The sequence below is a fragment of the Mobula hypostoma genome, chromosome 11 (assembly GCF_963921235.1).
Source record: "Mobula hypostoma chromosome 11, sMobHyp1.1, whole genome shotgun sequence".
Lineage (NCBI taxonomy): Eukaryota > Metazoa > Chordata > Chondrichthyes > Myliobatiformes > Myliobatidae > Mobula > Mobula hypostoma.
This window is the reverse complement of record NC_086107.1, coordinates 68,085,355-68,229,533: the sequence shown is the minus strand read 5'-3', so window position 1 is coordinate 68,229,533 and position 144,179 is coordinate 68,085,355. Positions and strand designations below refer to the sequence as shown.

The window sequence follows — 144,179 nt, the reverse complement described above, 5'->3', positions numbered from 1 at the left end:
AGACGAGAGCCTGTCATCCGCAGTTCCTGGGTCAGGTCGAGTCGAGAGCCTGTCGTCCGCAGTTCCTGGGTCAGGTCGAGTCGAGAGCCTGTCGTCCGCAGTTCCTGGGTCGAGTCGAGAGCCTGTCATCCACAGTTTCTGGGTCAGGTCGAGTCGAGAGCCTGTCGTCCGCAGTTCCTGGGTCAGGTCAACTCGAGAGCCTATCGTCCGCAGTTCCTGGGTCAGGTCGAGTCGAGAGCCTGTCGTCCGCAGTTCCTGGGTCGAGTCGAGTCGAGTCGAGCCCAGAGCCTGTCGTCCACAGTTCCTGGGTTGAGTCGAGCAGAGAGCCTGTAGTCCGCAGTTCCTGGGTCGAGTCGAGCCGAGAGCCTGTAGTCCGCAGTTCCTGGGTTGAGTCGAGTAGAGAGCCTGTAGTCCGCAGTTCCTGGGTCGAGTCGAGTCGACAGCCTGTCATCCACAGTTCCTGGGTCGAGTCGAGAGCCTGTCATCCGCAGTTCCTGGGTCAGGTCGAGTCGAGAGCCTGTCGTCCGCAGTTCCTGGGTCAGGTCGAGTCGAGAGCCTGTCGTCCGCAGTTCCTGGGTCAGGTCGAGTCGAGAGCCTGTCGTCCGCAGTTCCTGGGTCAGGTCGAGTCGAGAGCCTGTCGTCCGTAGTTCCTGGGTCGAGTCGAGTCGAGAGTCTGTCGTCCGTAGTTCCTGGGTCGAGTCGAGTCGAGTCGAGTCGAGGGCCTGTCGTCCGCAGTTCCTGGGTCGAGTCGAGTCAACAGCCTGTCGTCCGCAGTTCCTGGTCGAGTCGAGTCGACAGCCTGTCGTCCGCAGTTCCTGGGTCGAGTCGAGTCGAGAGCCTGTCGTCCGCAGTTCCTGGATCGAGTCGAGTCAACAGCCTGTCGTCCGTAGTTCCTGGTCGAGTCGAGACAAGAGCCTGTCGTCCGCAGTTCCTGGGTTGAGTCGAGTCGAGAGCCTGTCGTCCGCAGTTCCTGGGTCGAGTCGAGTCGAGAGCCTGTCGTCCGCAGTTCCTGGGTCGAGTCGAGTCGAGAGCCTGTCGTCCGCAGTTCCTGGGTCGAGTCGAGACGAGAGCCTGTCGTCCGTAGTTCCTGGGTCGAGTCGAGACGAGAGCCTGTCGTCCGCAGTTCCTGGGTCGAGCCGAGAGTCTGTCGTCCGCAGTTCCTGGGTCGAGTCGAGCCGAGAGTCTGTCGTCCGCAGTTCCTGGGTCGAGTCGAGCCGAGAGTCTGTCGTCCGCAGTTCCTGGGTCGAGTCGAGACGAGAGCCTGTCGTCCGTAGTTCCTGGGTTGAGTCGAGAGTCTGTCATCCGCAGTTCCTGGGTCGAGTCGAGCCGAGAGTCTGTCGTCCACTGTTCCTGGGTCGAGTCGAGTCGAGAGCCTGTCATCCACAGTTCCTGGGTCGAGTCGAGAGCCTTTCGTCCGCAGTTCCTGGGTCAGGTCGAGTCGAGAGCCTGTCGTCCGCAGTTCCTGCGTCAGGTCGAGTCGAGAGCCTGTCGTCCGCAGTTCCTGGGTCGAGTCGAGAGCCTGTCGTCCGCAGTTCCTGGGTCGAGTCGATTCGAGAGCCTGTCGTCCGCAGTTCCTGGGTCGAGTCGATTCGAGAGCCTGTCGTCCGCAGTTCCTGGGTCGAGTCGAGCCGAGAGCCTGTCATCCACAGTTCCTGGGTCGAGTCGAGAGCCTGTCATCCGCAGTTCCTGGGTCAGGTCGAGTCGAGAGCCTATCGTCCGCAGTTCCTGGGTCAGGTCGAGTCGAGAGCCTGTCGTCCGCAGTTCCTGGGTTGAGTCGAGCAGAGAGCCTGTCATCCACAGTTCCTGGGTCGAGTCGAGAGCCTGTCATCCGCAGTTCCTGGGTCAGGTCGAGTCGAGAGCCTATCGTCCGCAGTTCCTGGGTCAGGTCGAGTCGAGAGCCTGTCGTCCGCAGTTCCTGGGTCAGGTCGAGTCGAGAGTCTGTCGTCCGCAGTTCCTGGGTCGAGACGAGAGCCTGTCGTCCGCAGTTCCTGGGTCGAGTCGAGTCGAGCGCCTTTTGTCCGCAGTTCCTGGGTGAACCTCTGAGAGAAAGCCTGCTGCCTCCATACCTGAGTCCTGTCCTTCGAGAGCACACCATGACATAGTTCAATCATCAGGATGACAAACTCAATTTTATCAATAGGAACATTACAGCTCTCTGTGGTGAATAATAAATTTAGCAGTTTCAGATCACCTGCCATTCTGGGCTTGTATGCCACCTTTTACTATTCAGCTTTGCTTCCTTCACCTAATTGTGATTCCAAAAAGAACCTGACATTCAACCACAACTAAGGCCGTAGAGACTCTTATTCACTTTCCCTTGTTGGATGTCTTCCTTTGCCTTTGCCTGTTCTCATGCTGCCCTGTTATTGTAGTTGCAAGATGGCTGAGCGAACACTGCTGTGCTAAAGTGATAGCCCCAGAGACTGACCTCGTGGAGTTCCCAGCCAAAAAGGCTCAGTTTTTGAATACATATTTATGATGAGCAGCAGTGGTTTATTTTGTCTGACAGGCATGGATTTGAAGTAGAGTGGTCAGGTATCAAACAACATCAATACTTGTGCTCTCTGAGTTCCTGTCACTTACAGCGTAGAAGAGAACAGCACAGGGAAAGGCCCTTTGGCCTACAATATCTGTGCTGAACATGACGCCAAATTAAACTAAATCTCTCCTGATCCATACCCATATCTCTCCATTCCCTGTATATTCATCTGTCCATAAAGGTGTCTTAAGTGCCAGTCTGCCAGCATCTCTGGAAACCTGCTCTAGGCACCCTCCACTCTCTGCGTTTTAAAAAAAAATGTCCCACACATCTTATAAGATCATAAGACTTTAAAACATAGGAGCAGAATTACACCATTTGGTCCAATGGGTCTGCTCTGCCATTCCATCATGGCTGACTTTCAATCCCACCGCCTCCCCCCCCCCCCCATAATCTTGCTTTCTCCCCATAACCTTTGATGCCCTTATTAATAAAGTACACCTCAACCTCTGCTTTAACTGTACCCAATGACTTGGCCTCCACAGCCATCTGTGGCAACGAATTCCACCAATCCATCATCTTCTGGCTAAAGAAATTCCTCTTCATCTCTGTTCTATAGGGACATCCTTTTATTGTGAGGTTTTGTCCTCTGATCCTAGACTCCCCCACTGTAGGAAACAATCTCTCCGCATCCACTCTATCAAGGCCTTTCAACATTTCAAGGGTTTCTATGAGAATGCCCCCTCACAATGCTAAACTCCAGCAAATACAGCCCCAGAGTCATTGAACACTCCTCATACATTAACCCCAGGACCATTCTTGTGAACCTCCTCTGGACCCTCTCCAATACAAGCACATCCTTTCTTAGATAAGGGGCTCCAAACTGCTCACAATATCCCAAGTACAGTCTGACCAGTGCCTTATAAAGCCCAGGTGCCTTACTTATGCTATACCAATACTTTATTTATCTGCTTTAAACTTTCCCCCTCTTACCTTAAATGCACGTCCTCTCCTATTTGATATTTCTACCCTGGGACAAAGATTTCTGAATACAGACCCTATCAATGCTTCTCACTTCTATCAAATTTCCCCTCAGCCTCCCAAACTCCAGAGAAAACAACTCAAGTTTGTCCAACTTCTTATAGCTCACACCCTCTAATCCAGGCAATGTCCTGGTAAACCTTTCTTGTACCCATTCCAAAGCCTCTACATCCTTCCTGCAACCAGGTGACCAAAAATGAACACCATACTCCAAGTGCGACCTAACCAAAGTTGCATTCAGCATATTGACTTCTTCACTTCCCTTCATGTTCCCTTTAAACTTTTCACCTTTCACCCTTAACCCATGACCTCTGGTTGTCGTCCTGCCCAATCTCAGTGGGAAAAAAACCTGCTTGTATTTACCCTATCTATACCCCTCATAATTTTGTATACCTCTGTCAAATCTCCTCTCAATCTTCTACATTCAAAGGAATAAAGTCCTAACCTAGTCAATCTTTCCTCATAACTCAGGTCCTCCAGACCCAGCAACATTCTTGTAAATTTTCTCTGTACTCTGTCAACCTTATTTACATCTTGCCTGTAGGTAGGTGACCAAAACTGCACACGATACTCCAAATTAGGCTTCACCAATCTCTTTTCCAACTTCAACATAACATCCCATTTCCCGAACTCAATACTTCGATTTATGAAGGCCAATGAGCCAAAAGGTTTCTTTACAACCATATCTACCTGTGACACCACATTCAATGAATTATGGAATATATTCCCAGATCGCTTTGTTCTACCATGCTCCTCAGTACCCTATCACTCAGTATGTAAGACCCACCCTGAGTGATCCTACCGAGGTGCAACACCTTGCACTTGTCTGCATTAAATTCCATCTCCTATAGTTCAGCCTATTTTCCAGCTGATCCACATCCCATGATAGCCTTCCTCTCTGTCTACTACAACCCCGATCTTGGTGTCATCGGCAAATTTGCTGATCTGGTTAACCGAATTATCTGCCAGATTGCTGATATACATGATAAGCAACAATGGGACTCCACTAGTCACAGGCCTCCAGCCAGAGAGGCAACCCTCTACTACCACTCTCTGGCTCCTCCCACAAACCCAATGTCTAATCCAACTTGCTACATCACCTTGAATGACGAGTGACCGAACCTTCTTGACCAACCTCCCAGGTGGGACCTTGTCAAATGCTTTGCTAAAGTCCATCATCCACTGCCTCCTCTTCATCAACTTTCGGGGTAATTTCCTCAAAAAACTCTATAAGATTGGTTACACATGATCTACCACACATGAAGCCATGCTGTCTATCCTTATTCAGTCCACGTCTATCCAAATACTTACATATCTGGTCCCTTAGAATACCTTCTAATAACTTTCCCACAATTGATGTCAGACTCACTGGCCTATAATTTCCTGGTTTATGTTTAGAGCCTTTCTTAAACAGTGGAACAACATTGGCTATCCGCCAATTCTCTGATACTCTCCTGTCGCTAAGGATGATTTAAATATCTCTGCTAGGACACCGGCAATTTCTGCACTTGTCAATTGTAGGATCCGAGGGAACACCTTGCCAGGTCCTGGGGATTTACCTCCCTGATTTGCCTCAGGAGAGTGAACTCCTCCTCCTCTGAAACCTCTATAGGTCCATGAAGTGGATGTTGCTTTGCCTCACTTCAATGGACTCTGTCCGTCTCCTGAGTAAATACAGATGCAAAAAATCCATTTATGATTTCCGCCATCTCTTTTGGCTCCATGCATGGATTACAGGATTAACAAAGCTTATTTGTTTTTACCTGCTTACACCTGCTATGCACCTTTTTGTTCTTAACCAGGCTCTCAATATCTCTTGAAAACCAAGGCTCCCTACACTTGTTATCTTTACCTTTTATTCTGACAGGCAGATGCAAGCTTTGTACTCTCAAATTTTTACTTTTGAAGGCTTCCCACTTTCCAAGTACACCTTTGCCAGAAAACAAGCTGTCTCAATCCACATTTGCCCGATCATTTCTGATGCCATCAAAATTGGCCTTTCTCCAATTTAGAATCTGAACCTGCAAACCAGACCTATCTTTTTCCACATTTATTTCAAAACAAATGCCGTTATAATCACTAGATGCAAAGTGTTCCCCACACAAACTTACATCACCTGCCCTGTCTCATTCCCCAATCGGAGATCAAGTATTGCACACTCTTTTGCTGGGACTTCAATGTACTGATTAAGGAAACTTTCCTGAATAGATTTGACAAACTCTATCCTATCTAGTCCTTTTGCAGTATGGGAGTCCCAGTTAATATGTGGAAAGTTAATATAACCTATTATCACAATCTGTGTTTCTTGCAACAACCTGCGGTCTCTCTACAAATGTGTTCCTCTGTCCCTCGGACTGTTGAGTAGTCTATAATATAATCCCGTTAACATGGTCACACCTTTCTTATTCCCCACTTCTCATAAAGCCTCACTAGAAGAGTTCTCCAGTCAGTCCTGACTGAACAGTGCCATGACTAGTAATGCCACCTTGCCCCTTTAATCCCTCCTGCTCTGTCACATCTAAAACAATAGAACCCTGGAATACTGAGCTGCCAGTCCTGCCCCTCCTGCAACCAAGTCTCACTAATGGCTACAACCTCATAATTCCAGGTGTTGATCCATGTCCTGAGCTCATCCATTTTTCCTACGACACTTCTTGCATTGAAATATACACAGTGCAGGACATTAGTCACATTTTGTCTGAGGCCTTACGGATATCTGTCTCCACAATCTCTCCACTAACTGTTCCAGCACTCTGGACCCTATTTCCCTGCATCTAAACCCCAGCTTGCAGCACAGGAGGACTGGAGACAGGCTGACTCCCACTGACATCAATGGATCTGGGGTTGAGAGGGTAAACAGCTTTAAGTTCCTCGGCATCCACATCACCGAGGACCTCACGTGGTCTGTACACACCAGCTGTGTAATGTAAGAGGCAGAACACAGTTTGGAAGTTTGGTATGAGTCACCAGATCCTAAGATATTTTTACAGGGGCACAATTGAGAGCATCCTGACTGGCTGCACACCGCCTGGTATGGGAACTGTCCTTCCCTCAATCGCAGGATTCTGCAGAGAGTGGTGCGGACAGCCCTGAGCATCTATAGTTGGGAATTGACCATGATTCAGGATATTTACAAAGACAGGTGTGTAAAAAGGACCCATAGGATCATTGGGGACCCAAGTCACCCCAACCACAATCTATTCCAACTGCTACCATCTGGGAAACGGTACCGCAGCATAAAAGTCAGGACCAACAGACTCCAGGACATCAGACTGATTAACTCATGCTGATTTGAGTGTATTTCTATGTTACATTGACTGTTCTATTTATTATAAATGATTATAAATTACTATGATTACACATTGCACATTTAGACAGAGACATAACGTAAAGATTTTTACTCCTCATGTATGTGAAGAATGTAAGAAATAAAGCCAATTCAATTAAAAAAACTCAATCTGTGAACCTGAGTGAATTATGTCCTCATATCAAAATTATGTTTTCTTCCTTGCTTTCAGTAACTAACCAGCAAGAACTAACGTCATCATCACAGGCCAAAATTTCATGGCCCCATTTTGACAATGAGTATTGAGTAAAGTCAGTCTGTTTAAAGAGGAATTGCTTTGTGGTTGGAACTGATGCTGGATGTCACTGAACAAGCCTTCGGAGATTATTAAAACGCATCTGAGAGCTGATACCCAGATTTCCAAATCCAGCAATGGAGCCTCCATTCAGAAAGTGGGAAAGAGATAGAGGTCCTGTAAACAAAAAAGACCAATGAAGTTCTCCAGGTCTAGAAACAGATGTCAAGGCCAAAGGCTAGCAAGTCGGTCTGTTTTTATGGAGGAAGAATAACTGGATAAATATTATGGATAGAACTATCCACGTATGTTGCATACAGGAATGGAAATTACCTGAAATTTCTTAATTTGACAGTGAAATGTGCCCATACAGAAGTAGTATCTCTCAAGCATATTTTAAAAACAGTGGCAAAAGTCACAGAGAGATCAGAGTGGTGAATAAAAGCAGAATGCAACTGGAAGCCCAGACACTCCTGCTTACACAAAATGGTCACCCAATCTGTGTTTAGTTTTGCCAATAAAGAGGACACCGCATTGTGAATACTAAATGCAGCACAACAGATTGGAAGGAGCTTTTTTCCATTTTGTTTATTTAGAGATACAGTGCAGAACAGGACCTTCTGGCTCAACGAGATGCACCACCCAGCCACCCACATTTAACCCTAGCCTTAACACAGGACAATTTACAATGAACAATTAACCTACTCACTGCTGTGTCGTTGGACTGAGAGAGGAAACTGGAGGAAGGAAAAAAAATTCACCTATTTGGTTTTATCAGACCAAACAGTTGATCTCCTTGCCCAGCCTGGGTGATGCTAGGCCTTCTGAACTAATGGACATATGCTATCTCTCCTGGGCAATCACCATGCTTGTTTTATTTTTAAAGGACTCTTTCTGCAATAAACACCAGATCAAGTTCACACTGCCTTCACTAATAGCCCCATGAAGGACCATAGGGAGCTTGCTGAAATGGCCGATAGTCTACACTTAGCCAAGCAGAGTTGCGTTGTTCCTCCTCCTTCCCCTGTCTCAATGAGCCCTGTCAGCAGAGCCTCCAGCAGACTCACACCCACAGCTCCGAACCAGACACATGCTTTTACCATGCACACTTCAGCAGGAAAACCTAGAACTGCTGACCGCCATGCAACTTCAACAGTGCCTGCATCAGCACATCGTAGGTTGTGAACACCATTGATTCCAGCTTCCAGGGACTACTTTTGTGCATTACAGTAACCCCTTAAGACGATGTTTGCTGTGTGACGTTGTGCTCAAGCGAGTGTGCTGCCAGCATTGCCCACTGGTTATATGGACCCTGGCTGGAGGCTGCCAACAGCAGCAGGATCTTTCACTTATTGGACACGACGTGTGATGCTCTGCTTCAGTAGATGACACGACACACGCAATTTTGTCTTGGTTAAAGTTGCTAGACCTCTGCAAGGCACAGATTTCCTGTGTGCCAGAGGACTGATAGTAGATCTTAAGAACTGCCGGCTTGTGGACACAAAGGACTTTGGTCGTTACCCTGTACCCCCAGTAAATTCCCCACGATGACTCTGTCTAGCGCATGCAGCACCACATGTGAATTCACTCGCCTGCTGGGTGAATCCCCAAACCTCACCAAGCCCACATGTTCCACTACAGTCACAAAGCAGGGGGTTGAGCACCACACTTCCACAAGTGGCTCGCCAGTCCTCGCCTGTGCATATAGACTGGACCCAGGAAAGCTGAGTTTGCTAACATGGAAATGCTTGGCATTGTACGCAGGTTGAATAGTCCTTGGGCTTCATCTCTCCATGTGGTCCCAGAGCTCGATGGTGATCACTGTCTATCTGGTGATTTCCACTGCCTTAACAAGGCCACCACCTCCAATCACATATTCAAGACTTTTTGGCACATTTAGCCGGAAAGATAATTCTTTCTAAAGTAGACTTAGTCAGGTACTACTATTGGGTGGGTGCCTGTGTGTGCTGAGGATGTTCCCAAAACTGCTGTTATAACCTCCGTTTGGCCTGTTTGAGTTTCTGCACGTTGTTTAGGTTGAAAAATGCAGCACAGACTTTCCAGCGACTAATGGACTGAGAGAAAAGACTTCAATTTTCTTTTTGTTTTCTTGGATGACATACTTCTCATCGGCACATCCAAACCTGGAGACTTAGCACAAATGCCTAAATGCTGATTTGGTCTTGCTGCATGCAGATATAAATTGTTTCACTTGTGGAAGATTTACAACTGGAAATAAACATTGCACGAACATTGTTGCCATGAGAGTCTGTGGAGGCCAAGTCATGGGTGTATTTAAGGCAGAGATAAATAGATTCTTGATTAGCCAGGGCATCAAAGGGTATGGGGAGAAGGCAGGGGAGTGGGGATGACTGGAAGAATTGGATCAGTCCATGATTGAAAGGTGGAGCAGGCTCAATGGGCCGAATGGTCTACTTCTGCTCCTATATTTTATGGCCTTATTATCATTCAGCAAACATCCAGACTTGTGACCTCACAGAACATAGAATAATACTGTACACCACAGAAGTAGGAGCCTTCAGCCCAAAGTGCCTTTGCTGGCCAGGATGCCAATTCAATCTAATCACGTCTGCCTGTACATGGTCTGTATCCCTCCACTGCCTGCCTCTTCATGCAGCTGTCTAGACGCTCCTTAAACATTGCTATTGCATCTGCTTCCACCCTTCCCCTGGCAGCACCTTCCAAGTACTTGCTACTATCTGTGTAAAAAAAATACTTGTAAATCTCTTTTAAGCTTTCCCCCTCTCACCTTAAAGCTGTGCACTCTGGCAATTGATATTTCCACTTCTGAAAAAAGACTCTATCTGCCCTGTCTCTGCCACTCATAAATTTATAAACCTCTATCAGATCACCCTTCACTTCTGATGCTCCAGAAAAAACATTTCAAGACTGTTCAACTTCTCCTTTGAGGTAATACTCTCTAATCTTGATGAACCTCTTCTGCACCCTCTTGAAGGCTTTCAGATCTTTCCTGTACCGAGGCACCATGACACTGCAGCGCAGGGTGTTCTGGAGTTAGGAGTTCAATTCTGGCGACATCTGTAAGGAGATTGTACATTGTCTCCATGAACTGTGTGCTTTCCTGCTGGTGTTCCGGGTTCCTCCCACAGTCCAAAGACATACTGGCTAGTAGGTTAATTGGTCATTATAAATTGTCCTGTGATTAGGCTAGGGTTAAATAGAATGGTTGCTGGGCAGTGCTGATCATTAGGCCGGAAGGGCCTGTCCATAAATAAATTAATTTAATTTATTTTAAAATATGGCAATCATAACTGCACACTGTACTTCAAATGTGGCCTGAATAAAGTCTTATACAACGACAACATAACTTTTTGACTTTTATACTCAACACCCCGAATCTTAAAGCAAAGTAGGATGGAGGGAAGGTCATTGACGAAGCAGCTGAAGATGGTTAGGCCTAAGGTATTGCCTGAGAAACCCCCGCAGTTCTGGATCTGGAATGATCTGGATTCATTGCTGCCTGACAACAACTGGCTGCCTTTGCATGAGATACGAATGTCCTTCTGAGTGAAACTCCTCTGGTTCCCTTGGCTGTGTAAGTCTAGGGAAGACACACTCCTGTCCCGCCAAACTCGTGAGACTGAAAAAGCTCTCCCACGTCAAATCCCGGATGTGTGGATGCTGTGTAACTTGCTACCCTGTGACAACTCAGTGCCAAGAAACAACAGACAACACACTGCATACGGTTGAAGGGCGTATATTTATGAATTTTAACTAAAGGGTTAGTAAAAAAAAACAAAAAGGGTCCATTATAATTAAACAGTCAAATGTGCACCAGTTGGAACTCAATTCACTGATTCTCAGTCGATCTCGCCACCCAACTCCAACGAATCATGATCTCCCCACTGGGTCGTATCCTATGACCGGTTCTCTCCAGCGTCTTGTCTCTTCCTCTCACACCAAACAAAAAGACCCAGCTCACATTCCAAGCATCCATTATCTCCGACCATAACCCAAACACTGCTTCTACAGAAAGACCATTACATTAGCAGTGAAACCTTTACCAGGGGTGTTACATGAGATTTACACACACTGACTTCCGTTTAACCACTACATATTGATGCCAAACTTGGTGAAATATTGCATTGATATCAAGAACCGACATTGATAGCGGTGTACAAGATGATAAGAGGCAGATAGAATGGACAGCCAGAGATTTTCCCCCCAGGGTGGAAATGACTAATACAAGGGGGCATAACGTTAAGGGTTTGGAGGAAAGTATGGGGGGTGGGGATGTCAAATGCAGGTTTGTTTGGTTTTTTTTGCACAAAGAGTAGTCGATGCATGGAACTCTCTGCCAGTGGTGGTGGTGGTGGAGGCAGATGAATTAGGGACATTTAAGAGGGTCTTGGATAGGCAAATGGATTAAAGAAAAAAAGGAGAGCTGTGTGGGAGGGAAGGTTTAGATTGATCGTGAAGTAGGTTAAAGGGTCAGCACATCATCATGGGCTGAAGGGCCTGTACTGATCTATTACATTCTGTGTCCGTGCTAACCATTAAGCACTGTTTCAGGAGATATTGTACACTGGAATGTTTGCTACCATTAGCATCACTCATCCAAACAGACATACAGGAGTTATGTATGTAAAAGGTTAGTCCATCCCATTACAGTTGTTGGCACGTAAGCTTATTTCAATTATTCCTTCCGAACATTGACTTAACATTAACAAAGGTGTATCATTACTTTCAAGGAACAACATCAGGAAAGGGCAAGTTCTTCCAAAATCCACACTATTGACTTGATTGCTGATTTGGTGAATCAGACAAACAAATTCTATCATAAGCTTGTTTGAAGTGCTTAGTTGTTATGCAGACCTTCTGCAGAGTCACAGGACCTCGAAGCTGGGAACCTGGGCACTTACAACTTGAAAAGCTCAGAACGGAGACTAGAGAAACTTAGAACTTGCAGACTCTCAGACCAAGGGAGTTGGCCAACAGGTCTCAATTTCAGAACTCGCCAACTCCAGTCTTCGACCTTTAAGCTTTGATCTTTGGTATCAACACTGGTATATTTGACACTGATCTTCATTGAGTCGGGCTCTGTTGCACACCTGTTAGTCAGACATGGCTTCATTATCATATGGAGCAAACTAAAACGAAGCTGAATTTGAGGAAGGTATTCCACTATCCTTCCTGTTGATGAAGTCTAAAGCTATAGTTGTAACGCGCTGCAAGGATTCACTGCTAATGTAATGGCTTCTCTGTAATGTTCACCGCTGAGGTAACGGTTTCTCTGTAGCAGTAATGTTTGGGTTATGGCTGGAGATAACAGGATTGTGGTATGCATATTAGCCAATCAGGATTTTGTTGCTCTGTCTTGTGAATCTGGAAGGAGATTTTTTGCGGGCTTTTTCTGGAGAGAGATAAGGAGAGAAGAGGCGAATGAAAAGATTTGGTAGACCGTCAGATGGGGTGGACTTGGAGCGAGGGTCCGAAGAGCAGTGACGATCAGAGGAGGTCGATAGTGAACGATCAACTTATCAGTGACCTCTAACTTTGTGCAACAGACTGTTTAATGATTGGGTCCTCTTTTTTTCTTCTTTTTCATTTCTTTACTAACAATATAGTCAAAGTAAGAATTATAAAGCTTAATCATGTAATCGCATATTGTGTACTGTTTGTTATTTCGGGGTACTGATTTGTAACAGGGGACATATCGCACAGCATCCACCCAAACAAGATTTCTTAGGTTTGGCCGGGCTGGGGGTTATCACCCCCTATACTAAGCCACTAGCCAGAGTGAGAGTTACATAGCAAAGTTGAAAAAGGCCATGTATAGTGGCTTGTGCTGCTCCCGTATTTTTTTCTTATACTTGTTCCTGTTGTGTTTCTTTGTTTTGTGGCTGACTGCAAGAAGGTGAACCTCAAGGTTCTATGTGGTCAAAAGTTCAAAGTATGTATACAGAATACAATTCTGAAACTCATCCTCACACAGCCAGCCACAAAACGCCATGGAATCTGTATAATAAAACATCAAACATCCAATGCGTGAAAAAAGAACAACCTTCACAAACGGCAAAAAGCAAGTGGACAACACATTGAATATCAAACATCAAGCCACTGCAGGCTGCAGGGCAAGCATTCTTCACTGAAGCGCTCTAGACTGCATCGATCGTCCTGATCAAACCACTCCAAACCAGCAAAAAAAAGTAGCTAGAATCCAGGAATACATGCAACATGAACCCCAAAGTTCCCCCAAATGAGTCCACAGGCTTTCTGATCAATCCATACAATGTGGATCCCAAGACTCCTGCTCTTTCCTCCGACAGCAGCTAGCTAGAGGGAAGGGAGGCCAGTCAAACGCTGGCAGATGCTGCATACCTTGATAATAAATGTATTTTGAACTTTGATTTTGAAGTGCAGTGAGGATTATGCCCACTGTGTCTCTATATGGATAAATTCACACTGCTATTTGGAAACAGTTCTTCAGCAAATAGGAGTTCAAATGATCCATAACAATAACTTCCCTATTATAAATTGCTGTAAACTTGCCCGTAGTTACCACAATCAGACATGATGCCTTCCTTGGAGATGATCATAATTACAATACTCTTGAGGTTATCTGGTAAATCCTCCTCCTAGACTCTGGATTTGTAACTACACGGCTGTGATTTAGATTTGGATAGGCATACTGTCTGCTCTCAAGACTTTTGGTTTTTCTGTTGGCCAGACTTGTCAGTTATATCAAGAACACATATCCAGAGTGTTATTTCCAATGAGCATTGACTGCCTCTCTGTCGATGAGTTCGTTCTGGTTTCTCCCCCTCTACCATCAGTTCTTTAGGTCACAAATGTTCAGCTGTCTTCAGAACTTCTTTGCTTGGCTGCTGCATTGGGTAACATCTTGTGCTCTGCCCCTCTGTTTTCACAGCACGTGCTGTTGTTTCTGCTCTGTGCAGCTCCTTAGATCGTGCTTGTGTGGTCTCCGCTGCCCTACACATATTCACAGCCTTTTCTAGCATTAAATCTTTTCAGAGCAAGCGTTCTCTGGGCCCATTATCTGGAATTCCATGAACGATTTTGTCTCTGAACAGCGAGTCTCTCAAATCTCCAAACTCACAGGACTTACTCAGTCAAAGCCAACATCTCATTTCCATTCACAGAAGAACTTGTCCCTCTCAGATGTGATGTTTTTACTTGGGACAAAATACTCCTCAAATTCTGCCATCAAAGTGTCCAATTTAAAGATTGGCTCATCAATTTGAAAGCAGTTATAGATGTCCAAAGCATCTTCGCCAATTACATTTAGAAAGATAGACATTTTCAATTTTTCATCCTTGCCCCTGGCTCTACTCGCCATTAAATATATATGGAATTGCTATTTGAAGCATTTCTAGTTACCAGTAAAGTTCCTGGAAAACTGCATAGCTGCAGGAGAACTTAGGGGATTTTTGGGCTGTACAGTGCGCCTTTCAAAAAATGCATTTATAAATGAGCAGGACTAATGGAGAATGCTTTCAAAAAGCTGGCAGAAACACAACAGATAAAGCTGGCTTTATCACTCTATCATTTAAGTCATGGTTTCAATTCAGCCACAGAAAGATGGACATTATTCTGGCTGAGATGTAAACGTGAGACCTTTGAAAGAGCTTAATATCAGATATCTTCATGGCTTTTAAACCATACATAAATATTGCCTAGTAGACAAGGATTGAGAAGCAGAAGTTTTTTTTTCATGTTAACTAATCATTAACTGCATGTGTAATAAACCAGTTCACCTCAGTTGAATTAAATTGGTATTACAGCTTATCATGGTGAGAATATGTAAGGCCATCTGACATTGTTGTACAGGACACTGGATAGACCTTGCTTGAAATCCATGATTAAGAGAAAATAATCTTAATTAATTTATTAAAACTAATCCTAATTCATTTAAAAGAATAGAAACTCGATCACAGAAAGGGTTGTAAAATGGGTGAAGCATTGTCCAATTGCCTCTGAAATGAAAGTATGCTCATGTTCTTCTGTTGTTAAAGCCTGTCCACTTCAAGATTTGACATGTTGAGCATTCAGAGATTCTCTTCTACACACCATTATTGTAATGCATGGTTATTTGAGTTACTGTTGCCTTCCTGTCAACTTGAACTAGTCTGGTCATTGTGGGTAAGCAAGGCATTTTCAGCCATGGAACTGCCACTCACTGGATTGTTCCTGTTTCTCTTTTTTGCATTATTCTCTTTAGAGGACAGTTATGCATGAAAATCCCAGGAGATTAGCGGTTTCTGAGATACTCAAACCACCTCATCTGGCACCAACAACCATTGCATGGCCAAAGTCACTTAGATTATATTTCTTCCCCATTCTGACGTTTGGTCTGAACAACAGCTGAACTGCTTGATCACGTCTGCATGATTTTATGCATTGAGTTGCTGCCACATGATTGACTGGTTAGATATTTGCATTAACGGGCAGGTGGCCAATGAATAATAATATAATAAAGTGGCCAATGAATGAACTTTTAGTAAACAGCCAATATATAATAAAATAAGACCATAAGACATAGTAGCAGAATTAGGCCATTTGGCTCATCGAGTCTGCATCCGCCATTTCATCTTGTTGATGTAATTTCCCCCCGTATCCCTTCATGCCTGCCCAATCAAGATGACATGAAAAACCTCACATGCAGATTTCCATTCTGTCAACACAGTCAACCATTTCCTAAGTGTGCTAACTAGAGAAGTACAGTAATGCTAAGTAGAGAATTGAGATGCAATAGATTGAATAGGCAATACTTTTCATGGACATGCTTGCATGATGTTTCACGTAGTTACTTTCAGGGCAGATCTAATGGGCTAAGTAACCTCTTCCTGTTTCAATACTCCACACCTGGAGTATTGTGTGCAGTTTTGGTCTCCAGGGTTAAGGAAGGACATCCTGGCTGTGGAGGAGGTGCAGCGTAGGTTCACTAGGTTAATTCCTGGGATGTCCAGACTGTCTTACGCAGAGAAGTTAGAGAGACTAGGCTTGTACACGCTGGAATTAAGGAGATTGAGGGGGGATCTGATTGAGACATATAAGATTATTAAGGGATTGGACAAGATAGAGGCAGGAAATATGTTCCAGATGCTGGGAGAGTCCAGTACCAGAGGGCATAGTTTAAGAATAAGGGGTAGGTCATTTAGGACAGAGTTGAGGAGGAACTTCTTCTCCCAGAGAGTTGTGGAGGTGTGGAATGCACTGCCTCAGAAGGCAGTGGAGGCCAATTCTCTGGATGCTTTCAAGAAGGAGCTAGATAGGTATCTTATGGACAGGGGAATCAAGGGATATGGGGACAAGGCAGGAACCGGGTATTGATAGTAGATGATCAGCCATGATCTCAGAATGGCGGTGCAGGCTCAAAGGGCTGAATGGTCTACTTCTGCACCTATTGTCTATTGTCTATTGTCAATTTCTTTTTGTTTCCTAAATGTGATAGTTTAGTTGTCAGTTCTGGATTCATTCTGCTTCATACCTGGAAAATCAGAATTACAACTGTTAAAGAAAATAAAGTCCAGTTGCTGTAACTTCCAATTTAAGACCATAGGGCATGGGAGAAGAATTAGGCCATCTGGCCCATCGAGTCTTCTCCACCAATCAATCATGGCTGATCCTTTTTTCTATCTCCTTCCCAACCACAGTTCCCAGCCTTCTCCCTGTAACCTTTGATGCCATGTCCAATCAAGAACCTATCAATCTCTGCCTTAAATACACCCGATGACCTGGCATCCACAGCAGCATGTGGCAATAAATTTCACAAATTTCTTTGGCTGAAGAAATTTCTCCGCATCTCTGTTTTGAAAGGGTGCCCCTCTATTCTGAGGCTGTGCCCTCTCGTCCTAGACTCTCCCATCATGGGAAACATCCTTTCCAGATCTACTCTCTCTAAGCCTTTCAACATTCAAAAGGTTTCAATGAGATCCCCCCTCATCCTTCTGAATTCCACCCAGTACAGACCCAGAGACATCAAATGTTCCTTGTATGATAATACTTTCATTCCTGGAATCATCCTTGTGAACCTCCTCTGGACCCTCTCCAATGCCAGCACATCTTTTCTAAGATGAGGGGCCCAAAACTGTTCACAATACTTGAGGTGAGGCCTCACCAGTGCCTTATAAAGCCTCAGCATCATATCCTTGCTCTTGTATCCTAGAACTAATGAAATGAATGCTAACATGGCATTTGCCTTCCTCACCACTGACTCAACCAGCAAGTTAAGCTTCAGGGTGTTCTGCACAAGGACCCAAGTCCTTCCGCATCTCAGATTCCTGGATTTTCTCCTCTTTTAGAAAATAATCCGCACATTTATTTCTACTACCAAAGTGCATAACCATGCATTTTCCAACATTGTATTTCATTTGCCACTCTCTTGCCCATTCTCCTAATCTATCTAAGTACTTTTGTATCCTACCTGTTTCCTCAACTCTACCTGCCCCTCCACCAATCTTTGTATCATCTGCAAACTTGGCAACAAAGCCATCTATTCTATCATTTAAATCATTTATATACAGTATAAAAAGAAGTGGTCCCAACACTGACCCCTGCGGAACACCACTAGTCACTGGCAGCCAACCAGAAAAGGATCCTTTTATTCTCACTCACTGCCTTCTTTCAATCAGCCAATGGTCTAACTATGTTCGTAACTTCCCTCTAATACCACAGGCTCTTAACTTGGTAGCAGCCTCATGTGTGATACCTTGTCCAAGGCCTTCTGTAAGTCCAAATATACAACATACACCATCATCCTACTTGTAATCTCCTCGAAGAATTCCAACAGGTTCGTTAGCAGGATTTTCCCTGAAGGAAACCATGCTGACTTTGTCCTATCTTGTCCTGTGTCACCAAGTACTCCATCACCTTATCCTTAACAATTGACTCTAACATCTTCCCAACCACTGAGGTCACGCTAACTGGTCTATAATTTCCTTTCTGCTGCTTTCCTCCTTTCTTAAAGAGTGGAGTGACATTTGTAATATTCCAGTCCTCTGGCACCATGCCAGAGTCCAATGATTTTTGAAAGATCATCTCTAATAGAACATAGAACAGTACAGCACAGTACAGGCCCTTTGGCCCACAATGTTGTGCCAACCCTTAAACCCTGCCTCCCATATAAACCCCCACCTTAAATTCCTCCATATACCTGTCTAGTAGTCTCTTAAATTTTACTAGTGTATCTGCCTCCACCACTGACTCAGGCAGTGCATTCCACGCACCAACCACTCTCTGAGTAAAAAAACTTCCTCTAATGCCCCCCTTGAACTTCCCACCCCTTACCTTAAAGCCATGTCCTCTTGTACTGAGCAGTGGTGCCCTGGGGAAGAGGTGCTGGTTGTCCACTCGATCTATTCCTCTTAATATCTTGTATACCTCTATCATGTCTCCTCTCATCCTCCTTCTCGCCAAAGGGTAAAGCCCTAGCTCCCTTAATCTCTGATCATAATGCATACTCTCTAAACCAGGCAGCATCCTGGTAACAACACACAACGTCAACTGTACTTCTTCCTAGAGATGCTGCCTGGCCTGCTGCGTTCACCAGCAACTTTGATGTGTGTTGCTTGAATTTCCAGCATCTGCAGAATTCCTCATGTTAGCATCCTGGTAAATCTCCTCTGTACCCTTTCCAATGCTTCCACATCCTTCCTACAGTGAGGTGACCAGAACTGGACACAGTACTCCAAGTGTGGCCTAACCAGAGTTTTATAGAGTTGCAGCATTACCCTGTGACTCTTAAACTCTATCCCTCGACTTATGAAAGCTAACACCCCATAAGCTTTCTTAACTATCTTTCCTATCTACCTGTGAGGCAACTTTCAGGGATCTATGGACATGTACCTCCAGATCCCTCTGCTCCACCACACTACCAAGTATCCGGCCATTTACTTTGTACTCTGCCTTGGAGTTTGTCCTTCCAAAGTGTACCACCTCACACTTCTCCGGGTTGAATGTCACCACAATCTCTAACACTACCTCTTTCAGAACCCTAAGGTGCAGTTCATCTGGTCCGGGTGACTTATGTACCTTTAAGTCTTTCAACTTTTTGAGCATCTTCTCTTTTGTAACAGTAACTGCACCCACTTCTCTTCCTTCACACCCTTCAACATCAGGTATACTGCTAGTGTCTTCCACAGTGCAGACTGATGCAAAATACTCATTTAGTTCAGCAGCCATCTCCTTGTCCCCATTATTTCTCCTCCCTCATTTTCCAGCGGTCCTATATCCACTCTCATTTCTCATTAACATACTTGAAAAAACTTTCACTGTCCACTTTGATATTATTTGCTAGCTTGCTTTCACATTTCATCTTTTCCCTTCTAATGATCTTTTTAGTTGCTCTTTGTAGATTTTTAAAATCTTCCCAATCCTCTACCTTCCCACTAACTTTTGCTTTATTGTATGCCCTTTCTTTTACTTTTACAATAGCTTTGACTTCCCTTGTCAGCCACAGTTGTACTACAAGGGGTGATTGATAAGTTCGTGGCCTAAGGTAGGAGTCAATTTTAGAAAACATAGCTCATTTATTTTTCAACGTAGTCCCCTCCTACATTTACACATAAATGTTATACAGCTCTCGTTACATGCACGTGCAGTGATCTTTGAGTGATTATGCAGAAAGTCTGAAGTTAATAACTCATCTCCTTCTACCATAGGCCACGAACTTATCAATCACCCCTGCTGTGGACCACTTTCTGGACGTCCAAGACACCCACTTCTACAAAGAAGGGATCTGTATGCTCCACAACCACTGAACTAAGTGTATAAATGTAGGAAGGGACTATGTTGAAAAATAAATATGCTAGGTTTTCTAAAATTGACTCCTTCTACCTTAGGCCACGAACTTATCAATCACCCCTCATATTTTACCATTTGAGTATTTCTTCATTTCTAGAATGCGTATGTCCTGCACCTTGCTCATTTCACACCATTGCTGCTCTGCTGACATCCCTGCCAGCAGCTCCTTCCAATTTATTCTCTCATACCACAGTAATTTCTCATGCCAACTGCTCTCTCACACCACTCTAATTCCCTTACTCCACTGAAATACTGCTACATCAGACTTTACTTTCTCCCTATCAAATTTCTATCTGCATATCACTTTGATCTGACCCCTCTGATTCTTCCCTTTTCTTGATTTCAAAGTGGATTTAATTATTCAAGTTCCATTAAAAGCCAACAGGCTTCCATCCTGCTTCCCACAAAGAATCCAGGCAAAAGAGGCTGCAAAAGTTGTAGACTCAGCTAGCTCCATCGTGGGCACAACCTTCCCCACCATCCAGGACACCTTCAGCAGGTGGTACCTCAAGTACTCGGCATCCATCATTAAGGACCCTCACTTTCTGGGCCATGGCCTCTTCTCGCAGACTGAAGAACTATACTCAAATTTTTTTCGGGATAATTTCTTCCCCTCCATCATCAGATTTCTGAACAGTCCATAAACCAATGATCATTACCTCATTATTCTTCTTTTGCATGACTTTTTTTTTGTATTTTATTGCAATTTTATGTTTCGCACTGTACTGCTGTCACAAAACACCAATTTTTACGATATATGTCAGTGATAATAAAAATAATTTTGACTTCATTCTCCTGATTTCACCATTTCTGTCATATCTCTCCTGCTGGCCTCTTCCACACCTGTACTTCAAAACATATTCCTTTATCCTAAATATGATTTTCCTCTCTACCATAGTTGATAGAGCTCTCAAGAACATTTGGCTCATTTTCCAGACATCTGCTTGCCATTCCCTTCATATTTAAAGGACAGCTTACGAACCACCATGTTCAATGAATCATTCTAAGCAATTTCCGCTACCTTCAGCAGAATTCTATCATTATACAGATCATCCCCAATTTTGAATAGAACAGACTATGAATTTGCTGGTTCATCCATGGCTTCTGATGGTGGTGTAACAGTGGTCAAGTATCTTGTCTCTTCTGGTTCCACAGGCAATACATTGGTGGCAGTTGATCAAACACTTCTTCAAGCTGGCCTGGTTGAAATCCCCCTCAGTGAATGGGAAGGCACAAAGGTAGGCTGTTTCATGATGGTGGATCATGGTGCGCAGCTCCCCGCAGTGCTTTCCTGACATTGGTCAGCAGTAGAATGTACACCACTACCAGGACAGCAGCAGAAAACCCCCTTGGTGGACAAAATGGACGACACTTGATTGCTAGATATTCCAGGTCGGATGAGTAGGACTGAGCCAGAGCTGCCATATGTGAGCAGTACGGTGAGCTATTCATAAAGCAAACTTCACCGCTCTACCTTCAAGAAATTCCACGTCCCGTCCATAGGGTGGACGGTGAAGCCCTCGGGTTGCAACATTGTAACCAGTGGTGAGACCATGAGAGTATGGCCAAGTGTCAAGGAGGAGCACTTATAGGACTGTTTTGAATCAGTGGACTGGACAATATTCAGGGATTCATCTTCATCAAGACCGGTGTGGATGAATGTGTGCCTTTGAGAGCATGCTGGACAAACCCAGAACAGAAGCCATGGATGGATAGATTTGCAGTCTGCTGAGGGCTGGGATCTGTGGCATTCAAGACTGGTGATCCAGAAGTATATAAAAAATCCAGGCACAATCTACAGAAGGCAATTTTAAAGGCAAAAGAATAATTCTAATTGAAGTTAGAGACAGAATCAGATCCACATCAGCTCAGGCAGGGCTATGATGCTTCACTCTCAGATGAGCTCAATGATTTTTATGCATGCTTTGAAAAGGAGAATGAAATCCCTGCAGCATTTGGTGACATCTTTCAAAAGGGTGAACCCTCACAAGGCAGTTGGTCCTGATGGTGTAGCTGGTAGGACTCTGAAAACCTGTGCCAACCAAACACAAAAGTGTTGAAGTGCTTTGAGAGGTTGCTCGTGGCCAGAATTGACTCTTGCCTAAGCAAGGACTTGGAGCTGCTGTATTTTGCCTATCGCCACAACAGCAGATGCAATCTCACTGGCTCTCCAGTTGACCTTAGACTACTTTCACAACAGCAATAACGACATCAGGCTGCTCTTTATTAATTATAGTTCAGCATTCACCACTATCACATCCTCTGTACCTCCCTCTACAGCTGGATCCTTGACTTCCTCATCCGGAGAACACAGTCAGTGCAGACCAGAAATAACATCTCCTTCTCGCTGACAATCGACACCGGGCTACTACTCAAGATGTGTGCTAAGCCCACTGCTCTACTCTTTTTACATTAATGACTGCATGACTGGGGACAACTCAAATGCAATCTGTAAATTTGACAATAACACAACTGGTAGCATAGTGCTTAGTACAACACCATTAGAGTTTGGGGAGTCGAGAGTTCAACTCCAGCGCCCTCTGTAAGAAAACTTGTACATTCTGTGTGTGTGTGTGTGTGTGTTTCCTCCAGATGCTCCAGCTTTCTTCCACAGTGCAAAGATATATCATTTAATAGGTTAATTAGTCATTATCAATTGTCTTGTTATCAGTGTTAAATAGGTAGGTTATTGGCCAGTGCACCTCATTGGGCCAGAAGGGCCTGTTCTACACAGTATCTCTAAATAAAATAAACTGTTGCTGTCAGAATTTCAGATGGCGATTAGGAGATGTAGAGAAGTGAGATAGACAACCACCTTGCACTCAATGTCAGTACAACCAAGGAATTGTGGACTTCAGGAAAGGGAAGTCAAGTGTACACACACCAGTCCTTACTGAGGAGTCAGCAGTAGAATGGGTGAGCAGCTCAAGATGCTGGCTGTGAACATCTTTGAAAGTCTATTCTAGGCGCAACATATTGATGTAATTATGAAGAAGACACATCAATGATTATTTCATTAGGAGTTTGAGGAGATTTGGTATGTCACCAAAGACACTTGCAAATTTCAACATATGTACAATGGAGATCATTCTAACTGGTTGCATCACTGTCTGGTATGGAGAGACCACTGCACAGGATCAGAAAAAGCTGCAGAAGGTTGAAAACTCAGCCAGCTCCATCATGGGTACTAGCTTCTCCAGCATTGAGGACATCTTCAAAAGCCGATGCTTCAAAAAGGCAGCATCCATCATTAAAGTCCCCGATCACCCAGGGCACACCCTCTTCCTAATGCTACCATCGAGGAAGTACAGAAGCCTGAAGACATTCACTTAACATTTTAAGAACAGCTTCTTCCCCTCTACCATCAGATCCTGAGCAGACAATCAACCAACCCATGAGCACTACCTCATTATTTTTGCTCTTGTTTTGCAACACTTAAATTTGTTACATACATTTCTTATTGTAATTTTAAAATATTTTACGTACGAAACAAATTTCATATAGTATGTCAGTGATACTAAACGTAATTCTGAATCCATGTGCATGAGCCTGAACTGCCAGTATGCTGCTATTTTAATTGTCTGTCCCATTCTCACTCTGTGCTCCTACGCTGTTTGGATAAAACCCAGTGCAAGCTTAAGAAATTGCATTTCATCTTCAGAAAACGCACATTAAGGCCTCAACATTGAATTCAAGCATGATAGTCCTTCCAGTTTTGTATCAGAGCAGGCTAGTTATGAAAAGTGATAAATGTGTAGTATTACCTATTTTTCTTTGCACAGATGCTAATTCTGAGAATTTCTCATACATCTTTTTATTTCAAGTTGCCAACAATTGCAGTGCTTTTAAAGTTTCATTTTCACTCCACATATTCCCATTCATCTTCTCTTTGCTTACCGTCCAAGCTGATCAACTGCAATTACAAGTCTTAATCATCCTTTCTCAGCCAGCAGCATTTTCACTTGTGTCATTCAGTCCTTCTTGATCTTCACCCAATTAGTGAGATTCCCTTTTTTTCCCTCTACCCTTCCTCCTTCTCTATAGCTCAAAGCATATACGAGTACTAATTTTACCTAGATCTGATTAAAGATTAGCAAACTGAAATATTGATTTGGTTTGTTTCTCCATGGGCACTGAGCATTTCCAACTTTTTCTGTTTTACTTTACGTTACAGAAGAGTTGCAGATACTTTACAAGAAGTTCAACTTATTTGAAATCATCAGCATTAAACATTATTGTTTTTATTAAACATATAGATTACAGAGGAAATTTTAATTAGACAGGAAATATAGTCTGAATATTCAGAAAAAAACTACATACTGTACTTCCTTAAACAGAACCTACAAATAACATGAAAAATAAAATTACCCTCTAAGAGTATTATGGCTTAGTGCAGTGGAGAGAGAAGGAAGAAATGGACCTGTTAAATATAAACAGTCTGCTACATCTGGAGAAAAGTTCAACAAATTTAATAAATTGAAAACTGAAAAAAGCTCGTAAAAAGTTTTAGCCTTTCCTCTAATTATTTTTATTTGTCGAACATTAGCATTGCTTATTTCAAAAATATATATACACAGTGGATTCCAGTTAATTGGGACACACTGGGACTCGTACATTTTGTCCCAGTTAAGTGGCTACCCCATTTAGCTGAACTTTAAAATAATTTTAAAGTCTCAATATATTGCATGACAATTTGATCTACACAAGAGATTCTGCAGATGCTGGAAATCCAAAGCAACACACACAAAATGCTCAAGGAACTCAGCAAATCAGGCAGCATCTATGGAAATGAATAAACAGTCACTGTTTCGGGCTGAGACCTTTCTTCAGGACTGGAAAGGAAGGGGGAAGACGTCAGAATAAAAAGGGGGAAGGGGAGGGGAATGGAAGGAAGACAGCTATAAGAAGTCAGGTGAGTGGGGAGGAGGGATGAAGAAAGAAGCTGGGAGATGATAGGTGGAAAAGGCAAAGTGCTGGAGCAGAAATCTGATAGCAGAGGAGCATGGACCGTGTGAGAAAGGGGAGAAGGAGGGGCACAGGGGGAAGTGATGGGTAGGTGAAGAGAAGAGGTAAGAGGACAGAGTGGGGAATAGAAGGAGGAGGGGGAAAAAAAGGAGAAATTGATGTTTATGCCATCAGGTTGGATGCTGCCTATTTTGAACATGAAGTGTTGCTTCTCACCCGGAGGGTGGCCTCATCGCAGCAGAAGCGGAGGCCATGGACCAACATGTCAGAATGGGAATGGGGATAAGAAATTAAATGGTTGGCCACCAGGAAATTTTTGGGAATGGTGCGGAGATGCTTGACAAAGCAATCCCTCAATTTACATCGAGTCTCACCAATGTGGAACAGGCTGCATTGAGAGCACCCAAGTACTGGAGACACCCCCAACAGATTTGCAGGTGAAGTGTTGCCTCATCCGGAAGGCCTATTTATCTAAACTTGATTATAACCTCTAGGCTCTGACTTTTAAATGTTGAAGACTTTCATGTCTTATTTTTGATGACACCTCTTGGTTTTACCTTTCTTCCCTCACTCTTCATTAAAAGTGAACCTTGGCTGTTTCCTCCTTCTAGATTCCCCAGACTAACGGAACTGTAGGATGTCTGCTCCTGTGCTCTCAGAGATCAGGTAAGACAAAACAGTGCAAACTGAACCTGGGTATTTCACCAGGAACTGCAAGCTTTTGATGCCAAGGAGTAACTGTTCTTTAGTAGACCGTCTATTTTTGAACATTATAAAACCTTGCAAATTTTGAAAATGATTCATTTTTTTTTTAAATTGTGCACTTCCAATAAATTTTGCTGTATTATTAATGTCACCTGTTACTGACAGTGGTATGAATTATAAATTATGTGTTGTGCTTTTGGCAGGTGATAAAGTGTTCAATTTCAATCAGCAAATATAAGAAAATATATCAAGTCCTTGGTAAGAGTGCAGAGGAGATGCAGAGATAAGAGACCAGCTACATTTGTTCCTTAGTGCAGAGAGTTAGGGGAAAAGTAATAAAGGTGTTAATAATTATGAAGAATTTGTATAGAGTAATGGCAAAGCTACAATTGGTCAATGACCACAAATTTAAGATAACTGGTAAAAGAATCACTGGGAAAGGCATGTGATTTAATCACATAAAGAAACCATACACCCATTTGTTTATACACAATCTGTTATCATCTTTCAGAATAAAGGAAGCAATAGTAATTTTCAAAGCAGATTGCATGCATATTTTAAGTGAAAATATATTGCAGGTTTTGGGAGCAACCGGGATAGTTTGATAACTTGTTTTCAAGGAGCTTGCACAACTATCTCGAATGAAGTGACCTTCTTCCTTCCTATAGAATTCTATTATTTGCACACAGCATCACAATCAAAGTAAATTTGCTGAATTCATTTTCAGTATTTATCACTAATTACTTTGCAGTAACCCCCACCCCAAAAAAAATTGATAAGAAACTGTATTATGTATGATAACCTATCCAAATTTCCCTGGTAAATATCATCAAAAGTACCTTACAGGTAATTCACAGCAAAAACTGCTGAACCAGTGTACTGCAACAAAGTAGGAATGGGGTACTCTGGATAAGCACATCTTTTGGATAAATATATCCAGCATTCACAATGAAGTCATAAAATCTTTAAATTCTGTCTTTAATATGGTGGAGTCAATGAATGACATCTTAAAGTGAACCAGAATGAACAAGTAAGAATTCAAGGTGAAGCAAAGTGAAATGAAACTGTCTGGGACGAACACTAACTGAGCTTAACAGTCAGAGGAACGTGTTTACAAACACCTAGGAGCAATCTAAGTCTTACAGTGAATTTACCAGTCTGAAAACAGTAATTGCCATTCAGTAGCAGGATGTAAGTCTATAATGCCCCTGCCAGCAAAGGACTCTGCCTGTATTACTGGATGGACATTGCTTTCTATATGTCACAAATGCATATGTTCAAAATGGAGAAGGGAGAAGGGATATGGGAGTATCCAACCTCCTTAAACATTTACCTTACGCCAGCTGGGTTTAAAATACTAACATATGCATACAATTCACTCAATGTCATATGTAAACAGTGGAAAACTCCTTTCGCTTCCTTGCTCTGGCATCTGGTTGAATGTCGATTCCAGATCAATACTGAACTGCTTTTCCATATGAAATGGAAATTGCTGTCAAAATTATATGTGATAAAAAAGTTTTCATTTCATATATGTGATTACAAATGCAACCTTAAGAAAATGAATTCCTTTGGAGTTGCAGGAGCCACAATGTTGAAGCCCTAACAGCACTTCCTTTCTATGGAAAGCTGAATGTATGTTCTGCTGCGAAGGAGACAGAGGACAAAGGTGAATGAGGAAGAGTAAGAAACAAAAATTTAAACAGAATCCTTCTTATTCTATCATTTTAAAAAATCCAACAGAACATCTTTCAAATGAAGGCTCATAATATATGAACTATTCATAACTTTGTTGTTTTTCAGACTATTTTAAATCAAGTTAAAATATAGGGGCTGACTGGCAAGTACCTTAAAAGAAAATCTGAAATTGACTCTACTACTAGGGAACCTTCAGACAATGACTCAGGTTTACTTTGATTACTTTCTTCTTTTGACTGTTATGAAGTCTTGGCAAAAGTAAATTCATAGGACACAAATTTGCAATGCATATGTGTATAAAACCAAATATCAACTGAGAGGAAGGATTTGAATCTACAAATCCCCTATATACACACTCATCGAGTAGGAAATCAGGATGAACCAAAGTGCTTCATCAAATGGAGGACATCTTAAAAAAAAGTAATCAAACATAGTTTTTGACAAATGCCAATAGTAATCCTGGAGGTCTGGTAGTAAATAAGGTTAATGGTATCAGGCAGGTAATGTAAAATTAAAATTGATTAACAAAGAGACAAAAAGAAATAAATTTTCAATAAAAGTGCATAATCCGTGATTTTAAATTCACTTACAAATACAAGATGGGTTCTGTTGAAGGAAACACAATATGAATAGATGCTACATTGTGCTTAAAAATCTATATTGTTAACTAAACAATAAAAAGAAATCATATATGTAGCCAGTAGTAAATATACAGTAATTTGTCTTCAGCACCTTGACTGACACCATCACCAATCAAATTGCATAATACAATGTATGTCATTCATGTGGTTTTTGTCTCCAGGTAAATGCCAACATCCAAGTGAAGTTCCAACATAAAGTCCTGTTTGGTAAGGCCATTCTCTCCCTTATGTTCCCTTGGCCATCAGAGATTAATGATAGAAATTATACGAATGGCAACTGAAAAGTGATTTGAACTTGCCAAGAGGCCCTTCAATAATATATACTTTTTCTATTATATCCAGATGGTTCAATTTTTATATGCATAATGGTTAGTCCACACACATCATGTAAACCATAAAAAGGCAAATTTAGAAAGATAGCTCACTCCATGCACCCACATATCCATCTGCTCAAATTATTGCTTTTATGGTGGACTTCATTTAGCTTTATCAATGCACTTACATCATCTTCCTCCTTTCCAATTGACCTCTGATCCCGAGAGTACCACTTGAATCCCAACATGGCCATGGTGACCATTTTGAATCTTTAATACCTTCACTCCCAGTTCCATCAATTCTGCATAAAAATTACTTAACTAAATTATTACTTAGTTCACTGTAATTGTTAATCTATTGATTACTTGTTATATCACAGTAAACAATTTTGAACAAGTAAATTTAGTAACTTAAAATATAACAATTTACACTTAGTTATAAAAATATATATGTATTAAAAATATACAAACCATATTAAAACTGGAGATTAATTATGTTGACTAAACACACCTTTTTCCATTTGCAAATCTTCATTTGCAGATATTACAAATGATGTCCACCAATAATGAAAAATGTATTCTGATTCTGATCAAACCACAGATTGCACAAATATTTTAACTTTAGAATCCAAAAGCATTTTAATTGCTGTAAGATTTTTGCCTTTGTACATTTTAATTCCTTTAACTGATTACATTTAATACAATTTAAGGACTTGTCAGCAGCTTAGCTCCTAAGTAAGCTTATTGCCTAATGCTAAGTAAGCTTATTGCCTAATATTAGTTACTAAACAAGGCATTTTGAAAATATATTTTATGAGGCTGTACTACAGAAATGAACCTGCTAGCAAAATCAGCTTCAATCTTAATATTTAGAACTATTATTAATATGCTCAACCCTATAAGAATTTACTAAAACTTTCACAGTATTCTGAATTTTATTTATTTAGTTAAGAGTTATGAATTCACTATAATGCAATCAGTTTTAAATTATGCCGTTTTAAAATTCTTACCTAGGATATATGCACTATCGGCAGCCAAAATTAGTGTTTAGCAAGGCTATACAATACAAATTTAATCACATATCCACACTTTGTCAGTAAAGGTATATTCAAATTGCCTGTCAATTTCTAACACATTAAAGCCCCTATCATTTTGTATCCATTCTTAGGGTGAGTCTTGCTGCATTTATAAAGCTGCACTTGGTAACTAATATGCAGAGGATTAAATTCATAGATATTTCTAAGATTACTCAGTTAAATGACTATATAGAACCGGCAATCGCATGTTTTCCCCAAATCTTTGTCATTTGAGCCGTAAAGACAGAGAAAATTAAGTTGCCCTCTTAAAATGATATATAATAATTTTAATCTATGGTTGTACAATAGCATTGCTTTACCTTAATATCAAGGTTCACATGAAAGTCCAATCAAGTATTGAACATCCTGCCTAAACTGGAGTTAATGGCACCAGCAAGGGCTGTTCAGTATTTAAAATGGCAAAAGCTTGTTGTGGTCATAGAAAAACTTGAGCTACATTTGGTAAATTTTATACTAAGGGCACCTGGAAATAGCAGCCTTTCATATTTACTTGGTAAACTTTACTGACCATTGCCAATGACACCTGGAGACAGGAATTGTACTTCTACTGGTAAAGTTAATTTAATGCAGAATTATTACATTAATAAAGTATTTCTTTTTTTGTTCCTCCAAGGTTTCTACTTCAAACGCTCAAAAGTCATACCTGACGTACAACTAAAGTCTCAATCTCACAGTAGATTTCTGAAGAAAAAATAGCTTAAACATGTGGATTTGTTGATTTAACAACAGTAATATATTTTTGTGCAGAACTGTATTCTGAGTAAAAACCACAGACATATAGCATGACTAAGATGCAGTGTGATTTTGTGTCATTTATACATGTCAAAGTACGTAATAAAAGTGCTTTATAGCCAGTGACAACATCTGGCATTATAAGTAAGCTATGCTTTTCAACAAATGCTACGAAAGATAATGTTTAAATATTATTCTTGCAATACATAATATTGCTATATGACTTTACCATTCTCCAATTGAAATTATCAAAATAGTCTCACTATAGGAGATTTCAGGACAATTTCAGACACAGACTATCATCCAGTTACAACTGGATGAAAAATTGAGTCTGTCAATTATCTCAGACATGACAATAATTTCTATCACTACAGCTATATAAGCACACATATCAATAGATTTTTAGTCTAGCTTAGATCAGAGCTGGACAAGGTGAGCTAATGCTGTGCCTGTTAATATGTGCTTCCTCCCACAATAATAAAGAAATAAGAAAGGAAAATATATTTCCTTGATACATTTGTTCATTTCCTGCCATTTTTAAGACATGCTCACTTGACAGAAAAGCGTGACAATGTATAATCAGTAATCATCTATAAAAATAATGTAAATACATATATTTTTTAATCCCTTCGGCTATACATTTTATATCTCTTATAACTCTTCCCCTCCCTTCCCTCTCCCGAGACACTAATTGTTAATTATTTATTGTTTATGTAAATGAGAGGTTAGTTAAAGACTGATCAAGGTGGCCCTGTGTCAGTCTTAGGCAGCATAAATAACCACAGTTTTCAAAAAAAATTATAATGACTTTGCTTATTATCTAATGTTTGCATTACTAAAAGCAAACTGCAGTCAATATTTTTGGTGACAAGACAGCACCAAAATTTTAGCAGACCATATCACGCTGATTATTTTAATTTTCAATATCTGATTTTCTAAAAGTGACAATAAATCTAGGAATTGGATCCTAAAAGTTGGCTGACTGGTGAAATTTTACCAAATTCCTAATAAATTCACTGGTCTGGTATCTGTACTTGCATGTCACAAAATATCATTTTGAAAAAGTACCAACGTATTTTGGGTTCGTCCCATTAAATGGGGAAAATAATATTATAAGTATTTAAAAGCACCAACCATTTACATTATGGTTTCATAAATATCTGTTACACCATCATTTCCCAACTCTAGGCCATGTAACATTGGCTTCTGGTCCAGTGAAGTAACTCTGCTTAACATCTCTGGTGACAAAGAATACCTGTTTCCTGACTTCTCTTCAAACCAACAGTCCAGTGCTCTCTTTGCCTCAAAGCTTCCAATGGGTGGTCCATTAACAGCAATAGTCAGAAGGTCATTAAGTTGGTCAAGGTTAAGTCGAGACCTGTTATTGTTACGTATCCGGTAAAAGGCACCACGACTTTTCTCACAAACTGCTGTTGAAGTTGGCAAAACAAGCAACAATTGAATAATCCTATTTAGTATTGGGAACCTTTGTTTATACTTAAAAATATGACGGCTCAACTCCTTGAAACCATTCTTGTTGTAACACTCAGATTTGAGCTCTCTCCATTCCTGCAATAAATGACCCCGAATATCTCTGCCATCTTGTCCAATTTCCTTTGTAAAAGATGGAATTACTTCAAAATGCTTATATATGTGCATGATTTCTTCTTCACCATGACTCATCAGATTTTCCTCATTTTGCGGCCATGTAGCAACATCAAACACTTGACATGCTCTAATGATTGCACGGCTATTGCAATCCAGCCTTTGAGCTAGAATGAGTTGAGTTTTTTGGCAAATCTTCTCTCTTATTGAATTAAACTTGGCTTCTGCTACTCTTAGGTTTTTCAGAGGAACACCATGGAAGTTTTCATGAAAGGTCTCCTCAAACTCTTGTAAATACTCCCCTGGCGATTCCATCAATCTACTGATTTCTTCAATGGCTTCTTCTATCTTGTCATCTGCATGGGTAATGAGAAGGTGCTCACCCTGGAAAATAAACGCCAGCCGCGTAAGTACAGCAATGACATCTAACAAAAAATAGATCAGCTTAACTGACTGATAGTCCATCAGAAATTGCAGCAGAGCCAAAGCAATGGCAGCAGCGTCTGCCTTATGGGCCTGACCACTAACATCTTTAAGATGAGCTATCACTTCCAAATAATCCTTGATCAATGCATTCAAGACATTCTGCTCTCCAATGATCCACCTGACAGCTCGAATGTCACCAAGGAACTCGGTCTCCTCACAAAGTGTCGCTGCAGTAGCTCTTAGTTCACACATGAGTTTGGGGGAGTAACGATAAAAACTCAGCAACTGTTTTAAGTTATTCTCTAGTTCTTCCAAACAGGTTAGTTCCTTGTTACTAATAGCATCCAATACTTCCAGGTGAGGCCTATGTATGACACAAGGAACAGAGAGTAGCCAAGGCAGAGCTTTCTTGATCTTCATGGCTAAACCCGCCCTTAGTCCTGTTGTCATATTAGTTCCATCTAACCCCAGTCCTACAATTAATTTTTCCTCTTTCCATTTGATCCCTATGCCTCCAAGGGCCCTATCCAGTGCTTGGGTATAACCATCCACTGTTGTAGAGCTCAATTCCTGTAGGCACAGTAACTCTGTAGCAGCTGGCCCTTCGTTAGTTATGTACTGAATGTATATAGCTACGTTATCAGCAACCAAGTCATCTGTTTGCCCATCCAAAATCACACTCATAAATGGCGACACCCTGAGCCTCTCAAAGAGGTCCTCACGAAGAGACATTGCAATGTGATGAATTAACGTTTGGCAGTCTCCCTCATTCAAGTATTGGTCAACGATCTTTAAGTCACACTTTTTCAGCAGTTCAGCCAATGATCTGAAATCAGAAAAAAGCCTTCCTTCAGAGGCTATGTGATAGGCTACATTAAATAACAGCGTCATATTCCGGCACATCTCTTCTGTTTTTTCTGGATGCATCCTCAGCTTATAAAGCTGTAAACATTTCTTATGAAGATTACTCTGGGCATGAAGCTTGATAGTGTGGATTTTGAACTGCTTCGAACCTAAGATGAAGGCTGATGTTCTGGAGGACTGTACAGTGTACTGCCTACAGACATGGCACCACATTTCGTTTAGAGTAGGTGAATAGCGCAGGAACCAAAACTTTTTCAGCCACTCATGCTTGAAGCGTCTGATCCTCCGGCCTGTACCAGTCGATATTTTCGATATTTCATCTGTTGTAGCCAGCATCTCATTGGACATCGACTCATCAGCTGAATCCATCTCCTGCTCACTTGTGTCATCCGTGACAACTGGGACAGGAGTCTGTCCTTCTTGAGCTAGGATGAGGAAAAAGAAAAACCATGTTCAGAATTTAGAAGTTCAACTTTATTCTTAAATCTAATCACATTCTGGATTATATTTTACAGTATGACAGAATCAATCCAGTGTACTATGAATTAGATGACATCTTGCTGAATAGGTTTTAATTTTTTTTCATGTAGCAGGTCACTAAAGCATAAGCTGACAATGTTGCACTGAGGCAAAAAGCATTTGGGATCTACCGAGCTGCAAGGTTTTGCAATGAACTGTGCGAGGACTAGGATGAAATCGCAACTTATAGTGAATAAATGTAATTTCAAATTGGATTTAATAGAAATAAAGAGAGAAAGAGATAATGAATTAAGGGAGAAAAATGGGAAGGATTTATAAAATACTAAAACCATAGTTTTAAAATTAAACTCCAAACTGGAAATTAATATGTCAGATTGGGAATTATGTCACTAAAAGGGTACTTAGACTAGAAAGACTAATAATTAACTTTCTTCATGAATTTAGTAGATATCTGAGAACTTAAAGCAACTTCATACCATTTGATGCACATCAATGACAAACCAGAAAGCATGATGCCATTTGCGTGAAATAACTTGGGCAACTTTTGAATATTTGAGTTTAGCCACGTATCTCCCAAAACAACTGAATTTATTCTGCACTCTGCATAAATATCACTGGGTGCCACTGATTACTGCAAGTCTGACAGGAAAACCTGAGCCAGTATTGCTATTTTCTGTTTAACTATAGTAATGTATTTATTGCTGTAACTCTGAAACTATTCCAACTCAGAGAAAGAATTTGAAGTTCTTAACCACTTTGAAGCCATTTTGTCCTACATTACACAACTTTACAGTTTAGAAAAATAATATAATAATAATATTTTAGTATTATGAAAATTTGGGGTGATGTAACTGAGACCTCATTGAAACGATGAAGATCATTATTCCATTAAAGCAATTTTTCAAGAAAAGCAGCCTGTTCTCTCAAACATGTACAATAAGAATTTACAGCAACACGAGATTTAACTAATGCTTGGAGATTCAAAAACCTAAAATGAAAATATTAGATTACCACCATCACGAATAGAAAATATACTGCATTTTGTTTTATTGCAACTGAATATTCAAATCTTTCAATATGATTTGTCACTTTTCCCTTTTGTGCACCTTTGGTGTACCACAATCACTACACAATGCATTAAATGCCCAGACAGATAAAGTACAAAATGTACATACAGAGAAAATAAATCACATCCATCTATTAAAAACCTTCCATCACAAAATCCTTTTATTTTGTCAAAATACATTCAGTATTATGTTGTATACCTTAAAACCCTTGTGTTAAAAGGCACAAACATACAAACAAAATGAACAGTGTAATACGTAACACTGACATATTATTCACACTTACAAACACATAAGAAGTTTATGAGGTAGATACCATTTGTTGAACTGCCAAAGTGTTACAAATATTTCTTAACTAGTGAACAACTTGTTACATCTTCTGCTTAACCATATACATAGGAACTCTACAATTATATTTTAAAATACTCTTAATAACTCAAATGAACTGGTATTACAGCAGGATGCACTCCATCTATTAATTTAGCAAAAGTAATGATTACAATCTTGATTCACGTGTGTTAAGACTTTCTCTATCATGAGTGTAAATGGAAAAAATGGAAGAAATACAAAATTCGAGCAACCATCATGTAATGATCTGAAGGATGGAACATCACAATTCAAAAAGAACACCAGCAACTAAACTGGATTAAGAAATATTAGGGGGAACCTAGAGATAGCTCAAGTCAGGGAGCCAACTCAGGAAACAAATTTATTTATGTGAAAGAGTGCAACAGTTCCATGGTCAGTGGTATACAAAATTAAAATATTAAGCAGTGAAACAAAGAAAGAGTACACATTTCTACAGAAAGAGAAAGTATAACAAATCATTGTACGTCTTTTATTTTATAGTTGGGAAATGAAGCTATATGCAAAGGAACAGTGAAATCTAATTCTGCTACAAAAGAAAACCAGCTGTGCAAGATCACAGGTTAGACTTTGCTGACCGGGAAATAAACAGCCTATCAGACTTCTACTTGCCCTTGGCCTTTCATGCCTAGTAATCAAGAATCCAAAAATTAAAGGCAGCACAGCACCTTAGACCAACAAGACCCGTGTGAACAGACATGTAACCTTCACCAAATAAAAAAAAACACTCTCAGGCTATTTTAAGTACTTTTTAAACCAGTTTTGGAAATCATAATCTCCCATGAACAGCAATATAGTAATCTGTTCTACTACTGTTGACTGAGAGATAAATATTGGCCAGGACACCAAGCCAGTAATTCCTCAGATTTTCAAAATATTGGGATTATGTCCTATGTGACATAAGCATGAGACTTTACTATACTGCTTAAGTATTTGAAGAGAGACCTGAATCTGCAAACTTCTAACCCACTACTACAGACAGGGATGTTTAACATCTAAAAAAAAGATGAGGAATGATTAATAAGCCATTCAGAATTTGAATCAGAAAGAGGGAAATTTAATAGTAGGCCAATTCACACTGGATTTACATCATTCCCTAAGGTTGACATCGGTGTAGTTTGCCTTCTGCATTTACCTGATCACAACAGGGGGACTGTGCAGTAATTTGGCTTCAGGCAATTCATTCTGAGGCACTATCTCTGAAAAGTCCAGTCATGGCTGTCAAATGTCTCTGAACTATTTTTCAAAATATCTCATAATAATTAGATCAATAGTCAAACAATTTACATAGACATAAATACGTATGATAATAAAAAATAAATTAAAAGAACATTTAGAAGTCCCATATTTTAAAAATTAAGTAATAATAATAAATAAACCATTTGTCTGCACTTTTTACTAATGGTTGGAGACTCCAATCTACACAATCTACATAAACCATAGCTGGATCATAGCTAGTAGGCCTAGTTTAAAGCTTTGCCACTGGACTGAAAGGAAAAGCAGGAAATCAAATGTATATCTGATCTTTAGCTCATCTAGGTGACTTAGGCTTCAATGCACATGCACAGAAATCAGAGGAAGGAAGACCCTATGGAACAGGCAAGCATAAGTCAGCCATCAATTTCAAAACTCAGGTATAGAAAGTGAAAGAACAAAGACTGAGAAAGTAAAATTACATTTTTTAAGAAAAGGCCACTACAATAATTATAAATTGAAGGAATATTAATTCATAGTCCTGACAAAAGATCAACATAAATTATTAACTTTATCTCCCTCCACAAGTGTTAACTAACGCATTGAACAATAACACCATTTCCTCCTATATGAATGTCAACTTTAATGCTAAGATCAGAGATTGTTTGGTACTAATTAAAATTTACAGCGCTACTTTAAACTGGAAAACACAAGCCATAACAATCTTATGTTGAATCTAGTCTATAGCCACAAGTAAAATACCTAACTTCATTCTATTAAATATAGTTAAATGTTAAGTCTAAAGCCAATATGGTATTTCAAAGAACCATGCATCACAGACAACATATAAAATTTCTACAGACAACCCTACATGTGCAATCGGTGAATGTATAGTAGCTTTGCAGTTTCACCTAAACAGCAGTAAGAATAAAACAGCTGTTAATTTCACTAGTTCTTTTTTAAAGAGAATTGCACCCTGAAATATTTGTGAAAGCTTAAAAGTACCAATTCTAATATTTCATTAATTTTGTTTTATAAATACATGGTAATCCTTTCATGTATTATTGGTATAAGAGTATAACAGTAAAACAATATCTTTTAAATTTGGGTACGATATAGTACGTACCAATAATTTGGATGTATCAGGATAATTGAAGAGATAGATTGAATGCCATGTGTGCAACTGCATAGAATAAGAGTAACCACTGGCGTAAAACAGGAGTAAATTTGGATTACTTTCTTAGTGTAAGCTCTGAGAGGAATATAATACTAAATAAAATAAAATGAAATAAAATCAATTATGTCTTTACAAAAGCTGTCTTCTACTGATTGGAACTGGGTAGAGCAGGTAAGAGTGCAGTCTGGACCAAAAGGCATTATAATTTTTTAAAATCTTGCATGGATGCACATGTTTGCCTCATAATATTTAACGCGTGCATGTGTAGCTCTCCAACAGCCAGCAACTTTAAATTCCAATACAGGACTCTGTGTTCAGTCTTGACTTATTTACAGTGAAGTGCTATCCTGTGTATACAAAGTGGAAAGAAGGTTTAGCACAGAGATAGCACATATATTAAATAATGATTATTTTACTAATAAGATGATGAGCTAGCTTGATTGCTATCCCAATTCTCAGTTTCCTCTCGTTTTGTAGCCATAGATTTTCATTTGATTTCTGGTATGATTAAGAAGCTTAAAGACAATTTCTTATGTGAATAAGGACAAAATAGATTTGAAAACAGGCAACAAAGAAATAGTCCAGATTTGCATTTTTTTTTGTGCTCCTAGACTTCTAATAAACAAGGTTGCAACAACTGATATTATACTTTATACTTTATTGTCGCCAAACAATTGATACTAGAACGTACAATCATCACAGCGATATTTGATTCTGCGCTTCGCATTCCCTGGAGTACAAATCAAAATATTACAAGTTATTCCAAGTACAGCTATCATGATACCAGCACATTATCAATTTACACCCTCTAATTCAAGCATTCATTGGCATTAAAGTATCATAACTACAATAGTAGTAGCTTTTCCTGCTATTTGTGCAATAAAAGAACAGGACATTTATAAGGTTAACTTTAGCTTTCAGATCCAATGTTGACATATTATATCTCAGATTTGGAATTAACTGAAACATCAGCATTCCAATTACTTCCACAGCATTTGTTATGAAGAACTTTATATAAGAGGGAAGCACTTTCATCCTCCCTTACATAATCTCCAGAAATTAGAATAGGCAAATTGAAGTGTTGCATAAAATCAGTTACACGTAATCAAATATGATTTTAAAAAAGAAATACAATTTATATTGCCATAAAATGAGAACTTCAGTCACTGAACATTTAGATTCAAGTTTTTCAATGTAATTCCCAAATGGTTGTGCAAAATTACAAAAGAAACTGGCAATTTTTAAAACAAATATTTTAATTTGCAGCAGATGCTCTTTTAAATTAAATGTTAGAACTACAAAAAAAACTTTATTGACCAACGTCTCCAACGAAATGTGTCAATTTCTCAGCCTTCCAAAAACAATGGAACTTTACTTTTCATTAAATACTCTTTCTCTGTTGAAATCTTCAAAAATCAGGAAACTCGGCCAATACCTAAAGAAAGACTTGATTAATATCAGAACTTCCGAAACACTTCATAACCAATAATACTTTCTTTTAAAGCCAAGCCACTTTCGTAATTTAAAAAAAGGAAGTCAAATTGCACACAGCAAGTTCCAATAATCAGAAATATTAAGATGACGAATTATTCTGTTTTTTTTTAGTGATGATGATTGAGGAGAATACTGACTAGGTAACACTCCTGCCCTAGGATTACTTACATGCAAATGAGAATGCAGATAGGGCTTCAATTCAGCATTTTTTCCAAAAGTATGAGTGGAGCACTTGCATACTAATTGTCATCCTACAGTTTTGGGCTAAGGTCAATGGAATGGAAATTCAATGAACAATCTTCAAAAATGTTGTTAACTGAATCACAAATAACACTTGAGGTTCACTAATACTTCATTTGATTCAAATGATTGAACAATTTAAGGACTACTCTCAGAAGGTAGAACAGAATCTGATGCAGAGGCAGTAACATTTGCCTATTCACTCATTGCAGCAGATTTTAAAACGTGCTTACCTTTTCCATTAATTCTTCATTTTCTTATTATCAATAGTAATTTTCACAATTTTCTATTCTTCATATAACACATGATAAAACAAGAATATTCAAAACTTCCATGACATTACCCCCCACCCCCCCAAACTGGATCATAATTCCAAGACGCATAAATGAGAATTGACAGGATACATTGTGGAGGAACAAATTTTAATGCAAGCAGTGAAAGAATAAAAGAACAAGTACACCTTCATCTTTAAATATTCATTTTAATTTATCAACAATGCAACAGTAAAACCCACATAAATATGCTCAGCAAAGATAAAATCATAAACCTACAATATATGTACAAAGTAAACAGCAATGAAAATAAATGGAGGCAAGTCCATTTATCTCCATGGAAATGATAATAATATTGACTATTTGACTTGTCCTTAATATGTGAAATCAAGGACTAGAGAACTGGTTTTCTACCGGCAACCACTGAAACTATCTGTCAGTTTGTGGGAGGGAAGGGGAATTGAATTGATGAGGCATAGGGATTTTCACTTTCAAGTTATTTTTCTTTCACAGATTTAGAAACATACAGACTTTAAGGTGCTAGTTAAGCTATTTTCTAGACCAAACATTGAGTATTTGTTCAACAGGCTGAGGAAAATTTTATAAATGTTATTCATTCAATTTGTATTTCACTTTTTGTGTCCTCGCCTAACATTTCCTATCCCCATCTTAACACTTTAATGAAAACATTTAATTTCTGCTAAAAGAAATGGAAACAAATCATCATTTGGAGGAAGCAGCACACACAAAATGCTGGTGGAACGCAGCAGGCCAGGCAGCATCTATAGGAAGAAGTAAAGTTGATGTTTCGGGCCGAGACGTCAACTGCACTTCTTCCTATAGATGCTGCCTGGCCTGCTGCGTTCCACCAGCATTTTGTGTGTGTTGCTTGAATTTCTAGCATCTGCAGATTTTCTCGTGTTATCATTTGGAGGAGTGCGTTTAGGGCAACCTTAGCAGAGCTCTGAAGTAGTTAGTTAGGCAAAGATACAGTAATAGCAATATTTAGCAATAGTTTGTAGAATGGTCCTGGAAAATCCTAAAATATTCGTTATAAATTTAGAAGATTCTCTCAAAGACAATCTAATTTTACAGAAATTTGACTGAAACTGTAATTTCAGAAAAATAATTTGTCAAATTCAAGGTTATCCAGTTTTCAAAGGGTTATTCTTCATCACTTTATCTCAGTGATATCTGCTCCCCAATAAATTAGTCATTTACAAGATGAATGATTTTCATATTTAACAAGTCATGGGTCCTATACTTTACTCATATCGAAACTGTGGTAACATCTTTTCTGCTAATAAAGTTTACTTAACTATTAACGTCATTGTACAGTACTAGCTTAGACACAGTACAATCCCTGAACAGAACCACTCAACTTCTCAGAATTGCCTAAAATCTATCCCATTTTGCAATATTAACAGTCTTTCTCTCTCCCTATCCCTCCAGCTTCCAAAATTTTATTAGCTTCCATTCCATCTCTATTTTTGAAGTCTTTTGAGACACTAGAGGCAACAACACACACGTGTTGATTCATGAAATACTAATTCTGAGCTACATCACTGCATTGCAATGGCCAATACAAGAACAACCAAATGCAAACACAAATAAAATAGTTTAGGCAAAAATAGACTTTTTATAGGACTGACCCAACCAACTAGGAGTGGTCAGAACAGTAAACATAAAGATTTTTTTTAAAATGCTGTAAATACTCAGCAGATCAAAATGCATCTTTAGAGGGGAAAGCTAAATTACCATTTCATGTCTATGTCCCTCAACGGAATATTGAAAGTTTGAAGTTTGCAGTACATCATAGAAGTCACTGCAGATATACAAAGATTATTAGAATACAAATAGTGAAGTCAGACAATTCTTCCCTGAGTTCTGCTTTAAGGATGATATGTGCAGTCAAATGATCTGAAGATGGTTTTATAAGGTTCAGATTATAGCATAAAGTCACTGGATTTTGTTTTGTAATATGCGATATGGCTCAATGATGCCTATTCTTTCGAAATCAAAATAACCCAGTTCCAGTACGTGTATTCTAGTTTCATTATTGCTTCAGTGTTTTCCCCCTAATGTAAACTAAAAAGCTCAACTCTGCAGCAACTCTTACACATGATTTATAACATATTAAAAACAGCAGCAACACATTTCAGCAAGGAATTCTTAAAGAAGTATTCCAAATTATAATAGGAGTTAAAATGAACCAATACACCTGAGCACTAATCTACTTTAAGCAGCAGGATAATGATTTGATTCTCCATGTGATTGAAAGTTTATTCTTGACTTTCAAATGGAATCCAGATGTTGGGCAGGAGGTGGAAACTTGCAGCAGTGGATAACCAACCAACTTGTTCTCCCATACCTCCAGCCAAGATTTCTGACACAGAAATGGGAGTAGGCCTCTCCCTAACTTGGCTTGGATGAGTTCACTTAAAGATAAGAGACTAGTTGAGATGCCAGCCTGGACTGGTTTGAATTAGGTGAGTCCAGAGGCAATAAAATAGGTAGCCAATGAGTTGAAATAATACACAGCCATGCAGTAGTGCTGAGGGGAAGAAAAGTGGTTTATAGAGATGATATGGGTGGAAAAACAACCCTTGGTCAACAAGATAACAGAATGTAACCTGTCTGATTCAGCGTTAGTCATGGAGAGACTATGGAGTTAGTGACTGTGAATAAAGATTACAGGAGGACCAAATGATGGTACATCAAGAACGTACTGCCAGACAAAATGATTATCGATGAAAACTCATTAACAATCATTAAGAGAAAAATAAATGATGCATTGGGGAGATTATGGCATGAATCAAGTCTTTGCTGTCATAATATAAATATTTCTGATAATTGGTTTACCACAATAATAGTTATTATCCTGGTTAATCAATTAATGACAATGTCTACGAATAGACAGATCAAGCTCTACGCTCATGTGATTGCAAAACATTGTGACAGAAATCAGGCTAAATACTCCAGATTTATCACAAGAACTGAAGATTTTAAAAATACAAATGAATCAATATATAAGATAAAGATCATATGTTTCAGATAGAGAGCTACTTCAAAAGGGTTCTAACATATTCCTCCTAAGAAAGTTTTTTCTCTTCTTAGATGCTGACTGAACTGCTAGAAACTCTATCATTCTCTTTTCTTACTGCAGAATTTCATTGTACATAGGCTTTTTAACTGTAAGTATTCAACAAGCGGTAGCATTTGAATATTGAGCAATAAATTCAATTTAATTCAAATTTAGCACCCTCTATTGCAGTTGGTTACAGTAGCACCGTTTCACCTCATACTGAATGTGGTACTGGAGAATGACATACAATCTCTCTGTGTTGGACACGTGTCCTAAATAAAATGAGTATAAAATGTCAGTCAGAATCTATTGAATGAAAGTATTTGTCCCATAACTTGCCATCAGCCAACAATCTCATCAAAACATTTGTATAGTAGTTTAATTCAGATTATCTAGAAAATTCAGTTATATTTGGTTAAGAAATTATTTTAAGCCGTGAAAACTTTGCTGTTCAGGAAAATGTGATGACACATTCCTATAGCAGAATTTATTGGTTTGAGTTTCAAAATACTGTTTATAGGACAAATTTCTTCTCTAATATTGTGTACTTTACCTTAGATGTAGATCTAAACTTTTCTGACATGATCATTGGTCACACTGCATAAAAGTGAGTTCATTCTTTCCAGCATGGATGTGGCTCCCCTCCACAAGCAATCATTTTCTTTATTTAGAGATACAGTATGGTAACAGGCCCTAATGCTCAACAAGCCCTCGTGGCCCAATTACACCCGAGACCAACCCGTATGTCTTCCGAACTTAGTAGAAAACTAGATCATCCAGAGGAAACCCATGCAGTCATGGGAAGAACGTACAAATTCCTTACAGACAGCGGCAGAAATGAACCCAGGTCACTGGTGCTGTAACAGTGTTACACTAATTACTAAATAATAGAAAAACTATTTTGGACTTCCTCTAAAATATAAGCAGCATATCTACTGAAAAATCAAAAAGCCTTAGAAAGCTAGTCATATCTGAGTTGTCACACAGATGGTTTGCTTGTGAGTATATTACTAATTTAAAGGCATACAATCATAAAGGCCCACCACAACAAATGCTTATTTCGTCCTGATCATGCTGAAAAATACTCCGCTCTTTCAAGTCCTGCAAGACTTGTTTTGAACCAGAAGCCATTACTGTCACTCCTGAGACAATGAAATGTAATTCCAACTTTCAGAAATAAAATTGATTCAGATCTGGAAGGACATTAAATAGAAATTGTAACTAGAACTTTACAGAAGCTTAACCCATTCTTTAGAAAGATTTGGAAACCATGAATTAAGGTGTTCCGTGTAAGCTTCAAATGTGCAGACAATGGGAAAAATTTACAATCTTTAATATTTGCAATCTTTTGACAAGGAAAGTCAATGTATATTGTCCTTTATAATCTCCATTTAACAAAGCATAATAAATACCATAAAACTAGGCATTTCTTTACGTCTTCTTAATATGGGTGTTACTTATAGACCAAAACAACTCATTAGGAGTTCATAAAATGGTATTATGACCATAAATTGGAGTAACAGCAGCTGTAATATTAGTTAATCAATATTACACACAGCTGCAATCTTTCAGATTTTGAACCAATGATTCTTTATGCTCACTGCATAAAGAGAAATTCTGTGGTTAAGTGTTCCAACATACTATTTAAATTTTTAACATGCCCTCTTGTTGTAGGCAAAAATGTAAGAACTCTGGGTGACATGTTGTGAAGTTACAAATTTGTAAACCTAAATAAATTTTAAGATGTGCTGAAACTCATCTTGTTTGGATACCCAAATCAAATCTAACAATGCACCAGGTTTAAGTTGGATCAGGCATTGGCCTGTTCACTTTTTATTATGTTTATAGCCTAGCAGACCTTTTTCAGGTGTCAGAATAGACATGCTCACCTTCAAATTGTCATACATTAGCAATGTTTTATCAGATTTCCTAATGATGATTTTACTAAAGATGTTTACAGATCCCAGTCAGATAATACTACCCAATTTCTTTACAAAGGCAGAAGTTGTAATTCAGTGTTCAGAATAATAAAAAGTATCCACCACATTTTCTTAATGAAATTATTATTCTTATGAAATCCTGTCCCATTAAATTGAATGGGAACGCAAGCTCATTTGAGATATCTGATTACACTGAACAAACCTAAACTGATCAGACCCTTGCTTACTCAGTTTATTTAGCGAAGGTAAATGAATTCACAACAATTTCAAGCATTAAAACAGAAAATATTATCTATATTTTCTAAAGAAAAATATCTTGGAACAAAGCACAGTATTTTTGACATTCTTAGCCATACCTGGCTTTAAGAAACTATTATTTGCAACAGGCCGTTATGTAACAGAAAATAAAGGCATTCTAGTTCTGGTAACAGCAATATTTTATTTCTTTTATCACTTTTCTCAATCTGCTCGATCTTTGCCATGTCACTGTGTCACAAAAAAAAGCTATGATTTTTGTTATGACGATCTTTCCTCACCATTTTCTTCCCTACCTACCTGTAATCATCAAATACAAGTAAGGGATATTTCATCATTTGCGCTCATATTTTATTAGAGGCCACAATTCCAATTTGAGGCATATTCTACATACATCCGTCTAGGCTGCGCCACTGGTAGATTATAAAGAGAAGAATTCACAGAGAATTTTTACCTTTATAACCTAAAGAAAGAGCCCAGCTGAATATACTTCAGCACTTTTCTGACTCAGATTACTTAAATCAGTGGAAGTAGGGGACCAAACATTCAGTTAGGTTGCTGGATATATTTACTGAACATTACAGGTTGTTATATTCACCTTCAATTAAAAATTAAACCAAAGTTTTCAGGAACACAGTTTTATTTTCTTTGATAAGTGCATGAAACTGAAAGCAGATTATTGATCTGGTTTGGTAACTGGCCAAGCATCAGGAGACAGAGTGGATGGATAGCCACTGTGGACAAGTACTTAGTCCACAGGGTATATGCTGGGGCCTCAACTATTTGCCATGTGCATTATGGGCATCAATTTTGTTGATGAACAAAACCAGGCAGCACTATAAATAGATAAAAATAAGCTACGAACAGGAAAAAATATATATAATCAATGTACTTCAAGAGATCACACAGGTGGATCTACATAGGATTACCAGCATACTTAATAATAGTTTAAAACTCAAGGCAGTAGTCATCCAAAGAGAGTTGGGGATCCTTATACAGAAGTCATTAAAATATCCCGTACACATACAGAAAATTTTGTAGAGCTGACTGAGAATCAAAATGCAACAGAGTAGAAGCCAAGTTGTAACTACACATAGCTGTGCAAAGAGTACTGCATTCAAATCTGCCAATCACTGGCTTGACCAGAAAGGTAGCTGGATTCTAATGCTTAAATTTTGAAGACATTACATAGACATAGTTGAAAACCTTGGAAATTAAATATTGAAAGACATCTGATTTCCCTTCTTATTAAGACTTTAAAGGGAATCAATAGGATACATTGACAGAAAGTTTCTAGTTGTTAGGCTGTCTAGTAATATGAATTATAGTGTAAAATATATAAAACTAGATTGTTCAGAAGTGAAGATCAAAAATACATCTAAAACACAGTAGAGATTTGGAACTGTTCCCAAAATTAAAGTTGATGCCTAGTCAGGTGCTAAGCTGAAATATAAAAGTAACATATCTTTGCTATTCAATTATGGTATATAAATGCATAGTTAGTACAAGGCATTACATTGTAGATCACTCATAATTGCTTGAATGGTTCAACAGGTTCCAGGGACTAAAAAGCCTTTTTCTCTGCTCCTGAGGAGATAAGTTCGGAAAAAGTCACGTTTCCAAAAAAGTGTGCCTGAAAATTAATCAAGAATTATGGATAATAACTAGCTTTGTAAAGATTTATGAAGATTTTGAACATATATGATTCCATACCACTCAGGAGACAACTTCAATTTTAAGCAAAACTTCCCACTCAGAATTTATAAGATTTCTCTCACAAAAATTAACTTTTTAATTTTTTTCTTCAGTGCCTGATATATGCTTATGGTTCCTTATTTCTACTCTAACCATGGTAATACATTGTTGAAACTAGATTATTTTTTGACTAATTGTTGTTAGTTATTATTTTACCTCATTATAATGTGGATCTATTTTGATGCACATACTTGTACAAATACAAATAAAATTAATCATCTGTACATCATCCTTTAAATTACCACAACAAATAAAAACGGGTTGTCATCCTCAAGTACTGAAAGAAACCAACTTTATTTTTGTTATATATCAGTTCTGCTTCATGTTTCTAATAAATTTTGTGACCTTCCTTACATTAGCAAGTTTCCACTTTATTACAGATGACTTCCTATAGGAAAGAGGGCCACTCACATTTGAAAACTGGATTTCACAATTTTACCCACTTACAACCAGGTCTGTGGAGTAGTTCAAGTCCATACACCCGTTCTAACAAATGGAAATTTAAAAATGTGAACTAAGAGGCTACAAAATGAACAAACGTATAAACACACTACAAAAAATAGTGTTATCAGTAAAATTTCCATTTTATATTAAGATACATTCAATATTTAAGAGGTTAATGTGTTGAATTATCACTTGGTTTGCAGCAGCAACACTTTCTGCCAGCAGAAAACAAATGCTCTGCCAGGAGCCAGCAAATGCATCGGCTTTTGCTTAAGTGCAATTAATGAGAAATATATCCAGCAGCAAACTATAAAAATCAAATGTATCCCTATTGTGCTTTTTTATTTACTGCTTACATGCCACACCTAACACTTGCTGGGGATGGATGAAAAGGCCGGGACAATCTGAATGTTCTGAAGGAAAAAATAAGCTTCTAATTTACCACATACCTAACTCTCAAATAATCAGTTAATATGTCAGTATTTGGCTAGAACTAATATGATTGAAATGGGGAGAAAAATCAGGTGGAATCACAAACTTGTTGTCAGTAATGTCAATGTCATTTCTAGTTCCTATCCATTTGTGTAACATCTCTTAAGGAGGCTGTTTCCTCAGAAGTAATTTTATCACCCAAACTGAGTCAAATTGCACAAATAAAGAATAAATTTCCATTCTCTTTATTTTGTAGTAGCAATGTTGTCAGCTGTTCTTTGTAGTACGTTTACTGAATGAATAAATTAAATAAATATACACTGCTTTCTAGTAGTGGCGGGCATCAGGACAAGGGATTAGCAGATTCATTTAAAGCCAATTCTACTCTGATGGAAAATAACTGAAATGGATTGAATCTTCACGTTGTCCTTTTCTGATAAAATCAATAGATTTAGGGGCTGTTTCACATTATTGATGTAGACAAAACAAAAATTTCCTCCTTCATTGGTAAACGCACACACCCATCAACCTCAGCTCCCATCTTCTCTCCTTCTTCAGTGTTAGCCCCACGATTTCCACTGTGAAACCCACACAAAACTGCTGCTACTTGGGAGTATCTTCAGATTTGTCCCGGACTCCCAAAATGTAACGAATCTTTTTTCTGCTGTCACTGCACTTGCTGTTTACCATGGCATAAAATGCCTTGTCCGTCACGTATGCAAACTTCAGCTGAACATATGCTGCAAAATACAAAATGAAGAAATATAAGATCGATGGACAACCTTCAATGAGATTTCTTGACCATGATACTTTAGCCCTAATATTGTATATTGTGTGGGTCTAGTTATCCCAAGAACTGTACTAAGTATGAAGAAAAACATTTATTAACTAACTCCACATTCAGTACAGGAGAGACTTCAAAGAATTAGATGACATTAAAATATAATCAAAGCTTTCAGTGTAACTCACCAAGGTAAACTCAGAGTAGCTTATGGTTTTGTAAAGTTAAAAAAGAGAATTTCACTGAAACAAGCCAAAAATTCTGGAAAAGGTGGCTTGCATTGGCAATTCCTGTGCCAATTCCTGCTCGGAGATGTAGTGTGCCAAGATATGTGTCGACCTCACAAGATGCACCAAGGTAATGCCATTAAAAGGAATCACTCACACACACAGACATATGAACATTAAAAACTCTCACTGACTCCATATAACCATCCTGTCCTACACCATCTTCCATTCACAGCACCAATAGCAATCTATTTTCTCCATCAACCCCCCCCCCACCCCACACACACAGGACTTAGGCAATTAAATGTTGGATAATGAAAAGGCCCTTCATTTGCATTTAGGCTATAGCAGTGAGGAATAGGAGGGAAGAATGGGAAGGAAGGGAGAGGTGCCCTCAAATGCAGTGCATCACCTGGCCACAGGTAACAATACTTTCCTTGGGCATTGAGACCAGCAAGATGCAAGCCGCTTCCTAAATGGGGACATTATGAAACTCAGCACATATAACTAACAATATTTGATTGTGATTATTGCATTCCCTTTGTACTGGTCAATAGTACACATTATTATTAGAACGTATGCTGCTGAATGACCAGAAATATTGTTTTAAACACAGTTTACATAAACATTTCTGTTTTGTCTTTCCGTGTATGAGGAGGGCCACTTCCCTTTCCCCACTTTCGGTTTTCACCTCACCCCAACAGCAGGATACAGTACAGGAGAGGATGCAACAAATAGAGGAATTCAAGGGAATAATGGATGAAGTAGAAAAGGAAGATGTTGATGAACATTTTGTGTCTGACATCCTGCAGCACAACATCAGAGACTTGTATTGCAAGGGATCAGCAAAATAGGTCAGAAGGACATTTGTCATCTAGATATGATAACAAGAGCAATTTATTCCAGGTAAACAACAGGAATTCTGCAGATGCTGGAAATTCAAGCAACACACATCAAAGTTGCTGGTGAACGCAGCAGGCCAAGCAGCATCTATAGGAAGAGGCGCAGTCGACGTTTCAGGCCGAGACCCTTCGTCAGGACTAACTGAAGGAAGAGTGAGTAAGGGATATGAAAGCTGGAGGGGGAGGGGGAGATGCAAAATGATAGGAGAAGACAGGAGGGGGAGGGATAGAGCCCAGAGCTGGACAGGTGATAGGCAAAAGGGGATACGAGAGGATCATGGGACAGGAGGTCCGGGAAGAAAGACGGGGGGGGGGGGGTGACCCAGAGGATGGGCAAGAGGTATATTCAGAGGGACAGAGGGAGAAAAAGGAGAGTGAGAGAAAGAATGTGTGCATAAAAATGAGTAACAGATGGGGTACGAGGGGGAGGTGGGGCCTAGCAGAAGTTAGAGTTAGTCCTGACGAAGGGTCTCGGCCTGAAACGTCGACTGCGCCTCTTCCTATAGATGCTGCTTGGCCTGCTGCGTTCACCAGCAACTTTGATGTGTATTCCAGGTAAAGTTGATTTTGGAACATGTAGCTCTACAATATAGCTACTGCATAATTACTTTTTGTAGATTCTACACTTTTGTGTACTTCCATGTTTTAAAATTTTATTTCAGATTTCCATCATTCACAGTTGCTTCAAGGTGTAGGATGTTTATGCTTAAAACAGGAAGCTATCTATTTCAAGGAAAAGTGTAAGTACTATGTATTCCTTGCTCAGAGGACAACATGGCCAAATTCAGAATAGATACTCTTTATTATATCTCAATAGTGTTAATCTAGTTCAACCTAGGAAGAAAGATCTATTTAATACCAGACTGTAATTTTTTTTTTCCATTTACCACTATTATGTTGAGGCAATGTCATTCCCATGCACCCTCTACCCTTGTGCTTCTATGTAAAAATAATTTGATTATATTGCTGTAAGTAAAGAATTGAGGGTTTTATGATGCTGTAGAATCCAGGCATTTACAACTGTACTGGGTTTTGATGCTACTGCTCAAGGAAAACCTTGTGTCTCTATACCTGAAGAATATATACTTGCCTTTCACTGAAATGTTATAAATCCATCATGATAGACTACGTAGGTGGACCTTTATTCTCTGGAGTTTATAATAATGAAACGTGATTAAAACCATACAAGATGCTGACTGGGATTCACATGATAAATACAGGACTGAGACATGGGGAAATTTCCTAGCAGTTTATAAATCATTAAAATTCTCTACTCCACAGGGCAATGGATATAATGTGGAACTGATGTTGAACAGTCTTGATTTTGAAGACACATAACCTTCCCCTGTTTCTATTTGTTCTGTTCTAAAGTAATCTGCTTCAATTAAGTAGATCTCTATCAGTCCTATCACAGAATCCTACAATCCAAATCCATCCACTAAATTAAAATCAGTTACTTCTCGAGAAACCATTTTGAGTTCTGGACTGTCTTCTTCATGTGTTCAACTGTCATATGATATTTTTAACTAAATACTTGGAAAATGACATTAGTAATTCACATCCCCAAAAGAACTGAGGAAGAGAATTAAAACAGGAAACATATTCAATAACGTTTTGTGAGCCTACAATGAGAAATATCACTCTGATAGGATGAAAATAATTTATTAAAATACCAAAACACTACTATTATAGATCACTTGTGTTGGCACTTTTTCACACTTGCTGAGTAAATACAATTTTATACTTCCTATGGCTTTGTAGTATTAGATTTATGGTTACTACATTATGACATTATTTAAAGCAGGGAAGGAGTAGTGAACATTGCTGTTGAGACAGGTAAGAATTTGGAAATCCCAGGGACACAGAGGTCCTGCTCTAAAATTTTGTTGGATTTGTAGTTTTCTTATGACACTCTTTGTCATTACCTGCTATAAAGATGGCAGCAGGAGGCCATAGGCAGCAACTGGGACAGATCACAACTTGACGGGTGGAATCAGATTGTATCAGTCAAAAAAGGCAATATTGAGGTCAAGTTCAAAGTTTGATGGAGAAAGGTAAGAGAGTCCAGCAGTGAAAAGTGACTGTCAAAAAGTTTGGTTGAAGAATAATGCAGAAGAGAGACCAAAGAAGAACTAATGAAGGATACCCATTATTTCGAACTATAAAAAGCACTTTGGCCTGTCTCTAATTTAGTATCAGATTTCCTGAGTTCAATTGTTAAATGTAAATCATTCCCAAATGAACAGTCATCCTACCCACTTCTACGAAAATGGTGGGAGGCGCATATGCTATTTTTTTGGAAAATGGATTCTTAATCTTAACTCATTTATTATAGGTTTAATGGTCTACCTTATTGACAGCCTCGAAAGATAATTCCAGTATAAAGTTTGGAACTGACACCATCTTAATACTCTTAATTCTATTTTTTAAATGGACAAGCAAACCTAATAAATCAACTTTCTAGACATATTTCTTTTCTATTTTTGAGACCAAACATTAGTTTGAAGTAACTACAGATCAAGTATGCAACTTGCTGACTAAATAAATTGAAAGTGTTGTTTAGTTATCTGAATAATACCTACATTATGGCCTTGTTATACAAATGGGCATGATAGAAATTTGAAATTAATGAAGTGTGGCATACCTTTGATTGCATCCACAACATCTGGATCAAGAGCGGGTCTGGACATGTTGAACCCACTGTTTTTGCCTTTTCCTCGAGCACAATGTGAAGCCAGATGTTGCTCAGTGTAGAAGTATTCCAGCAGAGCTCTTGTAAGTTTGCTTGGGTCACTCCTCTCAGCAGGACTTATGAAATTTAAATTAAGGCAGCTGACTGAAATCCCAGAGCCAGGCTGTACACCTTCCTTTTAAAACAAACAACAAGCAATATTATAAAAGATAGTATTTAAAAACAAATTCATGCACTTAATTACAAAAGGTCAACCAGCTGTATCTTAACAAACTGTAAGTAAATTACTTTGATGAACATGCAAACTAAACTAGTATGCATGTAGGAGTGTGAAACAAATGAGCCAATCACACTAAATATTTCTGTGCTAACATAAAGGGGCATATTTTCCAAAGAACTGTTGGCAGTTACTTCTTATCAATCCAGAAACTATCACCACTGCTACCTTGAGTTCTCCACAGAGTTCAGCACCCGATGTAATTACTCGGCTCTTGTGCTGTGAATGATTCCCCAGTCAGTAATCTGGGCAAAGCCAACGTAAACTGGCACACCTGGTTTGCTGAAAGACATGAGTCATCAGCTCAGACTGAACCCAGCTGAGTCCCAGGTTTGGACTATTCTGTAATCGAATACAAATCTGCAATTCACAGGGGACAACAGTCAACAAATGTCTCACAGTGCTTAGAAATGGGACTAAAGGTTAATCTCAATATAACAGGGACGTTGATGAAGAACACGAATGGCTGTGTTATAACATAACCACATAATAATTGACACGAAACACTTAAGCTATTTTTGGAACCTCTGATTCTTTTCTAATATAGTACAGTACATATATAGACTGTTTGAACTGGTCTTCCCAACCTCAATTGGTATATCCTGCAGTTACAATTTGGAGAACAAATCCCCAGTGATGGATTTCCGATTCTATTCAGAGCCCATACCTCCCTCCTCAGTACTGCCATTGTCAGAGGGAGTTAGAAAAACAAAGGTCTATTACATTCTGTGAGAAACATTATAGCTTCCCTGTGAGCATGTCTTGAGGGATATGGTAATGCCTGCAGGAGATTGAAAACCATGATATAAGGAAGCATATAGCTAAAACATAGACTGAAACTTTTAGGACCAGAAGAGAAAAGATGTAAGAACAGGAGTAGGCAACTCAGCTTTTAACCTCTGCTCTGCCATTCAAAAGAATACACAGGACCCTTGATTCCTTTACTGATTAGAAATATATCTCAGCCTTATGTATACAGAAGGACATCCCCCACAACCCTGTTGCAAGGACTCACAACACTCTATAGAGAAATCTCTCTTATTCCAGTCTTAAATGGGCATCTACTGATTCTGAGGTCATATTCTTTGATAACAGGCCAACCATAAGAGAATCAGAAATAGAATCAGGTTTAATATCACCAGTATACGTCATGAAATCTGTTGTTATGCGGCAGCAGTACATTGTAATACATAATAATAAGCAAAAACCTATAAATTACAGTAAATAAATGTAAGTTAAATTAAACAAAGTGCAAAAAGAGAGAGAAAAAAAGTAGTGAGGTAGTGTTCATGGGTTCAATGTCCATTAGAAATCTGATGGCAGAGGGGAAGAAGGTATTTCTGAATCATTGAGTGTGTGCCTTCAGGCTCCTGTATCGCCTTCCTGATGGTAGCAATGAGAAGGGGGCGTGCCCTGGGCGACAGGGGTTCTTAATGATGAATGCTGCCTTTTTGAGGCATCGCTCCTTGAAGCTGTCCTGGATAGTGAGGAGACTAGTGTCCATGATGGAGCTGACTGACTTCACAACTTTCTGAAGTTTATTTCAATCCGCCACCCATTCCAGACGTGGATGCAGCCAGTTAGAATGCTCTCCACGGTACAGCTATAGAAATTTGCGAGTGTCTTACCAAATCTCCTCAAACTCCTAAAGAACTATAGCTGCTGTCACGCCTTCTTTGTAACTGCATCAATTTGTTGGGCTCAGGATTGATCCTCAGAGATATAGATACACAGGAACTTGAAATTGCTCACCCTTTCCATTAATGATCCCTCGATGAGGACTGGTGTGTGTGTGTCCTCATCTTACCCTTTCTTAAATCCACAATCAATTTTTTGGTGTTAATGACATTGAGTGCAAGGTTGTTGCTATGATAGTACTCATTCAGCTGATCTATCTCACACCTGTACACTTTCATCTCCATCTGAAATTCTGCCAACCATAGTTGTGTCATCTGCAAACTTATAGATAGCATTTGAGTTGTGCCTAGCCACACAGTCATGGCTGTAGAAAGAGTAGAGCAGTGGGCTAAGCACATATCCTTGAGGTGCTCCAGTGTTGATTATCAGTGAGGTGGAGATGTTATTTCCAATCCACATTGTCTGTGGTCTTCCAGTGAATAAGTCGAGGATCCAGTTGCAGAGGGAGGTATAAAGGCCCAGGTTTTGGAACATTTTGATCAGAACTGTAGGAATAATTGTATTAAATGATGAGCTGTAATCAATGAACAGCAGCCTGATGTAAGTATTAGTATTATCCAGGTGATCCAAGGTCATGTGAAGAGCCAATGAGATTTCATCTGCTGTAGATTTATTGTGGCGATATGCAAATTGCAGTGGGTGCAGGTCCTTTCTTAGGCAGGAGTTGATTCTAACCATAACCAACCTCTGAAAGCATTTCAAACCAAAGATGTGAATGCTACTGGATGATAATCGTTAATGCATCTCATCCTGCTTTTCTTGGGCACTGGTATGATTGTTGCCCTTCTGAAACTTCTGACTGCAGCAATGAGGGATTGAAAATGCCTTTGAATACACCTGCCAGTTAATTGGCACAGGTTTTCAAAGCCACACCAAATAAACCTTCGGAGTCTGTCGCCTTGCGAGGGTTCACACTCTTGAAAGACACTCTGACGTCTACCTCCAAGACAAAGATCAAAGGGTCACCAGATGCTGCAGGAATCCTCACAGCTGTAGCTTCAATCTCCCTTTCAAAGCATGCATAAAAAACTTTGATCTCATCTGGGAGTGAAGTATCACTGCCATTCATGATGTTAGGTTTCACTTTGTGGGAAGTAATAGTTTGTAAATCCTGCCAGAGTTGACACGCATCTGATTCCACCTCGAACCTCAATTGGAATTGTTCCTTTGCTCTTGAGATAGCCCTCGATAAGTTGTACCTGACCTTCGTATATAGTCCTTGAATGCCACAGATCTAGCCCTCAGGAGACAATGAATCTCCTGGTTCAACTACAGCTTTTGATTCGGGTATGTACGGTATATTCTCGTGAGCGCATACACATCCACATAAGTTTTAACGAAGTTAGTGACAACTGTGGCACATTCATTCAGACTGGAAGATGGATCCCTGAATACTGAGCAGTCCACTGACTCAAAGCAGTCCTGTAAGCACTCTGTAAGTTGAGAAAACACACTCTCAGCTTTTACCCTGTCTAATCCCCTAAGATGTTGCAATAAGATCACCTCTCATACTTCTCAATTCTAATAAGTAAAATCCCAAGCCATTTGATCTTTCCTTTTAGGACAATGCCTTCAGTATTCAGGATCATCCCAGTGAATCTTCCCTGAACCAGCTTCAATGAAGTAATATTGCTCCTTAAATATGAAAACCAAATTTGTTCAGAGTATTCTAGATGTGATCTCACCAGTTAGTGCTTTGGACAGTTGTTGTAAAACTTCTCTATGTTTATATTCCAACCCCTTTGAAGTAAGAGCTAACATTATCCATTAGCATTCTTGACTACCTTCTACACTGTCTGCTGGCTTTCTGTGTTTACTAATTACCTTAATCGGGTACATCACAATCTGTATGCACACTCATACCAGAGTGCCTATTTGCCAATTTGGGACATATCCAAAATTTCTGGATGTTTTTCCATTACACAGCACTATTTAATTCTACTTCTATATGTCCTACCGAATGTGGCCAGCACTTCTCTCACCTGAGGAATCACCTCAGATATGTAAGGATGACCCCTTGCTGTTTTCAGATCTGTTTCCAAGTGAAATCAGCAAACCATTAGTTCAAGGTTGGTGTAGGTAATGCCAACAGTAGTCTCAATAAGCTGATTAGAGAGGCTGGCTCTGTTATAGGAGTCAAAATGGACACACTGGAGGCTGTGGTAGAATAAATAGTAATAGTTTTTCCAGTTGTATAAAGAGTAAAAGGGAAGTGAGAGTTAATATTGGACCACTGGAAAATGATGCTGGTGAGGAAGTAGTGGGGGATAAAGAAATGGCAGATGAACTTAACAAGTACTTTGCATTAGCGTCACTGTGGAAAACACGAGAAGTGTGCCAGCAGTCCATGAGTGTCAGGAAGCAGGAGTGACTGCCATTGGTATTACAATGGAAAAAGTGTGAGGCAACCTGAAAGGTCTTAAGGTGGATAAGTCACCTGGACCAGATGAACTACATCCCAGTGTTCTGAAAGAGGTTGCTGAAGAGATAACAGATGACTTGGTTATGATCTTTCAAGAATCACTTGATTCTGGCATGGTTCCTGAGGACTGGAAAACTGCAAATGTCACTCCGCTCTTTAAGGTGGCTAAAGAAAGGAAATTATAGACCAGTTAGCCTAACTTCAATGGTTGGGGAAGTGTTGGAGTCCATTATTAAGGCTGAGGGTTCAGGGTACTTGAAGACTAAAGATAAAATAAGTCAAAGTCAGCATGGCTTCTGTAAAGGGAAATCTTGCCTGATAAATCTTTTAGGGTTCTTTGAGGAAGTAACAAGCATGGTGGACAGAGGAGAGGCAGTGGATGTCACTTACTTGGATCTTCAGAAGGCATTTGATAAGGTGCCACACATAAGGTGGATAAGGTGGAGGCTGCTTAACAAGATAAAATCCTATGGTATTTCAGGAATGATACTGGCATGGACAGAGGAATGGCTGACAGGCGTTTGGCAGCAAGTAGGAATAAAGTTTGGCCTTTTCTGGATGGCTGCCGGTGACTAGTGGCGTACCTCAGGGGTCAGTATTGGGACCACTACTTTTCACATTGTCAATGATTTTGATAATGGAATTGATGGCTTTGTGGTGAAGTTTGCAGATGATAAAAAGATAGGTGGAGGGCTAGGCAGTGCTGAGGAAGCAATGCGATTGCAGAAGGGCTTAGACAAATTGGAAGAATGGGCAAAAAAGTGGCAGATAGAATACAGTGATGGGAAATGTATAATAATGCATTTTGGTAAAAGGAACAAAAGTACAAAAGTGTTTAAATGGGGAGAAAATTCAAACATCAGAGGTGCAAAGGGACTTATGAGCCCTCATGCAAGGCTCCCAGAAGATTAATTTACAGGTTGAGTCTGTGGCAAAGAAGGCAAATGCCATGTTAGCATTCATTTCAAGAGGAATAGAATATAAAAACAAGGAAGTGTTGAGGTTTTATAAGACACTAGTCAGGCTGCACTTGGAATACTGTCAACAGTTTTGTACCCCATATCTCAGAGATATTGGCCTTGGAGAGAGTCCAGAGCAGGTTCATGAGGATGATTCTGGAAATAAAGGGTTAACATGAGGAGCGCTGGGCACCTTTGGGCCTGTACTCACTGGAACTCAGAGTGCAGGAGGATCTCATTGAAACCTACTGAATGTTGAAAAGACTAGATAAGGTGAATGTGGAGAGGATGTTTCCTATGGTGGGGGCATCCAGAACTTGAGAGTACAACCTCAAAATTAAAGGGCCACACTTCAAAATAGAGGTAAGGATGATTTTTTTTTTTAGCCAGAAAGTAGTGCATCTGTGGAATTCTTTGCCACAGACAGCTGTGAAGGCTAAGACCACGACCATGGGTAAAAAAGCAAAAGTTGATAGTTTCCTGATTGGTTAGGGCACCAAAGGTTATGGCGAGTGGGATGAGTGGGATCCAGGATCAGCCATGATGGAATGGTGGAACATACCTGATGGGCTGAATGGCCTACTTCTGCTCCTATGTCTTATGGTCTTATGATCTAAAGGACCCTATGGAAAATCCTGGCAATTCTGGACAAAGTTTCTCACCCTCTGCATGCCATCTTGGCTGAACAGAAAAGCACTTTCAGTAACAGACTGAGACAACTGTGCCGCTCCAAAGGGCGCTATATGAAGTTATTCTTACCCTTGGCCATTAGGCTCTACAATGAGTCAACCTATACTCAGGGAAGTGATGACCCCCTCCTCTTAGACTGCTTGAGGAAACTTATTTTTTGTTCTTTCTTACTTCTCTTCTAAAATATTTGTACACCTGTGCACTTGTAATGCTAGTGTGACTCAGTACTTTCCTTTGGGATCAATGAAGTATCTAACTATCTAATTAATAACACCCAATGTGCCAAATGTAAGGCAATTGACCCAGCCAGGAGCAATCATAACTTGTATTTATTACTACTATCAAGGAGTAATTAAAAGGAAGATATAAAATCTTCATCAAGGGGTGACTTGATACTTCCATTGGCAATGACTTCTATCACAGAGCCATATAGAGGTACAACCCAACAAAACCCACATCGACCATCAACCACACATTTACGCAAATCCTATATTAATCCCATTTTTATGTTCCCACATTCCCATCAACTCTTCACAGACCTTAAATCTTGAAATCTAAAAATATTAAATCTCTCTCTGCCTGTTCTGAAAGTTTTGTTTTAGCAATAATGTCATGGACACATGGCAGTGCAGCTATTAAAGAGTGAAAGAGGAGATGAGATTTAAAATGAAAAGACAGTAATTTCAACTCTCGTTAAGATACAATCCACAAAAAATGTCAGGAATGAAATATGGCTGATTGATCAAGCAATACTCATTCCCTTGAGGAACAAATCAGTTGCTAGAACCCTTGAGTTAATGAAACAAAAACATCTCAATTCTAGACTCTCTACCTTGCCAGATAATTACAAGCATTTATGATTTCTGCAAACATGTTCTTCTAGATTTCGGTTTATACGTATATTAATTAAAGTTAACAACAAGTTAAGTTCAAGACCAAATAGTTCTTAAATAACATCATGCCAAAGAAAACCGTTTCAGAGAGATTTACAACAAAAAAAAACTTGATTACCTTGAATACAGATTATTTCCATTTGCATTCACTCAAAATTATTTTGACTATTTAAATTTTCTAGTCCATTCCCCATTTTCTTCTTTTAGTCATACCAAAAGGTGTACCTTACAAAAATTTTGGTTCCATAAGTACTAATGCACCCATTCTTCCCTTGGTATCTTACTTAAAAGAACATTATTAACATATGGCCTTATACAGTAAAGTTATTATAATGTCTTCAATTAACAGAACCTTATTCAACTGTAGGCAGTACATATCCAACAAAATCACTGAAAACCCTCTGGTGACAGTTGTATTGTGTATTCCTAGTCTCTCTTACAGATTTTGTGGCTTTTGTTTTCTATTCCTCAGAAGCATGAGCCAACCTTTATTCCTAACTGTTCTTGTTATGGTGTAAGTGAATCACTTTCCTGGAATCATAGCATTCCATGGGATAATTTAAACAGCACATCCAGTGATCCAGATTAGCCATCCAGTTCCTAAACTCAAATTTTTTGGTTAATCAACTTCAATATTACATGGCACAATCATTGAGCCATAGTGGCAGTTTAAGACAAGTCAGTATTAAAGTGCACAATAATCCTGCTGTAGAAATTATTACCCTATATTTGCAGAGATCCATTTGCTGATCACGTTAAATTTAAACTTTCGAGTTAAATCTGAGGATGCTAAGCAAGATAAGAACACAAGAGTATTACAGGAAAGATATTAGCTTCGATAGAAGATTGGCTGACTGACAGGAGGTGAAGAGTGGGAATAAAGGGGGCTGTTTCCAGCTGGCTGCTGGTAACAAGTGGTGTTCCACAGGGGTAAGTGTTGGGACCGCTTCTTTTCACGTTATATGTCAATGATTCAGATGACAGAATTGATGGCTTTGTGGCTAAGTATCTTGGTGATACATAGATAGATGGAGGGGCGGTAAGATTGAGGAAGCAGGGAGTCTGCAAAAAGACTTAGCTAGATTAGGAGAATGGGCAAAGAAGTGGTAGATGGAATACATTATAGGGAAGCGTATGGTCATGCACTTTGGTAGAATGCTCTTTATGGGGAGCAAATTCAGAAATCAAAGATGCAAAGAGATCTGGGAGTCCTAGTGCAGGATTACCTACAGGTTGAACTGATGGTAAGGAAGGCAAATGCAATGTTAGTATTCATTTTGAGAAGACTGACATAAAAAAGCAAGGATGAATGCTGAGGCTTTATAAGGCATTGGTCAGACCACACTTGGAGTATTATAAATAGTTATGGGCCCCTTTTCTGAGAAAGGAGGTGCTAACATTGGAGAGGGTCCTAAGGAGGTTCACTAGAACAATTCCGGGAATGAAGGGGTTAATGTACGAGAAGCGTTTGATGGTTCTGGGCCTGTACTCTCCGGAGTTTAGAAGAATGAGGAGGGAATCTCAATGAAACTTATCGATATCGAAAGACCTAGATAGAATGGACATGGAGAGACAGCTGTGGAGGCCAGGTCACTGTGTGTATTTAAAGCGGAGGTTGATCAGTAAGGGTATTGATGGTTACAGGGAGAAGGCAGGAGAATGGAGTTAAGAGGAATAATACATTAGCCATGATGAAACGGTGGAGCAGACTTGATGGGTTAAATGGCCTAATTCTGCTCCAATATCTTATGGTCTAATTACCATTACTGCTGATATAATTTTTTTCCCCATCTGTGCTCTGAAATACCTCAATTTTCAACAACTCCATTAAGTTCCCCTTACCTCTCTCTATTCAAGGAGAACATTTATAGCTGCTGACACATCTACACATAACCAAAGTTTGTTAGGAGATCTCAATATCTCTTACTAATTCACATGCGCGCGCGCGCACACACACAAACAGATGATAAATGTCCCAGCCAAGTTGGGAAACAACACTTTTCATTTGATTCACCCTCCTTCAAATAAAACTAGCCAATTAATATAAAGAATCTTCTTAGTATCAAGTGACAGTTCTTACCGATGGCTGATTCTGTCGCATACGTTTACGGGCAGCTACTGCTTTCAGATTACGACAAATATCTTTGAAAGTTGAAGGCTGCAACCTATGTTGGAGACGTGATGGTTCCTGCAGGGAAGGACATTGGTAATGTGGAAGCTGGTGCTGTGGCCGTGATGGTGGCAGTGGCTGCGGCAATGGCTGTAGATTTTCTTGCTGCCATAAAAATTTCTTCTGGTCGGGTTGTGGTTGCTGGGATTGTGGCAGTGGATGTGGGGATGACTGTTGTGTCTGTGATACTTGGTGAGGTGATTGTTGCTGGAGATGTGGCAACTGTTGTGGTGTCTGTTGCTGGAGATGTGGCAACTGTTGTGGTGTCTGTTGCTGGACATGTGGCAACTGTTGTGGTGACTGTTGCTGCAGATGTGGCAACTGTTGTGGTGTCTGTTGCTGGACATATGGCAACTGTTGTGGTGTCTGCTGCTGGAGATGTGGCAGTTGTTGTGGTGTCTGTTGCTGGACATGTGGTAACTGTTGTGGTGACTGTTGCTGCAGATGTGGCAAGTGCTGTGGCAACTGTTGCTGAAGATGTGGCAACTGTTGTGATGAAGGTTGATGGAGATGTGGCAACTGATGTGGAGACTGCTGCTGGAGGTGTGATAACTGCTGTGGTGACTGCTGCTGGAGATGAGACAATTGATTTGGATCTAACGGATGGTGCTCCACCATTAAATGTTGTTGGCATTGGCTGTTATTTTCTGGAACCTCACTGAGTTGCTCTTTGAGGTTTTTCTGCTGGTAATGATGCTTTGATCGCTCTGGGTAAAACTGCTGTTCTAGAATTTCATCACACTGTTCAACCTTGAGTTCTTGCTCTGAACACTTTTGTTGTGTCTGTTTAGGTACTGGACCGTGCTCAATCACTGCTATTTTTTCTTCTGGATGTTGATTTTCATACTGTTGTGGAGGGTGTAGCAGCACTGGTGGATGCTGAGGGTAGTGGTGTTGAACCTTATCCTTCACAGGTTGCTGTTGTTGTTCAGGCTGCACCGGCATCAGGGTGCTTCCTTCTTCAACTTCTGATTGCACGAGATGGAATCTGTAGTACTGGACAAGATTTTCCAGAAAGGCAAATGTAGCCATAGATGGAACTTAAAAAATAAAACATAGGTTAACTGCATCAAATTCAATGAATATTTGCTTAAAAATTGCTGTCAAACTATGAGAAGATTTTTAAAAATATACTTCTAACATTTATAAAGATTACTTATTATTTATTACATAGAGTATTTATGTAGTAAACTCCACAGGAAAGACAGTATCTTTTGTTGGAACACATAGGCTGTATTTGAGAAAAACTGTTTTTTAAAAGAAATGAACACATAAATCTATTAGACATTTTTAAATGAGCAAATCATCTACCCTCCCCAAAACAATATGGCAAAACATCCTTATTCAATGTTCATATCAAAGTCATCTTTCTTGTGCACAATTCTTTCTAACCATATTAAATAGCCCAGTGCAATATTATGTTTCTACTTTGAATCTACTGACAGTACTAAGTTCTTCTATCTGACTTTTTTAATTTGCAAATAAACAGAAATAATCAACACATCAAATAGATCAACAGAATAGAGTACAAAAAGTGGCCTTGTGTATCTATTATTTATTGTGAGCCATCTAAATGGACTCTAACCAATTAACTATTATAAATTCAAGTATCTTATTCCCAACCCCAAGTATTATTTGCATATTTCTCAAACACACTACCATTCGTTCAGGCTCTAACAAGAAATAGCATGTGGTGGTCAAAAGAAAGTGTTAAAAACTGTAGCAGAATAAAAGTCACCACAAAAAAAATTAAACTTTACTGATGTTTAAAATCTTAACGCCACTCAATACATCATTAAAACTAATTTATTTTAGAGCTTTAATAGAAATAAAATCACTCACATTCACTAACTATAATCCATAAATAACATTCTTGTAATCTGCATTCTAGTGTAAAGACAAAGCATTCATTACCCATTTTATTAAAACTCACTATACCCAAATATACAGTATACAGGATCAGAAGCTAATAAAGAGAAATCAGCATAAGAGCTGGAAGGGCTTTCTCACAAATAATCATGTTAGTTTCCTGGAGGATTGCAATCTAATCAGATTGTTACCTTTACAACAATTATTCAGATTCCCTCAATTTTGTAAGTCCTGAAAGTATTACAATTTGCCTGTTACTACACAGATCAAATTTTTTTTAATTATTTAAAAACTAAGAGCGTATATGAGGTCATTCTTACCCTTAGCTGTTAGGCTCTACAATGAGTCAACCTATAGCTGGGGGAGTGATGACCCCCTCCTGTTAAACTGTTTGAGGCAACTTATTTTTTATTCTTTCTTACTTCTTTCCTAATATTTGTATATCTGTGCACTCGTAATGCTACCTGTAATTTCCTTTGGGATCAATAAAGTATCTATCTATCTATCATTCTGCAGTGTTCAAACATATAAATTAAAATGCTCTGCTTTCAGAAAATGTACTTATCCTTGAATCAACTTTACCTTAGACTTTACCAACGTGAGATAGCTACATTATTTGTTCACATATAATGAAGTCTGTTCAAGATTCCCATTCCATTATTTATCAGATTTTGAGAAAATATGATTATAATTGAAAACCCTCTTCTCATTTGGCAGAATAATTTCTAGGAGTCTCATGTGATATTTTAGACTCTTAGTCAATTAGAACGTGTTTAATGCACACAGTATGGTGCACAGAGAGATGTAGGGGAGAAGTTGGCGACAAAAATCAATCTGGGGCTAATATGGAAACCGCAAGTTCCACTAAAATGCTGTGAATTTGCTGGACTATTTTGTATGTGTTCTTCATTAGCTTAGTGCAACTTGATACAATACACATGAAAAAGTTCTGAGTGCTTCAGTCTGAATTTTGGAGTTTCTCCATTTTCCATGTTTCAGGAGCCTATTTCAAACAAGCATCATTGTCAACCAATGGTCACCCATATTAATTTTGTTTCAACTATAATTCCGAACAGCACATTTCAAAACAAAATATCAATATATTATAACAATTTTAAAGGAAAGACATGCCATCTGTAAGAATTTACCTACACTCCTCTCATCCTCATCTCCCCCACAGCCCTTCCACATGATCCATCCCAGAGGATCTTCTCATTTACGGCAATCAAAGAAAAGGCTGAACTGTTACTGGTAAACTGCTGAAGATATACCGTATGTAACAACTGGCTAATGAATGCACAGCAGAAAATACTTTCATCTTCACATTGCCAAAATCAAATTATTTCAATAGCAGTGAACTTCAAGAATAAAATACAATCAAAATTAGAGATTTCCTATTATGTCATTCCAAGTTAAACGAAAATTTCATCCCCACATAGAAACATCTGCTGGGTTTACTACTGGGGAAGGAGAAATTCCAAGAAAATTCATCCCTTACAATATGCACTACTGTGAAGAGCATGATAAGTTGTGCTGAAAGTAAAGACAATTTGATCTATCAAATCAATTTCTTCCAGACTATGATTAATTCGTTTCAATTTGTTCCTACTTCCAATCATTATATTCAATTATTGATACTTCAGAGATTGAGTGGTAGGACCACACAAGGATAAAGTGGGAAACATTTGCTTGGACGAAGACGACGCAAGTGAGGTCCTTAATGAGTACTTTACATCAGTTTTTACCAAGGACATGGAGGAAAGGGAGTTCAGCGCCAAGCAAATTAATATGCATGGCATTTTGACGTAGAGGAGGAGGTAGTGTTGGGTCTCTTAAAGAACATTAAATCCCCAGGGCTTGATGGGATATACCCACGTTATTGAGAAAGGAAAGAGATTGACCAATATCTTTGTGTCCTCTCTAGCCGGAGGTCCCAGAGTACTGGCGAGTAGCTAATGTTGTTCCATTGTTCAAGAAGGGAACCAGGAATAATCCTGGGTAAGTATAGATCAGTTGGGCTCACTTCAGTGGTGGGGAAGTTGCTGGAGAGAATTCTTAGGAATAGTATTTATGAGCATTTGGAAAACCATAGCCTAATAAGGGTAAGTCAGTATTGGTTCGTGTGGGGCACATCAGAATCAGGTTTAATATCACTGGCATATATCATGAAATTTGTGGCCCTTGCAGCAGCAGTTCAATGTAATACATAATAGTAGAAAAAATGTGAATTACAGTAAATATATATATAAAAAATAAATCAAATATGTAGTGCAAAAATAGAAATTAAAAAGTGATGAAGTCGTGTTCATGGGTTCAGTGTCCCTTTAGAAATCAGATGGCAGAGGGGAAGAAGCTGTTCCTGAATTGTTGTCATCTTACTAACTTGAGTTTTTTGACGAGGTGATGGGGGTGACTGTGAAGGAAGAACAGTGGATGTCGTTTACATGGATTTTAGTAAGGCATTTGACAAATTCCCTCTTGGGAGGCTCATCCCAGAAGATTAGGGTGCTGAATTAGTTGTTTGGATTCAGAACTGGCTTGCCCATGGACAATAGAGGGTAGTGGTCGAACGGACTTATTCTAGATGGAGGTCTGTGATTAGCAGTGTTCCGGAGAGATCTGTACTGGGACCTCTACTTTTTGTGAGCTATATAAATGACCTGGATGAAAATGTAAATGGGTGGGTTAGTAAGTCCGTAGATGATATGAAGATTTGTGGTGTTGTGGATACGTAAAAGACTGGTGAAGAATACAGTGGATTATAGATCAGTTCTAGATATGGGCAGAGAAATGGCCACAGTGGCATAACAGTTAGTATGATGTTATTACAGCTCAGGGCATTGGAGTTTGGAATTCAATTCCAGCACCTTCAGTAAAAAGCATATACGTTCTTCCCATGAGAATACAGATTTTCTCCGGGTGTTCCAGTTTCTTCCCACAGATCAAATGTGCACTGGTCAATTGGTCATTGTAAATTGTCCCGTGATTAGGCTAGATTTAAATAGGTGAGTCATAAAAAATAACATAAGATGTGAAATGTTGCTTCTTGATAGAGCAAATGTAAAGTCAGTACACTGTTAAAGGGCAAGACCCTTAAGGTTGTTGATGAGCAGGGGATCTTGGAATCCCTGTTCATAGCTCCCTGAAAGTGGCTACACAGGTTGATAGGGTGGTTAAGAAGGTATACAGCATGCTTGCCATTTTTAGTCCAGGCACTGTGTTCAAAAGTTGCAGCTATATAAAACTCTAGTTAGACTGCAAATGGAGAATGGCATACAGTTCTGGTTACCCCATTATCAAAAGAAAGTTGAGGCTTTGGAGCGTGCAGAAGAGGTTTGCCAGGATGCTGCCTGGATTAGAGGGCATGTGCTATAATGAGAGGTTAGGCAAACTTGGGTTGTTTTCTCTAGAGTAGAAGAGGCTGAGGGGTGATCTGATAGAAGCTTATAAGATTATGAGAGGTATAGACAGGCAGATAGTATCTTTTATACTTTATACTTTATTTTCTGTAGTTATAATGTCTAATACCAGAGGGCATGCATTTAAGGTGAGGAGGGGTAATTTCAAATGAAATATAAAGTATAAATGTGTCTTTTTTACACAGAGAGTGGTGGGTACCTGGAATATGTTGCCTGGGGTGGTGGTATACATTACAGACTTTTAAGAGACATTTAGATAGGCACATTAATGCAAAGGAAAATGGAACAATGGACATTGTGTAGCAGAGGTCATTAGTTTTGTTGGCCATTTGATTGGTTTGGCATAACATTGTGTGCTGAACTGTTCTATGATTGTTTTCATTAGCATAAATAGTTATTATCCCTTCTGCAAAGGCACTATTATACCTGCAATATTTTCTCAACTATGACCTGAATTCATCTGTATCACAGAGAAAAACAAACCTTCTGTAACTGCCCATATCAGCCAATCTCATTTACAAACAACTTCTGAAAACACCTCTGTAAATCCCTGACAGTATTTATAAATTCAAGCTGTAAACTGCCTTGTCTTTGACCTCCTATTTATTAAGAAATATGGAGGGTTTCTTGCTGATTTTATGGCCAAGAATTTCTTGGCAGCTTTCTGACTGAGTGTCAATAAAATCGTCTGCTAATATCTTGCTTGAGTCTTTCGAATCAAATATTATGGTAACATGATTTTAAAAAGAACAGAGAGGTATGGAATTTAATCAATTATGTGGGGATTCTAAGTTTAGTTAAGGTGGAAACAGACAAGAGTCAAAGTGAAGATGACAATAATGACATAAAAGAAGTAACTGTAGACCATACAAGGACTTCTTTAAATACACCATGTTAGAATTATTGACTACTCAGGAAGAACTTGAAATTGGCATGAAACCATTACTTCTTTAATGATAGAACAGTCAAGAGGAAACAAGCACAACCAAAGAAAAACAAGATTTTCCTTACAGCACAAGATCATCCTGCACAGTTTTGAATTAATTTGGAAGTGTTATCCTATAATTTTGCAGGACTGTTTTTTGAATTGGACATAAAAGCGGCCTTGCTATTTCTGTAACCCAACGACATAAGTTGCTGAGTGGTAGAATCTTCAGGGATGCAACCACAGTAATTTGTCTATCCATAAAAACTCACAGTGATCGTGATTCAGATCATGAATATTTAAATAATACTGCTGGAATTTGATTTATTTTCTGTAAATTTATAGATTATTGTTAAATAGTTGGCATTATTGCCCATGGAAAAGATAATGAAGATTCAGAACAAGACTGTTCCAAAAAAAAAAGTGGAACTCCCAACTCTAGGGAACTATGAAGGTGAGCAAGTACAGAACACAGTGTTTAATAGTGGAGCCGTAAACCAGACTTGAATAAATGAAAACAACAGGAATTCTGCAGATGCTGGAAATTCAAGCAACACACATCAAAGTTGCTGGTGAACGCAGCAGGCCAAGCAGCATCTATAGGAAGAGGCGCAGTCGACGTTTCAGGCCGAGACCCGTCCTGACGAAGGGTCTCGGCCTGAAACGTCGACTGCGCCTCTTCCTATAGATGCTGCTTGGCCTGCTGCGTTCACCAGCAACTTTGATGTGTGTTGCTTGAATAAATGACCTGGGGGCACAAGTTCAAATCTCACCACAAGAATTGGAGAATTTAACTTCAGTAAATTAAGTAATTCGAAATCAAAAAGTTAGTATGGGTTGTGGTATTAGCTATGAAATCACGAGATTTCTAAGTAGTCTCAAGAGTATGGCATTTTAGCTTATCCCCACAGAAACAAATTGTATTGTGAACTCATCAGACAGGAAAATGCACGTATAAACCCATGAATATATATATATTCATAAATGAATATATCAAGGCTTTGACATTTGGCAGCTTTGATTCTTGAAGGGGAACCACCATTATTGACAGGCCTTTGGCTGTGATTGCTCCATTTTCTTCTCCAACTCTCACAACTAGAATAGAATGTATATATCCTCACTACCAGCCTTCACGTCCAAAGGATTGTTCTCCTCAATTTCCACCACGACTAGTTGCATCTACTTGTCTCCTTCCTATTCAGACCCCAAAACATTCTTTCCAATATGAAGAGCAATTCACCTGCAATTCTTTTGAGTCAGCATACTGCATTTGCTGCTCACAACATGTTGTCATCATTCTTTTGATTTAATTATCATTTAACGAGATTAAAACAGTTCTGTGGGTCACTGTAATGCTTTTTGTGAAAATTGCACACAGATTCAGATCTTTAATGGTAAAATTCACAGAACAGGGAAGTCTGATTGTCTTTGTAATGCCATGCTGAAACTGACAGCGAGGTTCTCTGACATCTCTTTTGATTTATCAGAGGTTCTTGCAACTTCCAACACTGTCCTCAGGTGCAAAATTTGCAGATGGCTCTTAAAGGTACATAATACAAATAACACTGTTACAGCTACTGTGGTCTAAGTTTTGGAACTCTGTTCATCAGCACTGTAGAAGCATCTTCATCACACTGACAGCTGTAGTTCAAAAAGGTAGATCTTCACTGCCTTCTCAGGGGCAATTGGGAATGGCAATAAATGCTGGCCTCACCAAAGGGTCACAGAGTCTGAAAATTGAATCAAAACATTCCTGGTAATGAATGGATAGATATTATGAAGAATTGAAGGACGGGGAATGGTGTGGTCAGTGATGGAAGGCATAAAGCAATGGTGTTCTCTGGAAGTTGGAGAGACTTGAGCAAGCTGAAGAAGAACAGTAGCCATATTCTTTATCCAAGAGCATAACATACACGAACCAAAGCTGCAGTTTGGTGCTGCTGACAGATGGTAGCCAGAAAGGGGACAACTGCAAGCTATGGAAACTTGTAACTTATGGATGCCTGTGTCGGCAACTGCATTTGCCTGCCCTGCCTTCTTCTACGGGTTGAATGAGAACAAGGAGTTTTAAATGCTGAAATTTTACATAACGCAGATTCAGGGGAAACAGTTGTTCTGAGGGTAAATAAAGTTACTTTTCAAACTAAGGAAGTCGTAAATCTCATTTGTTTAGATGGTCGTCGAAGTTTGCACCAGTGGTATCAATTGAGGTGCTTTAGACCTCAGAGCAAAAGAAAATCATTCGGGAAGTCAGGAATCAAATTTCTCCTTGAAATGTGGGCACTATTGTTCTACTCCAAGCTATGAGAGTTTTTCAAGTGCACAGCACTAGTTCATTTGGAGTTGTAACAACATGTTTTTATATTGAAGAGGCCAAATGCAGAATGAGTGACCACTTTGCAAAGCACCTCCGATCAGTATTCAACCATGACTCCAACCTTCTTGTCACCACTCACTTCAATGCTCCATCTCATTCTGATTTCTGTCTTTAGCCTCCTGAATTGTTTCAACAAAGTTCAATCTAAGTTCACAAAGAGTACTTACCTGATAACCAGTCATTCAACAGGCTTCCACATTCAAAACTGAGCTAACAATTTTGAAGATGTGTTGTTCTGTATTTTCTCTTCATATTTATGGCATTCATTTGAAATTCCTTTTGTAATTTCAGATCACGGTTCTGCTCTTTCATTTCTTCAGTACTTTGCTATCTAGCACTAACACTCTTGTCATTCCACTCAGTCTGAGACCTTGTTTGTTCTGTCCTCCATTTCTCTGCATCTCAAAAATAGTTTTTCATCTATTTCCAGATATGATTAAAGCTGCAGAGAAGATGAATCTCATGGTTGTTTACTGCATACATACTTTGATAATAAATGTACTTCGAATCCTTTAAAGCTGTCATGAAAATATTAACTCCTTTCTCTCCAGTTATTATAGCTAATTTTTTGTGTATTTGCATGTCCCTTTATTTCTATTGGCATAAGAGTAAAATAATGGATAAAAATGTTAACAAAAGTTCCAAAAGAAAATATTTTTATTCTAATGGTGTGCTTGAAACTTGCTACCTGAATGGAATGTAGAGGAACAGACTTTCACCACATTTCAAAAATATTTGGATATGTACTCAAAATGCCACTACCTGAGAGTCAACAAATTAAACTGGAAAGTCAAGTGTCCTATTTAGGTGGCTTTGCTCATTTGGATCATTTCAGGTACAAATGGCTCAATGACTTTCAGATGTACTGTGGGTTTCCGTGACTGGCAATGCATTTCAAATATTCTTGACACTGTATGATGTTATTATTAAGTACTGGAACATTAGTAAATCAATACTATTTGAAGTTGTAAGCTTAGCAGGTCTTTGGAATGGTGAATACTGAAGTCCATTTCAGTACTAAAGTATTATACAGAGCTGCCATTCCTGCTAGTGGTTTGAAATACACAAAGGAAAGAAAAGCTGCTTGACTAACTATTAAATGAAGAAACTACACTTGCATATCAAATCTGCCATTTGCTATAACTAAGCACAACACCTAGAATACATAGAATTTAAAGAGTCTACCTTTTTTCAATCTTACAATCAAGACAAAAATGCAGGGCCTGAAATAAAAGCCAAATTGCTTGAAAAACACAACAAGTCAAGCAGCATTGGCAGAGAGAAAGAAAAACTGAGTTAATATATCAGGTTGGTTACCTTGAAAAATTAACTTTGAAGCTGAACTATAGATGCTGTCTGTTTTGCTGTGCATTTCCAGAATTTTCCATTTTTACTCTAACTAATTTAAATGTATATGTTTTGAATGATTTCAGGATTGGAAATCTTGCAATAAAGTTTAGCATTTTAAATGGTAACATAAAAATATTAAATAATATCAAAGTAGTATAGCTAACCTATTTGATTCTGTAAATAAATATTATAACTTTAGTTAGTTCTACCTGACTTCAAAAAAGTAAAAATAAGCTTGTGAAACAAATTGTTCTCTACGGGCAAATCAAATTAAAATGACAGTTGACTACGTTTGAGATTTGGGTGGAATGTTCTTAAGCATTTTTCTTTCTAGAAGAAAGCAAATCCTACATAACCTAGTTCAATAACTTGCTGCCACTATTCATAACTTACCTTCTTCAGTTATGGAGCAAGATATTAGCTACAAGGTATTTTGTAATTAAGGCACTAAGAGATGTTTTATTTTATTTCAATATTGAATATGAGAGAGAAAGTTTCCCTTTAAATACAAAATGAGTGCTATTATCACAGATAAAAATTATTTATTTTTAATAAAATCCAAAAGTTGACAGAATTGAGAAAGAACAAAGAAGAAAGCAATACATAAGCATTTATCAAATGGAATTACTTTCATAATTTTCTTTGAAGTTCTCACTTTGTTAGAGGGGAGTGAACATTAAGCTAAATAAATCAACAGTAACAATAGCTGTCTGGATCACTGCAAGAGTACACTAGCTGCTTAAGTTCTAATTGATCAGATGGCTAAAGTGGATTAAAACTGAAATATTCTGGATTATGGTTTCTTTGCCACCTACTGTTTGATTGATTCCTGTCACTGCTTATTGGGGAACTAAGATACAGCATCACTCTGAACACACAAGACTTCTTTGAGATGTAGGACAACTGTCCATTGTGTAGTCTTAAGTTCTTCAGAAAAGATGTAGACTGTTGCAGGATGAAGAATATGGGAGAATTTAATGATGCTTTGATAAAACTCATTCCTTCACATATTCAATAAATATTTTAGAATGTGATAGTATTACATATTTTGCACACTTAATTAAATTTAATCAAAATGTGAGTAAAGGAACAACCCAGTTTAAAAGTCAAACCCTTATAATTTTTTTCAAATGTTATTACAAAGAGGAATTTTAATTATAAATATATTCAATTTTATATCTTTTGGAGTTTCTGAACTTTTTTTACAATTCAAGCAGAACTAATTTTGCTTAGGACTTTTTTTGTGCAAGCTGAATAGAGGCATGTAATGGAAATGCTGATAGAACCATTCTTGCAATTAGTCTCACCACATGGTTTAAGTCAGTAATGTACTACATGGGGAAACAAATGTACAAAGCAGTAACCCACTATTTTATCATATCTGACTTAACAACAATTTCTGGAAAAAATAACATCTCAGTTTCATCACAAGCATATAGGACATGTGATCATAAACTGTCCAGTGCGTAGAAAATTCAAAGATGCATCAGATAATAAATGTGAATGTATTTACACATGTAGTTCAACCTCTTTCAGGTATCCTGATACTGATTAGTTTTCTCCTTGGCTAAAGACTACTTACTTAGTACTGTCACAAAATGCAAAGTGAAAAAAAATTGAGTGAAGTGCACCAGAAAGAAAATTAGCACAGTGATTCAAAAATATCTTTTACATAGTCTTCGAGCATTGATGTTCAGTTTTCCCTCTTTGAGATATGGTGATGGCTGTTCCTCAGTCTGTGCGTTCCCTCAAAAGAACAATTTCGACTATACACTCGCTGAGCTAGAGAAATTACAGGGCCAAAATCCAGTTCCTAACAGAATTATTAAGCTTATTATGGTTTGGGAGTTCAATATTCACTACAAGTGAGAAACAGCCAACTGATTTTGTTTGAATGAATAGTTAAATTTTATTTAAGGAAGAACTTATGAAGAGGGCAGTTGTGAGCATGCACAGAACTCACAATCCCAAAATTCAATTCTTTTATTCTAGTTTTGGAGACAGTAAATAAGTAGCTGATTAGACACCAAATACCTTATCTGTATGGAAGATTCCAGAAAACACAAATTTCACCTTAAAGGGCTAGGGATATGTTATTAAAGTTGCCATATACCAAAGGGTTATTAGTGAGATTGAATGTTGATATTCAGAACCCTTTCACACAATTCATTGAGAGAGTCAAAGTGCAAACAGAGCAAGTAGCAAGGAAGGCAAATACTATTTTGACTATTGAAAAAAGACAAGGAAAAGGTATTTTCTTGCAATTATTTAAGACTCCAATGAGACTGTACCTAGAATATTGTGTACATTAGACTCCCTGTGTAAGCAAGACTATATGTGCAATGGAGGGAGTGAAGTGAGGGCTCACGATTAAATTCTGGAGAGGATAAAACAGACTGTACCTATTCTCTTGAGTTTAGAAAAGTTTATATCTTAGAAACATACAGAACCCAAATAGAGTTTGATGATATTTTCTGAAATGGCCTGAAATGGACTTCTCATCTTTTTTCTCTAGTCCAATGAAGAGTCTTGGCCTGAAGCATCAACTGTTTACTCTTTTCCATAGATGCTACCTGGCTTGCTGAGTTTCTCTAGCATTTTCTGTGTGTTGCTTGGATTTTCAGCATCTGTAGGTTTTCTCATGTTTGAAAGGGCAAGTGATTTATTTAACCTTTAAGTGGAGAATTTCAAATGAATCCTTGGAATTCTCCACCCATGTGGACTGTGGAGGCTTTAAGCCATGACTGTTAATTTTGTGGGTATTAGGAAAATCAAGGACAGTGGGGTTAGTGATTGTCATTGATGCTGAGGTAAAGGATCTTACTGAATGATGGAGCAGGTATAAGGGGCCAAATATCCTATCCTGCTTTTAGTTCTTTCCTCAAGTTCTCATGTAAAAGATAAAAAAAACTTTACTTTGTTATATAATGGGACCACAAACTAACCAGAGATTAAAATTCAAACAATGGATAGTTCAGATTTTATAACTTCTTGCAGAAAGTGATAAACGCATGCAACAAATTCCTGCCTACAATGACACTGGTAGCACTGGAAAATTGAAGAAAGTTGCAGTTTTAAAGCAAGAGAAAAAGGGTTACAAGAGGGGAATAAAGTAATATTTTTTCTTTGAAACTTGGTTTCAGCCAGGTAAACTCCAACTGTATTTTTCACTCAATGTTCTTAAGTGAATGTTGTTTCAGCTTACAATCATTTTGCCACAGAGAAAGCAATTTAAAAGATATAGAATTTGTAGTTATAACCACCAGATCTAAAAATCAACAAAATGGTTTTTTTTTGAGGGACTTTTCTTCAGACAATACTGAACTAAGGAAATTAAAACAAAAATATAAACTTCTTACCTTTATCTGTTGATATTGCCAAGCCATCTTTTCGAAAGCATCTCAGATACTGAACTGCAGTTATCAGAGTCTCTGTTCCTCTGGTGTATGACAGCCCTTGGATATTATCACTTTCATTTTTTTATATTATTATTGTTGATGTATTCACAATTCAGCAGGTAGTATTGTAAAAGTTCATTAGTAAATTCAAAAGACAATACAGAAAAGGCTCCTTGAACATGCCAAATTAAGTAATCACTTGGCTTCTTGTTCACCAACATCAGAGCCCAAATAACCTCTTCCAAAATGTGCCATCATTCATATAAATTCATTGCTGATTAAGCAACCACATAAACTAGAAAAGAAGTATTTCTCAATAGTTATTGCTCAAAAGGCTTAATAGTCATAATTACAAGAGGAAACAAAAAATCTTTATTAGCTTCATCACAAACAGCATGAAGAAATTACAGCATCAAGACGTTACTTCTTTACAGTAGTCATTTCACTCATTGAACTTATGGAATCATAAGAATTGTTGATGGTCACATTTTGTTCTAGAAAGCTGTATATTAATGTAACTAAAACTAGTTTAAAAAGAAAAAGAAAGTATCCTTCACTTTTAGTTCAGACATCCCGATCATATTCTAACATACTCTGCTGTAATAAAAATGAATCAGAAAGGAATATAGTAATGAGTCTACATATTTTTTTGCAACAGGAAACAAAAAGTCACTTTGTTGGGTATTTTACAACAGTAACCTAATATATGATAGTAGACAAAACAATAGATTTAAACAAGTAGATTATTAGGTTGTCAGCTCAGAATAGCACTTCAAGCTTTTTCACTAAATTTAACACAGGAAAAATAGTTCCAGAAGAAACAAAGATAATGGTACAATGAGTGCAGTGTAGGTTCAAGAGATGGAATGAAGAACTGATACACCTTAAAAATTTTATAAAAGTATCATCATCCATTTGATGCACATAACATATCAAGAATCCTCCAAAATGTTGATCCAGGTAATATGTAGCTTGCTAATATAGCAAAAAAAGTATACTGTGTTATTTATAGAGTTGTCATGCATGCCATACTCTTTGTTTTGCAATTCACACATTGAGTGACATGGCAACCTGAAGAAATCACTAAGAGTTGTGATGCACTCATTGGAGTAAATTCCTCCATCGCATACACTTTGCAACTATCCTAAACCTTGCCAGGCAAATTCCATCATTTTCTTCTTCACCTAATCCACCAAGGTGACAGGCCCGAACATTCCTGCCACTACAAAGACCATATGTTTTACAAGATATTTCATATAAATTAGAAATTACAATCATTTAGAATTCAACATTGTGTCCCATATTTCAATATCACAATCAAGACCAATACAAGGTATAAATGGTTGCTGTAGTCCAGTGTGTGCTTTTGTGGTACAATAATTTCATAACTCATTTTGTTATGTATGTTTTTTTAAATTTATGAATAAAACAATACAATTAAAATCAAATAACATCAATCAGTTGTAAATGTTAGCCACTAGTTTATCTTTTATTAGAAAAGAACAGTCTATAAGACATTTTTGCCTGGAATCCCTGGTGCTTCCTAAAGGCTGGGCTCAGGAAAAAGGCCAAAGGGCTTTATGTGTCTTTTAATGGAGGGTTGAAAGAAGGGGTGTTACAGGGATAAGAAACGGGAGTAAGTTTTGTAAGTTTAACAAAAAAAAAACTGGAGAATGGGAATGTGGCAAAATTTTTACTGCTATTTGTGTGAAATGGGAGGGGAAGATGGTCAAGGAGATCATGGAGATAAAGGAATATTAGAACCTACACTGGGAGGGAAATGGGGCAAGATTTTAGCTAAGTATTTATCTCACTTACCTGGAGGGATGCTAGTCTAGTGGTGTGCTGGTAATGCCATATTCCCTGTGTATCCATTGACAGGTATATAGCATGGAAAAATAAATCAGTCTGTGCAACCCGGACACAGAATTTATGTTGGGGTTGCAAGGGTGACTTACGACTGGTTGATATTTTTTTTCAAGTAATGCTAAATAATCCAGAACAAACCATTCATTTGCATAAAGCTATTAAGTTATGTGATTGAATGCAATTGATGACATAGCACATACTACTTAGAATTTCACAGAGTAGAAACAGTCCACTTGATCTAAATAGTCCTGAAGAAGGGTCTCGGTCCAAAAAGTCGACTGCTTATTCCTTTCCATAGATGCTACCTGACCTGCTGAGTTTCTCCAGCATTGTGTCTGTGTTTCTCTGGATTTCCAGCATCTGCAGAATCTCATGTTTCTAATTAGTCCAAGTCAGTATTTATGTTTTACTTGCTTCCTCCTGCCTTTCGTTCATTTCCATCAGTACATCCAACCATTCTCTTTTTCTTCAGGTGTACATTTAGCCTCACATTAATGATCATATTCCACATTCTTTTCTTAAATGCATTCAAATTCGCAGCACTCTCTAGATTAAGTATTTTCTACTTGATTTCTTGTTTTATAATTATGGTGTTCAATATTGCTGTGTGTTCAAGAGAGTGCTTTCTTTTTGCCTATTCTGTCAAAACCTTCTATAATTTCAAACATTTCTACTGGGTAATCTGTTTAGTTTCTATATCTTTCCTATATTATGAAAACCAAACTTGTACACTATATTCTTATTGTGGTCTTATCAAGTATGAGATTCAATGGAATATAACATATTTGAAGTCATTTCGTCCAACTAAATCAGGATGAATTTGCTAGGGAAAATTAAGTTTTGACAGTTTGCAGGAAAAAAAAGATTAAATATGGCATCTCCCCAAAAGTCAGAAATTACACAAGGAAGCAGATGAAATAAATACCATTGTCAAGGAAAAAATCTTTAACTATGTACGATTACAGAATAAAGCCCAAATTTCTGAAATGTACTTCTTAGTACCTCATCAGACAGGGTATGAGCCTCTTCTTTGTTCTCTTGGTTGGTGATTCATGAACACAGAATGGAACAGTAATCGATTTTAGTTATAAAAGCATACAGTCATTTAAAACTGGATTTTATAAATAGTTGGGCCTACATCTGTAAAACCAAGTGAAGTCTGCTGCTAATGTCTCAGACTACTTGACAGATAATACAATTTCATATTCTGTAAGTTAGCAAGAGCCATTAGTCATCACCCCAAATAAACTGTCGACTCAAAATATTTACTAAGTACAATAGCTCCACCTGCTGACAAAAAAGTACCTTACAGCCTGGAACTGTAAGCCACAATTCCAAAAAGGTTTATTTTATAAACAAATTATCTAGTGATAAACAAATTTTAATTTTACAATTTAACAACTTCAATCTTAAAAAGTGATTTGCTGTCAAATTATTTCATTAAAAAAAACTGAAAAAGCAGTTTTAAAACAGTTACCTAAAGAAATGCTATAGAACTCCCTGAAGTATGAATACAAAATGTTCTGCTACATAAAAGTTCATCAGATTTAAGGTGAAAGGTAAATAAAAGAGTATTAAAATACTTTTTCAATTGAAAACACAATACAAACAGAATGGATATAACAGATTTGAATCAAAATATTTGGAAGTGACTATCACACACACCATAATCCAGAGTCATCAGATACAACCAATCTAAACCACCAAACTATGTTCCACTTATGTTGGTGTAACACAGCTAGGTTTTGTTTGCCACCTTCTATCATATTTCTGCACATTAGCTATTTTTGATTGGAAAAATTTATTTAAACACAAATATAAGTTCCTCGTTGACAATAAAAACAACTTCAATAAGGAGCTACGTGAATAAAACCAAAGCCAAATTTCATTCATAGTCTAGCTACAATTGTTCTTTACAACATATGAAAGTAACACCCTCTGAACTGAAACAAAGGATATTATAAACAAAACTTAATTTGCATCCATGTGTATAGAAATGTAGAAAAGAATTGAGGATTTTCAACCGTGAAAAATGATTATTATAAATATACCACCTTATAGGTTTTAGGACTGATCATCTGCACACTTCACTGTGTTTTGTTTGTACACTCAAAATGGTTAGCAACCTACTAGGGAAATCAGCCATGTAACCATACCTGCATTTCTGACATTTTTGACTAATTGAAATTAGATAGTGATTGCTTAGGTTAAAGCTAAAAGATCACACGGTTAATTGGCTGCATCTGAAATTAAGTCCAACTCTATAAGGGGTCATAAAGACCAATACAATTGAGAGGTACTAAAAGATTACCTACAACCATCAAAAATTGTTAAAATTCTGTTCTAGTCCCCATATTCAGAAGCCTTCATTATAACTTACATGAAAATAAACTGAATAAAGATTGGACTAACTTGGTTGGAAAAAAAGAAATTTTTTGACAGTGATCAAGGTACAGGTACATTCCTTCTAAAAAATCTTCAATCCTACTTCTCTCATTTTCCTATTACCCCTTTCTGAGGATGTTATTGCTTCCCTCAATGACTGCTAGCTTTGCAACTCGCATGAACTGTGATTATTTTCCTTAATTATTCCCTTTAACAACTAAAAATTACAAAAGTAAGATATATTCTTTACAAAAATGTATAAGTAATGTTGCTGTGAAAGTCTAGAAGCAGGAAGGATCTGGATTCACTGGCACAAATCTTTAGTTTCTATTAAATTATTGAACTTAGAGTGCACCAAAAACAACTGCAACCAATATGTACATATGACAAAGTTGTGTGGTATTTGTAGTATTCTTGCTTTTTACTGAGTACTTCAACTAAATATACAATGATATTCAAAAAGGCTTTATTCGAATTAAAGAAAATTAATATGCATGTTTAGCCTGGCCCTTTAGATCGTCCAGCCACCATTCACAAACCTAAAATCAAATCTTTATCCTTAGGATAGTCTGTGAAGGAAGCATTGATTTAAAATACAGCCTATGCAGGCCAACAAACAGGATACTGTCTCATTCCTTCTAATTTAGATTGAATTCCCACTATCCTCTTCTCTCCCATTCCAACTCTTCCATATTCAACACATCTAAATGGGCCACCTCCCCCTTTATAAGAGCCATGGCTATGCAGCACTAATGCCATTCCTTGGATCTATCAGCAAGCCAGTATTGTCCACAAAATGGGGCATAATTTTCCTATAGGTGATCTATATCACCTCCAAACAATACGAAAACCAGTTGATAGGTTGGTCAAACTGCCAGCCACAGCTTTAAAACAGAATAATAAACAAGCATATGAACCACTAATTCGCTACAGCACGTCATATATATTGACTTACCTGGCAAGTTAGACTTCAGTCGATCTAGTTCCTCTTGGAGCTGTCGAATTTTTTCTTGTAGTATTACACAATTTGGACAGTACGATGTGGGCTGGCTTTTTGGAAGACCTTCCTTAGCCACAGCCCCATGCCGTCCACCTGAAGTTTCTGGCGGCAAAGTGTTTTCTTCAGTATTTTGAAGAAACCCAGAGTCTATTGCTTGGAGAAAGCCAGAACTTAAATGCTTTTCATTAACCTTTTGTTGGGACCTTAAGTCTATCTCGCTTCTGGTGCTTGATTGAGATAGAGTACTTTGCTGTGAGGAAGTTCCTGGACGGTCAAATGTGTCTCCCTCTTGATGCCTGAGCCTTTGTCGAGTGGGAATTCGATTGTCCATTGGTGATGAATATTTTGTTTGTGCTGCATTCAATTTATTGATTTCATGTTCCTGTCCACTGCGGCCTACAAACTGAGACCTTTGAGGTACAGGAGATGAGGTAGTTATATGAAGATTGCTAGCTTGCTTCATAGAACATACATACTCATATGGACCCAGACCAGAAGTGGGACAACCAAGCTTTTCTCTTGAAGAATCAACAGGCAAGTCGTGGCTGCTTTTGGAGAATTGTTCCAGCTTCTTTTTTTTAGGGCTTGGGCTACAGTCTCCATCTTTGTTGCTACGTTTTCCACCTTTGTTGGGATTGGTACTTTCAAGTCTTTCAAAGTCATCCTTATTTAGAAGCTCTGGTTTTCTGGAGGTCCCTGGATTTCCAGTGGATTTTTCAATGGAATGTCTTCCTAGGTTAGCCTTCTTGCACTTTGCTTCCGCTGAAATGGTACATGATGTAAATTACTGCCAATATACAGGGTTTGAATGTCATTTCTTTTGAGCTCACAGCAATGACTTATCTGAAGAAATATTCATTTTCAAAGTACATAATGTCACCAAGAAAAAGGAGCATTGGTATGATGAGCTAGAGCAAATAGTTTACTATGAACTAACAACGCAATATGGAATTAGCTTGTGTTGTTTTCATAACACACATTTCTTATTTCTTGGGCTGAAGCAGTTCAGTGAGAACTGGTTTACCACTAAATAAGTAGGCAAGAAATACTTGGAATTAATGTGTCAAGAGTCACATAGATACATTTATATCTTGTATGATTAAGTCCAGTTTAACGCAGAAAATAATTTCTCTTGAATTTTTGGGGTAAAATATTATTTTAAAGAAAGGAGAATGTTATTTCTGTTTGATAATGGTAACAAAATAGTAGGAATGGTTGACATTGAAATATGTGATTTTGCTAGTAGATAATTAACTGTATGAGCAAAGATTCTTATATGTAACTGCAATAATACATGCCAACAAGACCCTGATTATGACAAACAGTTATAATCTGTACAATCAATGAGACAAAATTACATATAAGTTGCAATATATATTTGTGGGCAAAGATAATATTTCTACAGTATTATAGCAGTTATCCGTAGGCTATTACAAGTGCTACTCAAACCACCTGAGCTCATTCAGCCAAACAGTCCAATTATCACATAAAATCATGTAAAATATATGTTAAAACAGTTAAATATGTACTACTACTAAAATCCAAAATCATTTCTTCTCATGAAGGTTTTATGAGTCTAGAAATATAAACAATAATTTGTTTGCCAAATGTCACACAAGTAAGCTTTAAAATTTTACGCAGATTACAAACCAATTCATTTTTCAAAATCATATTTTCTTGTATTTTGCAGACTCGTACTAAATGTCTCCTGCAATCACTGTGTTAAATTTTAGTTATTTTTCTTTATGGTACAGGAACCTGGAAGATTTATTGCTTTGCATTCATTACCCCTTCCAAATCCTAACAGATTACATATTTGGACAAGCAAAGCACAGTCCAAAACACTGCCCAGTGTGGTTAAATTTCAAAAACAGTCCCATTTATTGTTTGAAAGGAAAAAATAGCATATTTATGTTTACTTTTGCTTTTAAAGAGTGAAGTGAATTGAAATTGTTAAATACCATTATTTTTGCTTACTGGAGGATCATATGTATTCATCCAATAATGTTTTCATTAGAATGGCTGGTAGCTTCCTTCTTCTCTTCCTGTTCTAACCATGTGCATAATTGTGATAATAAATTTTAGCAGGTTGTAAAATACATACATATTGAATAAATACTACCAAATGTTACCCTTGGCTTCCAAATTAATTAAAATTGATATGTTTGCATTCTCCACATATGATCTGCAAAATATAAGCTTTAAAACCTTACAATATTGTGACATTATTAATCAATTTGCCTGCCCTAGAACCAATTCCTTATTTTAATTTTATTATTAAATTCATTCTAAGACCTCTAGCCTCACTGGCATGGTAAACTGAACTCAAAGTACTGTGTTTTTATCATTTGGTATTAAATGTCAATATTCAATATTAGCTAATTAAAATTTAAAGGACATATAATTGGAATACATGCTCTAAATTAGGTTTAACTATCATAAGTAATATTTTTGGAGATGTAACTGGATAAAAATAACTGCAGTTAGTAACAATAAAGACAAATTCCCACTTCTATTGCATCTTTTACAAGTCATTCTAAAACAGTTCACAGTCAAAAATTAAATCACTGTAGCTCTCACAAACATTAAGAAGGTAATTATTTTATTTTAAAAAGTGATACTGATTGAGGGACGGTAGACAAGGTCTTTGTTTAACATCTCATCTGAAAAGTGACAGGTTTGCTCTTAAATTGGCTGGAATAGAAAGTGATAACATTTAAGGTAATGAAGGAAAGGCGGTGGCCGTTGTCTGCATGGATTTTAGCAAGGTCTTGGACAAAGTTGTACATCAGAGGCTGATCATCTCAGTCACTTGGCATTTAGGATAAGGTAGTAAGTCAGATTCAACATTGACTTTGTAGAAGTCAGAGAGTGGTAATAGATGGTTGCCTCTTTGATGGATGACACCAAGGTTGGGGGTGTAGTGGACAGTGAGATAAGCTACCAAATGCTGCAGTGGGATCTGCACAAGCTGGAAAAATGGGCTAAAAAATAGCAGATGGAATTTAATGCAGACAAGTGTGAGGTGTTCCACCTTGGAAGGACAAACCTGGATAGGACTTACGCAGTGAATGGTAGGACGCTGAGGAGTGAGGTGGAACAGCAGGATCTGGGAAAGCATATCCAGGATTCCTTGAAAGTGGAGCCACAGATAGATAGGGCCATAAAGAGAACTTCTGGCACACTGGCCTTCATAAATCAAAGTACTGAATACAGGAGTTGGGATGTTATGCTGAAATTGTATAAGACGTTGATAAAGCCAAATTTGGTGTATTGTGTGCAGTTCTGGTTACCTACCTACAGGAAAGACATCATTAAGATTGATAGAGTACAGAAAAAATTACAAGAATGTTACCAGGACTTGAAGACTTACAGGAAAAGGTAGAATAAGTTACAACTTTATTCCCTGGAGCGTAGGAGGATGAGGGGAGATTCTACAGGTATACAAAATTATGAGGAGTATATATTGAGTAAATGCTTTTTCCAGAGACTGGGTCAGATTAGAATTAGGGGTCATATGTGTTCAAGGAGAACCCGATGGGGGAACTTCTTCATTCCGAAGGTGGAGCAAGTGTAGAACAAGCTGTCACCTGAAGTGGTGGATGTGAATTTGATTGCAACATTTATGAGAAGCTTGGATAAGTATATGGATGGAGGGGGAATGTTGAGCTATAATCCAGGTGCAGGTCAACGGGACTAGGCAGAATAACAGTTTGGCATGAATTAGATGGATGAAGAGCCATTTAATTCTGTAATGCTCTATGCCTCTATACAGGTGGAGAAGGAGATGTAGTGCTGATGGTAGTGATAATTTACAAACAAAGAAGATACAGATTCAATAAATACTACCAAATCTGGAACACAAGAGATTCTGCGAATGCTGGAAATTCAGTGCAACACACAAAATGCCAGAGGAACACAGCATAGCAGGCAGCATCTACAGAGAGAAGAAAAGGATGACATTTCAGTCTGAGACCCTTCTATCAGGACTGGAAAGGAAGGGGGATGAAGCTTGAATGTGGGGAGGGAGGGGGAGGGGGATTGAAGTGAGAATCTGGGAGGTGAAACATGGAAAAGATAAAGGACTGAAGGAGGAGGAATCTGATGAGAATGGAGGAGGGATACCAAAGGAAAGTGATGAGCAAGTGAGGAGAAAGGAAGGGGTAAGGGGAAAGCCAGAATTGAGTGTTGAAAAGAGAGAAGGGTGATGGGGAAGAAATGATCTGAGGTTGGAGAAACCACTGTCCATCCTATCAGGTTGGAGGCTACCCAGATGAAATATAAGGTGTTGCTCCTCCAACCTGAGAGTGGCCTCATTGTGGCAGTAGATGAGGCAATGGACCAACATGTCAGAATGGGAATAGGAAGTAGAATTAAAATGGGTGGTTACCAGGAAATTATGCCTGCTGTGGTGGATGGAGCAAAAAGGGCTCAACAAAGTGGTTCAAATCTGGATTATAAGGCACCAGTAAAGATGCGTTAAGGTGCCACCATGTAATACTCAGTGAAGTACCTTCCCCACTTCCCCAGGGAATGTCAGATGAAAGTTAGCTGAGACCTACTCATGTTATTTTGGAAAATTCTCAGGAAGGTTCCTTTTATGATCCATCTCAGGGAATAGAGGTGATCGATGACAGAAAGTTACAGAAACAAAACCTAGACTGATACTGCATGTTGTCAGCAACTAAGGTGCAAGCCCAAGCTCTTTCATGTACTGGCTAATGTTAGCGCATGATGACCTAGAACAAGAGAGGAATTTCACAATGCAAGTCAAAGTCCTCAATTTTCAATAACATTTTTTTAACTAGAAATTACATCATGTAGCCTACAAAATGTTGCTACGCTCTCCAATCTCCTGGCATAGATCTTTACCTCTTATAAATAAAACAGTTCTTTAAGGTGTAGTGAAATGGTTGATTAAGTTGTTTTAGCAAAGGACAAAACAATAAACACCTTGGGAGTTGATTGATATCTTACACCAATTACATTATGGAAATGCTGATACCGAATATATACTGAATATCATCTTACATTGATCTTCCTTTCTGGTTTTGAATGTGGAGGACAAAAGCAGCCTTTAGTTTCTAAACAAAAAACTTCAGGGAGAGATATATACCTACACCCAGAGGTTCAAAGTTAGTCCACAATATCAAAAAAACTCCAAGTGATAAATGTAGTAAACTCAATATTTTATATTATTACAGAAAAACATAGGAATCGCAGCAACTCAGCCTGATCATACTATGCATTCAGAATTTCAAAATTACCAATCTGTTCTTGCACTTTTCTTATGGAAATAAAGTGAACCTTTTGAAAGATCGAATATACACATCAAAGCAAATATTAAAAAGACATATTATTAAATTTGTTACTTCAAGGTAGTAGTATAATTGTATAAAAGGAAGTATAAAAGGTAAGATCACCTAAAAGAGCTACAAGAACTTCCTAAAGGAAGAACTGTTGCCTCAAGACACATGAAAGTATTCTGGTAAGATTGAATTTACTGCCAGTCCGGACTTGTCATGGGATGAATAGGCAATATCATTCTTAATCCCTCTGGCTATTCCTAATTTTCTGCCGAGGTAGAAATCTAACCTTATTCAGACATGAGACCATAAAATGTACAAAAGTGGTTACAATTATAATAATGTTTTGAAAATTTACCTAACTGGGAAAAATAAAAGTTTTTTTTAAACATAAAGTTCAAATTCCAAAGAGATCATCCTGGAATTCCTGGTCAACTATGGAAAATCTGGAGGCACAAAGAAATATCGGTTAGGTATTTAGATGGAATCTCTTAAATAGAAATGGATAGCATTAACTATTTTGCATAACTTGTTTTGAAAAGCCATAGAGGTGTTTAGTTGTGTAATGGAACATCTGCTTCTATTCATTACATCCACTGCTCTGATTTCCATATATGAGATATTTTGTTCAAGGTAATTGAGAAGAGAGAACCATGCTTCCACTGTTCACTAGAGAAGATATAGCAGAATTGAATCTGAAAATACAGTGGCTACTTCCTGAGATGACAGCAAATCTGCTCAGAGTGGAAACGTTTATAAAATGTTATGCCCCTAACAAAGAATTAATTCACAAGATTTACTTGGGATGGAAAGTGGTCCAAAGGGTAAATATCTATTTAAATGGACTTAAGTATAATGCCTAAGACATAATGCATGCATGGGTCAGTCAGGACTTACTGGATGCCAGATGGTGCAGCATCTGTCATTATGCTTTGATAATAGACTCCATGTGGAGTTCAATGGCAAAACCTTGTCTTGTTGGGATCCTTGGCACTGAACTGTCACAGACCTGAGATCCCAATGCTTTTAATGGGAAGAGAAGTTAATATTTAGCTTTACTTTAAGCTGTCACTTTTTATTTAAAGTGCTTTCAAATAATTTTATTGCTTCAAAACATTTACTTCAATTTTAACATCTCTGTCGTAACATAGATCTCTGAAATTTATTTTTCATTACTGTCAAAGTTTCACTCTGGAGAATTCCGGAGGCAGGAGTTCCAGACTATATTTACAAAGCATAGTTATTGTCTCTATCTCACCACCTGTTTTAACATAGAACCTAGAAATCTACGGCACATTACAGGCCCTTCGGCCCACAATGTTTGAGGGTGAATTTCAGTAAGATCTTCCCACTGCATATGAGCCAGGAAAGTGCAGGCACACAATAATCATGCACACTAGTTCAAAAAAGATGTGGTTCTGATTCAAGATTGTCAACCTAAAACTTTTACTCTGTCTCTCTCTCTTCAGACTATTTCCAACAGTTTCTGTTTCATTCCAGTCTGTTATTATATTTTACTTTACAAGGATCAAGACAAATTTGAGTTATTCACATTAAAATCTGCAGTTTGTACATTTCAGAATTTCACATGCAACTAGAATCATGCTTTTCTGAAAGCACAGATGAAAAATACTGTATATGGATGTAGAACTTAAGAGACCATAGAAACCAATGTGTATTAGGAAGTGTGGTTACATTCTCTTTTGCTTCATTACACATTTAGAAGAAAAGGTTATTCCTTCCATTTTAGGGAGATTGAATAGTTCTGCCAACAAAATGAGTAATTAGTAATTCTGTTTATTTTCAGGAGAAAGAAAACAAAAAGAACTATACGGAACATAAAATGCTGGAGAAACTCAGCAAGTCAGGCAGCATCTATTGAGGGTAACAAACAGCTGACATTTCCTGATAAAGGGGCTCAGCAAAAAACGTCAACTGTTTACTGCCCTTGACAGATGCTGCCTGACTTGCTGGGTTCCTCCAGCAATTTGTGTGCATGCCGCTCAAGGTTTCCAGCATCTGCAGAATCTTGTTTTTTTAAAAAAAGTGACTTCCTACTTTATATACCATTCTGAAGTATTCTAAACAGATTAATACAACATAATGAAATTGGTTAACAAAAAAGAAACTTTCTTATATATGAGCAAATTAGCCAGGTTTTTCTCACATTAGATCAAACTTAATTCTCCACAGATCTCTCAGTGGATATATAGCTCCTAAAGATACAGTGGTGAACAGTACTTCACTCAAATAATTGAAGTCTAATACACAATAACACATACTTAACAAATTAGCCAAAGCACATGTACACAGTGAGAAAACAGAATGATTTCACAAGCTCAAACTTCTTATTAATGCTACCTGAATTTGTCAGATCAATGCTGTATTCTGACCCTGCATGTCTGCCTCAAACAAGTCCGCACTGATGGCCAATTTTATTACATTTATAGAACTTTTCATTGTTACTCACAAAGGACATCTCAATAAACAGCAGTGAGGGCTACTACAATCAAATTACATGATTTGAGTATGTCGTGGCGCAATAATTCACTGCAGGCTGCATGACAAAGAATACCAGCTAACTTTGAATTCAGCAAAACCTGAGTTTACAATGACATGAAATTGCAAATGGTTAATAATCCTGAACATACGCCCAACATTAGAATTCTGTTAAATCATTTTTATTTAAGTCCCTGGAGTTTTCTTGTGGTTGCTTTAATATTGTTTGTAAATTATGTAACTACCATCATTGTGACTTTCCAGAGTTTCTAAATGTTGACAATGAAACAGTCATAGTAATTTAAAAGTATTCGTTTCTTATGCACATACAACTGCATCATATAAGAAATAAATTTGAGGATATATGTGGAAAAACTACAAACTATTACATTTATAACATAAAACTGAAACCAATGAAACATTTTGAAGATTTGCAAAAGGCAAATGTGACACGTTTCCATAAAACATGGAAATGTGGATTAGTAAATTGGGCCTATAAGAGTACAACGCCTTCAATAAAACCTGCCAACACAGTCATCATTGAATAAATGTTAAGATTTTAATAAAGAAACATTGACAAATACTTTATTCCTAAATTTATAATTGATTCATTTCTCTTCTCCAGGCGGGAGGAGAAGATGGCGGCACGCCTGCGTGTGCGCAGCCCTCCGGTGAAAAATGATATTGTATCTGTTAAATAGGGGCCGTGGACAATTCTGATTTGATGGAGAATGGATGTGAAAGCACAGAGGAACATCTGGAGAAATTTCTGAAACGCCCGTTCGCTGCTGTCATTACTGAGTGGTCGTGAATCTTTCGGAGGATAGGCCTCAAGATCCCTGGCCTTGCCTGCTTTTGGCGATCAAGAAGGAGGCTGAATCGTTCGGACAGAGATGGCGCACAGTACTCAGTGTCGGACAGCTGATCAGAGCTCGAAGTTTTCGGATGACTCAGAGTCGGATTGTGGTCAGCATGGCAGGGAGAGTTTTTCTTCCTCCTCCCGTCTGTGTGAGATGTGGGACATTTGAGAAACTTTGAACTTTACTGTGCTCATGGACTTCTTCATCAAGTTATGGTATTGTTGCACTGTTGTAACTATATGTTATAATTATGTGGTTTTGTCAGTTTTTTCAGTCTTGGTCTGTCCTGTGTTTTGTGATATCACACTGGAGGAAATAATGTATCATTTCTTAATGCATGCATTACTAAATGATAATAAAAGAGGACTACGTGTCTTCATAATCTAATCATCTTCACCTCCATAAAAATACTACTGCTGATTATTTTACAAAAGATGCAGTTACAAAGAATCAAATCCAAATAAAATTTAATTCAACCTATAGCTCAGTAATCAAAAATAGAAGTATGTTACAATAGTGCAAATGTATTCTTGATGTTCAGTATTCTTTCATTTAGTTTATAGTCTGTTACAAATACAATGTGCCTCAAATGATCATGACTAAATACATATACATAAGCAAGATATGAACAATATTCAACTCTCATTAGATACATTTTTAAACGTAAAATTTGAGATAAATTTTCAAACACTGAAACTATCTTTATGACACTAAAATTTACAGGTTTCAAATGCTGATCATCCCACATTATTAAATATTCGCAGCATTCAAAATTAATATGTATTAGAAAATTTACACCCATATGCACAAATTCCCTGAAGATGGCATCTTGCTGACTGCATCATTGCTGATAGCCACTGAATAGCACTGAGTTGCTGTATTTGCACAATACATAAACTAAACTCACCACAGGAAGTAAGCCCTGTCACTTTCAAACCTAAATAGTCTTTTAAGAGTTACTAATATTCTACCCCTGGAAGTTGATGATGGCTTTGCGATCTGTCAAGTATTTAAACCTAATACTAGTCACAACTTTGCAGCACTGCTATGTGTACTATTCCTCATTAATGCTTTCATAGCTTTCAGTTTCAACAGTATCAGCAACTTCATTGAAACCAATATAGCATGCGGTTTCATTTTCACCATTTACTCTAGCATCATATTCTGCAGTTCACCCATGGTATACATGCAGTTCACAGAGCAAACAATACTATTTTATCCTGTACATCACAATTAATGATGGACAGTGTTTCTCCTAAAATAATGCACCAACATTTGTATACCTTTCAAACAATTGGTGCACTCATCAGTAACATTTAGGCAGTGTCAATTATACAGAGTTGGGATAAGTGCAAGTGTTTCCTGATATTCTCAATACAATTATTGAAAAAAACTGAATTATGAAGTCACACCTTCATAATCCAGAGATTGAGTTGGTTTCTAAATCAATTATTTAGTAATCAGTAAATTTAGATAATTATGTGCAGTAAAGGCATCAACAAGTAAAATGTGTAGACGGCAGCAAACATGGCTGTTGAATAGGCTCTCCTTCTTAAACTCTTTCCCAGTGATTTTACTGGAAAGGTAAATTGTCATTTCTGTATTCTGCATTTAGCAAATGTCACCCGAAGATGAATTTTACTCCTGAAAAGTTTCAGATGCTAATTTTCAAACATCTTTTCTCATCCACGATACAAAATCTATGTTTAAGTAAGTGAGCCAAGTGCCCTGTTGGATGGCTACTGATAATGCAGATGTGTTGAGAAATTCTTGTGTTAAACATGCAGGCAATGGAGATACACAGGGAGAAAATGGAATTGCTACCATCTGTTTTTGGGTGCCAAGTTTCTTTTAAATGTTCACGAGATATCTACTGCTGACCAAGCTAACCTTTATTGACCATTCCTAACTGCCTTTGAATTTTCAGAGGTCTGGTAGGCCATTTCAGGGAGTAGTCATACCAGGTGAGGAGGGTAGATTTTGTTCCCTGAAAGACACCAGTAAACCAGAAAGATTTTTAGCAAAAATCCTATGGTTTCTTGTTTAAAATGTATTTTAATTCCAGTCTTGTTTGATTATTCTAACTTAAATTGTCCACATAGTTTGGCAGCATTCAAAGTCAACAACAGTCCATAACTTAACCGAGTTGCCTTTAGACCTTTGAAATGAAAACTGCATGCACATTTGAAAGATGAATCATGACAGGAACGGATTGCTGAAGGGATCTAAGCTCGTACAATAAATTTCAGATGTAACTTTACAGTTCAGAAATCCCCAGGGCAAGCCCCACCTAACCTTCACAGTTGAATTGGATGGAACCTGGCACTCTCAAGCAATGCTGTTTACAGAAAATCATCTAATGCTTTTATGTAGTAGCTGGCTAATTTCACCACAGCTCACTGCAGTGGAATTTCCTCTGCAATATAAGTGTGCATGGTTAAGAGAAGGGTAATGAGAAGATTTCTCAGTGGGTATCCATATCTACCCATGATATTCTGCAAGCAATTAGCTTACTTTATAATCTCATAATTTTGACCCAATTCCCTATTACCAATACCTTCACATCTATCTTTTCTTTGTCAATGAACATCACATCAAGGCCACTATGCAAAAATAAAAATCTTCAGAATGATATATCTACAAGACATACCTACATGCAAGATTCTGAAGGGGCTTTGACAGGATCAAAATTGTTAGGTCACTCCTCCTGTTTGGGAAACCTACAGTAGAACTAGGAGGCAAGATAAGGTATAGCCGCTTACAGCCAAGATGAAGCAGCATTTCCTTTCCAGAAGTCTGTGAATATTAGGAATTCTCTATCTGCAGAGAGATAAATCATTAAATATATTCAAGCTAAGATACAATTTTCCATTGAAAGGGAATAATGGATGATGGGTATTAGGAAGAATAGCTTCACTGATAAAGATCAGTCAGCTATGATTCAATTTTTCAATGAATGCTTGACCTACATACGTTCTCACGTTATTACATTCCATACAAAAGTCAACTGATTAGGCTTATGCATTGCATAAGTCAGTTTTTTTGTCTACCTTTACCTGTGCTAATAGTGCCCCTGTGGCTTAGAAGGCTGTTGACATTTAATGGAGACAAAAGTCTGTAGATGTGGAGTGGAGAATGTGTTGACTGGGGGCATTGTGGCCTGGTGTGGAAGCACCAATGCCTTTGAACAGAAAATCCTACAAAAGGTAGTGGATTCGGCACAGTGCATTAAAGATGAAGCCCTCCCAACCACTGAGCACATCTACAAGAAATGCTGTTGTAGAAGAGTGGCATCTAACATCAGGGATCCCTACCACCCAGGCCACGCTCTTCTCTCACTACTACCATCAGGTAGAAAGTGCAGGAGTCTCAGGACTTATACCACCAGGTTCAGGAACAGTTACTATCCGTCAACCAACAGGCTCTTGAACAAAAGGGATAACTACACTCACTCGCCCATCTATTGAGATGTTCCCCCAACCAATTATCTCACTTTAAGGACTCTAGTTCATGTTCTCGTTATTTACTGCTATTGATTTATTTTGCATTTGCCGTTTGTTGTCTTCTGTGCTCAGGCTGATCTTTCACTGATCCTGTTATCGTTACTATTCTATAGATTTGCTGAGCATGCACACAGGAAAATGAATCTCGGGATGTCTATGGTTACATATATGTACTTTGATAATAAAATTTACTTCAAATTTTTTGTACTTTGAAATATCCTGATTATAATCTCAAACTACTTTGCACTAAACTGTTGTGGTCACGAACTGCAGACTTTTAGCATAAAGGGCCAAGATGGGTTGGCTTGTAAACAGTAACAGTAGCTGGACTTAGAGAAAATAGTCTGTTTCCTGAGTGAAGACAACAGAAGTCACTGCAACTCTGCTGCAGAAGCGAGACATTGGGTGACTGCTGCTCATTTTCCAATAGAACCTATGATTCAGAAAACAAATACTGCAGATCCCCAAAAGAGTAAATCCAGTTGGCCAATTTCTCTACAAAATACATGTCAGGCTGGTGCCAGATTCCTTATGCTTTATTAACTCTGAATACAGGCTTCTAGTATGGTTCCAATGTAGTCTTGATGAGAAAAGAATAATTGTGAGAGCACTTGACAAGATGCATTGTCAAGGAAGCCTGTTTGGTGAAACTGAAGTTAATTATAACAAGGAGAAAACACTTCATTAGCTGGTGTCTTAATTCTCACAGAGAAAAATATTTTGTGATTTTTGAGAGTTATTCACCCTAGCAACAAGCAAGATTTCCTGCCCTGTAGAACATCACTGAACCATGTGTTTTTTTTCTACACAACGATCCAATCGCTTTCATGCTCACAATTACTACAATTAATTGTTTTATTTTAAATTCCAGATTATTTAATTAACTGAATTTAAATTCATCAGTTGTTTTGGTGAGATTAGAATCCATGTCTTCATTTATTAAACCAATCCCATGTAGTACCATTCATTAATGTTTCCAGGCAGAATTAATTTAGCAAGAATAGCTATCACAGTGCATCGCTCTTTCAAGATGAACAACCTTTAAGCAGTGCAGCCTATCAGCAGGGTAGTTAGCAATGAATGGACGCTGAAATAATTGAAATGAACAAGAGTAATCAAGATGGTTTTCCAGATCAGCGTTTTGAGGAACCAGTTAGGCTGATCTTGTAGGTGCAATGAGAAATGGTTAAATAATAAGCATTTTAAGCATGTTAAAAAGACATTAATGATGGAATATTATGCCAAGAATGGAAACAGTTTAGTTCAATCCGAAATTAAAGTCTCAAAGCTTAAAAAAAACATAAAAAAGTACGGGGTGTCATATAGACCGTATTAAAAGAAATGACAGGAGAGAAGCAATTGCTAACATTCAAAGGATTAATACAAACGTTTGCCTATCACCTGCGAGTCACATATTTCTCTTAAAGGTAAAGAAAACATTACAGGAAAAGTGATCCAATTGTGGTGAACAAGAGAAGCTAAAAACAGTATTAGATCAAAGGAAAACACTTTAAGTATTATCAAAGAAGAGTAATTGAGTCTGAGGACTGGAAATACTTCAGAATTTAATAAAGGAGGACCAAAAAATTGTAAGATGAAGTAAAATATGAGAGTACCATGAATAAGAGACATAAATAACATAAATAAGTAACACAATTAGAGACCATTAGTTTCAAAGAAATATGAAAAGGAAAAGATTAACACAATTGTTATGGCCAGTTAGCTTGACATCAGTAATCAGGAGAGTGTAAGAATCTATTAAAGAAGTACTGACAGCAATTAGAAAATTATAAAAGAAATTTGTAGAATTGATGTGGTTATTTGAAAGGGAAATCATCTTTGACAATTCAGTTGAGTTTTTTGAGGTTGTAATGAGCAGAATAGATAAGAGGAGGCACAAGAAACTGCAGATATTGCAAGCTGGAGCAAAAATGAACTGCTGCACAGTTCCACAGACTGACAAACAACTCAGTGTTTCCCCTTTTTAGTACTTTCTCCAATATCACATTAATTCACAACACTAAAATTTTTTAAATGTTTTCATAACTTTCCATGCCAGCATTCAATTAGCACATTTCACAACCAAATATAATTTAGTTAACAAATACCACTCAGTAGCCTTCTGCTACACCAAATAAAGCTTTTAAAATACTTGGTACTTCCAAAACAAATAATTTATAAAGTTGAATTAGTATGTGGTATACTACAAAACATATGATAGAACTTGTTGATATACCACGACTGAGTGGGGGCATGATACACCACTGGACTCAAAATGTATGCCTCACTTCATTCATTAGTTTCCAATAAGTTGAGTTTCATTTCATTTCCTGAACTGCACATGACTAGTGGTCACTGCAACATCCCTCTACAACTGAGTAAAACTGTGAAATTAGAGCAACACACACAAAATGCTGAAGAAACTCAGCAGGCCAGGCAGCATCTATGGAAAAGAGTAAACAGTCGACGTTTCGGGCTGAGACCCTTTATCGGGACTGGAAAAAAAGATGAGAAGTTAGAGCAAGAAGGTTGGGGGAGGGGAGAAAGAAGTACAAGCTGGTAAGTGATAGGTGAAACTGGGAGAGGAGGAGGGGTGAAGTAAAGAGGTGATAGGTGATAGGTGAAAGAGATAAAAGGCTGGAGAAGAGGATATAGGGGGAATCCGATAGAAGGTAAAACTCCATGAAAGAAAAGGAAGGAGCAGGAGCAGCAGGGGGAGGTGAGGAGATAACGTGAGAGAGGAAAATGGAAATGAAGAAGTGGTGAAGGGGGAGGGGCAATTAATGGAAGTTTAAGAAATCAATGATAATGTCATCGGGTTAGAGGCTTCCCACAGACAGATTATAAGGTGTTACACTTCCAACTTGGGTGTGGCCTCATCTCGGCAGTAGAGGAGACTATAGACTGACATGTCGGAATAAGAATGGGAAGTAAGATTGAAATGGGCCGCCACTGGGAGATCCCGATTTTTGTGACGGATGGAGCATAGATGCTTGGCGAATCTGTCTCTCAATCTATGCCGGGTCTCACCAATATACAGGGGGCCACACCAGGAGTACCATATTTAGTAGATGACCTCCAACAGACTTACAGGTGAAGTGTTGCCTCACCTGGAGGACTGTTTGGGAATCTGAATGGTAGTGAGGAAGAAGTGTATGGGCAAGTATGGCATTTGTTCCACTTGCAAGGATAAGTACCAGGAGGAAGGTCAGTGGGGAGTGAAATTTGGAAAAGGGAGTCATGTAGGGAGTGATTCCTGTAGAAAGTTGAAAGTTGGGGGGGGGAGGAGGGTTGGAAAAGACGTGCTTGGTGGTGGGATCCCATTGGAGGTGGCAGAAGTTGCGGAGAATTATGTGCTGGACACTGAGGCTACTGGGGTGATAGGTGAGGCCAAGAGGAAAGGTATCCCTGCTGGGGTGGCAGGAGGATGGGACGAGGGCAGACGTGCGTGAAATGGAAGAAATGTGGGTGTGGGCAGCATTGATGGTGGAGGAAGGAAACCCCCTTTCTTTGAAGAAGGAAGACATCTCATTAGTTCTAGAATAAAAAGCCTCATCCTGGGAGCAGATGCGACAGGGACGGAGGAACTGAAAGAAGGGGGTGGCGTTTTTACAACTGACAGGGTGAGAAGAGGTATAGTCCAGGTAGATGTGAGAATTTGGACGTTATTATTAACTGTGAGATTCTCAGCCACTAGTTAGTGCAGAAATCTTTTAAAGAACAGACCTTTTGTCTTTAAACTGACAATGACAAGAAAGTTTTATCACATCAAATTGCACAATAACTATTGTAATTAATGCTTTAAAAAAAAAACAGAACAAAACATTTTGAGTACCTATAATCCACTGTTCACAATGTACAGTGTATTCCGGTTAATTGGGCCAGCACATTTTGGTTGAATTAGCTAAAGTTCCATTGAAATAGTTAAAAAGGTATAAAAAAGATGAATTTTCATTCAACTGAGTAACAAATTATGTATTTAAATTAAATACAGAACAAATCAGAACACTAACAATACTACTACAATACTATAAAGCTGTGCATTAGTTTCTAATAGTTATCAACAGAGGAATTCTTCCAGCATACGCTGCCGTGATTTTTTTGATTAATGGTAAATGAACAAACTCAGTGCACAGTACAGATAATGGACTGCCTTCATATAATGCCTTCAATGAATGCATCCTCCAAATCTTCATTTTCATTGTAACATTCAAGATGATTGTCAATAACCTTCAAATTCTCCATAGTTCCTTATTTGTTGAAGGAGTGAAATCATTTCATTTTCACTCCTGTCCGTTTATGGCATCTCCAAGCCTCAATGCTTGAAACCGCACTGAGAAAAACAGTTCTGAATTGCCAACTATCAGTAACAAAAATCACTGCTGTTTGAACACAAGCACATGCGACTGATGCTATTTAAAAACTGCTCTCTCTAAGCATGGTGTTATGCCACACAAGCTGAATGTGACTGATGTTAGTTAGAAACTGTTAGGCAACAGTCTCCTGTCCCAATTAAGCGGCATAGTGTCCCAAATAAACAAAGGGTTAGTTAGAAACTGTTAGGCAACAGTCTCCTGTCCCAATTAAGCGGCATAGTGTCCCAAATAAACAAAGGGAAACCCAGCCATTTTCTCAATTAGTTTTTGTTCTTTAAGAGTTGCCCCAAATAACCAAGTGCCCTGATTAACTGATGGCCCAATTAACTAGAATCCATTGTATATAGTTCCCATATGTCTGACAGAAAAGTAACTTTTTTTTTCTCCCCATAATCAATGATCTATAGGAAATCTATTTTCAGGGACAATTCTTGAACATATTGATCAATGGTAAAATGTTCTGTTATTAAGCCAAACTTGATAGGTGTTGGTTAATCAAAATGACTATCAAATATATTATCATAAAATCAAGAACAGTAGTGTGGGTACTCACCATGTGTGCTGTTGTTTTCTTGAAGGAAATACGTGAAATTTTGAATGTTCGTAAACAAAAATAAAGTACTAGACACTAAATTATTGAAGACTGCAATAGAAGGAATTTATTTCACTTATACAAAACTTAACCTACATTTAAAACTAAAAGTAAGCTTTGTCAATTTATAATGTAATTGATGGAACTGTAGCTTACACTTCCTTCTAGTTTAGATGCAGTTACTTGAGATCCTGTTGTACTTCCTCAAGGGCTTGCTGTACATCCCTGGGTTCATTGTCACCAGCCCCAGAAGTCCTCTTGAAAGAATCATGGACAACAACCCACATAATCGACTCTTGTCTCTTTTAGTTAAGACTGCAGTTGCATAACTTGCTGTGCTGAATAACAAGGCAGCCTTTTGCAAAATTGAGGATTATAATCAAATGCTGAAGCTACACTAGCTCAACTTATTTTATTGTGTCACACAAGCTTCAAAGTTCTTGTCAGCTTCTTGGGGTTTATTACACTTCCTATAATTTCTGCATCACAATTTAATTTTACCAATTTCAATCCAATTTTCTATATACTTATCACTTAGGTGCCACACTGGGTTTGTTAGGGAGCATTCTTCAGCATGCTAACAATTCCTGCTTTCTCTGATTTTTGACGTTGAATATTAAAAGCATCTAATTTTTCATCAGGAGATTCTTCAGCAAACATCACTTAGGCAACAACTTTCTCAAAACTCTTCTTAGTCTCACTTCTAACTGAATCTTGTGCACAGGTAACATTATAAATTGTGTCTTTAATACTGTACAAATACTTCATGTTGTTGATAAATATTTTCTCAGAAACTAATTCTGATTGATGAAACATTTGTCCATTTCAATAAGCATTGGCCTTGAGACTGCATCCTCAGAATGTCTGAGTGCAAATCATCTGTATAAATCACTGTCTGGCTGTTTTAGGTTTGTGTAGAATACACTGCTTGCCTACAGATTTATTCAGCTCCGGGCTTACATAAAATTGAATTATCTTTCCATGCCTTAATATCATTGATAGTGGATGAGCCTACTTTGTATTCCTTCATCAAAATATTCTGGTTTTCAACCTTGTCGAGTCTCTTGCAGATGTCCATCTTCTCATTCAGTGTCAACACACCCTCCTAAGTTTCACACCTTTATCTGAAGACTGTTTATTCGATGTTATAATAGGTGATTGTGTTGATATTTCTCGATAAACAGAGTGCAATCAGAGTAAAACACAATGGAAATGGAAGACACAAACACAAACAACTACTGTCTGTATCACTACGAGCACTTACAGATAGCACTGAAACCAAGGAGTACCAGTAGGGCAACGATGAAAACCTACCAGCCTCATCTGAAACTACATCATCATATACAACTGTCAAGTGCTGGTTTGCAGAGTTACCGGAGATGAAGTGAATCAGAAATTCATGGATGCCAAATCACAAAGCTTTTATGTATAATTCTATATTCACAAGAGAAACTTACAATTATCTAATTTTAGACTGAGTTCGGAACTAGTCTTTATGTTTTATCATATAGCTTCCATAGGACTTTGGAAAATATAATCACTTTAACTGCATTAAGAATGAATTTCAGTCTTATGCAGTAAATAATGCATTTAACAATTAAAACTTACACAATTAATATTGTATGAACAAAAGTATGAGATGTTTCATTCTAATTATTCACGCAACCTGGCCCTGATGTTAGATTACGCTGATCTTTTATTACAATGGATCTGAATTGTGTTGTTTTAAATGGAAAAATAAAGGTATGTAGCAAAAGCACTTTAAAACAGAATTTGAATTTTTATAACCTCATTTTTCAAAGTCAAAAATCATAACATTAAATGAGTGTCTTGTAAGTGTTAATCTGTCAAAATGTTGAGAATTAACTCAGTACACATTCAATACATAAACTACTTACTAGCTGGGAGGCTTCTTTCTATGGTGTCCTGTGTTGTCGCATGGAGACGTTTCATATAGTCTTCACTATACCAGACTCTCAGCCTCTCTCCAGGATGAATATCCCTACATACACGGAAGTAAATTTTCTCCTTGTACTGGAATGCCATGAGATTCTGTTCATTCTCTTCTCTTGATATTACTACATACCTAAGACAAATGTATGACCAATGCTTAGAAAGTATAAGGTTTCATAGAAACATAGAAAATAGGTGAAGGAGTAGGCCATTCGGCCCTTCGAGCCTGCACCGCCATTCAGTATGATCATGGCTGATCATCCAACTCAGAACCCTGTACCAGCCTTCCCTCCATACCCCCTGATCCCTTTAGCCACAAGGGCCATATCTAACTCCCTCTTAAATATAGCCAATGAACTGGCCTCATCTGTTTCCTGTGGCAGAGAATTCCACAGATTCACCACTCTCTGTGTGAAGAAGTTTTTCCTAATCTCGGTCCTAAAAGGCTTCCCCTTTATCCTCAAACTGTGACTCCTCGTTCTGGACTTCCCCAACATCGGGAACAATCTTCCTGCATCTAGCCTGTCCAATCCCTTTAGGATTTTATACGTTTCAATCAGATCCCCCCTCAATCTTCTAAATTCCAACGAGTATAAGCCTAGTTCATCCAGTCTTTCATCATATGAAAGTCCTGCCATCCCAGGAATCAATCTGGTGAACCTTCTTTGCACTCCCTCTATGGCAAGGATGTCTTTCCTCAGATTAGGGGACCAAAACTGCACACAATACTCCAGGTGTGGTCTCACCAAGGCCTTGTACAACTGCAGCAGTACCTCCCTGCTCCTGTACTCGAATCTTCTTGCTATAAATGCCAGCATACCATTCGTCTTTTTCACCGCCTGCTGTACCTGCATGCCCACTTTCAATGACTGGTGTATAATGACACCCAGGTCTCGTTGCACCTCCCCTTTTCCTAATCGGCCACCCTTCAGATAATAATCTGTTTTCCTGTTTTTGCCACCAAAGTGGATAACTTCACATTTATCCACATTAAATTGCATCTGCCATGAATTTGCCCACTCACCTAACCTATCCAAGTCACCCTGCATCCTCTTAGCATCCTCCTCACAGCTAACACTGCCGCCCAGCTTCGTGTCAACCGCAAACTTGGAGATGCTGCATTTAATTCCCTCATCCAAGTCATTATTATATATTGTAAACAATTGGGGTCCCAGCACGGTACCCCACTAGTCACTGCCTGCCATTCTGAAAAGGTCCCGTTTATTCCCACTCTTTGCTTCCTGTCTGCCAACCAATTCTCTATCCACATCAATACCTTACCCCCAATACCATGTGCTTTAAGTTTGCACACTAATCTCCTGTGTGGGACCTTGTCAAAAGCCTTTTGAAAATCCAAATATACCACATCCACTGGTTCTCCCCTATCCACTCTACTAGTTACATCCTCAAAAAATTCTATGAGATTCATCAGACATGATTTTCCTTTCACAAATCCATGCTGACTTTGTCCGATGATTTCACTGCTTTCCAAATGTTCTGTTATCACATCTTTGATAACTGACTCTAGCAGTTTCATGTATTTCACTAACATGTATTTCCCTCAGTTCCTCCATCTCACTGGACCCTCTGTCCCCTACTATTTCCGGAAGATTATTTAGGTCCTCCTTAGTGAAGACAGAACCAAAGTAATTATTCAATTGGTCTGCTATGTCCTTGCTCCCCATAATCAATTCACCTGTTTCTGTCTGTAGGGGACCTACATTTGTCTTAATCAATCTTTTTCTTTTCACATATCTATAAAAGCTTTTACAGTCAGTTTTTATGTTCCCTGCCAGTTTTCTCTCATAATCTTTTTTCCCCTTCCTAATTAAGCCCTTTGTCCTCCTCTGCTGAACTCTGAATTTCTCCCAGTCCTCAGGTGAGCCACTTTTTCTGGCTAATTTGTATGCTTCTTCTTTGGAATTGATACTATCCCTAATTTCCCTTGTCAGCCACGGGTGCACTACCTTCCTTGATTTATTCTTTTGCCAAACTGGGATGAACAATTGTTGTAGTTCATCCATGCGATCTTTAAATGCTTGCCATTGCATATCCACCGTCAACCCTTTAAGTGTCATTTGCCAGTCTATCTTAGTTAATTCACGTCTCATACCTTCAAAGTTACCCTTCTTTAAGTTCAGAACCTTTGTTTCTGAATTAACTATGTCACTCTCCATCTTAATGAAGATATATATTTGAATATATATTTCAATCAAGATATATATTTAAATTTAGGATTCCCGAATATAAAGGTAGAATTTCAACCCAAATTCCAGACATTTGTAAGTTTAAATTCCTTTGGCAATAAGGTTAGGTCAAATCAAACTGAACAAGTGTAGTTCACTGATAAACATATTTATTGAGCAAGAAAAACAGAATCACAATATTTGCTACATCCATGGAACTGCTTACGCTTGAACAATCAAACTAAATTTATAATAATACTCAGGAAAGATTGGTTCAATTTTAAAAATATTAAAGAAGTTTTATCTTTAAAGAAAGGCATAAACTCTCATAAAAGTTGACAATCAAAACAGCTTTCCTGCAAGATCTAGAAAAGATATACTTGCTTGCACTTTGAGATTTCAGGTTAAAATATTCTATTCCCTTCCCTTCACATTCCAGCCAAACTCAAACCAACAGTATTAGCTTTGACCAGAGCCCCTGACTCACCTCATCCAATTGGCTTTGGTCTCATCAGTGCCATCGATGGACTTATAGGTGTTATTCTTGCCAAGTATCTGAAATAACAAAAAGGATTAATATAGAGCTTAACTTTGAAATAAGCAGGAGTTCATTGAATCAGAAAATCTGCAATACAGAAAGAGGCATTTCCAAGCCAGTCAAAAAAGAGCTGCCTAACTTAGTCTTGTTGACCACTGCTAAGGCCATAGTCCTGTAAATCACAACTCTTCAGGAACACATCCATCAATCTTTTAAAAGGTGAAAATGATTTCTGCCTCTACCATCTTTTCCAGCAGTGAACTCCGGACCCATACTTCCTTCATGCAAACAAAACTCTCCTCCCCTCTCTATCATTTTACCAAACACTTTAAATCTTTGCCTACTGGTTTTTAATGACTCTGCAGTGCATTACTGCCACCTTCTGCTCCGGAGTGTGCAATAGACTTACATTCCAAATTCCTTCACCCAATCATACACACATATATACCCTAACCTACAAACGTTTGTACATTTTATCCTTCCATCTTTGGCCATCTTAGTACCCTATTCCTGCTTATTCATCATATCCTATAAAAAAACTCCTGTACCCCTTAAGAAATAAGATCTATAGACCAGTTCAGTCTCTATAAGCTCCACATCGCTTTATATGTATCTCAATTTTCTCCCTTCAGTCTCCCTGTTCCAAAGAAAACAATCCCAGGCTATCAAACTTACTTTATTAACTAAACACATCCCTGTTCTTATATTCTATGCTTTCATTAGAAAGGATATCTTCTTTATTTATTGTCTTCTGCTACCTTGAAAAAAACCTAAAAATATACTAGAAATTCCAAGATTACTTTCTTTCTCCACATATCAGAATCAGGTTCAATGTCAACGGCATACGTCATGAAATTTGTTAATTTAGCAGCAGCAGTACAATGCAATACATGGCAATATAGAAAAAATATGTGTGTGTGTGTGTGTTAAATAGTTAAACTAAAAATAGTGCAAAAACAGAAATAATACAATATCCTATTTTTATTTTATTCACTTGTCTTTTTGCTCCTCTCCAAATGCATTATCTCAAACTGTTGTGTGTTATATTTCATGCACCCTACATTTCAGAGTAACTTATTTTTTTCCCCTCAGTCACAGTCAAATAACGCTACTTTGCATCTTTTTTCCATTTATTCTGTTTACTCTGTTATCCATTTTGGTGTCATGGGTAATTGTAAATATCAAGTTCTGAATTCCCACATTCAGGAAGTGTATAAGTTTTGCTCATGAGCAACAAGGCCTCTGGACATCTGACTAACATCCATCATAGGCTAACACCATTCTGAAACACTTCTGCCACCCTCCTCCCAACCTTTCCACCACTATTGGGACAGGAGTGTAACATTGCCAGATTCGAGGCTTGCCCTCTGTAGCATATAATGAAACATGCCATTGAACAGTTAAGCAACAGCAACATGCTCATCATTCAGGAATTTGGAAGAGGTACAATATCATAATATGCATGGACTTCATTAGTGCCTTTTGGGGATGATAGAATCTATGGAACAATGAATGTTGTATGGAAGAAATTATGACCAAAACGTGTACACAAGCCTGTAGGTTTGCAGACTTGCAAAATCCCTGAGAAGTCATTTTATGTTGTCATGTTGGTAAACTAGACCAGCTGAAATGTCGTAACAAAGAGCTTACAAACAAGGATCTGTAGGAATTTGTGCAACAAAAGTCACAAAAGATGAAACTACCAACAGAGCACCACCATGAGAACAGCCAACTACAAAAAAAAGCTTTCAAGAGTATTCAGCTACATCAAGGTATACTTTTGGTCAAGCTGGCACCTGTGTACAACTCTCTTTCGGTCGACATCTTCTGGATAGATCATGAAATCATGTATTTCCTTTGAACTTCAAGAATGCAATAACTATTTCTTAAAAATAACAATCCTAGTATTGAGCCCAGCATTGATGCATTCATCAGCCATGTACAAAAAAAGTCACAACATCAAACATCATATTTTATCATCAACATATATAAGCTCCATTGAGCTCAGATTCACCAGTACCACCACCATCTGAATTCTATGGCAATTCTGCCTCTCATCTCTCCACTTAGACCATAAGACCAAAAGACACAGGAGCAGAATTAGGCCATCTGCCCATCGAGTCTGCTCCGCCACTCAATCATGGCTGATCTTTTTTTCTATCTCCTCCTCAACCACAGTTCCCAGCCTTCTCCCTGTAACCTTTGATGCTGTGTCCAATCAAGAACCTGTCTTAAATACACCCAACGACCTGGCGCCACAGCTGCATGTGGCAACAAATTCCACAAATTCACCACCTTTTGGCTAAAGAAATTTCTCCGCATCTCTGTTTTAAAAGGGTGCCCCTCTATCCTGAGGCTGTGTCCTTTGTTCTAGACTCTCCCACCATGGGAAACATCCTTTCCACATCTACTCTGTCTACACCTTTCAACATTCAAGAGGTTTCAATGAGATCCCCTCTTATCCTTCTAAATTCCAGTGAGTACAGACCCAGAGCCATCAAACGTTCCTCGTATAATAACTCTTTCATTCCTGGAATCATCCTTGTGAACCTCCTCTGGACCCTCTCCAATGCCAGCACATCTTTTCTAAGATGAGGGGCCCAAAACTGTTTATAATACTCAAGGTGAGGTTCCCCAGTACCTTATAAAGCCTCAGCATCACATCCTTGCTCTTGTATCCTAGAACTAATGAAATGAATGCAAACATGGCATTTGCCTTCCTCACCACCGACTCGACCTGCAAGTTGACCTTTAGAGTGTTCTGCACAAGGACTCCCAAGTCCCTTTGCAGCTCAGATATTTGGATTTTCTCCTCATTTAGAAAATAGTCCGCACATTTACTTCTACTATCTTAATGCATGACCATGCATTTTCCAACGCTATTTCATTTGCCACTTCCTTGCCCATTCTCCTCATCTGTCTAAGTCCTTCTGCATCCTACCTGTTTCCTCGACACTACCTGCCCCTCCACCAATCTTCTTATCATCTGCAAACTTGGCAACAAAGCCATCTATTCTATCATCTATATCATTTATATACAGCATAAAAAGAAGTGGTCCCAACACTGACCCCTGTGGAACACCACTAGTCACTGGCAGTTAACCAGAAAAGGAAACTTTTATTTCCACTTGCTACCTCCAAACCAATCAGCCAATGCTCTAACTATGTTAGCAACTTTACTGCAATACGATGGGCTCTTAACTTGGTAAGCAGCCTCATGTATGGCACCTTGTCAAAGGCCTTCTGAAAGTCCAAAAATACAACATCCACGGCATCCCCTTTATCTATCCTACTTGTAATCTCCTCAAAGAATTCCAGCAGGTTCATCAGGCAGGATTTTCCCTGAAGGAAACCATGCTGACTTTGTACTTTGTCCTGTATCACCAAGTACTCCATCACTTCATCCTTAACAATTGACTCTAACAGCTTCCCAACCACTGAGGTCAGGCTAACTGGTCTATAATTTCCTTTCTGCTGCCTTCTTCCTTTCTTAAAGAGTGAAGTGACATTTGAAATTTTCCAGTCCTTGGCACCAAGCCAGAGTCTAACGACTTTTGAAAGATCATTTCTAATGCCACCACAATCTCTAACGCTACCTCTTTCAGAACTCTAGGGTGCAGTTCATCTGGTCCAGGTGACTTATGTACCTTTAGGTCTTTCAGCTTTTTGAGCACCTTCTCTTGTGTAATAGTAACTGCACCCACTTCCCTTCCTTCACACGCTACAATATTAGGCATACTTCTGCCTTAAGAGACACCACTACCACTTGTACAAGAGATGATAAGATACAAATTAGGACAAGTCAGCCCCTCTAGCATGCAATACAGTTCAATAAGATCATGGCTGCTCTGAATGCAACCTCAACTCTACACTCAGGTGTATCCCTGGTAACATTTAACCCATTTGCTTATCAAGCACTGCCTTAACAAAAATTAGATTTTGCTTCTAGATTCTGCTTTTGAGAAAGAGAGTTCAAAAGACTCATAGCCCTCTAACAGAAACCTCATGCCTTAAATGAGCAAGCACTTGTTTTGAAACAATGACTGCTTGTTTTAGACCCTCCCACATTAATAAGTGTTCACCCTGTCCAGATCCCTCAGAATCTTGTATTTTTCACATGGTGAGTTCTCTGAACAAGTACATTAGGTTGTTTTATGATCTCCTTAAGGTTTAATAATTAATAAAGTTGTTATTTATTATTTCAGATCTTTATGCTGTTGTAATCAATATAACAAGCTCCAGAAGTAGTTACACACACAAAATGCTGGAGGAACTCAGCAGGCCAGGCAGCATCTATGGAAAAAAATACAGTCGACACTTCAGGCAGAAACAATTTTTTGATTTATAATTCTTCACTTAACACCATATTTTCTGGGAAAGTATCAATGTTATAAATTAAGGAATACCAGTAACTCCATAACATGTTTTGAGGATCCATATTACTCTGCAAGCAAAAGGATTTCTTGCCTTTTCCTTGTGATGATGGGAATTAAATGCAGCATCTCCAAGTTTGCGGATGACACGAAGCTGGGTGGCAGTGTTAGCAGTGAGGAGGATGCTAAGAGGATGCAGGGTGACTTGGATAGGTTGGGTGAGTGGGCAAACTCATGGCAGATGCAATTTAATGTGGATAAATGTGAAGTTATCCACTTTGGTGGCAAAAATAGGAAAACAGATTATTATCTGAATGGTGGCCGATTAGGAAAAGGGGAGGTGCAACGAGACCTGGGTGTCATTATACACCAGTCATTGAAAGTGGGCATGCAGGTACAGCAGGCGGTGAAAAAGGCGAACGGTATGCTGGCATTTATAGCGAGAGGATTCGAGTACAGGAGCAGGGAGGTACTACTGCAGTTGTACAAGGCCTTGGTGAGACCACACCTGGAGTATTGTGTGCAGTTTTGGTCCCCTAATCTGAGGAAAGACATCTTTGCCATAGAGGGAGTACAAAGAAGGTTCACCAGATTGATTCCTGGGATGGCAGGTCTTTCATATGAAGAAAGACTGGATGAACTGGGCTTGTACTCGTTGGAATTTAGAAGATTGAGGGGGGATCTGATTGAAACGTATAAGATCCTAAAGGGATTGGACAGGCTAGATGCAGGAAGATTGTTCCCGATGTTGGGGAGGTCTAGAACGAGGGGTCACAGTTTGAGGATAGAGGGGAAGCCTTTTAGGACCGAGGTTAGGAAAAACTTCTTCACACAGAGAGTGGTGAATCTGTGGAATTCTCTGCCACAGCAAACTGTTGAGGCCAGTTCATTAGCTATGTTTAAAAGGAAGTTAGATATGGCCCTTGTGGCTACAGGGGTCAGGGGGTATGGAGGGAAGGCTGGGTTCTGAGTTGGATGATCAGCCATGATCATAATAAATGGCGGTGCAGGCTCGAAGGGCCGAATGGCCTACTCCTGCACCTATTTTCTATGTTTCTATGTTTCTATGTTTCTATCTTTAACTTGACTATTGTTCCATTCCTTATTACGACCATATACCTTGTATTTATCATACCCATTTATCCAGGCTCTTCAAATTCCAAATCAACTCCTTCCATTGCCTACTTTTCATCTTTGCTAGCTCCAAGTGCAAAATGGTATCCTCCTAATTCATTATAATTTTTAATATGTGACACCTCACCTTTGACTGAAAAATATATTTTCATTAGGTAGGATTTATTGAGCTTCTTTCATTAAATTATAGATCAAGATTAACTGTCTTGGGCTGGAACTATCCTAACATCATCTTCCACTGAAAAGCAGTCTATTACTCACAAGGGTTAATTTTGCAAAATTGTTAATCAGGACTCTATCAACATTACAGATCTGAAAGATGCTCAGCAGTGACAAATTCAGAATGCTCTAATATCAGTGTCCAGTTCTCAAATTCACACTCCTGTTAGACAAAATTCACATTTGCTTCTTGCTTCATAAGAAGTATCAAAAATACAATGCTTAAAAAATTATTGATGCCCTATTCTAACAGTAATACTCAATTGGCAAGGATATCTCCTTCCACCTCTTTCCCACCCCTCCCCCTCCATCTTTTGGTGTAATCCAACATCATAACATTAAAGGTACATACCAGCCATGAGAAAAACCCTGAGGATTTATCAGTTTGACACACTTCTCCTTCATATGGTCCAAATATCCTTCCTCTTGAAATGATGGAATCTAAACAACGGACGTCAATCTCCCCTCCAGGCTCCTTCACAACTGCTACTCCAGCAGGAACTGAAAGAGCTGCTCTGTCTGGCGTACCTACAGGTATAGGTGTATCAGCGATAAATATTGGATATCCATGAAGAGCACATTCATCCATGAAGTATTCTTGGCAGGTCTCACAAACTAGGATAGAAACAGCAAGAGTCTATAGTTAGATGCATATTTACGGGAGGAAAATGTAATTAAGTGAAAACGATAGGTTACATAAAACACTGCTATTAATTTATCTTTACTATCCCTTTCACTAAAAGATTCCTGATTTCTAAACTTCACAAGTTAATCCAATGAAGTCCACCATGACAACCTTCATGACTCACAGATCATTTTTGTAGCAAATTTTATCCTTAATTTAAAGTGAAAATCTAGTTGAGGACCTTGGACCTAATTTGTGGAGAAAAACCTTACATATATCTTTTTTATTTTTGGTTAAATCAGTTGGTATAATTGAACAACTGGACTTAATTCTATAACAAAACTTACACCAGTAGTCAAATTGCTCAGGGGATTCATTCATCATCACTTCTTCACCTTTGACTTTCCCCAATTCCAGTTCCATCTCTGCAGGATATGCCTGGGTATATTCTTTCGCAATGCTATAGGAGGACATAGAAATCTAAGATATAATAAATGAAATTCACATACTGTTCAGCCGATACAAAAATTTAAACCAAAATAATAACAGCAAAGCCTCAGTTTTCTGAAGACTAAGATCTTAGCTTATTTAAAATGTTACAAAGACTTAGAACAACAACCAGCAATTGCAAAATCTTATGATTTCTAGCTCTGTTTGAATGCATTCCTCAAGATTTCATCATGATCTGCTACTAATTCATCTCATGGAACCAACACATATCTTCCATCCTGCTACAATCCCAACATCTATAAATTTAAAATGAAGCACACTGCATATTTTGATTTCTGGATAAATGCAATCTCTATTGTCTCATTTGAACATTCTTCAAGATACTGAGCATAACCATACACATCTGTACAGAGAAAGATGAGTAACAGACTAATAAATAATTTCAACTGAATCTATATGCTTCAACTACCAGTTACAGATAATAGGAATACAGTGCCTTGTAAAAGTACTTCCAGTCAAGATGTTGGGTGGCATCTACCAGATAGTCCATGAATCTGTTTCTTTCACTTCATTTACATCGTCTTTTTACTTTAAATTTGTTTCTGGTACTGTTAGAGCCTATGATGTACAGTTTGAAGATGGACTGAGCTATCTGACACTTTGCTGCCTCCGAGAAGATTCCAGGAGGCGAGCGCCCTTGAGGCCTAGAGGCTGACAGCTCCATTTCTCACCAATCTCACCGATTAAAGCAACGAGGGAGATTGAAACACCAAGGTGCGTGTAAAGGTGAGCGGGTGCTCAGCACCATCTACCAGCCTCTCACTCGCTGCTGCTGGAGGAAGGTGTCTGCGTGTGATGGCCCCTCACTTACTACTCCTCAAGGAAGGCCCCTGAGTTGAAATGGTCTCTCTTTCCCTCAATGCTGTCAGAGAATAGTACCGAAGTTCTGGGTCTGCGATTTATAGATTGGACTGTAGTTCACTTGGACTCTTTCAGTTATATGTTTTTATATTCCCTGCTTTCGCCAGTTCTTTCTTGTTGCCACTTGCACAATTTGTTTTCTTGTGCGTGGGGAGGAGTTGATGTTTTTCTTTGAACAGGTTCCATGGGTTTTCTTTGTTTTGTGGCTCTCTGAAAAAGACGAATCTCAGAGTTGTATACTACATACATACTTTGATAATAAATGTTCCTTGAACCCCCCCCAACCCTTTGTTTACATAAATGATTATTAAAACCCAAGATTTTGATCAATTCAACTGAGAATTTTTATTTGTGAATCATAAGTTCCTTTATCCACGGTAAAGCCCACAAAACAGGGAAAATTGTAAAGCATGAAAAACTAAAAATTCAACAGCTAGAATGTCAGTAATTCAAAAGTATTCATCCCCTTTTGCTCAATACTTAGTTGAACCACCTCTCGCAGCTATCACAGACTCTAGTCTTTTCTAGCTTTGCACAACATGATGGAGCAAGATCTGCCCACTCCTCCTTGCAAAATTGTTCAAGCTGTGCTAGGTTAGTTGGGGAGCAGTGGTGGAAAGCAATCTTGAGGTCTTGCCACAGATGTTCGATCATATTAAGGTCAAGACTCTGACTGGGACATTAAATTTCTTCATTTGAAGTCACTCCATGATTGCTCTGGAAGTGTGCTTGGGTTCGTTGTCCTGCTGAAAAGATGAACTTCCTCCTCAGTTTAAGCTTTCTGGCAGAGGATAGCTGGTTTTTATAGAGAATCACTTTGCATTTTGCAGCATTCATCTTTCCATCAATGTACCCGCCGGTGGCATCAGCACCAGACTTCGAGGCAAATGGTCCTGAGTTTGAATCCAACTCCTTGCACGCTTTCCATCCGTGCTGGGTTGAGTGTCGAGCTAGCAACTCAGCCTTGTAAAAAATCAGTTAAATGCTACGGAAACAACAAAAGTGACGCTTGTTGCGCCAGAAGGTGCGAAAAGGAACAACAATCTTCCCATCAATCCTGACCAGATTTCCAGTTCCATCTGCTAAAAAGCATCCTCATAGCATGATGCTCCCTCCACCATACTTTACAGTAGGGATGATGGTGTCACTTACGGCAGGGATCCCTAACCTTTTTTGCACTGCAGACCGGTTTAATATTGACAATATTCTTGCAGACAGGCCAACGGGGGTGGGGGGGTGGGGGCGGGTAGGGTTGCCAACGGACAAGAGTAGCAGTCAAATACGTTGTGTTTATCCCGAGAAAGACTACAATGACCATGAAGCCTTGCGCGGGCACCAGTGCACATGTGTGTACGTGCCCATTTTTTCCATACAAATCGTTTTTGGCAATTCCGTTCCGGGGGGGAGGGTGGAGGGGGGCGGTGTTAATCACGACCGGAATATAGATGATAAGTGGCTAATACACTCAATTTCGTTTCTAAAAGGCTTTCTCTAACGAATTTAATATTAAACACACAGCGCATATTTTCCTCGCATGAATATAGTGATAAGTCAATTATCAGGGGAAGACAGGGGAGCTTGAAGTAAGTGTTGTCAAGTGCAGAAGCAGGTTCGATATTGCCATTTAAAGAAAAATTGGATAGGTATATAGACAGGAAAGGAATGCAGGGTTATGGGCTGAGTGCAGGTCGGTGGGACTAGGTGACAGTAGCGTTCGGTACAGACTAGAAGGGCAGCGATGGCCTGTTTCCGTGCTGAAATTGTTATATGTTTATATGTCACTTATAAGTCAATAGCATCATAACATTTTAAGTAACTTTTGGATATTAAACACACAGCGCATACTTTCCCCGTATGAACATATAAAATCACTGCAACACACCAATATCGCTGAATCAGTGGGAGCCCTGGGCTAAATACTTGATTTGCTGCAACAACATAGAGGGGTGATGGGAGCCAGCGATACTCAAAGGGGGTTCCTTATGTCCAGTCTATTCCGCAATTTAGTTTTCATTGCGTTCATTGCAGAGATATGTTGGAAATGGAAGCAACGTTTTCAGTGCTTTCGTGGCTATCTCAGGATATTCAGCCTTGACTTTGATCCAGAATGTCAGCGGAGATGTTATGTCAAACATACTTTTCAGCCTGCCGTCATTTGCAAGCTCGAGGAGTTGATCTCCTTCCCGCGCTAACATGGATAACGCGCAGGTAATGACCTCGCGTGCGTTCAAGCTCCACAGTGGGCATGACAGGGAATGAGGAAAGGTGCAGCTGACTCATATTGCCAAATTATATCGTTTCCTCGCAGCCCAGTAGCACAGCTTTGTGGCCCAGTGGTTGGGGACCACTGACTTACAGCACACATACCACTTAGTGTTAAGGCCAGAAATTTCCACTTTAGTCTCATCCAACCACAAGACCATCGCCCAGCTTACAGCTCACGTCTCCTCTCTCTGTCCCCATTGCGTTTTCTCCCCAAAGCCCGTGAAAAACAATAGCTTACAGACACACAAGAAAGAATAACATCTATCCCAATTGGTTAGCAAATGAATACAATTCCCGTTATCAGTGATTATAACCCAAAACAAGCTGTAACAGAGAGAACCACTGTCTCAGCAGTTAACATCATAGAGAAGCCACTTTATTTTAACATAACAAAGAAGCCATTTTATTCACCTTCGCAGTAACATAAAAGAAGAAACCCCTTACACAGGGTTCTCTAGATGCTAGACGAGAACCTCATGAGACCAGACGAGAATCCAAATGAGACAGAAATCCTAAATGCAATCGCAGACTGAACCAAAGTTGGGTAATGACTGCGTACTAAATTTGAGTTCAGGTGCTCTTTAAATATCTAAATCTTGACGCTGAGACATGGCAGCCAATTAGCTGAGTGGGCCAGAAACTTTAAAGGGACTGCGCCAGCTATCCATACCCTGGAGAGTCAGAACGTCTAAATCCCGGAGGCTGGCGTGGTTGGGTGCATACCATAGCACCCTAACAACATCGTGATTCATTCACCCAGTAACTTTCAGCTGGTTACTGGCTGTCAACATGCACTTCGCATGGCTCACTGCATATTCATTCAAAGTCTAAATCTGAGCAAGCATAGTGAGACACAATTGAGGCATTAAGTATGGAAAGATGATTTCACTTGATACCCTGCAGTTGCCTGAATATTTTTTCCACCTTCATGTGCACAACCAGGAAGTAGCTTGTGTCACTGTGGCCATCCATTTCAAGCCAACACACACAAACCACTTCAACCGTGTCTCAGTCTTGCAGCAAAAGCAAATAAAAATTACTTCAAATCACAGAAAATTGCCTGGACGTTAAAAACATGCATTCACTCTGTATCATATTTATATATAATGTACACATGCTGGATCTAATAAAGTGGCCACCGAGTGTATGTCCATGGTCTTCTGCTACTGCAGCTTAACCACTTCGAGATTTGATGTGTTGTGCATTCAGAGGTGCTTTTCTGCACACCACTGGTGTAATGGTTATTTGAGTTACTGTCACCTTCCTGTCAGTTTGAACCAGTTGGGCCTTTCTTCTCTGAACTATCTCATTAACAAGGCATTTTCACCTACAGAACTGCTGCTCACTGGACGTTTCTTTTTCATACCATTCTCTGTAAACTCTAGAGATTGTTGCATGTGAAAATCCCAGGAGATCAGCAATTTCAGAGATACTCAAACCACCCAGTCTGTCAACAGTCAGAGTCACTTGGATCACATTTCTTCCCCATTATGATGTTTGGTCTGAATAGCAACTGAACCTTTTAACCATATCTGCATGCTTTTATGCATTGAGTTGCTGCCACATGATAGGACCAGTACATTTGGCCCAATTAAGCGGCTGCCCCAAATAGGCAAAGTTTAGTGGAAATAAGTTAAAAAGGTATAAAAACAACAAACTACCATTTAACTGAGTAACAAGTATTGACAGGAGACCTGTGTGGGAGAATTGTTAAACTGGAAAAGCCATTGCACTGGGGCAGTTCCACTCTTTCGACCTCGTAAATCCAAGTATGAGTAGACATCATATCTGGGGTCTTCCCAGGTTGCAGTGGATGACCATGACTTCTTCCGTACCTCATCGTGCCTTTTACTCTCCACATAGCCTTTCAGAACCACCTTCCTACCCACTGGATCTCAATGTAGATATCATCCACCCAGCCCACCAGTGCTGTCTTTGTATTCTGGGACAGACATGTCCCTATCTCACCAGGGTATGAAACTTGCCAGCTACCCTCAGTTGGTTTAGCCCTGCTGCTGAAGAAATGGACAAGAATGTAGCTGCTATTGTATGAAAACAGCTACTTGAGCTGGTTCCAGTGACGTCATCATTCAGAATGGCAGTTTAAATCAATAGCTCCTCTGGAAAAACGCATATTTTGCACCGTTAATCCATCAAATATAAGATCTTTCAAAAATATCTGAATTGATAAGGGGGGCAAGAATGGGGAAAAAATGGAGATAAAAAAGCATCACTGTGGAGCCTATGGAAGAGAGAGGTACAACACGCGGCTATCCTACACGTGCACGTGGCGGCGAAGCTGACGTGGGGCCTCGTGCAGGCGAAACGGCAAATATGATAAAGATTCCGGAAGAGATAAGGGAAGTCCAAAAAGATATAGAACAGCAACTCAATGATATAAAGTCAGAGCTCACCAATGTCAATCAGAAAATAGCGGTGGCAGAGACTCGAAATGAGAAGGTGGAAGATCGCGTGCAAAACGTGGAACAGATACTAAGTAAGACATTAAAAATATTAAATCAACAGGAAAGTAAATTGCTTGACCAGGAGGGAAGATCGCGATGGAAAAATATCAGGATTTATAATGTTCCTGAAGGAGCGGAGGGGTTGTCGATGATAGACTATGTAGTTAAGCTGCTGCGGGATGCGCTGGAAATTCCCTCGACTATGGAGATTGAAATTCAGAGGGTGCATTGTTCGCTCGTCCCGAGGCCTCCCGGAGCAGAGAAAGTAAGCCACACTCAATAGTACTTAGATTCCTTCGATTCAAGAGCAAGGTGGAGATTCTACGAAGGGCCTGGGGTAAGAAGAGGGTACTTTGGAACGGGAAGTCAATATACTTCGATCATGATTACCCTCCGGCGGTCCTACAGAAACGGAAGGAATGTTCCGAAGCAAAATGAATATTAAAGCAAGAAAAAATTAAATTCCAAACCCTGTACCCTGCTAAACTGAGGGTATTTTACCAAGAAGGGATACGACTATATCAGGCGGTGGAAGAGGCAACTACAGACATGAACAACAGAGGACTGCCCGTTAGCGTGGTCAAACCAAGGAAAAGTCTGGCTGAGCAGTTATCCCAATCTGCTTGGGAAATAGTAAGAGAACCGAGAAAGCAGTTGATGGGAACAGGACAAGAGAAGGATATTAGGAAGAGACTGAGTTCTGCGAGGACGGCCCTCACCTCCTCCAAGAGCCATAAGGTTTGGCTAATTTTAAAAGTGCTGATAAACTAAAGGGAAGCAAAAATAGACGGTGATATACCTATCTCGAGAAATATGTATTATAATGTGGATTTTATATCACCCAATTTTTAAAAATTCATTCATTCATTCCTTTTTCCCCACATAAATGAGAATATATACATGGGAGGAAGACACAGGGAAATAATTTCTGTGTAATGGACATAGTTTTTTTTTACTTACTTTTATAGGCACTGCAGCGGGGGCCCTCAACTCACAGTTAGGAGGAGCTATCCCCCACGGCTAGACATTTCTTCCAGCTCAACCCAGGGTTATCTAGAGACCCCAGCCTTGGAATCACACCTTCGTTACCTTTTTTTTTTATTATTCGCGTTTCTTGGCTCTTATTTGTTCAGGGAGTAGATTGATTAAGTTATATTCTTCAAATTTCAATGTTATACTAACAGATAAATACTCATGGCTAAGGACAAAGTAAAATTCATTTCTTTTAAATGTCAATGGGCCGTTGAATCCAGTCAAGCGCAGTAAAATTCTATCATAAATGAAAAAAGAACAAGCCCATGTAGTATATTTACAGGAAACTCACTTAAGGGATAATGAGCATGGAAAATTAAAGAGAATGGGCTTCACTAATTTGTTTTTCTCCTCATATAAATCAGGACATAGAAGAGGAGCTGCTGTTCTCATCTCAAGCAAGCTAAATTTTGAAAAAGTATTCGAAATAGGAGATAAGGAGGGCAGATATATTCTGGTAAGGGGGAACATAGATGGAAATCCAGTTACATTATTGAATATATACGCACCCCCAGGAAGTGATATTAGTTTCTTCCAGAAAATTACTAATATTATGGTAATGGAAACAGAAGGTCTCTTGATATGTGGGGGAGACTTAACTTACAATTACAACCAAAGTTAGACTCTTCCAATAGGAAAACTTATGAAACAAAGTCCTTACATAAGAAAGCTATCACTCTTTTTGAGGATGTTGGTCTAATTGATATATCGAGGGACATTTACCCCAACAGAAGGGTTCACACTCATTATTCTGCAACCCCCCCTCCATTCCGTATATACAAGAATAGACTATTTCATAACATTTGGAAAAGACAGAGACAAAATAATCACGTGTGGAATTGGGACGATAGAATTAAGTGACCATGCACCTATATATTTATCTGTTGATTTTGACCTACAACCAAAGAGTATTATTTGGAAACTAAATTCAAGTCTACTTATTGATCCCTATTTCAAGGAACAAATTAAAAAAGAAATTGGTCTTTACTTAGAATTCAATAATAATGGAGAGTTTCACCTCTCATTCTATGGGATACTCTGAAGGCTGTCATATAGCGATATCTTCATATAAGAAAAAAATAAGGAATAAAACATTAGAGGAATTAGAGGAATTACAAAATAAGCTGAAGGAACTAGAAAAGAAACACAAATTGAGTTTGGCACAGGATACACTGGAGGAAATTTAAAAAATTAGGAATGAAATTAATAGTTCGGCTATACAAGAAATTAGAAAAAATTTAACGTTTCTGAAACAGAGACACTATGAAAATACTGGTGTGGAAACTGAAAAAAAAAAAGCAGAAAATACAATTCATAGAATTAGGGATCCAAGAACAAAAGTGATTAAAAAATAAGCTAAGTGAAACTCAAGAAGCTTTTGAAATGTTTTACAAAACTCTATATTCCAAAGTTCCAGGGGGAAGCATAACCCCAACTGACACCTTCCTGAATTTTCTTTTAGAGTTACCTACTTTAAGCAAAGAACAAAATAGAACGATGACTGCTGACATAACTGAAGCTGAACTAAAAACTGCAATTAGTAGGCTTAAATTAAGCAAGTCACCAGGATCAGATGGATATACTGCAGAGTGATATAAAGAGATTAGAAGTGAGTTAATTCCTGTTTTACTCCCCACACTGAACTGGGCCCTAAGAAAGGAGCAAATGCCACCCAGCTGGAAGGAGGCAATAATCTCAGCCATACCGAAAGAAGGCAAGGATAAAATGGAATGTGGGTCATTTAGACCAATATCTGTTCTTAAAGTGGATTATAGAATATTTACCTCCATCATGGCCAAACGATTAGAAGAGTTTCTACCCACACTGGTACATAATGATCAGACAGGTTTTATACAACAACGCCAAAGACAATGTACGAAGGACACTTCACATTATGGATTTTTTAAAAAATGGAATTGAAACAATAGTGATAAGCGTGGACGCTGAAAAGGCATTTGATTTGGTTGACTGGAATTTTCTTTACAGAGTTTTACATAGATTGGGTCTACATGACACAATTATTAAAACTATACAGGCACTATATGACAATCCTACTGCCAGGATTAAAATCAATGGATATTTACCTAATAGTTTTACCCTAGAAAGGGGCACGAGACAGGGATGTGCATGGTCACCGCTACTCTTCGCATTATATCTGGAACCATTAGCTCAATACATCAGACAAAATGAAGATATCAGGTGAATTACTATTAAAGGGACAGAGCATAAATTGGCCTGTTACGCGGATGACATTTTGATCTATCTAGGGCAACCGACATATTCTTTACCTAAATTGATGCAATCCTTTGAACAGTATGGCCAATTATCAGGATACAAGATCAACATAGATAAAACCCAACTACTTTCATATAACTATAGCACACCAAGAGAAATTGAAAGGAGATATCCTTGGGCATGGCAAACAGAGTCCGACAAATATTTGGGCATCACTATGTCAAAAGATTTGGCAAGATTATCAGAATGCTATAATCAGCCTATATATAAAGAAATTAAGGAAGATATAACAAGATGGAACCTAATTCCTTTCCTTGGTCTCAATTCAAGGATTGAATCCATTAAAATGAATATACTGCCCTCACTACTATATCTCTTTCAGACCCTACCAATAGAGATTAACCAAAATCAATTCAATGAATGGAACAAGATGCTATCAAGATATATATGGCAAGGTAAAAGGCCTAGGGTTCATCTCAAAACTTTGCAATTAGCCAAGGAAAAGGGCGGATGGGGCCTACCTTCTCTTAGAGATTATTATTTTGCAGCACAGTTGAGAGCTGTGATATGCTGGTGCAACCCATCATATGACGCTCAATGGAAAAACATTGAGGAGAGGATACTTTCCATCCCCATACAGGCAATCTTGGCTGCTGATAACCTACAAAGTTACATAAATAATATTGACAACCTGTGGGTGAAATGGGCTCTTAAAATATGGAAAACTGTTATAAAAGAATATAAACCAGAGAGAGACATTGCAATTCTTAAATGGTGTGCACATGACTCGGATTTTACGCCGAATAAACTGGATGCTAGATTTAAGGACTGGACAGCTAAAGGAATAACGGCTATTTGCAAAATAATGAAAGAAGGAACACTGTTCAGTTTTGAAATGCTCAGAGAGGAACACTTACTAGAAAAACAAGACTTTTACCAGTATTTACAGATGTGACAGTATGGTAATAAGATGGTTAAAAATGTAACCAAAGCAAGTACATGTCTGATAGAGCTATTTAGAAAAGCATATAATTCAGACAACGGTAGTAGAATAATTTCAAGCATGTATAAGGGTTTATCAAATCTTAAAACACATTCGACTTCATACATTAAAACAAAATGGGAGAAGGAAGGAGGGATAATAATATCTGAGGAAGACTGGACAATAATATAGAGGTATCAATGGAAGTGTACCAGTTCACAGAAATGGAGGGAGTTCGGGTGGAAAAACTTGATAAGATTTTTTATTACACCCTCTCAAAAATCCCATTATGATAGTAACCCCCCCCTGTTTGCTGGAGAAATTGTGGAAATCAAAATGCAAACCATTATCATATTTTCTGAGAATGCCCCGTTATCAAAGACTATTGGAGTGGGATACATAATGCCCTACAAGACACCTTTAAATGTGAAATACCCTTAGAGAATAAGACCATATACTTTGGGTATATACCTCAAGAATGGTTGAAAAGAGATAAATATTTAATGAATATACTGCTGGTGGCTGGTAAAAAGACCCTTCAGGAAATGGTTATCACAGGAGAGCCCAACTTTAAAAGTATGGATGGAAATTACAATGGACATTTACAAAATGGAGAAGATAACAGCATCTGTTAATCGTAAGTTGGAACAATTTTATTCATATTGGAAAAATGATTTAACTACATAACACATCATAGGTCTGATTTTATTCTCACAAGTCAATGAATATGTTGTAAAAAAAGATCACTCCCTACTCTGTACAGAGTTTTCTTCTTTCAATTGTTCTTTCTTTCCTCTCCTTTTCTATAAGTGTATACCTCAGATAAATAGTATGTGGAGATTTGTGACAAATATGATTATATGATATATATGTACAGTATCTGAAATACATCTTATGGAAATGTTTGTTTGATGATGAAATTCAATAAAAAATAAATTACAAAAAAAAACAGCTACTTGAAGCCACAGGTGAGAGCCGAGTGTCCAATGGGAACCAAAGATAACATTCAAGCTGATAACTTAAAAACAATTTGTCATTCTGATTTTGGGTGCCCTACCCGAGTATTTGTTAAAGTCTGAGAGATTTGTTAAAAGTCAGACGATCGTTGGCTTGGGGAAACAGTAAACATGAAGCCAGCTGGCAGATGATAGTTTGAAGAATATACTTTTCACTCATCTATTAATAGATAGTAGTGTAGGAAGGCTTTGATCTCTATATTCCTGATAGTATGCTATACTTCACTGAACATGCTCTCCACCTCTACAGGCAGTATATGGAGCTGGTCACCACCTGCTGTCAAGAAAAATGCAGCATTGTTCTGCAAGCACAGATTGGAGAGCACAACAGGGAAAATATCCTCCCAACACCTGCAAAGCAACATCCATAGAACAAGGTATGGTGCACTGCAGCTTCATGATTCTGTTGCACTTTCATAATTGGGTTTTCTTTCTCCAGGCAGCCCTTTGTAAACTACGTTATGCCAGCAATCATAACATTGCCTGAGCTTTTCTAAAAGCTATAAAATTATTGATCGACCAAAATGGTCAAAAATTCATAGTTATAGAGCTTGGAAACAGATCCTTTGGCCCAGCTGACCAAGGTGCCCCATTTGTCAGTGTTTACCCCAAAACCTTCTGAACCTTTCCAATATATATACCTGCTTAACTGTCTTTTACAAGCTGCTATTGTACCTGCCTGAATCATTTTCTCTGGCAGCTGATTCCACATAGATACCACATTTTGTGTAAAGTTGCCTGTCAAGTTGCACTTAAATCTTTCCCTCTCTCCTTAAATCTGTGCCCTCTAGTTCTTGATAGTTCAACTCTGGGGGAAAAAAAACAAGTGCATTCACCCTATGCCGCTCATTGATTTTACACACCTCTATAACATCACCTCAAGCCTCCATAATGACAACCTGAATTTCTTGTTTTGTTCATTAGTTATATCCCTAACTAACATTTGATGTGCTTCACCCAGAGATCATTCCTCAAATCAATTATAATTCTAAGTTAAATTTCTGGATGTTTCCTGTATATGTTATTGGGATAAAATATGACATTTCTGTCTATAAGAGCCTGACTTTTGCCCACGAAAGTGAAGCTTGAATGTACAGCCCATTTCATAATAATGCCTTTCTGTAAAAGAACATGAGGCATACTACTAATACTGCGTTATGTAACATATCAAAATAGGCTGCCTCATGTACAGTTGCTCTATCACTGTACATCACACAATTATTGCAAAAATATTTAATTAAACATAATAAATTTCACACCTTCATCCACAAAATTGAGTTTCAACAGTTTGATCTTTACTATAAATTTATTATCAGCTACACAGGTTAATTTTGCATTAACTGTTATATAGAAAATAGAATATTACAGCACATCATTATACACAAACCTTTTAACCTCTTCTAGGGTCAATAAGAAATATAACTAAATTGTATTTATTTATTTTGACAGTTAAACTCTTACTATCTGATTTGAAAACTAACTGCCTGTTTAGATGCATCTAATTATACTGAGATTATGAAGTGATACATGTTCACAAAAGTCATATGTGAATTCTTTTATTTTTTTAACTGGCAAGAAAGTAGAATTGCTCATTAGGTATCTGTGCTTTAGGGTCATATTGGTAAGTTAAATTCTAAATTAATCCAACCTCTTGACAGTTAGCCAAACTAAACACAGGCATTGTCTTCTCAGGCCATCAACTAATGTGAAGAATGAAAGTTGTGTCTCAACTCCTTGAAGAATATTCTTGTCAAGATATCAATCTCAATATCTTCATATTACTAAGAGCCACCTGGGTGCTATCATGTGTGTTTTCTTCTGCTTCCATGCAGGCAGCACTTCCTCACGTCTTCAAAACGTACCTGTTTAACACTATTAAATTATATATGTATACAGTTGGGGGGGGCGAGGCAAAAGGGGTCGCCATTTCCTTGTCATAAAAACTGAACTTTACCCTCAGCACCATACGACAAATATACAAATATGCTGATCTCTGCAACGTTAAATTGTAAATTACTGTATCTTTTGTTTAGAAATTTGCTACATTACTTAATACCACATTAAAGCCCAATTTCTTGCCAGTTCTGATCTGTAAAGTCATATTTATTTCTATACCTTACATATATACTCTACCTACACTTCCTCTTTCACCTATTATCATACAACCCTCAGGCTCCTAAACCAGTGTGGATAGCTTCTTGCCTCATAGCTGAACTGACTCCACAATCTATAGACTGAATTTCAAGCACTTTACAACTTATGTTCTCAATATTATTTTTTTTATTATTTGCATGATTTTTCTTCATTTGCTCATTGGCTGTTTGTCAGCCTTTGTTTATGTAAACTTATTCATAAATTCTATTTGTATTTCTTTATTTTCCTATAAATGCATGCAAGAAAATGAATCTCGATGTAGTATATACTGTACTGTAGACATACTCTGATAATATATTAACTTTTGAATTCAACCATAGCTAGAAATGAACATATTTATGTTAACTTACTGTTTTTTTTATTTCTCTTGGAATTATATTTCTCTTAGGTAATGCAGTTACAATTCTTGCATAATGCTCACTATAAAGTTCTCTATTAGAAATTTGAAATTATTGCTTTGCCATACCAGTTCACAACAAGGCCTCCAGAAGCTGAACAGCTAGATATGGTTATTAATCCTTTGCTTGATGATTGTGTACTCTCCAACCTCATAAAGGCTGATTTCTCCTTTCTCCATCCATCCACAAAAGACAGATGGGTATTGTTATGAAACCACACCTACCTTCAATACTTCTGTGCTTCCTTTGAGGGAAAAAAAGTCCTCATTCGCAGCTTGCTCACAGGAAAGTTAGTGACTAGTATTGGATAGCAGCTTTGACAATTCATGAACATCAGTTATCTGCAGTTTAGCATTACAACAAAATTCACATTGGAGAAAGCACTGTGCTAAAATGAATTCTTAAAAGTGAAATAAAAAACAGTACAAAGAAATGTAACTCTTACAAGAAAAAATTGAAATGAATGAGCCATTTAATTTAATTGTGCTCAAAAACATGTTTCATATTAAGTAGCATATAACACTATTCATTTGGTTACAACCTATCATCAATCTCTTGCAAACTGTAATAATTCATATACACTAACACACCTTAGTTTAAAACTTCTGGATAAATATATTGCTTTGAACATAACTTTCCTCTAACTGGAAATAGCATCTGATTTATATTTGATATTGTTTGTTGCTTACCACTGCCCATACTTTGCTTCTTCTTCAGGCAACACTTTCTCAATCTTTACTTTCACAGCTAATTGTCCCTGGTCTAAGTTGTCTTTGATTTGCTTTGAAGACCAGTTTTCAGTCATCTTATCTACAAAGCAAAATGAAATAAGGCTTAGTTAGTCTTAAAAATTGCATTCATTATGAAACTGGTGTTTTGTGCTAGGAATCATGAAAGGGCACTTCACTGGGCCCAGCAACTGTTTTCAGAACAGATACAAATGATTTAAAGCATCCAATCAAGTATTTGCCAGTGGTTGAGATTTAGCAAACAGACAAGTGCATGGTTTGGAAATGAAGTTACAAACAAAAGGTTAAAATAAATGGCACAAATCACATATTGAAAATTCCCCATTCTTGACAATAAACAGTTACTTGTGGAATGTGTTGAATTAGTAATAAAAGAGAAATGTATTGTTTTTGAATAGAAAGTTTTATGTTTACAAACCTCTCATCTCATTTGCTCTTATTCACTCACAGACTGTGTCACATAATAGTTCAAACCTGTTGCTACAAAATAAAATGGTGAAGCTATCACCATCAGTCAGTATTAACTAAGGACTAAATTCAGGCCACCACATACACATACTTAAGTGCAGAAATCAGCAACCAACCGTCTTGGTTTTATTTAGGAACTTCATTATATGCTGTAATTATACAGTTATAAAAGACATGGAAGGAAATATTGCACTATTTGCATGACAGATACCCACACAAGAAACAGGTTTATTCTAATCTTAATATTAAACTAGTGCAGTAAACCTTAATAATTGTCAAATAACCGAAGATACTGAAAACTAAATTTTAACAAATACAGTACAGTCGGCCCTCCTTATCCGCGAGTTCCGCATGCGCAAATTCAACCAGCTGCGAATCGAGAAAACCCAGAAGTGCTCTTCCAGCACTTGCTGTTCCAGCATGTACAGACTATTTTTCTTGTCATTATTCCCTAAACAATGCAGTATAACAACTATTTTACATAGCATTTATATTGTATTAGGCATTATAAGTAATCTAGAGATGATTTAAACAGAAGGATGTGCGTAGGTTATCTTGGATCGGGATCGAAAAAAACGGAAGTTCTCTTACTAAGTAAGTTGGAACAGGTACATCCGGTATTATTTAGCGTCAGTTAGTCAAACACTTGTTTTAGTATATATTTTACCTTTCTATGCATATAAAATACTTAAGAAACGTATGTTTCAGCGCTGGGCTCAGAAACAGAAGTTCCTGAGTTCGATCCAGTGACAGGACACTCCTGAGTGCGCTCTCCATCCGTGCCGGGTTGATGTGGATGATCAAAAACCCAAAACCCAATAATTAAACCACTGCATTGCTTAGTAATAATTGTAGCTTTAATCAGGCAGAGCCTTTCTCATTTTATCCTTTAAAATTGTTCCGATCGTTGATCAACTGTAGCTTAACGCTTTTCCAATGACCAATGGCATTTCACCTCTTTCTGATCGCTTTATTATTTCCACTTCATTTTCAATCATGATCGTGATTATTTTCGTGAACAGAAACACTGCGGATTCAGAGCTCTACCACCGGGTCCTAATGCCCTAATGCCCACCGCATTGAGACAAGTTAAATAAGGTCCAGGGTTCCGCTGGGTCCTAAGGTCCACCGCACTGAGACAGGTTGAACAAGGAACTTGAGCATCTGCGTTTTTTGGTATCCACGAGGGGTCCTGGATCCAATCCCTCACAGATAAGGAGGGCCAACTGTATTATCTCATTAGTCTTAATTTTATTAAATGATTATTTTTAAAAGCTTTATTTCCTCTCACCCCTCTCTCAACTCTATCTGACTGGAGAAGATCTGCAGTTGACTGTCCTGTTCATGCAGATCCCAAAATCCCCTGTTGAAGCCACTGAGTAGAAGTGATATTTTATTACAGGTATATTCTAAAATAAAAATCCATAGAAAGTCAGCGAAGTCTGATATCATTTGTTCAGTGCTGACTACAAATTCTGGACTACTATGCACAGACAGTGACAAGCAATCTTGGACCTGTGTCATTCTATAAGACAACATAGGGTAGTCAAAACCAAAAGGAAGACCTATGGTCTGGTTGATTAGAAAAGTGATAAATAGTATCAAACTATCTTCCTTTGTCAAACTATCTTCATTTAAGAAATAGCACACAATTGTGCAAAGATGAGTAGAGGTCAGGATAGAGAATTCGAAAAGATTAATAAGGAAGGAAAGATTACAATACAAGATAAAGATAACCAGAAACATCAGAACAGATAGAAAGGGTTTCCATATTTACTAACAGTGTGAGATGTATAGAAAATGAGTTGAGGGAATCAATGCTAGGAAACAAAGAAATGGCAGATGAATCAAACAGACATTCGGCATCAGTCTTCATTGTAAGGGATGCAAATGACTTCCCAGAAATAGCTCTACATCAAGAATTGATAGGGGGAGAGAAACAGAAAACTAACACATTCTATGCTGATTCCCTTTTATCTAGTACCATCACTAGGGTCTTTAAAAAAAGTGGCTGCTGAGATGATTGACACTTTGGTTTTAATTTCCACAATTCCATGAAACTTTAACTCCATTGCAAAATAACAAATGGAACTCCTTTGTTCCAAAGTAGAAGAAAACAGAAAGCAGGAAATTCCAGGTTGGTTAGCTGAATATCTGTTACAAGGAAAACGCTTGAGCTAAGATTAAACACTATGTGGCAGGACATTTAGAAAAATTCATGGTAACCAGGCAGGAAAGATGGTTTATATAAAAGTGAAATCGCATTTAACTGATTTATTGGAGTAATGTAAATGAAACTATTGATGTATTATACTTAAGATTACCAGAAGGCATTTGAAATACTACATGAAGGTGGAGCAGCCTCGAGCTGTTGTCACAGTCTCAGAGACCTGGGTGCAAAACTTCACGTGCTATCCACGTGGAGTTTGTATGTTCAAAACTAGATTCAATATCACCAGCATATGTAGTGAAATGTGTTAACTTTAAGGCAACAGTACAATGAAACACATGATAAATAAATAGAGAAAAAAATTGAGTTACATTAAGCCTATATATGTCTATTAAATAGTTGAGTTAAAATAAGTAGTGCAAAAATACAGAAAAAAAGTAGTGAGGTAGTGTTCATTGATCCAATGTCCATTTAGAAATCGGATGGCAGAGGGGAAAAAGCTGTTCCTGAATTGCTGAGTGTGTGCCTTCGAGTTTCTGTACTCCTTCCCGATGGTAACAGTGTGGAGAGGATCCGTAATGATAGACGCTGCCTTCCTAAGGCACCACTCCTTGAAGATGTTTTGGATACTACAGAGGCTAGCACCCATGATGGAGCTGACTAATTTTACAGGTTTCTGCAACATTTTTCAATCTTGTACAATAGCCCCTCCCGTACTAGACGGTGATGCAGCCAGTCAGAATGTTCTCCACAGTACATTTATAGAAGTTAAGGCGTTAACATTTAAGAAGTTAAGACAAACCAAATCTCCTCAAACTCCTAATGAAATATAGCCACTGTCTTGCCTTCTTTATGGCAGCATCAATAGGTTGCATCTACGTTAGGTCCTCATTGATACTGACACCCAGGAACTTGAAATTGCTCACTATCTCCACTTCCAATCCCTCTATGAGGATTGGTTTATGTTCCCTTGTCTTACCCTTTCTGAAATCCATAATCAGCTCTGTGGTTTTGCTGATGTTGAGTGCAAGGTTGTGGCTGCAACACCACTCAACTAACTGCTATATCTCGCTCCCGTACATCCTTTTGTCAGCATCTGAGACTCTGCCAACAATGGTTGTATCATCAGCAAATTTATAGATGGCATTTAAGCTATACCTGGCTACATAATCATGGGTATAGACAGAGTAGAGCAGTAGGCTAAGCACACATCCCTGTGGAGCGTCAGTGTTAACTGTCAGCAAGGTGGAGATGTTATTTCCAAAACGTACAGATTGCAGTCTTCGAGTTAAGAAGTCGAGGATCCAGTTACAGAGGGAGGTACAGAGGCCTAGGTTCTGTAGCTTTTCAATCAGGACTGTGGGAATGATGGTGTTAAATGCTGAGCTATAGTCCATAAACAGCATCCTGACATAGGTATTTGCATTGTCCAGGTGATCCAAGGCTGCGTGAAGAGCCATTGAGATCGCATCTGCTGTAGACCTATTGTGGCAATAGGCAAATTGCAGTGGGTCTAGATCCTTCCTGAGACAGGTGTTGATTCTGGCTAACTCCTCACCATAGATGTGAGCGCCACTAGATAGTCGTTGAGGCAGCTCACACTGCTCTTCTTGGGCACTGGCAAAATTGTTGCCCTTTTTAAGCAGGTGGGAACTTCTGACTGTAGCAGTGAGAGATTGAAAATGCTTTTGCATACTCCCACCAGTTGGTTGGCACAGTTTTTCAGAGTCTTACCAGGTACTCCATCAGGTCCTGCTACCTTGTGAGGGTACACGCTCTTGAAAGCCGAGACAGAGATCGCAGGGACATTGGATACTGCAGGGATCCTCATAGCTGTGGTTTTATTGTCCCTTTCAGAGTGAGCATAAAAGGCATTGAGCTCCAGGTGCTCCAGTTTAATCTCATATCTTAAACTGGTAGGTCGGATACTATAAATTATCCTAAATACATAAGTGAGAGATTTAACCTGGGGATAATGGCAATGATATGGGGAGGATCAAAATGGGATTAATGTAGGATCAGTGAAAATAGGTTATTGATAATCGGCCCACAGTCACCGAGTCAAAGGCCCACTTTTGTACTTAATCTCTTTTAGAGAAAAGGTTATTGGGGAAAATAAAAGCCCATGGTATAGGATCCAGCATTGTGAACTGAAACTTAGATAGCAAACAAGAAGCACAGAGCAGGAAAAAATAACAAATGGTATGCCACAGGGATAAGAGTTGAGGCCTTGACTTTTCACACTATACCAACTGATCCAGAAATCGGCACCAATGGGATAGGAAAGAAATTGCAAAGCTGACATAATAAGAGGCTACAGATAGGTTCACTCAAGGGACAGAAGTCCGGCAAATAGAATATAATGTGGAAAAGTATGAAATTCCCCTTTTGGAAGAACATTTTTTTTGAATTCAAGGATTTTTCCTAAATGGCAAGAGATCACAGAACTCTCAGATCTCAGACCCAAATATTGGGTCCTACAGCATTACACACAAAAGGCTACAATCCAGGTAAAGCAAATACTTAAAACAATCTAACAGATTGGAAGCCAGGGAGGAGATGTTTCAGTAATGCAAAGTATGAGACCTAACCTGGAGCACTATGAATGTTCTGAGAATTTTGACTAAGCTAATACCTGAAATGAACAGATTGTCCGAGGAGGAAAATTTACACAGACTAGCTTGCAACCACTGGAGTTTAGAGGAATAGGAATTAAAACGATGATATTTACAGTACGACCCTGAGGAATTTTAACAGATTGTTGTGAAGTGCAAGTTTTAATTTGTAGTACTGTTTAAAATAAGACCACAAAAGACAGTGTGCTATTTGTTTTCTCTGAAAAAGTTATGAACCTTTAGAAATCCCTTTCTGTGGTATATGATGGTGGTATAGACAGATAAACAAGGGACAGAAAAATTAGAGAATATGGAAACGCAGAGTTGAAGTTTGAATCAGATTATATGCAATTGAATTTAAGCAGGCCTACATTGATCATTCCTGCTCCTAACTTGCAGACACGCTGGATATTCATTCAAATTGCTCCTAATGCACAATTAACAACACACGATCACAGATTAACAACATTAAAATAAACGTTTTGTTAAGAAATATAATTAATTTGAGAAACAATCGTAAGAATTATGTGTGAGATATAGTCAGACCCAATTCTCTTGTGAGGATTTATATGTGAGGAAAGCTGAACTCTCCAGGAAATGAAAAGTGTATAAACTGCTTGCAGACAACAATGAAATTCAAAACTGAACCCATACTATCTGCTACACAATTTTCTGTATCACAAATCCTTAGCAATGCACACAACAGGCTGGAGGAACTTAGCAGGTCAAGTAGAATCTATGAAAATGAATAAATGGTTGATGTTTTAGGCGAGACACTTCATCAGGTCTCAGGCCTGAGAGTGGCCACATCGTGGCAGAAGTGGAAGCTATGGACCGAAACGTTGGAATGGGAGTGAGAAAAGGAATCAAAATGGCATTCCACCAGGAAATTCTGCTTTTGGCAGGGACATTGCAGTTCCCCAATTGATGTCAGGTCTCCCCAATATACAGAAGGCCACAGCGGAAGCACCCGACACCAAAACACCAAAATAAAAAAGTAGTGGGAGGGGATGGAAGAATAGCCAAAAGGTGATAGATGAAGTCAGATGGGGGGAAAGGTAAACAGCTGGAGAAGGAGGAATCTGATAGGACAGGAGAGTGGACCAGGGGAGAAAGGGAAAAAGGAGCCGCACCAGGGGGAGGTGATAGGTAGGTGAGGGGAAGAGGTAAGAGGCCAGAATGGGAAATGGAAGAAAAGGGAAGAGGAAAAAAAAGAGAAAAAAATTACCAGAAGGAGAAATTGATGTTAATGCTATCATGTTAGAGGCTACCTACATGGAATATGAAATGATATTCCTCCACCTTGAGAGTGGCCTCATCGTGGCAGGAGAGGAAGCCATGGACCAATATATTGGAATGGGAGTGTGGAAAAGAATCAAAATGGTCATCCACTAGGAAATTCTGCTTTTGGCAGATGGAGCAGAGGTGCTTCACAAAGCAGTTCCCCAATTTATGTCAGGTCTCACCAATATACAGAAGGCCACATCGGGAGCACCAAACACAATAGACAACCCAACAGATTCGCAGGTGAAGTGTTGCCTCACTTGGAAGGACTGTTTGGGGCCCTGAATGGAGGTGAGGGAGGAGGTGAATGGGCAGGTTTAGCATTTCTCTCACTTGCAGGGAGATACGCCCGGACAGAGGTTAGTGGGTAGGGATAAATAGACAAATCCTTGACAGAAGCCGACAAAATTTATTATTTCTTTCATATTTTCAGTTCATTTTGTTATTTTGTTCTTCTCAGATAAGTTCTGCAAGAGCAATTTTTTAGTCATTATTTCAAAATATTAGTAGTGATTTTTAAATTCTTTTACCCAAGCTGCTGTAACACAGACACTTTGTATGCCTAAGCCAAGAGCAAATTGTTGGCTATCGGTCAGAAGCCTGTGATCACTGGTTGCAGGTGGGAGTGTCAGTAGGCAAAGAGTCTAATGCAACACACACAAAATGCTGGAGGAACTCAGCCGGTCAGGCAGCATCTATGGACAAGAGTAAACATTAACTATGATGCTGTCAGAGGCAGAGGCGCACCAAAAATTTCCAGACAACTGTCTTCACAGGAGGGTTAAACTGCATGATCTACAAAGACCAGGTTGTGCCCTCTCCAGTATTTACTACTCAAGTAAGGTCACAAAAACAGATCATTAAATTTCTCCATACAGGCTCTTGAGCCTACACATTTTTCTCCAAATTATACTTTATTCACACAACCCTGCACCTTGGTGGCAATCTGCAATATTCATGTGGACAACTCCTTGCATTGCAAGACCTAGTAATTACAAGTAATTACGTCAGTGCTCATCTTGGTACAAGTTCCTGGGAACAGCCTGCAGAGCAGAGTCCTGTGTTACACACTGCCTGGGATGAACATCAATAAAGGCTAATGCATCCTTTCCTAGACCTTCTTAGCAATTAAACAATCCATATGGAGCTGGATAATGATCTCATGTGCACTGCAGCTACCTTGAGGTCCCCATGCATTAGGACCGAGACTCTGGCTATGCATGAAGTTCCTGTCAGGGTTGGTATTACTCTCACCAGCCAAGCAAGGTCTTGAGTACACAATCACTGGCATACCTCTTGCATTACAACATCTCACTTTTAAAAGATCCTGCAAAATTTAAGTTATTTTAATTTATATTAATTGATATCTTTTGGTTTTCAATTTATATTTAGTGCTTTGTCTAAACTGCAATACTGCAGTTCCCACAGTATCAGAACGGCTTGAATCATCTGCCCCGGTCCACTTCTGAGCTTGCCATCTGCCCACCCAATCCCAGACTTTTGCTGCAGCAGAGCCAGAAACCACTGGAGCTACCAAATGCAGTGCACCATGGATGTGTGTGTACAGGTTTACCCCACCATCCGAAAGTGGAGTGTTCCTATGAAACGGTTCCTAAGCTGGAATGTCGTAAAGCGAAGAAGCAATTACCATTAACTTATATGGGAAAAGTTTGTGAACGTTCGCAGACCCAAACATAACCTACCAAATCATGCCAAATAACACATAAAAACTAAAATAACAGTAACATATAGTAAAAGCAGGAATGATATGAAAAATACACAGCCTATATAAAGTAGAAATAATGTATGTACAGTGTAGTATCACTTACCGGAATTGGGGAAGACAGCGCCAAGCACACTGATGATGGTGTGTTAGGCTGAGTCGTCGGAGGTTGGGGTGGTGCAGTGGACCCCCAACCTCCAAGGTCACTGACTGATACATTGCGGCGAAACATTCAGGGGTACAGCGGTAGCCGGGACGCACCCGGCACATCTTTAAGAAAAAAGCCGAAATAAACAAGCTAATTATTTAGGTGCCGCCCGGCACGCAAATGACGGCCCAGATCAGAGGCGACGCAATCAGCAATCGCCTCTGATCTGGGCGGACATTTACGTGCCGGGCAGCACCTAATTAGTTAGCTTGTCTATTTCGGCTTTTTTCTTAAAAGATGTGCTGGGTGCCTCCCGGCTACCGCTGCATTCTCCGCGAATTGGTATTTGTCCGCAGCCGGGGGGTTGGGGTGGTGGAACATTGGGGTGTCATCTCGTCGTCTGTTTCCATCAGGGCAGGCAGGTCATCTTCTTCTATGTCTGCCTACCTTGATGTCAAAGGTCGAGGTTCGTTATCTGCTGTGGCTGATGTGGAAGGCTTGCTTGACTGCTTAGCCTCGCGCATTTTTAGATCATACAGTTCTTTGTAAGGACACAAACTATCTTGCAAATATGCCCTAAACCAACCTACCCTTTCAAAATTAAAGTCGTACTTTTTTGCAATCGTTGCAGCGAAAATCTCATGCAGTTGCTTTACATTCAGTTCCTGGACGACGTCACTTTCGGTCTGTTCGCTACTGCATTCTGTTTCGATTGTTATCCTTTCCTCTTCCAATTGCATCAGCTCTTCATCTATCAGTCGTTGGTCATGGGATGCCAAAACCTCTTCAACGTCATCTTCGTCAACTTCCACAAGCCAAACTCACTTTGTCCTTACTTCGTTCACCACGATCGAAACACTTAATTATGTCTAGCTTTACGCTAAGTGTAACACCCTTATGAGCTCTTTTAGGCTTTTCCGATACCTTAGAACTCATCTTGCTAATGGCTGCTCACAGGCATGTGTTTAAGCAAGGCCGGCGAGAATCCAGGGGAGGAGAGGCTGCTCGGGGCGCGTGCTGTCTTTTTTCTTAACAGTGAAAACACCTTCTGTTAGCGAAAACAGGTAACTAATGTAGGTCATTCGTAACAGTGAGGTTTCGTAAAGCGAACGTTCAAAAAGCGGGGGACACCTGTACTAGAAAAATACAGTTACCGAGGTAAGGTATTGCACAACCATAACATTACGGCATTACTTATTTGAAAAAAAATTGTAGTTTAAACTGTCCAGCCTCCCCATCTCAAACAGCCTAGAAAAGAATATGCATGCTGACTGACTTTAAAAAAATATTTCTACATAATGTAAGTAACTAATACCTTCCTCTCACTTTAACAAGAATTATTTTTTTCATCTTCAAGTCCAAAGGTGGCAAGCATCAACATCTCAGATTTGGCAACCGTTACTGGGTCCTTCTCCTTCACTTCCTGTTAATCTGTTAACCCCCACTTTACCACTCAATCTCACTACTCTTATTTATTCAGAATGCCCTCTCTCTGACGATAAGTTGCTTCATCTCCTTGCATTTAACTTCAACGCTTTCAAGATCAAACTGAAGTGGATATTTTCTCGCATTGTCAGAATTCACTGCCCACAGGCCTAATCCAACTCCAGATCTTTTCATTGTTAACTGGTGTTATGATATGAATCAGTTTTTTCTGCTCCACTCATTCACTCTCGTCTAGCTTCATGTCAGACTACACTACGCCATTATCTAACATCCAAATCAAACATTTCATTAAGCTTGCTGTGGTGTACATTGATAACCATATCAGTACCACTACTTCCTCTTCCCTCGAACTAAAAGAATCCATTCAGCTTTGTTACCAGTTTCTTCTATTCCTCCATCTTCATATGGTCTCTCTTAATTTTCCTTTCTTTGTCTAAATTCATTTACTGGAATTGGGCATCACTGGTAGAAGACACTGATGTAAAGTTAAGAGTGTATGAAACTTAGAAGGAAATTATAGATGATTCTGTTCTTACAAGCCACTCTCTGAGCAAGTAATCACTGTGTAGTACAGCCAGTGATGTTGAGAGTTTATGCTTAGGGTGCTGAATGGGATGGCAATCATACAGGCTGCTTCGTTCAGAGAACAGGCTGACAACTGATATCTCCTGTAACCTCCGGTTCTTCATATCTACTATAACCTCAACTACACTTTCTCTCACATTGCTTTCCATAAGCAATATACTCCACATTCCAGTTCATCTACCTGTCAAATTTGTTTTTACAATTTAATCATCTGCAACTTCAGAGAATCCCTTCCATAATATAGGCAGTTCCCACACTCTCACCTCTTCATTTTCCTCCAAAGAATCACAACAGAGTTCCCATGTCTTTCTATTAGTCTCCACCTTCAACAGATTTCCAGCACCACTACTGTCTTGTCACAAAATACTGATCTCCTCTTCAGCATTCTGAAGTGACTGTACCCTCTGTGACTCCCATGTTCAATGCTCACAAAATCCTCTTCATTTCCAATTGAAAGCTTCACATTTTAAGTGGAAGAGATATAGCAACTGACATGTTATCTTCTCTCTATCCACTGCCTGGGGCTCCAAATATTCTTTCCAGTAAAACAGAGATCTATTTATACTATTTTAACTTAGTATACAGTAACTGTACTCGCAGCTGAATGCAATTTCCTCCACCCAAAGAAGAACAAACACAAGTTGAGTGACTGCTTTGCAAATACGTCCATTCATTCCACAAGCACGATCCCAAACTAATTTCACACATCAGTTTAATTCTTTGTCCCATCCAAAATTCCCTTTTCCTTAGCCTCCTACACCATTCCAGTGAAGTACAATATAAGCTCCAAAATCAACATTCGACAACCTTCCAGAAAACACAAAGGATTCTGCAGATGCTAGAAATCCAGAGCAACACACACAAAGGGCTGGAGGATCTCAGCATATCGGGCAGCAACTATGAAAATGAATAAACATTCGCCATTTCAACCAAGACCCTTCTTCAAGTCTGGAAAGGAAGGGGGAAGATGCCAGAATAAAAAGTGGGAGGGGGGAGGGGAAGGAGGACTAGCTAGAAGGTGATATGTGAAGCCAAGCAGGTGGGGAAAGTAAAGGGCTAAAGAAGAAGCAATCTGATAGGAGAGGAGAGTGGATCATGGGAGAAAAGGAAAAAGGTGGGGCACCAGGGGATAGGTAGGTGAAGAGAAGAGGTAAGAGGCCAGAGTAAGAAATAGGACAAGAGGGAATGGATTTAATACTTGCAGATTATCGTGGTGTAGTTCCTGTTTATATTTGTTCCAGACATTTTTTTATTTATAGAAACAGAAAATGCTTGAAATACTCAGCAAGTCAGGTGCCTCAGTAGTGAGAAGGTGTCAATTACCATATCTGGTAGATGAATTGCCAGTTCTTTTTGCACTAAGTGGTTTGAGGAAAGAACTCAAATCATTTTCATTCTAAAATGATATATGTTGTTCTTGATATGGAAAAATTAGATTTCACCCTATTTTGCTGATATTCATACTACAAAAGAAAACCTGAAGGTGACCAAGTATCCTCGATATGTGTTCATGTATATTTTGACCCTTACAGGTTGCTGTCAAGCTTCCCTGTGTGTTATGTACTGAACATAATGTGAGAGGGCATTCTGAGTGGATAACTTACAAGCAAAATAAACAGCTGCATGTTTGTTCCTCGCCTTGCCATCTCTCATGTTTGTTACCCACTGCCACCTGGATTGCCGGTACCATAAACATAACAACTGATGGTGAGGTCACAAATCCTCATGTGATATTTATTGTTTTGTTCCCTTCGATAAGAAAAGTCCATGTGCAACGCTGGGAGTGTAGTGCTGTGTTATGTGAGTGAGCAAAAAGAACATACCACACGCCATGTGAAAACAACTGCAGGAAGCATGGTGAGTGAAGAATCCAAGGGGAGAGAATTGGATAGTTAAGTAAAATAAATAACAGGGGGAGAGAGAGACATACAAGACTATTTAACTTTTCTGGAGCGTGATTGTGTTTGAAAATAGTGACAATGTTTGGAAATATAGGGCCGTATGACTAAACAGAGCAATTGAGTTCACATTCTGAAAGTTTTGAATATTTTGCACTAGCAAATCAAATTTCAGATGATATTCGTATTCAACCTGACTGTGATGGGTACAAAAACTTTTAATTTATTATGCACCTTTGCAACTTGCTAAGCCTGACGATAAGCCTTACGAGAACATAGTTAATGTCTTAAAGGACCACTATTCACCTACACCTTTGATTATTGCTAAGAAGTTTAGAATTCATTAAATGAATCGAGAGGAAGTTGAGTCTATTTTTCAGTTTGTGGTGGTGCTGAAGCAATTGTCTGAACACTATGATTTTTTGGGCAGTTGCTGAATGGTACATTACATGGTACTCATATGTGTAATGTAGTGAGGCAATTCAGAAATGTTTGCTTATAAGAGACAGACTAACATTACAGAAGGCAACTGAGTTTAGTACACCTACAGAGATGGCAGCTAAAGAAGCACAGTTATTAAGTGCACCTTCCCAAGTTCATGAAGTTTCTACTGACTTTAAGAATAAGACACCTAATTGCAACCTATGTTGTAGCAAAACTGGATATTCAGCAAAAAAAATGCTGATATAAGGGATTTAGATTGCTGAAACTATGGCAAAAAGGGAAATATTGAATGCTCCTGTAAAAGTAAAACAACACTGCCAACCAAAAATATTGGAATAAAGAAAAATAACTTGGAAAAACAAAAAGAAATATATGATTAAGATGGAGCATATTGAAGACAGACTGAGTGACTCTCACTCTGTGTTTGAAGAAGCTTTGCATGCTTTATCTGTTTCAGAACAGAAAGACAGCTATTGGGTGACTCCACTGTTGGTTAGGGCCATATTGAGGATGCAGATGGACATGGGCGCTGCAGTATCCGAGGTGTCAGAAAAATTTTATAAGGAGAAATTGCAGCATCTCACCTCAGAAGGGGCAAGGTTGACTTTAAAGACTTACACTGGTGAGGTTGTTCCAGTGAGGGGAGTAATACCAGTTACAGCCGAGATTAACAAACAGGGAGAGAAACTTCCACTGTATTTTGTTAGAGGTAGTCATCCAGCACTTCTGGGCCACTCATGGTTGGAGCAGCTCGAACTCAGCTGGCACAAAATGCACTTGATTGGTGGAAGCACTGGTCAACAAGATGTAATGAAGAAAAATGCAGAAGTATTCAATATAGAACTAGACAATATGAAAGGACTCACTGTTAAGCTGGCTGTTAAGCTCGACACAATATCCAAATGCTTTAAGGCAAGACCTGTTCCATATGCCCCCAAACCCACCACAGAGGGTGAATTGGAAAGACTGGTCCAGACTAAGGTATTGGAACCAGTGTGTATAAGTGAATGGGCAACTCCACTGGTTCCTATCATATAAAGAGATCAGTCATTAAGGTTTTGTGGAGACTTCAAGGTAATCATTAACCGGTTCTTACAGTTGAACAATACCCTCTTCCCCTCTTTGATAACCTTTTTGCAAGATTAGCCAGAGGACAAACATTTAGCAAGACTAACCTGTGTCAAGCATACTTGAAGGTGCATGTGGAGCCAGAGTCACAGGACCTAGTGACCACAGCGACTCACAAAGGAATATTCAAGTACTGAAGGCTCCTGTTTGGCATCACCTCAGCTCCCACAACTTTTCAACGAGCGATGGACCAGATCCTGATTGGGTTGACAGGAGTGCAATGCTATTTGGATGACTTACTCATTACTGGGTAAAATGAGTGTAAGCATCTACAAAACTTGGATTCTCTACTACAAAGACTCAAGGAATATAGGCTTAAGAGTCTGGAAGGATAAGTGTGACTTCTTTCAACCTTTGATTGAATATTTGGGCCACGTGATTGACAACTCAGGGTTTCACAAGGCACCAAAGGTGAAGGTAATCATGGAGGCTCTATCACCACAGAATGTATGCAAGTTAATTAAGATCTTTCTTAGAACTACTAACATACTACGCAAATTTTATTCCTAACCTATGGAGCATGCTGAAACCACTTTATTAATTTTTAATAAATCAACACACTGGCAGTGGACAGATTGCTGTGAAGAGGCTTTTAAAAAGACCAGAACAGTTTTGTCACACACTTCAACCCGTCATTGTCCGTACAGTTGGCCTGCGACGCATCATTCTATGGTGTGGAGGCGGTTATCTCACACATCATGCTGTCAGGTGAAGTGTGTCCAATTGTTTTTGCATCAAGGACATTAAGCAGAACAGTAAGTCACTATGCCCAGATTGAGCGGGAAGCACTCATAACTGTCCTCGGAGTTAAGAAATTCCATTATTCCCTCTTTGGTTGACGATTTACACTACTGACAGATCATTGACCCTTGACATCGATTTTTGGTCCACGTGAGCATTCCTTCCCTGGCTGCTAGTCCAATGCAACGTTGGGCTCTGTTACTATATGCACATCAGTACATATAAAGCACCAGAGGTCAGAGCGCAATTTGAATGCTAATGGACTATCCAGACTTCCCTTAGCAGTGACAGCTCTGGAGCAATCCCCAAAAGAGATCCTTTACTTCAAGAATCTTTTATTCAAAAGTCTTTTACCTGCAGCTCTGATAATTGTGGTACAAGTCCAGAAGCACACACGTACTGACCCTGTTCTATCTAAGGTGGTGGACATGGTAACTTACGAACAGAAAGGAGAGCCAACCATAAGATAGAAACCTTACCAGGCCTGACAGAAGGAGCTCATAGTCTAAGCAGGATGTTTACTATGGGGCTACCATGTTGTCATTCCACCACCAATAAGAAAGCAAGTGCTTCATGATCTACAAGCAGGACACTGGTATAGTGCGCATGAAAGAAATTGCATGCAGATACTTCTGGTGGCCAGAACTGGATATAACCATTGAAGAGAAGGCCAAAGCATGCCCACATTGTCAGTGTCGATGCTCCTTGACTTGCTCCTTTGCATCCATGGGAATGACCTGAGGACCCATGGCAGAGGATTCACATGGATTTTGAAGGACCTGCAGAAAGCCACATATTCTCGGTTAGAGCGGACATACACAAATGGCCCGAGGTTGCCATCATGAAGATTACTACATCTGAAAAATGCACTGAGGAGCTATGTTCCATCTCTAGCTGTTTTGGGCTTTTTCAACAGCTTGTAAGTGACTATGGCCCACAATTTGTCTGAAGAGTTCAAAACATTTATGGAACAAATGGTATTCAGCACATCAAGTCAGCAGTATATCACCTAGACACAAATGGCCTTGCTGAATGATTTGTACAACAACGGAACAAGCCATCAAGACATCAGTGGTAAGTGGATCCCTCAACCAGTGTCTTAGCACGTTCTTGCCGACGTACCGCAGCACACTTCATGCCAGCATCAAAATGGCCCCAGCCACTGCACTGATGAAAAGACAGCTCCGCACCCGGCATGACCTGTTTAGACTCCCAAACACAAAATAGACTGTGCTAAATGATCAGAAACCCCAAGCAGAGAGACATGCTAAAGCCAAGTAAAGAAGTTTCACAGCAAAAGAGAGAGTACTTGCCTGGAACTACACTTCTGGAACAAAGTAGATACCTGCAATAGTGGTGGCACAAACTGGTCCTGAGTCATACACAGTGGAAACTAGGAGCCACAACATCAGAAGAAGGCATGTTGATCAGCTGTTGCCCACTTCTGAGACCACTGAAAACCAACACAAACTGACCAATTCAGATCCTGTTGTAGAAATGGGGCAGGATTCTGAGAAAACAACCTCCGTTAAGATCAAATGACACAGCCAGTGCTCTTCCATCACCTGTGCTTTCTGAGCTGACCCCTTCTGACAACGCAATACCCAAACCAAAATCTATACATACACCAAGAGATAAAAATACTTTGGTATCATCCCCTACATCAGTACCCTCGCAGGAATAAGCAGCCTCCAGACAGAATTAATCTCTAGTTTAGTGACTAACCCTCAGCACATGGAGGAGAATAATCCCCAGGGTTATGTCTGGGAATAGAGGCTGTCAAAGTTCAAAATTTAAGTTCAAACTAAATTTATTATCAAAGTATATATATGTAACCCTGAGGTTTGTTTTCTTGCAGGCATACTCAGTAAATCCAAGAACCATAATAGAATCAATGAAAGGCCACACCCAACAGGGCAGACTATCAACCAATGTGCAAAAGACAACAAATAGAGCAAATACAAAAGAGAAAAATAGTAATAATAATACATAAATAAGCCATAAATATCAAATTCTTGAGATGACGAGTCCTTGAAAGTGAGTCCATAGGTTGTTGGAACAGTTCAGTGATGGGCCAAGTGAATTTGAATGAAGTTATCCCCATTGGTTCGAGAATCTGATGGTTTAGAGGTAATAACTGTTCCTGAATCTGGTCATGCGATTCCTGAGGCTCCTATACCTTCTTCCTGATGGCAACAGTGAAAAGGGAGCATGACCTGGGTGGTGGGGGTCCCTGATGATGGATGTTGCTTTCCTGCGACAACACTCCATGCATGAGGGACTGGGCCATATCCACTACTTTTTGTAGGATTTTCCGTTCAAGGGCTATTGGTGTTTCTATATCAGGCTGTGATGCAACTAGTTAATATACTCTCCACAACACATCTTTAGAAGTTTGTCAAAGTATTAGATGCCATGTGAATCTTTGCAAACTTCTAAGGAAGTAGAGGCGCTGCCATGCTTTCTTCGTAATTGCATTCACATACGTGCTGGGCCCAGGACAGATAGTCTGAAATGATAACACCAAGAAATTTAAAGTTGCTGATCCTCTGATGAACACTGGCTCATGGACCTCTAGTATCCTCAAGTCAATAATCAGCTCACCAGTCTTGCTGACATTGAATGAGAAGTTGTTGCTGCAGCACCACTCAGCCACATTTTCAATCTCCCCCCTATATGCTGATTCGTCACCACCTCTGATTCAGCCTACCACAGTAGTGTCATCAGCAAACTTAAATATGGCACTGGAGCTATGCTTAGTCACACAGTCATAAATGTAAAGCAGGTAGAGCAGAGGGCTAAGAACACAACCTTGTGGTGCACCTGCACTGATGGAAATTGTGGAGAAGTTGTTTGCAATCAGAATTGATTGGGGTCTGCAAGTGAGGAAATTGAAGATCTAATTGCACAAGGAGGCATTGAGGCCAAGATCTTGAAACATATTGATTAATATTGAGGGGATGATAGTATTGAATGCTTAACTGCAGTGGACAGTTTGGAAAACAAAGTGAGAAACCTTTAAAATAAGGTGGGGTGATATGTTAGGTATTCATGGATATTTTGATCCATACGGGTTGCTGTTAAGCTTCCCAGTGTGTTGCCACTGAACGTAATGTGAGGGCATTCTGGGCAAAATAAACAGCTGCACGTTTGTTCCTCACATCTTCGTCTTATTCAGGGCCACCCGGCTTCCCAATTGACAAATATAACAATCCTCTATGTCCTAACCAACTTTTGCTTCAGTAATGTGTTAAAAAAAAACAATAATTTGGTAACTATCAAGGTCGTTTATGGGGAGCAGAAACTAGCTGTCCCTTTTCTGTTTTCTAACAGACTAAATTACGCTTCACCGGCTATTTAATCTTTTCGGCACGACATGAAATTGATTTTGAATTAACCGTACAAGTGCAAGTCCTTCTTTCCTCAGCATTCACTAAATATTATCAACACGACTCCAGTACTATTAATAGCAATTTGTAAATGTCAGCTTTCATAATCACGTTAAAGAGTACAACCGTGACCAAAAATCTGCAGACGCGGGCTTTCAAAAGCTGGACGAAACCACGCCGATGACGTCATCAAACCCGCCTGCGCCACCAAACCTGAGGGGATCAAGCCCCGCCTCCTCTGCCAGGCTCCGATGACATCAGCGGCGTTGTTTCGGAGCCCGAGCGCCCATCTCGCGCTTCCTCCCCCCCCCAGAAAAACCATCCCGATTGGTCGGGGCACCTGGCAATCAGAGCGCAAACGGCATCCAAGTTAGGTTGACCCCGGGTCTACCCGCCCCCTTCCCTTTCTCCCTCTCTCTCTCTCTCCCCCTCTCTCTGCCTCCCCCCCCCACCTCTCACAAAATGGGCAGCGATCTGCGCCGCCGATTAAAGCAGGTTCTTCAGGAAACACACAACAACAACAACAAAAAATCCCAAATCATCAACCAAAACTTCAGTTCCCCACAGACAGAATAAAACACAGATCGCAGCATTTTAATATTCCCGCCAGCCCCCCGTCCCACCACATCGCAGGCGCTCCCGTTCTTCCACCGGGCCCGTTTAACGCTGCTATTTGCCGCCTCAGCCAGCGGAGCTCCCTTACCTCAAGAAATAATTATTTTTTTAAAAAACATAAAACGTAGACAGTCGGAACTGAAATCTGCCGCACTTCTTTTTTTTCTATCCCTCTTTCCCTCGCTCCTCTCATCAAACCAAGCTGCCCGCGCGGTGTGCTTCAGTCGGCTCCAGGTCGTTCCCTTGGACTCCAGCCGCCGCCTTCACCCGTCAGAGGCGAGGGAGAAGTTGTTTGCTGGTGTTGGGCATGTATATTTTTGGGAGGCTCACTCGTCTCTTCGCCTTGACCACCATGTTGCAGGAAATGACATGTAAAAGTTGAAGCGGAAGAAAGGAGCCGAGACCCCCAGACAACCTCTGATCGGCACCACATCTACATTAAAGTTTGGCGGCGGCACGCTGCTGTCACATACAAAGAGCTGTCCTCGGCCACAATGTACACCGAGTGATCCCCTCCAAGTAAATTACAGCGAGGTGGTTCTTTTTTGGTATTTTATAAATACTTAAATTTGCAAATAATGTTTAAATTGGTGTGAGTATACAGAAGTTTGAAGGGATTTATGTTGTATTTGTTAGCGTTGCTTTGAAAATGACCAAGAGTGGCCAGGATAGGAACGGGGAGATGTGGTTGACAACAGAGGCGGATTTTCAGCAACTTCTGAGACGGTTTAAGCGTCCCTTATTAAAAAGCCACTTACGCCGGCTGTGACTGACATGGGAGTTTCCCACCCGGTCCCGCTTCTACTCCAACTGACTCTAAATCTGTTCCAACGGTGACATCCTGAGAGTCTCCCGTCGCTGGTGCTCTGCACTTCGTCCGCTGGCTGCAATTTGGCGTTTGAACCGTTACCCGACTCCCCGCGATGGAACGATCTCCTGGCCCTCTCGTTCGAAAGGTCTCCGATTCATCTTGTCCCGAAACACTCCTGTCCTATGCCTCCCACATTGAAACCGTTACTCAATATCGTTCAACGGATTTCGACGCCCTTCCCATCGAGCTTTGTCCACCTTTATAGCTTACGCTTCATCTCCCAGGTCTTCAAATGGTTTCTAACTATTGCTTCCTCGTTCATCCCAATTGCATTGTATTTCCTTGCCTCATGCAATCGCTCCCTCTCCCGTGTCAGTGCTGAGGTGAGTGACATTATGTACTCTGGTTCAGGTGTCTGATGGTTGAAGGGTAATAACAGCTCCTAAACCTGGTGGTGTGGGACCTCGGGCTCCTGTACCTCCTTTCCAATGGCAGCGGCGAGAAGAGAACACGGCCTGGATAGTGGGGTTCCTTGATGTTGGATTCTGCTTTCTTGTGGTAATGCCCCTTGTCGATGTGCTCAATGGTGGGGAGGGTTTTGCCTGTGAAGGACTGGCCTGTATCCACAACTTTCTGTAACCTTTTCCGTTCTTGGGTATTGGTATTTTCATACAAGGCCATTATAATCTGTGGTGTCATCACAAAGAGCCTCCCATTTTCTCTCTCGCTGGCGCACACTCCATTGTTCATGGTGCCCCTCTCACTTGCCTCACAAATATGTCATGAACACGTTCTTACATCCTTTGTGCTTCTAAGGATCACAGTAAACTTTACCCTTCATGTCACAATTTCCACTTATTGCCCTTGCACTTCCTAGCCTACTAGGACAGTAAAATATTCCTACAATGTATTCTCAAGTATAAAGGAAAAGTAGGCAGTTTAATCTTGCATAATTATGGACTTAAAACTTTTTGTACTGCAGTTAGAAATCACTCCTTCAGTAATCAACGAGCTTCAAAACCTGGACTTCTGTACTTCCCTCTGCAACTGGATTCTTGACTTCCTCATCGGGAGACCACAGTCAGTGCAAGTGAGAAATAACATCTGCTGCTCGCTGACTATCAACACAGGCTCAGCTCAAGACTGCGTGCTTAGCCGACTGCTCTTTACTCTCTAAACCCATGAATGTGTGGCTAGGCACAGCTCAAATGCCATCTATAAATCTGCCAGTGACTCAGCTGTTGTTGGTAGAATCTCAGATGGTGACAAAGATGCGAACAGGGGTGGGTTAGATCACCTGGTTGAATTATGTTTCAACAACCACTTTGCACTCAACATCAGTGAGACCAAGGAATTGATTGTGGACTTCAGAAGAACACACACCAATCCTCATTGAGGGGTTAGCAGAGAAAGGGGTGACAAGTTTCAAGTTTCTGGGTGTCAACATTCTTGACGATTTATCCTAAGCCAAACATATTGAAGAAGGCACACCAGCAGATATATTCCATTAGGAGACGAAATTCAGTTTGTCACCAAAGACTAGCAAACTGCTATAGATGTACTTTATTCTGAAGAAGATTCTTCACTCCACTTTACTTTGCTTTATGGTCGCCAGACAAAGGCTAAAGTAAAGATTCTGACTTGTGGCTCCACAGTCATGTCATGTAAGGGCCAAAACACAGGATGGAAAAAAGCTGCAGAGGGTTGTAAACTCAGCCACCTCCATTATGGGCACTAGCCTCCCCATCACCTAAGACATCTTCAAAAGCCGATGCCTCAAAAAGAAGGCGTCCATCACAAAGGACCCCCACCACCCAGGACATACGCTTTTCTCATTACTACCATCAGGGAAGAGGTAAAGGAGCCTGACATCCAACACTCAGCATTTTAGAAACAACTTCTACCCCTCTGCCATCAGATTTCTGAACAGCCCATAACCATACCTCAATATTTTGCTTTGTTTTTGCATTATTTATTTATTTATTCATATTTCTTTTTGTAACTTAAAGCATTGTTATATGTATTGCACTGCACTGCTGATGCAAAACGATATTTCACGATGTGTCAGTGATAATAAAGCTGATTCTGATCATGAATTGGTTAAAGTTACTCGTTGCCAGGAGCTTTAGGATTTCATCTGACGGGGTATATTTTAGCTGACTACGCTGTTTACTTTCTGTTGATGTGCAGGATGTGGATTGCGGGTCATGCCTTTTGAGTTCCTTTTATTACTACATTGAAAAATAAGATAGCCAATTTTGACTTGAAGATGTAGGAAGTGCAACAATAGGGCCGGAAGATAAAGTTGGCATCTGGTGTTTTGTAGTTCTGTAAGCTAAGTTCACAATAAACATTTTCATAATGAATCAGCATTGTTGATATGTGTGACAAGATCTATTAAAAGCCTTGAGCAATAATTTTTTTTAA

At 38.9% G+C, this 144,179-nt stretch overlaps 1 protein-coding gene across 3 annotated transcripts; it reads right to left on the bottom strand.

The window, feature by feature from the left end:
- Window positions 1-24,041: 24,041 nt before the first annotated feature.
- On the bottom strand, window positions 24,042-141,163 carry prdm11 (PR domain containing 11). Of its 3 annotated transcripts, XM_063062224.1 has the most exons (10): window positions 141,030-141,163; window positions 122,228-122,348; window positions 107,968-108,080; window positions 107,348-107,610; window positions 101,219-101,286; window positions 98,491-98,678; window positions 79,412-80,218; window positions 60,775-61,904; window positions 51,708-51,930; window positions 40,135-47,893 (listed from the first exon to the last, which is right to left on the bottom strand). In XM_063062224.1, exons 2-10 carry the CDS (start codon window positions 122,341-122,343, stop codon window positions 47,757-47,759), a joined length of 3,045 nt encoding a protein of 1,014 aa, XP_062918294.1. In that variant the 5' UTR covers window positions 122,344-122,348; window positions 141,030-141,163; the 3' UTR covers window positions 40,135-47,756. The 3 variants fall into 3 exon arrangements, with proteins under 3 accessions (XP_062918293.1, XP_062918295.1, XP_062918294.1); XM_063062223.1 differs by lacking the exons at window positions 40,135-47,893; window positions 51,708-51,930; window positions 60,775-61,904 and adding an exon at window positions 24,042-33,380; XM_063062225.1 differs by lacking the exons at window positions 40,135-47,893; window positions 51,708-51,930; window positions 60,775-61,904; window positions 79,412-80,218 and adding an exon at window positions 24,042-33,380.
- Window positions 141,164-144,179: the final 3,016 nt, after the last annotated feature.

Coding starts and splice junctions, on each gene's coding strand:
- prdm11 (XM_063062223.1), bottom strand. CDS start 122,343: ATGACTGAAAACTGGTCTTCAAAGCAAATCAAAGACAACTTAGACCAG. Junction 108,081..122,227: donor GAAGCAAAGTATGGGCAGTG/GTAAGCAACAAA, acceptor GTCCTCCTATAG/CATTGCGAAAGAATATACCC. Junction 33,381..79,411: donor ACTGAAGTCTAACTTGCCAG/GTAAGTCAATAT, acceptor TCCTCATCCTAG/CTCAAGAAGGACAGACTCCT.